Source organism: Strix aluco, chromosome 2, assembly GCF_031877795.1.
Source record: "Strix aluco isolate bStrAlu1 chromosome 2, bStrAlu1.hap1, whole genome shotgun sequence".
NCBI lineage: Eukaryota > Metazoa > Chordata > Aves > Strigiformes > Strigidae > Strix > Strix aluco.
The window spans coordinates 50,079,549-50,218,588 of NC_133932.1; the positions used below are offsets into that span (position 1 = coordinate 50,079,549).

At 40.3% G+C, this 139,040-nt stretch overlaps 1 protein-coding gene and 1 long non-coding RNA gene across 3 annotated transcripts; one reads left to right on the forward strand and one right to left on the reverse strand.

The window, feature by feature from the left end:
• Positions 1-7,658: 7,658 nt before the first annotated feature.
• PHEX (phosphate regulating endopeptidase X-linked) lies at positions 7,659-121,564 on the reverse strand. The gene is made up of 22 exons (XM_074816887.1): positions 121,188-121,564; positions 116,993-117,061; positions 114,356-114,517; positions 93,132-93,218; positions 91,814-92,040; positions 88,771-88,839; positions 85,220-85,336; positions 79,218-79,301; positions 78,768-78,913; positions 72,279-72,372; positions 67,869-67,997; positions 64,242-64,343; positions 43,368-43,445; positions 41,664-41,767; positions 35,735-35,793; positions 21,981-22,035; positions 18,730-18,797; positions 16,757-16,887; positions 13,689-13,754; positions 13,472-13,576; positions 11,649-11,725; positions 7,659-8,047 (listed from the first exon to the last, which is right to left on the reverse strand). The coding sequence occupies exons 1-22, from the start codon at positions 121,297-121,299 to the stop codon at positions 7,945-7,947; spliced, it is 2,244 nt and encodes a 747-aa protein (XP_074672988.1). The 5' UTR covers positions 121,300-121,564; the 3' UTR covers positions 7,659-7,944.
• Positions 101,866-110,119, forward strand: LOC141920186 (uncharacterized). 2 transcript variants are annotated; one of them, XR_012622245.1, is made up of 3 exons: positions 101,866-104,936; positions 105,301-106,536; positions 109,738-110,119. It is a non-coding gene; the product is annotated as an uncharacterized LOC141920186 (long non-coding RNA). The 2 variants fall into 2 exon arrangements; XR_012622244.1 differs by lacking the exon at positions 101,866-104,936 and having other exon boundaries at positions 104,949-106,536.
• Positions 121,565-139,040: the final 17,476 nt, after the last annotated feature.

Genomic DNA, 139,040 nt, shown 5'->3' on the forward strand with positions numbered 1-139,040 from the left:
CTGCCACTGCTGCAGGCGAGCTGCTGGTGACAGGCCTGGCACCTGGCTGTGAAATGGCGGGAAGGGAGGAGAAACACATGTGCCCTGGCAGCTGGTTAGGTCGCACACCTGTGCTTGCACCAGCCCTTGCACCGGTGCTGGTGTGAACCAAGGTGTCCCCAGCTGCTAAGACAGATCTTTCTGGGCCAAGCCCCTTTCTCATCCCCATTTAATTTGTTTTTTTAAAGGCAGGCTTCCCTAAGGAAGCAGGAGGTTTAACCAAATGGTGTTAAACTTGACTCTGTGAGGAGGTGCATTGCAAGTGGGAAGTGGTGCTGGAGCCACTGGTTACTCCTGTCCAGGCAGCAGGAGGGGTGCCCTGTTTCTTGCCAAGGCCTCCTTCTGCGCTGCTGTCCCTGTGGTGGGGTGTTTTGTTCCTCGCTCAGCCCATCCAGCCTTTTGCAACACCTCAACACGAAGGGAAAGTCGCACCTGCAAGCAGAGGCAGTTCTGCTGATGCCCATGGTTGTAATACTGTGGAGTGTGCACAAGCAAGATGCGGATACTTTTATTACTGGCCTCAGTCAGTATGATGCCTCGAGTTTTCCCACCTTTTTGATTTTGAAAATATATTCACTTTAATTTCTTCGTTGGGACAATAGATGTCTTTGTTTTGCTAGGCAGTACTATTTAGATGTCTTGGATGTAGTGCAAGGTGCACAGGGCAAGCACTCAGTGCCTTCTTTCAGAGCGACTTTTCTTACCTGCTGTGGACCACCTACCTCTGCCCCAGCCACCCTACACCCCACCTGGCACTGTCCCTGTCATGGGGACCACCAGGTTTCCCTGTCACTCCAGTAATATGAAAGTTTTCTGTCTCATCATGGAGACAAAAATGCCTCAGTGACGTAAATAAACCTACATTTAGTTTGATAGGACATACCATGTTTACTTTAATGGTTAAAGAGACTTATCTGGGAAAATGAAGTTGAAAAAAACTACTTTGCAATTCTGAAACAGTGATAAAGTAACTCTTAAAGTGTTTAAAAAGATGAAAATGCAATACCTGCTAGATAAGAATAAACAGAGTCAGTCCTATGCAAATGAAAGAGGACAGGGCAGCTTTTGAAAATCCCAAAGGCTAGAAATTTTTTCTGGCTACAAGAAAACATGTGTCCCAAATAGTTTTAAATCACTAAAGTCTATGTGCAGTTATCTAGATGGAGTAAAATGCTGGTACCACAGACATTAATCACGCAATGAAGTCAGTATGGTCAGAGTTTTACCCTGAGACTCTATTTTTTTTAAAAATAATTCATATTTCTGACATTTTTATACACACTTACATAGCACAGACTTACAGACTTCCTGTGCTGTGCCCATATATATATATTATCTTTTATAGCACTACATGTACTAATGCTTTGTAAAATCTTTTAATGATTTACAACACTAAAGAAGAGAATTTCTAATTTCTCTTTATCATTCTGTATGTTGCTTTCCTCTCTCCAGTGTGAACCACTGAAACCCTGTTCTAGCAGAATGACACGAATGCATATGCATTAAGTGTCTGATTAAGAGCAGCCTTATTTCACAAAACATGCAGGTGTTTTTAAGATGCAGTGGTGCTGCATTGTTTTGCAGCATGGACCTATAAAGGCACCATCTTTTTCCTTTAAAATGCCACAATATGGAGATTGGTTGATTCATATGGCTGTTATGTGTGCTTGAGGGAAAAGAACAAAAAAGATGCATAAAACTAGAAGTCAGTGACAGAATTGCAGACACAGCCTTCTTGGGGGCTCTGGACACCCTAGAAAAGGTAGATAGCCCCTCCAGCCCCCTGGCCAATGGGGTGACCTCTGAACCCACACGGTGCTGGGACTCCCACAAAGGCCTGAGTGGTAAGACCCACACGCTCCCCAGTGAGTTACAAAGGCAGACAGATCTCCTGCGCTCAGGTTTTTCTCCCAGCAGAAGTGATCTGGCAAGTTTGTGAACCAGTCTTCTGGCTCAGTTTGGCAACTGCATCTTCTACAAGAACATTCTTTTTTAAATTGCATATCATGGCATATATTCATGCTTCCCTAATTTGAGAAGATTTGAGAAGATATTTTTTTTTCTTGGTTTTACCCAAATACTTTCCTAGTGTTGAAGTAAGAGGATGTGACAACATATTTGTTCAGATTTCTGTACTGAAATCTCTGCTACTCACATTTCAGAAGGGAAGTAAGTATCATCCATATAAAACAATGGACACAGCAGTGCTAGTATGTTAAATGAACTTTGTGATAGAAAAAGTTTCAAAATCCCTTTTAAAGCCTTTCCCAAGCTTTGTTAACAGGTCAACTTTCCACCAGTTCGAACAGTAGATATGGATGTGATAAAATTTTTAGAGACATTTTTAAAAATCTGCATCTCAGTCCACACCCGCAGTTACTGTATGGATCTGTGTATGTGTCTAACCTCGTACGTGAAGCCGTTTCAGATGTGGTGCTTGTGGATGATTAAAATTATATTATATGTTTTTCTTTGATCACAAATTAGTGTAATGCATTATCTTGATACTCAGTAACTTCCAACTTTGATGTTATATCTAATAAAACATAATGCTGTGTTGGAGAATCCCTCGGGAATCTTTATTTTCTTTTATTTTTTTAATATATATCATATTTTAAATGGGATTAAATTGTCTGATTAGTGAAGCAGGCTCTTGCTGTAGCAGATAAACCCTGAATTCCTCAGGGCAATCTATAGCCATTGTTAAAGCATCTTTCCAAGATGCGGGCAAGCTCAGCAAACCCCATGAGATTTAAGCAAAACATTTCCTTCATGCTGAGGCTGGCTTCATGCTCCAACCCCTACCTTTGCTTTGTTCATTCATCTTCCTCCACTCAAGCCTTTGCTTTTGCATGTACAAATGTTGGTAAGGCTGCGTTGCAAAGTAGGTGACAACTGAAACAGGCTTTCAAAGACAAAATCTCCCTGCCACCCCAAACCCAAGAGCTATGTGGAGAGTTGCCTGCACAAAGCTATGGGCTTTGAGAGGCTGCGTCATCACAGAACATCATTCAAAAAATGTGGCAAGGCCATCTTCAGCCATCATCCCCACCAGGTACAATGGCTCCTTGCTGCTCATGGGCTTCGTGCTGCCTTGAGATGGGCCAGCACCTCTGCTTATGGGCACTCAAGCAGTGTCAGGAAACTGGTGAGAGCCCAAGAAACAGGGCACTTAGTCCAGAAGAACAAAGCTGGTAATGTATAAGGCCTTGGCATGGTCCCTGTGCTCGAACAGCCCTTAAACAAATGCTTGGTCGGGCTCACAAAGTACACGGGACAGCAGCAAGCTAAGCTTCCTGCAGTCACACCACAGCCTAGGAAGGCAGCAGAACTACCTCTTTGTGCTGGCTGGGAAGAGACATCACTGAGCTGCAGTTCAAACTCAGGCCTGGTGCTGGGGTTATCCTATTAAAAACACTTTTGAAAAATGCTTAAAAGCAATTGAAAAGCAGGTGAGGTTACAAAGAGCGGGCCGAGAGAGGAACGGACTGGGGCAAGTGGAGAAGAGTGAGGCTGACAGGCAGGTGGATCTTCTCCTATCCCTTCTTATGCTCCAGTGGCTTCTGATTGGGACAGCTCTGCCACCTGCCTTTCTGCAATTTCTGCAGAATCCAGCTCTCAACCACAGTAGTGCATCCTATGTTTAATTGCCTCCAGCAGATTAGTGGTGGCATGTGCAGCTTAATAAACTCTGCCTGAAGATGACTAGAGAACTCTGAGAGAAGAGGTCCTTCGTAGCCTGTCAAGCAGTAATGGTAGCCTTGAGAACCTGGGGCCATGCCATCATGCTCTTTATTACATTTTATAAAGACTATATATTACAGAAGTAAATGTTGTAGAGTTGGACAGTGACAGGCCAAGCAGCTTTTGCCACGCTATGCAAGCATAGGAAAATTCTTCATCACTTTGGCTCTTATTGCCTAACACAAATGTATTATGCAAGAAGAAAAATTAAAAAGGACAATAGACTGATTAGCAAAATGAAAAAACAGATTAAAAATACATTAACACAACAAACCTTTTAACTCACTATAGTTCTGCCTCTTGAATTGTCAGGCTTTTAATATTTATTTGGAGATAGAGATATATATATGTATATATATAACATTGCTGTGAGATATACTACTAAGCCTGTAATTTGTGGAATAATATTCAATGAAAAGTTACATGTAAAACCACCAGATTATTTTATAAATAATTCAAACATTTAGTGTCATGATAGTGTTCCCACCTAAACAATGCTGAAGTCTCCCTGCACAGGGCACGAGGCAGAGCTTTATAATGCAACTGGGTTTTTTGGTCCTTCAGCATCCAGACCCAGCTTGGACATCATTTATGTACCTAATCAGATTACACAGGTGAATAACACAGCCACCTTTTCAGAGAGCTACTTGTGTGCAAAGCTAACTTTTTCACAATGCGATCAGCAGAAATACTCACAGTGTATGAGGTGGTGTTTTAGCATTTTCAGGGTTGGGCCAGAAAAACAGGGAATGAATAGAATAGAATAGAATAGAATAGAATAGAATAGAATAGAATAGAATAGAATAGAATAGAATAGAATAGAATAGAATAGAATAGAATAGAATAGAATAGGTTTACATATTTTTCAGGACCCAAAGAAAGGGACATGGGACAGAAGTAAAGGCTTTTTCATGTCTACACAGTAGAAAAATATCTCTTCAAATTTACACAGGTAAAAATGTTTCATTCATAGGTGATCCTTTCCTTCCTGATCACTGGAAGACAAGAAGATTATGGAGCCAACAGGTAGAAACATTTCACAATATTACTGACAATTAAGAAAAATCGCAATTTAAAAGCTCTGGGAGAATATATATGATGAAGGATCTGTTTGTGTAGACGTAATAAGTGAGCCTGATAGCAACACAGCAAGACATTGCTCGCATAAACCCAGGAGGCACCATGTGAAAACACAGCAGGTCCAGGGAGTCTGATAAAACAGAGGCAATGGGAAGAGCCCTCACAAACTGTCATTATGTTTTGGATATCTTTGGTGACCAAGTTTAGGAATGTGTTTAATTACCTTCTGCTTTGCTTTCCAACTGGTACCTAGATAGCTGACTTCAAGTAAACTGTAAATTGCATCATCAGCTGTTTGAATTGAGGTAAAAAGCAGGCAGGTGAGGCAGGCTGGGATCCTCCCATGGGCATATGCAAGCCCTAAGCCCAAGGCACTGAAAACCTGAGTCAGTAGCAAAGATTCCCCAAACTGGGCTACTACGAGAGAATGTGCCAGTCAGCAGCAAGGACTTCTGGCTTTCCTGGCAGTGTGTAGCCCCCCTCTCAACTTCTAAAATCAGGGTACAAAATCTGGTCATGCCCTCTCTTCCTCCCTCTTAGTACATTGCCCCCAAACCCTCCAGCTCCCCAATATCCCCCCCAGCCCAGGACCTGGCCCACTGCTTGTTGCAGGAGATGCCCTAGAAAGGATGAAACAGTTTTGCAGTGGTTCCTGTGCTGTTGGGGATATGCATCTCACAGTTCAAAAATCCTCGATATTAAACATGAAAGACCTGAGCTTAGCAAGAAGCAGCAAGAGTGACATTTAAGGCAGCAAACATCAGGCATTTTAGAAGAAATCGCTATCCAGTACAGAGAAACCCTTAAACCACAAAATGACAGAATCCATCCCACTGGAAAACAGTCATGAGAAAGGAGCTCTTGCAAATGCATCTCTGATCTGAGAGATAAAATTAAAAAACTTAAAGCTGACTGTTGTGAAACCAGCTTTGCATATTCCATTAATTTAGAGAGTTTAGATAAGTGAGCTGATGTCCTGACTTGTTTGAGGACAACGACCGTATTGGTACTACCTTTAATGGGGCCAGGATGTCACCTCTGAACTTTGTGCTGTTGATCCAAAGCAGTCAACATCAAGTCATGTCAGTGCTCACATGAGCACAGGAATTAATTCAGTACAGTACTCGATTTGCTAAGGAACTTTCCCATTCATAGGCAAACAGTATCACTTTGCTCAAGACCCATACCTGCTTGTTTGAGGAAAGTGTCTATGAAAATACTGCCGTCACTGTTTATGTGAAAAATATCTCCAGGAAAATAATTTAGTAGTGGCAATTCAGATAACAAGCTGTAATTCATAAACTCAGGAATAGAGCTGGGTTGAAAGAAGCAAAAGTGTTTTTCCTCTTAAGAAAACTGACTTTTTCAGTGAAAAAATGAAAAAAGGATGTCCTGGTCTCAAAACATATTTTGTTTCTAAGAAGTGGCAACAGTGTCTTGAGTTCAGGAGTGTCTGATTCCTTCTCTCTGGAAGGTAGCTTGAGGCCCAGTCTCCTTCCATGATTTATGTCTCCATGATGTTCTCTTTCTTTATAAAGAAACATAGGAAACTAACCCCACTTGCAAAAACTTAGCTTCAGTTGAACCTTTCTCCACCTTGACTGTTGAACAATATTTACCAATCCTTGTAAAAAAAGTTTATCTTACTAACATTTTTATACTGATAAAATAAAATTTAAGCAAATAGAAGAATTTATATGTTTTTGTATATATATATATAAGTATATACACAGAGACATATATAGATTTGCAGTAATGAAATCAGTCTAAAGAAACTCTCTCTCCATTTGAGACAATTCCACCATGTAAAAATGAATTCATACACAAGGCATAAATAAATACCAATTAAATATGTATCTTTCTGTTGGGGAAGAAAGGGCTGTTTTGTTTTTTCCCCCTTAGTAATAGTTACGTGTTAAAATTTTTCTGCTGCAATCAAATATGGGGTTTATGAATATTGTTAGAAATCAGATGAAAAAATCAACTGGCCTGCATGTATATTGTATTTAAATGTTCTCTACTCCTGAATTGTTCTTTTTATCCAGACAAGTCAAATCGTACTGGTACCTTGTTTTTCAGTCACATATTCTTATTTCCTTAAAATCACAAGTCACCCTGCTCTGTCCAGAACATGAGGACAAACATGCACACTACTCACATTCCTCTGAAAGACCCAGACACTAAGAAATCCCTAAATTAAAACTGGTATAGTATTTCAGGCTTAAAAATAAATGTAGGTGAAGTTACCTTCAGCAGAAGGTAAAAAAACACCCCTTGGGGAAAAAACTGCCTACACTGCAAACAGGAATAAGTGCTGTAATATTCCTGAGTATCATGGTGCTGGGATTTCCCTCTGCAAGCGTCTGATTTTCACCATACATTGATTTTTATCACAAGCTGTTCTAAAATTAGAAGAGGCCATGATCTGATAAGTATCCTTTCTGTTTAGTCCTAGCAGATGGAAAACATGAAGTGTTTTCTCAGTTTGGAACTGTTCCAAAACCTGAGGCACTAATATGACATATTAAACTGAGTTTATATGAAATCTTGTGTCTTTACGTCATGCAACACCATTTATGGCATGCTGGGCAGTGACAGTTTAAGTTATGAAAATGCTGTGTCACACAGTGGATCAGAGCTGGCTTTATAGCAGGTCTTGTGAATTTCTTCATCCAGAAAGAACAAATTTTGTGTAGAAGCATTCTCCATAGCACCCCTGCAGAGCAATAGATTAAAACTGGATTTTAGCATTTATCTCTTGCTCAACTGTAAATCAGGAATTAGAATTGATAATGGCAGTTATCCATTAATAGCAATGCAACTGTAGATAAGCAGTAGTTTTATGGATAAAAGGAGTTCCTTTTTTTGTTATTATTAAAGAAAACCTATCCTCTTCTATTTTGAATGTTTCTAAGCTCTGAATAGAGAGTGATTAAATCCATGCAGATCATCAGCATGGACAAGGAGATGCATTTGAAGTAACACCTCTTCAGATTGCAGAAAGTTATTCTGAAACTCTTTTGCTCAGGTGCAGCAGTTCACATTGCAGATCCCTCTTGACAGAAGACCTGGAAGAGACATCTACCACAGCCTGCAGGATTCTGCCCCTCGGTTCATCGTCGTATTTGTTGGGCAATTGAAAGCTTTACGGAACTCTTCAAAGTTGCTCATGGCACCGATAACTCTGCAAAGAGAAAAGTGATCAACCGATTCTGTGATTCTATGACATGCAATTTGTCTTCTGTTAAACACTATGGGCCTGTAAGTGTTTCAGTGTGTTCACTTCAGGTTGAATTTTCAGGCTTTCCATGTCATTTTTCCACAAATAGAACCAAAATGTTCAGGAGAAGCACTCCTAGTTAAAATTAATGCGAAGACAGTCTTGTTTCATTCAGTGCTTTGAGAAGCATCTTACTTTGCTAGAAACTCAACGAAAAACGAATGCATCTTGTGGATACTATGTCCTTTAGAACAATTTTCTAATCTGACCCTTGACAGCAGAGGTGGGATATCAGCAGTAGCTTTGCACAGAGGAATCCTTCTTCCAGCACCTGCCAAACTATTGCAGTCCAGTAGGCAGGAGCACGTAAGCACACACTGTGGTTGTGCTGAAAGTGGTTTGATTTGGCTCATGCCATACAGATCCTTGTAACAACACCCTTTGCCCACTCGTGTACACACACAGAGACATGTTGGCTCCCTGGGACTTTGCAGCCTGAGGCTGGGGGGGCAGGGGGGACCTCTCTTATCGGCCAGCTCAGCCTTGCATCTGTGAGCATTGCAACTCCTCTGGTATTTTGGAAATACATTTTCTGAGGCTTCTGCCCTGACCAGCTCCCAAGCTCTCTTGCTTTCACCACAGATGGTGTGATACTGAAAGAGCAGCACATCCCTGCCTCACACAATTTAGACAACATGTCTGCATCCCAGACTGGCACCTTCAGGCATAGGTTTTGTATGCAGTCATCCTTGGTTCCTGCTTTCCTGTCTGTACTATTTCATGCTGTCATAAATTATTATTTTACCATTGCTAGATTGGGATTGCATTGTTTGCTAATTTTTCCTAAGCTTTTAAACATCTTGGAATATACTAACCTGAAATTTGCAATGGTATTAAAGTAAACAGCATCCCGAGTTAAAAGCAGAAAAGTATCTACTGAGATATTAATTGCATGCTTTTTCACTCTCTTTTGTTATGCAGTGGGAAGGCGTTTTTCTCCATTGCAGACAATCAACTTCTCAGCATAGCTCAGCATGGTAGAACACATTCTTATTACATTGATTAGACTTTCTGTGGGTAAGAAAATTTGCAGTGACTGGCACAAAAATGTCTAAAGGTCAGTTTTCTAGGGAGAATTACAAAATGAGGTTAGGTTTCAAATAAAGTATACAGCTTTACTGTAAAAACATTGCAAATACATATTCAGGGACTGGAACAACAAGAGCTGGTTGTGCAGAACTGCTGCTGAAGTTGGTGGGAGTTCTGCCTGCCAGGGATTTCAATGTGAAACCAGTGTTCAAAAATAGTGAAGACACATGTTAATACTGAAAATCTGCCAATTAAAAATAAATAAATCCAGCATCTACCCAGCAAAAGATCTTTATATGTCTGTGCATGTGACTTGTCTATCCACAGTTTGACATTGCCACACATTAACTGTGGAATCAGAATGCGCTGCCTGGATTTCATCCCATCGAACTACAATGGAGACACCTTCCCCTGAACAGGTCACCCTGGGCTCCCTTGGAAGTCAATAGAAAGATGTACTTGCTTAGTCTAAGTAATCTAAATTTATTACTTACAGAAGGATGGTCTATATCTATATACTTTCAAAATGCCTGTTCTTTTCTTCCTGTGAAGAGAACCTGGGGTGACTAGCTCAGATGCATACACCTATGCTCAGGATATCTGTTGTCCATTTCTATCATCTTTTATAGTTACTTTCTATAATTTAAAAATGGCTGTTTGGGCTTTTGGATAGCAAGAGCTGTCAATGTTGAAATTAGTTGCTGTAATGGTCTTGGGACATAAGTGAAGCAAAGTTGGGAGAAATAGATTATATAATTTGTTAGCCCAGTTGATGATTTGCAAGAAGAGACACTACCACAGTTTCTCTTCAGGTCTGAAACAGAAGCCTGTTCTGAGTATCTCACAAAAAAACCTAAAAAAAAGTTTTGTCTGTATTTTATAGACCACAAATTAATCTAATCTTCTCTGGAATTTTCTTTCTTAGCTCAATTCCTTCATGAGTTTTCCTCATGAATGCTCTATCCCCAGGCTTCCCTATATACGTACCATCTCATGGAAATGTAGCTATGTAATGATTCAGAATATATAAATATACATAGAGGCAATTAAATCTGAGGACTTTAAAGGGCAAGAGATGGCTATTTTACCAAAATTTTAACAAGGGTAGGAATTATAAAGAAATATTACTTTGTAGACTGAAGATCAGCCTGATACTCCCGTCCTCATTGTCATGATGTATTTTCAATTGTTAAAAGGCATGCAGATATTCATACTGCACTAGTTTTACCCTAGCTAGCTGGTGTAACAGGTATTGCAAAGGTACAGTAGTACAGGTTTCAATGCAGAGTATAGAAGCCTACCAATACCAAGCATACACATCTGCAATACTAGCTTATATTACATATGTGTCACCATGTTTCGAGTTTCATTATTTCATAGCCCATTCTGGTTATAAGTAGCCCAAGGTGTGTTATGCATGCCGTATTTGTATCTTCAGCTTTGGTGTGACTGTGTCTAGGGAATATGTCAGAGTACCTGTGAAGCAATCTCACAGCTCCCCTGTGAAGACAGTGTTGCTATTTTTACTTTACCAAGAGAGAACTAAGGCAAAGGGGGCTCATATCACTTAAATTTAGCCACAGAGAAGGTGGGATCCCAGCTCCCTCTTTAGTCAACAGAAAGCAGTAGGAATCTCCAGAAGTCAACTAATCCAGTGTATTAGAGACACCTCCATTATGAATCAGCTTGTGGAGTTAACATCCTTCATCCAAATACAGAGGTAATGTAGCACTTGACTGAGGGCAAACACACAATTTTTAGTTAAGTAAATGCAACTGACAGAAATAACTTGCTCTTGGTCACACAAACTCTGTGAAGAAACAGAGAAATAAGCACTAGCTTCCTAAATCTTACGTAGTCTTTAAACCTTCCCCCTTTCCCAGCCTCTCCTTCTTGGCATTCATGGGTGTCTGTGGTTATGGGATCCTGTGGGAGGTCTTTTGGGCAAAGGCACAGACACTCTGTTATGGCTGGACTACCACAACTCCTCCAAGCAAAAGGTCTCTTGAAGGCCAGCTGAAGAGTTTAATCTTGAACTGAACTTACAGGGCATGTTTTGCTTTACATTATCAATATAATTCAAGGTATTCACTTTAAAGATTTTCATGAACTCAGGCAGATTAAATCAAGGATCCTCCTAATATTCTCTGTTTTCTAAACTAGAATTGCATAGGAAAAAAAAAGTGATAGATGAGACATTTTAGATACTCAGGCCTTGATTACAGGACGTCACAGGGGTCAGAGTATGTTCTGGTTCAACTGCTTTTGAAGGTAGATGCAAGCCCCTCATTTATACAGAAGAGCATTTGTAATAGTGAAAGATAAGCTAATAAAAACAGTTCAATTTCAATCTAAGCCAAGAGCACAGTCCAATTTTGTGTTTGCTCTTAGACCCCTCTTATGCTAAATTTCTGCACTCGTGTGCTGCAGCGATTGATTCTGTATGTATACTCAGTAAATACATTATTTGCACTACCTGAACTGAGGAGGGCTGTGAGCTCCAATATATATTTGCTCTCTTGCAGATTCTGGTCTAAAGGAGTTGCATCTTACCTAATAAAAGATAAAAAGCAGAAATAGGCATGTTATCTGGGATGACTCTGTAAGTAAAGCAGAATATAATGTCACTGTTCTTAAGATGCAGAATGCACAAAATGGAAAGACACCACAAACTCCTATTTTGTTTCACCTTTGCTAACTTGCAGTTTTCTGTTGGTATATTCTTTGTTTTTCAAATCCCTTAATGGATCCAGTCTCCACCCACTGTTATTCTCCACCAACTCTTTAGCCACTTTACTAGTTCTTCTTTTGAAGTTCTCTATAATGGTAGCTTGCTTTTCAGCTTGTGCTGCAGCATCTCACACCTTAATAATTACAAAGCATACTTCTTGGTCTCAAAGCTATGTAATGTGTATAAAAGGTACACGTAATGATGCTTATCATCTCTAGAATTGCAGCTATATTACCTGACATATTTTTTCCATGTTGGAATGTCAGTTTCTTTTGAAATTACACATTTTTCAAGTTTCCACCTGTGGTCCCCAATTCACTATTCCTGATATGATACTTGACCTAATTGTAATTGACCTCAAAACAGGGTAGAGAGAATATTTGCACAACTGAAAAATCCCTCTTATGCTGTATCCATTGCATGAAAAATCTCATTTAAGCAGCCCCTACTTTACCTAAACCCCTGTGTTGAATGTTTCCTATCAACAAAATCCTTTAAGCCAGACTGCCCATAGGATATGTGGACTTCAGTGCAATTTTGTCTGGCTGAAGACAGCCCTAGCAGTTTGAATGAGTCTGTTAAGTGTCTTGAGTTCTGTGGAAATAGGTTGAGCTCAGGGGTACCTGGCATACACTGCTCTCACTGTGCATGTGCCTCCCCTCAGAGGGTCAACTGGGCTTATGATTCCTGCAGTGGTCCTCTAAGACTCCCAGATCTTCCTTATGGCTTCAAAGTTTTCTTGGAGAAAAACTGACACAGTGTGAAACTCAACTCAGCATAAACAACTGAAATGGAGTCTTTTCATTGGTCAATAATGACAAAATGAAATGGCCATAAACCCATACACTGCTACACTGACTCTCGGCAGAGAAATGATTTGCAGCCAGGGTTGGTTGACAGGTTGCATTGGGTCCTGTTTCTTCAGTTTTAGATGATTCATTCCTTCAACTGGTGGGCAAAGTTTTATAGCCCAGCTTTTACTTCTCATACAGGGAGTTTGTCCCAACTCTTTTAACCAGATAAATAATTTCTGACTCCCTTGTTCTACGTGTTTTTCTAAAAAACTCACATCCCTATTAAAGTTTTGCTGCAGCATATTTAGTGTACAACAAACAAAGATGGAAAAAAATAAACTAAGATTTTCTTCACTGCTGCTCAGTTTCCTTGGTGGTGTTACATTTGCAACAGGAGTCTGTGGTGGAAACAGTCAGAAACTGCTGCATATTGCAAGCACCAGAAATCTGGGAAGCTAAAATGGAAAGAGGTTAAGGAAGCACTACATGCAAGAAGACCCTTTCAGTGGAGGGAAGCAGCAAGAGGAAAGAAAGCTGCTGTGACAGCACTGTGCTAAACCAAGAATAATTTAAGCGGTTCTGGCACTATGGATAGATGAGGACAAAGAGAAAAAGAGAATGGAAATAATAGTCCTGGGAGAAGAAGTCTCTGCTTATTCCCTGAAAAGTCTGGGTTTGGCTGGTGTAGATTGTTGAAACAAAGCAGTCTCATCTCTGCACTGTACGTTGTGCAGGTTAATAGATGAGGACTTGAAACACATTTGTACTACTCACATGGGCATAACTCAGAAAGAAAAGCTGGTTGTGTGTGAACTCAAGGCCTGGCAGTAAAGGCTCTTCTTCTCCTCCCCTCTTTTCTGTAATCCATCTCCTGTATGCCTGATAAGATAGAGATATTAAGTGCCTTTCAGCAACATGGAGACTAACCACAGCTTCTTCTTTTCTTTTTTTTAAAATAATACTAAGTTTCAGATATTTTTCATATACTTACCCTGAAAGCCTCTCGCAAACCTCCATTATCTGCAATGTTTTCTGCCAAAGTCCTCTTGCCTTTCACCTGGCAGAATGAAAGAATATCAGTCATTTGACCCATTTCTGAACTTCTTGATCAAGAAACACAGCAAAAAATAAAACAAGGTGAGAATGACCTCAGCCAATTTCAACCATCATATCTCTGGTTAAAAAAATGAGTTTTGATGTGAAAACTGTCAGCAAACAATCCTCTGTGATGAGTTATCCTGGCTCTGGTCCTAGATCTCTCTAGCACAAAATTAGTAGATAAAATGTACTCAAGAATCCAGTCTTTGATCTTTGATCTGAGCATCAATAATTTTCCCCTGAAGACTGCTTTTATCTGGTTACATGTGAGATCCAGTAGCCCCTTTCTTAAACTTTTATCTAAAAGGTTATATTTGTTTCTCTGTGTAACTCTTAATATACTACTGGGATGATAAAATAACTTTTAAGTCATAACATAAACCAGTGTAATTAAAAATAACTGTCAGTGACAGAATTGAAATTGATAGTATATTTAGTGCTCTAAAAATATTTGCAAAGGAGATTCACATTGCTTTTCCTCAGTATTGATTCCAAGAGCAAGAGCAATAGCAACAAGAATATATTGTGAGAAGCTGTGCTATCTAAACTTTGTAAAAAAGCCAGTCTCCTAGTATTACCAAGTGCAATATCATTATGAAGAAATCCTTATTTCTGCAAGTGCAGCATTATCTCTGACCACCCAGCCTACTAAGGTCTTAGTGTTACCAAACTGTATTTGTAATTAAGCAGTTTTACTCTCTACTATATCTCGAATAAGCAAGGTAATTGAACACAGTTCTGAGCAGAGCTCTGAAGGTCAATGCTGGCCTGCAGATCCTCCAACGACAGGCTTTCCCATGCCACAGAGACAAGTATAGGGGCATTTGCATCGGGACTCACCTTAGTTTCAGGATGGTAAAAGAGGCAAAAATGGGGGAGAAGAGGTAAAAGGACCTAGGGGATACCCAGGCACGTGCAGGGTCCCACCACTCATGGAAGATGAGCAACCAGATTGGACTCAAGGCATCTTGCTTGATGCCTTGGAACCAATGTTACACCCAAGGATGTAATAAAGGAGAAATGGGAGCAGTAGAGGAAAGTGCACCCCTTTCCTGCCAGCCTTCCCTCCCCTCAGGAGGCTGGAGATGGAGGTGGGAAAAAGGTTTTTAGGAGAAGAGGTGCTGGGACACTGGGAACATACACACACGCCTTTTTTTCTGGCCTACCTACTCATACATTTTCTTGCAGTGGGCTTGTGAAGTAGACTGATTTAGAGCATAAGATGAGAGTAACCTAGCAGTGGCACTTGGGCCACAGGTCATTTTAATAAGTGGAAGAAGACTTTCTGCTGATCGCAGGCAGCTCTGGGTCAGGTATCTGTGACAACTGTGTGCAGACAGTTCGTGACAGGGCTCAGGGACCATGATAAGCCCTTTATTTGATCAGATGACTTTATGTGATTACTGCACTCTGAAGCTATTTCTATATTCATTTTTTCTTTCATTACAATTCTTTTCTGGAGACATTTTTATTGTAAACCAGATGAGAAAGAAGAAGAGTAAATAGGTTTCTTGATCCATGAAAAATATTCACACAGAGTTAAAAAAGCTGCAGAATATTGATGTAAATGACAGGCAAAAAAAAAAAGCTCTTTGCATATATAGCTCTTTATAAAGAAGTTATAAAATACGGCAGAAAATATGAAGATTCTTCTTCTATCATCTAAAAAGTGCTTCCCACAGAAAAAGGAGGAAAAAGACCTGTGGATGACAAGGTTGTGGGTAACAAGATCTCTCTAGTAAACCCATCTACAGACCTCAAAGGCGGTAGCTACAATGGAGGGGAAATTCAGATCTACTACATCTCAAGAAGGACCACAGAAGGTAAAGGAGATGGCCAAGACAATGGCAGGAGCATGGGAAGGGCTCAGTCACATCCTTGGGGAAGGTTTTAATGACCTTCTTTAAGTGGCATTTTTCTACTGACAGTTTTTGTCCTACAGATATTCAGCAAGGAGCCTGAGAATTTTTATTTGTAAATTAGCTTATATGAAGTGCTTCAAGTCTGAGTTGTTGGACTTCAGACTGGACTACGAGATGGTTTTGTTATCTCTGAGACTAATGCAAAAAGTCTGGGTTAAGTGTTAAAATCATTGATAAGCATTCAATGTGACATCTCTATTCTTAAAAAACAAAGGCATAATTGTATTTCTGATTCTAAAATGTAAGTAGAGGTGCTAGAATTGAGTAGGGGAGTAGGCTATGTGTTTTATCTTGAAAATTAAGATTAAAATCATGTCCCAGGCAACATCACTGGATTTTTAGCTATTGATTTCTGGAGGTCTGGGCTTTATCCCATTTATCTTTCATTTTGGACACATATAATGCGCACATTTTCAGGGAAGACCATAGCTCTGATAGACAATGAAACAGAAACCATTTCCTTGAACTTTCTTTCTCAGACATTTTCTGTGAGATGTTGCTATCATACTCCCTTCATTTGAGATACAAATTGGGTCTGCATGTACACATGGAAGAAATAGCAAGAGCTGAAACTGAAATAAAGTAGGGTTTATGCATCCATTTTATAGCTGTAATAAACAACAGGTTGAATTGCTAAAGGAATCTATAAAACATGCTATTATATTCTTCTTTTTAAAAAGAGTGACTGCTCAGTTTTCATTATGGACCTCATCTTCAGAAGACATTTAACATGCTCACAGTAATTAGACCAACCCTGCTGAGTGGCTTCATCCTCTTCCCCTGATTCCAAAACGATGTGATGGGGACAAATGGTTTAACCCTGTCACCAGGGTGTGGGTAGTGGTATTTGAATGGACTAATCAAATCTGACAGACAATTTTTATCACAATTATTCATTTCAAAAAGTGATTTGTTGTGAGAAATGAAGTTGGTAGTCTAATATCCCAATATGTTGGGATTCATAAAAAGATAATTCAATAAAAACCCCCACCAAAACTCCTCATGTATCACTGCTTTTAATCACTGGTGTTTTACATACATGTAAGCCGGCTCTCTTCCAGTAGTAATTGCTGTATTGATTAATCATGCATTTTGTTTTCTCTTTAAATCTTTCTTCAGAGTCAGTTGTCCACCAAGGGTCTAAATTTCCATTTTTGTCATATTTCCGACCTTAAAAAAGAAAGAAAGAAACTAAATGGTTTTTGTAGGAGAAAACCTCAACATTTCCAGTTTTGGAATCTATCACCTGCACAGAAATAAGAAGTGACTGTATTCATGCAAGTGTGTGTACAAAATGGTTAAGATCAGTGAGCAAAATCTTGACCCCACTCAAGTCAGTGGTGAAGAGCTGGCATTCTATTTATTGTCATAATTTCCATTTTCAGAAAACAATAGTAATGACTAATGAGTTCTATAGTACATTTTATAATTACATAGTGTGAGAAGCATATCAGCTTTCTTGTAAGTATAATTGTGAGTATTTTTCATTCTCAGCCCATATGTCTTTGATTCTGCAAACCTGATGATAACTAATTTATTATTAATTAATTATACATTTGACCAGAAAAAATCCATTTCATGGAAACTTCTGAAGTTTCCGTTTCTTGCCTTGGAGCAAAACCAGAACATTTGAACCCTATTCATGGAAGCAAGGAGAATACATACATCCTATTCCCCAGGCTGATGGTTACAGCAATGGCTCATGGAAGATTCAGCCTCAGGTCCCTGCTCTATGTAATTGTTAGGAGAGTATCTAATTTCCATCATGTGTCCAGCCAGTGAGACACAAGACATGTTAGGACTTTTTTTGAGAACAGGTTTAGCTGCCCATGTATATGCAGTCTTTTTCTGCAATTTGATTCTTCGTTACAACTGCAGGAAAGAGAGGTAGGGAGCAACCAGGAGACATGATGCCAACTACTGAAGATGTATTCTTTCATCTTTTTATTTCTTTATTTTTTTTCCATGTGTGTTGTCTTGTTCAAGATGACAATTTCCCTAGAGATGTATTTATTTCTATATTTGGAATGTAAGACCCTAGGAAAGAGGTAGTGGTCTGTTTAGGGAATCAAATCTCTGACTGGCTGGAGGCATGATGGAGATTAGATACTCTCCTACAAATGAGATGGGAGCTTGTGAAGAAACATTTCTCCATTCCAGAGTGTTTGCAGACACAAAATGTTGCAGCGCAGTGCCAACATGATACAAGGTTTTCCTTTAATTTTTTAAAAGGTATTCAAAGTAACACAACATAAGCAACCTAACTTTAGTTATCAGTGAGCTAGATGCCAGCTTTTCCTTACACTCACTGTATTTTCAGCGGAAAGAGGTCTTTCTAGACAGTCAGAGCAGGATGTCAGTCAAGCACTCAGAATTGCTCCCTGGAGAAGGAAGTTCACGTTTCTCTCTCCCTCCACCTCTCTCTCTCAGGAGCCGGATTTTAAAAAGCACTTTACTGAAATAGTCAAAGTTAGATGGTAGCAATGGCCCACTCCAACCAGTTTTTCAGGACAGTTAGTTTGACACTTTCAGACCATTTCTTCTGTCTTTTTTCTTTCTTTCTTTTTTTCTTTTTTTTTAAATAGTTTGCAATACATTTTCTGTTCCCCTTTTGTTCCAGTGTTGTATTTTAATGTTTGTACATAATTGTCTTTTGAGAAAAGTAAAAACTGAAATGGAAAGTTTTCTTGGAAGTCATTTTTATCAATCAGAAGTTATCCCTTTGCACTTCCCACTCCCCTCAGCCAGGAATTCCTGAATCTGTTGCTAATTTAGTTTTCATTCAAAACAAACAGAAAGTGTCAAACTTGTGGCATTCCTTACCAAACAAAATCTGGTTCAGAAAAACAAGTTTGTATGTAAATAAATTTTAAAATACCTCTTAATTTTTTCAGATTCCAGCATTGTTAAAAACCAAATCAATAAAAAAAATAAAGTATACACAAGTCAGCTTTCTAATCTGTCAAGTCTGTAAAAAAAAAAGGTTATCAACATATATAGTCAAGTACTCACCATTGCTATCAAATCCATGAGTAAACTCGTGGCCAACAATTACTCCTATGGCACCATAACTTAATGACCTGTATGTAACACAAAGAAGCAGTTTCTTCAGAAAGTGTCCACACCCATGAACATTAAAGGACAGAAGACCTCAGGAAAAATCTTTATCTATTTAAAATAGGGGGGAATGGTTTTAAAAATTACACCTGCACAATTTTGACTTAAAGTTGTTGAAAGTCTGAATGTTAAACTCTTACTTGTTTAAAAGCGACCTTTAATATAAAAATTTAAAAAGCATTGTCACTGTTCACTCTTTTATCCAAATCCCTTATTAGTATCATGAGTTCTAAAATGTGTCCTTCAGCTGACTGCATTGTATATAGTCTAACTGAGAACCAGACAAAATTATAGGTGAAATTATTCTCTTAATGTCATCATGAAAAAAGAATAGATCAAAGGCCACAATGAGTTTGCCAGCTCCAATCATTCTTCACTGGTGTGCAATAAACAGGCTTGCAAATGACTGACTCTAGTTTGTAAAGCATTAACCAGATCTCCCTTCAGTGGTAAAAAGAGAGGTCATACAATTTCCTTGCACCTGCCCAGGAATAGGATATGATATCCAGTCAGATCTAATGCACTGGAGAAACAGAATAGAAAAAAATAATTTGTATTTCTGATTGACAATTAATTATATTTTCCTTGTTATATGCAAATAAACATACATATGGGAAAAATAGGGATGAAAGAGGAAAAGGTTCAGGGCTTTTTTATATCAAATGTAGTGGATATTATGGAGGGAAGCTGATTTACTAAACGCATCTTTCATTTGTTAAGTAGTTCTTTGTGATTTTAATTATTTCAGTTATTGAGATGCCGTACTTCAAAATAGCTTATAGTATTTCTAATACATTGTATTGAAATGGGAGAAAGGCAGAGGGTTTTGAAGTAACATGTTATTACTGGACCTAATGATCCATAGCACACTAATTGCTCATCTCAGTTATGCCCAAAAAGTATTGTATCCTTTAATTCCTCCTGCTCCCATGACAATTCTTCACTTTGTTTTTTTCTTTCCCAAAAGTTAATTTGCATGTGATAAAATCATCCCTACTGTCGGGTTTTTTTCCTCCAAGTACTACTGCAAACCTTCACTAAAAAATGCTGGTTAAAATTATACATTTCAGCAATGGAAATATTCTTTTGTGTGACAAATTTGTGAACTTGTATAGCACACAGTGATAATTATCCATACTAAATGTACTATATTAGACTTGTTTTCCACATCTGAAGTGGTTATACAGGATCTTTTGCAGCTAGAGAAGTATAAAATACATGGCACTAAACATGTAAAGAGGTCAAGAAGAACCAATAAGCCCTATTACTAAATACATATTATTTTTCCTCTAAGGTTCTTGGTCACCATGAGTGGCAGGGACAAAGAACAGGCTGGTGACCTAGCACTCCTAGGGCTTTCCCTATCTCCAAAAGGTGGGGTGAAGTTGGGTGTGAATTTTGGCCTTTGCTTCTGTGAACACCCTTCAGTACTTTTTCCAGCTCAAAAACATTTCTGCCAAAACAACATTTTGTTCATGCTCTTCCCTTCTGGGGCACAGCTGGACGGAGATGGAGGGGATTAGGTGAAGTCAACAGGTATCTCATTAAAGGGGAATTTTCTGGGACTGGGGAGGGTCAGAGGACTGTAAGGAAGCTACCAACTCATGTAGTTTGAAGTCTCTATTTCAATATATCTGGCACTGAAGACTCATAACTACGAATGATGGCATTTGAATGGTATTTTATTTCATGTACTGAGATGTAAAGTGATAATGTAGCTTTCCTTTATGCAAATAGATGCAACTGTTTTACAGTGGTTATTTTGGAACTGGACACTAAAATGCCACTAAATGTTAAATATTTGCTAAATCAGTTTTCCAGCAAGTGCTGATGACTTTTTGATGATTTTTCTGTTCCAGTGCCATGTACTGTTTCTTTTAAGCAGACAGAAAACAGGTCCAGAATATTTCAAGGACAAAAGCAATCTGTTGTCTGATATAAAACAGCTACATTTGTTTACTAAATTTCATTTTGATACTTACTCAAGCAAAACCAATTTAAGCTAAGGTAACCTTTAAAGAAGAGAAATGAGCAAAGTATAATTCTTTGAAAGAATCACAATTTTATCACTATGGCAGAAGGTCAAGGTACAGAGAAATCTCTTCAGAAAGCAAAGCTTGAAACAAGTCTGCAATAACCACAGCAGAAAATAATTTCAACTTAACAAGAAAGGACTTTCTTCTATCCCCAATTACCACTTAGAAAGTCACCTGGTTCATAAGAATTCTCTTTGAATGCAAATTCATATGTTCCTAAATTGAATGTGTCTCTACATATACTGCCAAATTTCCTGTTTACAAGGACACTTCCAGTTTGGAAGATGGCAAACCTAAGATGTTTGAAAAGTTTTTTTTAACAAAGATTTATTAAGGATATGTTTCACCAGTAACTGGCTTTATATATAACTGTAAAATAACTTTCAGAAACTGCCATCAGAAAATTTTCATGATCTTATCCTGCCCTAAAATAGAAAGTTATTGAACTGCACAAAAGCAGTGATTTTTCAATATTAAATATATGTGACCTATAATTAATTACTCTTCCTCAGCTACAGTAGCACATGGGCCTGCTCAGGCAATCTTATACACACAGAGATATTCTCAGGCACCTCAACAGGCACAAGTGAAGGCCCACTGTTAATCTTAGGTATAAGTAGAAAGTGAACAATAAACTGATAATAAATAGCTTCTCAGGGTATTCACTTCTGTTCAGGAAGGGTTAGTTACCTGATTTACAATTCCTTTTAATACCTGCTATGTGCACACTGCTACATCTGCATGCTGTAGCATTGAAACACTTCCACTTGGGTGCACTTAATTAGCAATTCCTGTGAGAAATCAGTCATCAGTTTAAGACAACAGCAACACATACAGCTCCCAAGGGTAAGAAAAGTTACTGCAGAAAGCAGCAGTTTTCAAAGTCTGTTTTTTCAATAGTAAAAGCACGATGCAGCAGGGAAGAACACACAACCCAAGGGCCAAGCTATCCCTACAGAAGGAAAACACAGTATTCCTGTGCACTGTTGGTCATCTGTTGGTCATCTTCAGCGGCATGGCCATCTTCTCCATGCCCTCTTCTTTGTCTATGTGTATTTCCCTGTCATTCCTCATTTCCAGGTGTATGAGATTCCCTGGTGCAGTACTTACCTAGGATACTCTCTTCCCCAAAAGAAAGGCTTTTGCAGTTCTCCTGCTGGGAATCCTGCAATAGCAAAAACAGTAATAGTGAGGTCCCTAGTGCAATACAGCTGAATAACAGTCACAAGCCCTGACAGTTTGGATTTTATGACCTTTTTTGTTTAGTTTCAGAAGGTTTTGCTAGAGGAGCTTTCCCTCAGGTGGTAGTTACAGAAGGCAGTAGAGAGGATCCTTGAGAAGCAGCAGTCCTCTCTCCTTCAGGACCACAATGGCAACAAGATGCTGCACTGCAAGAACTTTATTTTGTTCCACGGCTACGCACATGTCTGTGTGTGCAAATGTATGTGTTCCTGTGAAAAAACACCTAGTGTTTCCTGTGAAGAAAACTACTAGATTGCCCTCAGATGTTTTGACAGATCAACAGACAATATATAAGTAAAATGCAACAAAAATTCAGAAGATGTTAGCTTAGTGAGGCTTCAGTGCAGCAAGAGACATATGAAAGTGATAAAATGTTAGCCTAGTTCTATATAGTCTATAAAAATCAAAGGTAAATTAATATACTTAGGACTTCGGTAAAGGAGAGCTGTAGATTATTAAGGCTGTAGAATCAGTCTAGCTTCAGGAATTACCTGGCTGTTCCTGGTAGGCTAACAAGTCATCAAAAACCTGTCAGTAGAGACACTCTAGTGAGTGATGATCTACTGATGTTGTACATAGGAACCAAAATTGCTCCTCAAATTCGAAGTCACAGGTCTATTTCTAATTCCTGGATGACATTTCAGTGCCATGATTCTGAAGACAGTGAAGCTGAACATGGTAACAGTTTAACAGCCCAAAGAACTGCTAAATAAAACAGACACCTATGGTCAAAGTTTTTAATTGCTGGTGAAAAGCATCATCCTTCCAGGCCCAGATGTGGAATTTGCTGTACCATGTCAGGAATTCCCAACTATAAAGCACAGGCATACACCTACTTTGGAGGTTATTCCACATGGACATCGCCTTGTCAAGGAAGAACCAGTTTCCTCAGGTGATTTGCTTGCTTTCCTAGGAAGCTCTGCTTCAGCTTATGGATATCTCTTCAAGAAATCACCTGACCACTCAGTTCAAAACAAAAACCACATTCACTGGATTCTAACCCTATTCAGTTTTTTGTTGAAAGATAGGATATGGATTTCTTTATATCTGAGATAAATTGTCAGGCAAGATTTTTGTTCTTTCCTTACAAAGTCATTAAAGACAATATGCTGAGTGTAATTCATGTCAAATGATGTGGCAAGTGACGTGTCCTCCTGGCCTGCCCATCTGCTTTTTTCAGCTGCTTCTCCCTGGTTGTCTTGGCTACCTATTTGCAATTAGCTTACAAAAAGTATGTTTTTCAAACTTATTTTCTGAGGGTTTTTTCTCTTATTTCTCCAGATGCTGTTTTGTTGTTTCAAGCATGTTATCATTTGCTTTTCCAGTGCTACAGAACACAATTGTACCAATGTCAAGGACAAAGCTTTCCTGATATAACTCTCTTTGCCTCCCAGCACACACAGAAGAGTATTTACTAAATATGTTTTTAAACATCTCACAATAATGGTACAGTCATGCAACGTGATGAAAATTGCTTGTTACTACACTAAGTTGAGAGCTGGTGTTAAGAGCTGGAAATCTAGTCTGAACTACATTGCCTGGTTCCTTCCAAATATTGAACCTCAGGAAAGGTTTTGGGTCATGCCAAGGAGACCATTTAATGAAGGAATCATTAGGGTCTGCTAATCCTAGTTGATCCTCTCCCCCAACAGCAGATGAGAGGAATTGTGGCCAAAATGAACAAATGAGCCCATACTGAAGATGGTATGAACCAAGGTAGCACAGTCACCCCACAAATCATGTTTGGGGATCACACAATATTGTGCATCTGTCACACCAAGAGGTTATTAAGCTCTTTGTACTTGGTCTGGCTGAGCCGGAATTGGTTTTCCCCTATAGCAGCCCTCAGGGTGCTGTGTTTTACGTTGGGAGCTGGCAGGTTCTTGATAGCACACTGGTGTTGTGGCTACTGCTGAGTAGTGCTTACACAGCACCAAGGCTCTTTCCGACGTTCCCCGCCCCCCCCCCCCCCCCCGCCAGTGGGATGGGGTGGGCAAGATCTTGGGAGGGGACACAGCCAGGACAGCTGACCCGAACTGACCAAAGGGATATTCCAGACCATATGACGTCTGCTCAGTATAAAGCTGGGAGAAAGGAGGAAGGGGGTGGGGTCACCCTTGGTCCTCCGAGGCAACCACTACACGTATCGGAGCCCTGCTTCCTGAGAAGGCCCGACATCGCCTGTTCATGGGAAGTAGAGAATAAATCTGTTTTCTTTTTTTTTGCTTCCGCGCACGGACCTTTGCTTCGCTTTGCTTATATTAAAACTGCTTTTGTTTTACCCACAAGGGTTGTTTTTTTTTTTTCCTATCTTATTTTCTTTCCCCTCTTTGCCCTGTTGAGAAAAAAGGGGGAAGGGGGGGAAGTGATAGAGCGACTTGGCGGGTACCTGGCATTTAGCCAAGGTCAAACCACCACACTCTTGTAAGGAGATGTAACTATTTTGTCCAGGTATAGAATTGTGTAGTGAATTTGCACTTGTCTGTGTGCCAGGTAGAGGTAATATACATTATTTACAGTAAACTAGGTGCAAACCTTCACTTAGGCTCATCCATCTAAGAAATATAATCTAAAGATGTCTTCACAGGACATTGCTGAAACACAGTCGGATGTGGGTTAAGCCATGAGATAAAGTTTTCACTGAACAAGTCATATGAATGAAGGGGAAGAAGATCCAATCCTGAATCCATACAACAGGTTGATAATTATTTTACTCAAAGTCAGGGTCCATTTTAGTTAAGACATGCCTGAGCATAGAACTTGTTGAAGGAGTGGTTTCTACTTCTGGGCAGCTGTGTGAAACACCTTTATAGTTTGATTGCACTAAAGGAAGCTTAGGAAGTATTTTCAGGCCAAAGCGGAGTCAGAAGCTACTAGAACGTAATACACATTTTTAAAAAACTCAGGGAACTGGAATGTGTTACCCACAATAGGATTTTTTTTCTTTTTTAAGAAAAAAAGCATCTAGTTTTGAAAGTGATCCTTGGGCAGCTAGTAAAGTAAGAGCATCGTACTCTCCAGAGATTAGTAGCACTAAATGAGGAAGGGTGCCTGTCAACTAGATTGCAGCACTACAAGGAACAGATTCAGAGTTGGCAACACAGGGAATCCCTCTGTATGCAATGTCTCCCTCAGGCAAGCAGCAACCAGATCATCCTTGAAGGGAACAAGGATAATAATGTCCTAGACCTAGAATCTCCTTGAAATCATAACAAGAGATAGATCACCTAACAGTTTCTTATTTTGTGATGTTTTGAACTCCTCAATTTAGGCAACTCCCTTGCGAAGTCTGTTTTGTGCTTGCTTGGCATATTATACCTAAAGGAATTAATGACAAAACTCAGAGAGCTCATAGTAGGCTATAGAAGCAATAAATTCTAACGGGATTATTTATATGCCACTGGAGTTCAAGCAAGCAAAGGACTGACCTGGAGGAGTAAGTCAGCCAGACTTCAGAGGATTTCACATCTTAAGGAATGGATACAGGCACTGGGAAAGTACTTTAAGCTGACACTTCACCATAAATTTAGCCTGTAGTACATCTTTGCATGCTTTCTCCCTCTACACAGCCCCAGAAGAGGGATACAGGCTGAAAGACTCCCTGTACACTTTATTGTAGTTCAGACTTGGAGACTACACTCAAGGCCATTACTCACCAACAGCACACCGAAAGAAAATTGTGTTGACTTATTACAGACCTCACACAAACCTATCTGCCATATGTAGGACCTGGACTTCTGACTCGCCTACCTTCTTACTACCTACCTATGTTTGGAGCAATGTCATAGGACTACAGCATCATTCTGAGATAGGCACTGGTATCACATGCCACAAGAGCACTGGAGTTCTGTGGACAGCTGAGTACGAGCTGTTATAGACAGCACTGATATCCTGCATCCGTGCATCTTACAGGTGGCAAGGTGGGAGAGCCAGGCTAGATTGTCCTCCAGATGGACTTTATGCGACCGATTGCAACAATTCAGAGTCCAGATGTTCTGATCACAACTCTTTAAGCCCAGCAGTTCAAAATGTTTTCTGTCCACCTGACTATCCATTTGTCTAGCCCATTCTTCTTCAGTTTGTATTTGAGAGTGTTAGGGGAGACAATGCTGGAAGTCTTGCTAAAGTCAAGATGAATTACATTCATGGCTCTCCCCTCATCCACCAAGCTAGTAATCTCACTGTAGAAGGCTGGTCAAGGAAACTGTTTCCAGGATTAACTCCATCATGTACACAGGGACTGATGTGAGGCTGACCAGCTTGTAGTTCCCTGTATCTTCCTTCTTGAAGATAGGAGTGACGTTTGCTTTTTTCCAGTTCTCAGAAACCTCCCTCAATCACCACAAACTTTCAAAGATAATCAAGTGTCCTCACAATGACATCAGCCAGCTCCTTCAGCACTTGTCAGAGCTGTCAGACAGCACCCTGTCAGAGCCAATGGACTTGGGTCTGTCCAGTCTGTTTAAATATTCCCTAACATTCTACTCCATTGAGGGTAAGTCTCCTTGCTCCAGACTTCCCCTCTGGTCTCAGGGGCCTGGGATTCCTGAAAGCCAGTCTTACTAGTAAAGACTGAGGCAATGAAGGCATTGAGTACCTTGGGCTTTCCCATGTCATTTATCACCAGGTCTCCTGCTCCCATTCAGCAGTGGGACCACATTTTCCCCTAGACTTTCTTCTTCTGCTGCTACACTTGCAGAAACATTTCTTGTTGCCCTTCACATCCCTTTCCAGATTCATCTCCAGGTAGACTTTGGCTTTCCTAACTCCTGTGTCTGGACCCTTGGTCAGAAACTCTTTGCTGAACTTTCCTCTTATCTTACTGCTCTGGAACGCAGGGGCATTTCAAGCAGTGGAGTACATCTGGCTTACCTCAAATATTTCACTTTGAATTTATGCTGATCTTGAAGCTCTGACAGCACTCTTTACCTGCACAGGACTACTTTTAATTTAATTGAAGGTTTCTAGCTTCATTTTATCCGTTATGTCATTTTCAGCCCCTCTTTGCAGCAAGGTCCTACAAAGCTTGTTAGAATGTATTTCAGATTTGAAACTTTTTTTTCCCAATTTTACAGGGGCTTTACTGCCATTAATGAATCCATTTACCAGGTAATACCTTCATGGTGTTATTATACACATTTTGCAGATGAACGCCCTGACACTCAGTTACTTCACTAAGGAAACACAAGCAATCACATTTCATCTGATAGTTCACTGAAACAATGCAGACTAATAATGGATGAAGTACACTAAAACACATGGGATGGCTCACCAAATCATGAGAAAATTTGCAGTTCAAATCTAAATGTTACTTCAAATTCTATAGTCAAATCACATTATTCAGTTATATTGCATGATATTTTTAACTGAGTAGGACAAGATCTAGTAGAGCCTTATTCGAAGTTAGTGCATTTACAATTTCCAATAATTAGTTGGCTTGTTTAAAGCAACTTCTGACAGGCTAGTGAATCCAGTATGTAAATAATGGATATGGGAGACAGCTATGCTAAATTGGCATAGGTCAAGGTACTCTGTCAATTGTGTACTGGCAATTCTCAGATATGTTTAAAAGCTGTAACTTGTATTTCAGGTGTCATTGAATGAATTCAGATGGAGAGTTTTAAAGGGATAAGGTACAACCAGAAGACTAACTGCTGGTCAATAAACAAAGGATATTGAATTCACATTAGGAATTAAACATGAAGACAACTAAGATATTGGTTAGTTATCTAAAAACAGTACACAGAGCAGGATACATTTGTTTAAAATGGTTCCAGTGACTTCTGTTTTGACAACTGAATCTCTTTCCAGTGCCTTTTGAGATGACATGAGGAAATATATCGGATGCTGTAGAGCATCCCAGATAGCTTTGAGCACCTATATGTAGGTGATTAGGGTCAAATTCTCCCTCATAACACAGACTTGAATGCTACACTTAATTTCAAGTTTTATACTGTGTGCAAAGAGGATAGAAAATAAAAATTGTGTAAGACACAGTAACTGTTCCATGTTATGCATGAATACAAGGCTTAACTATCCAAGGAGTACTGAATAAATTCATTAACAGATAAAGAGAAGCGATAGACTTAAATCAGAGGACTCAGCAACCTCTGGTTCAATTCTTGGCTCAGTTTCTGCTTCACCTGACAAGAGGCTCTTTGCTGCTCATGAAAAAGAGAGAACCCACCATTTCCCAACCCCAGTGGGGCAACATGGGGAGAACCATGAGGTTTGTGGGGGGCCAAGGAAAACTGTGTGCTAAGAGACTAGGAAACCTGTGAAAATGCCTGTTTTTACAAGAAACTTTAATCTTTATTTTCTAAAGGAAAAAACTCACTAGATTCCCCAGGTAAAAAAACAAAACAAAACAAAACAAACAAACAAACAAACAAACAACCCCCCCCAAACAAATAAACAAACAAACAAAGAAAATGTTCTCCTATTTTATACATATATAGATAAGAATTTTAGGAAGAAGAAATAATGGATGTAAGGATCATGCATCATCTCACCTGTGACTGTAATTAAATAAAAGAGAACACTGGTCATTAGTAAATAAAGAAAACTGAAAATGAGGGCTCACAGAAGAACACTTAAAGCTTACTTAATAACAGGTCTCAAAAAGTGTTCAGTCTAAATCTGTTATGTTCATTAACCTCCTGGAAACTAATGGCGCACTTGAAACTACTTCATCAATAGCCTTCCAATTAGTCTAGTTCTTAAGGGAAGAGAAAGTGCCCCTAAGCGCAGTCCCCTTGTCCTCCCCTGGTTACAGCACTGTGTGCAGTTTTCCACCACTTCCCTGGCTCCTGGCAAGACAAGAGTTCTCCCTTGCAACTCACAGCATCAGCAAACTGCCAGCATCAATATCTGCATGCTGCTTTCTATAAAGATGATACTTATTGGCTAATACAGGCTCTCATCTGTGGTTTTCTCTATGGATGCTAATTCAAACGTAATTTTAAAATTCTGTTTTAGATTATATCTTCTTCCTGTAACATGTAATGAAGCCGTTCTCTAAAGAGGCCTCTTGACTTTAGAGAACTACACTACAAGCACAAATTACTTAGAAGGAGCATGGGTATAAACTTACAGAGATAATATCAACAGTAGTTAATTATCCAATACATCTATTCAAGATTATACCTCATGAATGTGTTGCTTATATTTGCCTCAGTTCACTGTAAATCTCCCTTTCATTACTGTTCACAATCCACAAACATTACTTTTTTTGATATATTCTAGAGGCATACATATTTACACTTGGAAAGGAAGTTAAATACACCAGATGTCTAATGAGCAGTTCCCTTCTATCCTTAACATATTCAAGGGCCAATATTTTAGCACTGTAATGAAAAAAACTCTTCTTACATAGAAGTATGCTCGCATACTTCAATCAATAGTTGTATCTATTGTACAACTTCTATCTATTTTCAGCATAAATACAGGCTGGGCGATGAGTGGATTGAGAGCAGCCCTGAGGAGAAGGGCTTGAGGGTGTTGGTTGATGAGAAGCTCAACATGACCCGGTAATGTGCACTTGAAGCCCAGAAAGCCAACTGTATCCTGGGTTTCATCCAAAGCAGTGTGACCAGCAGGCTGAGGGAGGTGATTCTCCCCCTCTACTCTACTCTTGTGATACCCCACCTGGAGTACTGCATCCAGCTCTGGGGCCCCCAACATAAGAAGGACATGGACCTGTCAGAGGAGTCCAGAGGAGGCCATGAAGATGATCAGAGGGATGGAGCACCTCCCTTATAAGGACAGGCTGAGAGAGTTGGGGTTGTTCAGCCGAGAGAAGAAAAGGCTCTGGGGAGACATTATGGCAGCCTTACAGTACCTAAAGGGGACCTAAAAGAAAGCTGGACAGGAATATTTTACAAGGGCATGTAGTGATAGGATGAGGGGTAATGGCTTTAAACTGAAAGAGAGTAGATTTACATTAGATATAAGGAAGAAATTCCTTACTGTGAGGGTGGTAAGACACAGGAACAGGTTGCCCAGAGAAGCTGTGGCTGCCCCCTCCCTGGAAGTGTTCAAGGCCAGGTTGGATGGGGCCTTGGTAGAAGGTGTCCCTGCCCATGGCAGATGGATTGGAATTAGATGATCTTTAAGGTCCCCTCCAACCCAAACCATCCTATGAGTCTATGATTTGCTGACTGTTCTAGAGCTCATTAAAATAAACAGAACCTTTTGGAAAGTGTTTTTGTGTTCCAGTGATGATAATTAATAAGGTAGTATTCATGATGCTTAGATTATATGAAGAGTACTTATACACTTTTTTAGAATCTAAAGGCAATGACATGTACCTGTTGTCCTTGTTAAGTACCTTTAATTGAGGGGAAATTGACCAGCAAATGCAAAGGAAATTGAAAAATGATCCAAACCAAGCTTGAAAAAGTATTAATAACCATTATAAACATTCATGGTTGTTAATCTAAGACACTTTGAATTATGGAAGAAGAGGAAATAAATAAATAGAACTCATGTAAAGAGAACATCAGGAGTAAACTTGTACAATAATAAGATAAATTATATGTATCACATTTTTAACACTGTTCTTTGCAGCACATCTTACCTTGATACATCTACCATATTCCTCCATTGGAGATATTAAGAGAATTGTTGGCCATTCAAGTTATCAATAGTTTAGTAACGAAAATGAAATGAAGTAACAGAAAACATAAGGATGTTTGCACTAAAGTATAGCAAATTTTGCTACAATCTACTGCATATGCAAGTTTTGCTGTGTTCTTCCAAATATAATAATTTTCTAAATCATCTAGTTTCTACTCTCTATTAATTTTCACTTTTAGTGAAGAAAGACCTTTTCTTTCAAGTAATTGAGTAGTCAAGTTAAAAACACTAACAGCTTACCCATGTATGAAGATTGCATGGACTTGTATGGAGATTGCAGTGATTTCTTGTTTAATGCTTATGTCAGTGTTACAGACTACAGAGACATAAGAATTTGCAATCCTTCCAACAGGAGTGTGTCAGAGACCTCCCTGTGCTCTGAGCACAGAAAGCAAAAGCATCTTCTTAAAGTTCAGAAAAGATCAGGACCTCCATTTTCTCCTCCACTTCTGCAGGTACCTGATGATAGCTCCTTTTCAGAATCCCTGGTTCAAGGCACTGATGTTGCTTTTTCTCTAAATTCTTTCACTAAGCCTTCAGTGACTAATCAAGTTTGGGGTTGCTGTGGTTATGTTGATAACATCACACAGTACATTTCCATTTCCAGACTGAATGATCTTAATTTTCAGAATCAACTTTGGCACCAAGTATTTTCCAGTTAATGTAGAAGCTGCTTTCCAGAAACAATCTCTATTATGTATTTCAAAATTCTCATTTCTCAAATTCTCCTTCTTAGTAAACTCATTTACCAGGAGCAAAAATAGATGGGCCTTGAACACACTAAAATCCAGTTCGCTCACCGAAGAGCAGGGGCGCTCAAGCAAATGAAGAGCCTATCTGGTTCATTCTCTTATTTCCAGCAGTAATCAGTAGTAGATGTGTATTGTTCTACCTTCCAGCAATCAGTAGCAGAGGGACCTGTCCTCCTGGGCCGAGTTTGTCTGTTCTTTCATACAGAACAGAACGCCCTCTTTTCCAGATCATCTGCTAATACAGTGACCAGCACAGATCCTCCTAACACACCCCTGTAACTATTTTGAAAGCAAGTAATTTGTTCCTACCTCCTTTTCTTATTTCTAATCAGCCATTAATTTATGAAAGGACCTTCTTGTCCCATGACAACTTCCAATTAATAGCACTGGGAAAGAACCTCATTAAAAGTGTTCTATGGAAATAAACATAGTATATCAAGCATACTTACTTGCTTTCTGAATTTCTAAAAAGCTATTAGACTAAGAAAGCATGATCTTTTTCTAAAAACCAAAAAATTCACGTTGACTCTTCTCCATTATATCATATGCTTATTCATTCTCTCTTATTTATTCATGTTGTGGTCATTTCCTTCATATAGGGGTTAGAATTACTTTTTATGCAAGTCCCTCTGGATTCCGTTTTGAAAATGTTAGGTGTTGGAAGTGTGAGAAAAGCTAAACAGTGAGAAATCTGTAAAACATATATTTCCTTGACACAAGGCACCCAGAATAAACACAGGACGGGATGGAGGTCCAGTGATTTGTGTTTGTCATGGTGCCAAGGAGGAATGCAAAGCAAGGTGTAGGCCGCGTGGTCCCATTCTTTCTCTTTTCTCAAGGACAGATTTATTTCCTGCTCTACCCCTTTCTTCCAAGGGATGTTTTTTGCAGTAGCCAGCCGGCCTTGTTTCTCATCGTCCCTCTTTTTCCCACAAAAACCGGCTGTTCCCCTCGCACCAAGGAATGTACTGTGTCATTACTCAAAAGATAATGGCTTGACTACAGTACCACCCACTCACACAAGATAAATACTACCCCGAGTTTGACCCAAATTGGAGGGACTATAATCCGACATCAAATCGGAGGGACAGATCGACGGGTTTGTGCTCTCTCCTCCCCCCCCGAGAAGGGACGCCTTTTGGTAAGATTTCCCTCGGCTACGCCAAGTGTTTACCCAGGAACTAAGTGTGTGTGATTGCAATCGTTTTTCTTTTGTGTAGTGCTATATAGCCACCCTGCAATGCAGTCCGTGCATTTATCTTAGGCAATCTTAAAGAATCTGTAGATGTTGCATAAAAATAAACTGTACTATTCATGAATCTGACTGCTTCTCTTGAATGCAACCAGACCTACAGTATAGGGGCTGTTTGGGCATCTGGGTCAGACCTATAGTTACGGCCCCGTACTATTTGTGAATCTGATGACTTCTTTTCAATGCATACAGGCTGTTCGTGCATCCGGTTCAGACCTATAGTCCCGGCCCTAATTGGCATACCTATTAAGAGATAAGTCCAGCCACCCCTAGCCCCTCTAATCTCTGAGGACTGGCCAGAACGTAAGGGGATTCACCTCTTACCAAATTAATTCATCGCCTTAAATGCAACAGAAAAAAAAGATTTGACACTTGCTACTCCTATTCTTCCTGTGCTAAGGCCACTACAAGTGATAAGCTATACATCAAAGCTGGTTGTTTGGCAATTTCTTGTCTAAGTTTCTCTGAAATACCTGGGAGAATATTATCTGGTCCTTATATTTGTCACAGTTTATTCTATGAATTTCTTCCAAAGTACCTTCGATTGACACTAAATTTGAAACACTTCCTGGGACTTACCTCCCATAAGAAAAAGTCCCAGGATAAGAACTGCCCAAACTCTTCCAATGCAAAGTATTATCTTATTTTTATGTCTTAGAGACTCTCCTCCTTCAGTGTATTTTAAAAAAAGTTTTATTATTAGTTCTTATGTTCTTAGAAAGATGGTCTCAAAATCTTTGTGGGCTTGATATATCACAGCTTTATATTTAACTTGCTAGAGTTCATGCTTATTTCTTATTATTGAACAACTCTCATTTGTAGATCTTTTTTTCTGTTGTTTAACTAAGCCTCTAAAAAGACCATAGGTTTTGTAGCATATCACCAGCCCCTACAGAACTTTGTATGGATTACTACTGAAAACATAGCTGCAAACCAGTAAGGTAGTAACTGCTGGGTATGGAAATTTGCCCAGCTGATACATCATGCAATATGAGTATGCATAGGTTCACAAACTTCAGTCTCCCATGGTGCAGTTCTTTTCCATTGGCATTAATGGGAACTCAGTAGTGATGTGTCAAATATTTATCAGCAACTTCAGACCTGAGCATTTCCTCCCACATCTCACGGGCCCTCTTCCCCTGCAAATCACACCAGCCAGAAGTGGAAGACTGTATTGTGCCTTTCTTTGAACCTTCCCTCCTACTGCACATCATGTTTTAGGCATGATTACATTTGTACCTCTCTCTCAGGTAGGAGAGGGTTTTGTTCAGAAAGAGCCACCTAAATCCTTTTCTTCTTATGATCAGTCCTAAAAAGGCAGTGAGCAGCACTACCCAAACTTCAAGATCAGATGTCAGCAGTACAAGAAGGTCAGTAGTTATGACAGAAAATACAATTGCCTCTATGCTCATGACTGATTGCTTACGTTTGACAGCTCTCTGCTTCGTGACACCTTTAGACACAGTGAATGTGAAATTTAGCTTCAATGACTCCAGTCTCTCGTTACAGCTTTCTCTAATGTGTCATGGAAGAGAGGCTGAGTGCTGAATGCTGCTGAAACTTGAAACGACCCAATAAGAAAGAAGACATAACAGAGACTGTTCTCATTTTGTGCTAACCGGACTTCCTCTCCATCCACACAATACCTCTGCAGCAGCAGTGGTGGCCAACAGCTGCCATGCTTCGCAGGTATTCCAGAGCTCTGATCAGCTCAGGGAAGTCTGCCTCAAGTGCTCCCTCAGATGATCAACAAAAATGTGTCTGCTTAATGGTGGCAGCCCTCCAATTAAGATAGAGTTGTCTAGGCCTAGAACTAATTTTAACCAAAAGAACTGCCCAATTATCACACACACTTTACAAATGAGCTCACCTAAACACAAAAGAATTTAAGTGTGTGTCTGAAGGCAAAAATTGTTTACAGAAATCAGTAGGAGCAGATACCAGCAGACCCAGATTGCCAGTCCTCTGCTGTAACCTCTTCAGTGTGATATATTCGTTTCGTGCCTTTCAAAAACTACTTGCTGCGACCAAAAGAGATTCACGAGAAAAAGGGGGAGTCACTCAGTGATTTTTGACATGCCTGTCCTTGGGGACTGAGACCACAGAGGTTATGGCAGCCGCCTTCCAGACCCTGACAGCACAGAAGAAGGCTGATTTAACTTGCAAAGCTAATAAGAGCAAAGAGAAGTGTCAGGGTAAAGATAACACTGTTGTACACAGAAATACCATCATAGACTTTTAAAGCTGGTTAGAAATTTGGCATGCAAAGTCCCATTAAAGCAAATGGGAATGAACATCTGAATCCATACACATCTTTGAAAAACTCAGCTCTTTCACCTCATATGCTTCCAAACCAGGATTTATGCTCTCTAAAAATAACCAGTAACTAAAGTTAGCATAAGACAGGTTGTACTGTACATAGAAGATAATTTCATCAAACTATACAGGTAAGAATTTTAACTTAACTACAGATACCACTCCTTGTCCTTGAAGGTATTGAATAAATAGTCTGGACACTACTTCTTCAGTTTTCTGGTCTATATCACAGTCTCCTCTAGTCACATTTATTGCTACATATTTATTAATACTAGAGGACTGAGTTGCTATCACTTAAATAATATATATATTTATGAAGGTATGTGTATACAGGTTTTTGCTACAGAAAACAGAAGACAGAAACATAAAGATTTAATAAAAGTGATTTAAGCTAACATTTGCAATGGACAGAGTACACACACAAGTCGCCACTGCAACTCAGATGACATGGGGTAACTCATTAAGCAATAGTAATTCAAATTTGTGGGAGTCCTTGGTTTTCCAGAACTATCCTCTTACTTAAGATGTCTCACAGCTGAATTACCAGATTTGAGCTTTTGATTTTCAGTCACAAACACACAAACCCTACAGATATTATCTGAAGCTTGATACATACATTTCCCAAATAGGCACTTTAAAAGGAGGCTCAGAAGTCAGATACTCACTGATCTGGTTTGTAGATGCACTATAAAAAGCATTTACAGTAGTTGGGCTTGTAAACCACCTGTAGTAAGAGCAAAAGAAATCGTGTCAGTACACTTACACAACTTTATGAATAGAATAAGCAAAGATAGAAAGCGAACTCAGTGGAAGGAAGCAAAAATGACAAAGACCTAGGATACATTAAAGTTTCAGTATTTCTCCATTTCAGCACATGCTACCTACACTTTCTAGGACACTGAAATCTATTGTTTAATGGCTCTATTTTAAGTGCACACAGTCAATGAATGTTCAACAGGAGCAATTGTTAAACTTCCTATTACCTAATCTGTTTTATTTCTAAGTGACTGTTTTGCTTGTGAGGTTTGTCATGCTGAAGAACTGAAGTTCACAGAGGCTGTAACACTGATGGAAGCTGTGAAAACTCTTGTCTTTCAACATGTGTGGAGAAACTCCCTCTTGAAATTAGAAGAGAGCATTTTGAAACGAGTGAAGTGACTTCAGATGCTTTGCTGAAGAACTACTTGAACAATTAGGATGATGCCAGCAACATGGGCAGATGATTTCTGGGAACTTAAATTCAAAATAAACAGCTTCACGTTCTTTGCCCTACACAATGGACATGGCCATCAGTGTGCTCATAAACAAATAGACCCCTTGCAAGGTAAAACAAATTTCAAAAAGAATATCAGCATTTCTTCTCATAGTTAGGTTTCTCATACATACTGGAGGGAAACCTAGATTTGAATAGCAAATAGGATTTACAAATATCTTTAGCCTAAGCTCATCTATATTGACAGTGGTTTCACCCATATGAGTGGAAAATCTCAACTGGCTTCAGCAAGATCCAAATCCCCTCAGATGAAACTCTGATTTCAGCGAGTCCAAGATTTCACTTTATGATTTTATAAGGAAGAACTGAGATAAAAGAAAAGTAAAGAATATGCGAATTTGTGGTTAATTCATAATAAATTAGAAGCAGCTCTAGTAAATGTCCAAACAGGAACATCCTGATGTCTTTAGCAATGCATTACTCAGAAGTTTTGTAAAGCCAAATGAATGCAATGCTTTGGAAAGTTTATTTCAAAGAGAAGAGGTGGGAGCTGCAAAACAAAGAGTAAGACAAAGGAAGATCTATCAGAACATGGAAAACATGTGATGTCAGTGACATTTATGTACACAATTTGCACTTTACAATAGCGCCATCAAATGAATGAGTTATCTGCAGATTCTGACTGTTTTTCTGGTAACTGATGTCTTCATGTAAGCCATGCAACAAAGGGGAGAGTTTTAGAATGGCAGCATTCTGTCTTTTATTAATAAATTTATCTGCTTCTCTCATCTTCAAAGCTGAGCAGCTTACTTTACAATGCAGCAACTAGAAAAACTAACTAATGAAAGCAAAGGGTGATGTCATGTAAATATCTTAACCATCCATTGCATTATAGGCTCTAATTGCCACAGATAACTCTCCCTGTTTTGTTTACTAGGAGATTCTGAAGGGGAGGAGCAGTGGGAGGTTGTTTTCTGGTGTGTTTTCTGTTTCCTCTATAATAAAGAGATTAAATGTTAGAGGTAATGCAGTGAGATAATGGAAAATTGAAGAAAGAATGCTTATGGTGAGGGGATGAAAAAATTAGGGGGCTTAATTAACTACATTTCAATTTCATGTTTGTTCACAGCAGCAATCAGCTGAAATGTTTTGAAGGATGAAAGCCAACCATTTGCGTGGTGAGACATGTTCTTCAGGCTTAGCAGTCGCTCTGGAGGACACTGTCCCTTTTTTGACAAGGAGAGAACACAGCTGAAAGGGACCCGTCTGAAACATTCAACACTTTAATTCAGATTTTACTGTAAGTTTGAACAAAGACATATAGTTGCGACTTCCACCTCTGCCTGTAGGTGGGGTAGATACTCTCTTAGGTTTGTGTTTCTTTAGGCTACAGTTTTCTCCGCAATATCTTCCTTCTTGAGTTAAGAGTATAGTGTGCTACATTGCCAGTCATTAAGAGAGGTGACTGGGAACATTTACAATACAGGAAAAAGCTTATCAATTTATTTAATTCTCTGTAAAGCACAAACTGAATTTGCAATTTGTTCTCTCTACTTTTTGAGTTAGACGAAATAACTCAGGTGAAGCAGAATTTGGTGTCCAATGTCCAACTAAGAATTTTTTTAAAAAAATCATATAAGTAAAGAAAATTAACTTTTGAATGTGTAACACACTTAAGCTGGTTAAAAGTGAAAGGCTGCACAAAGTTGATAGAGAAGCTTGAATCTGGAAAATTTCTTCCCAAGAAAGGACTCTAAAGAAAAACTTCTAAAGTGGAGATAATCTTCAAGGTGACTTTCAAAAATGTATTTCCTCTTCTCATTGTTAGTCTGTTTTATACATTTTCCCATGTAGAAACAGAGGATTAGCCTCCCAGGCCAGGCTGCCATCTCCTGGGGCTCTCCAGCAGCATCTCTCCAACAGGCAACAACCTGCCCAGTGTTGTTCATGCCTACTTTTCCCTTTTGGCAGAAGGAGTTTTTACACTGTCCTTAAGGGCAACGAACCCAGCACCTCTCAGAGCTGCTGTCCCTTGCAGCAAACCAAGAGCCAGGGCTTACAAGCAATAGTGTGTGGTCAAGAAACTGAAATAGGTCCTGGAGGAGACCCAGGAATCTTCTCATAATACACTTCCTCTGTGTCTTCTTACAGGGGTACTAGATGCCTACATCTCCAGCACTGAAAGTTGAGTGCAAAGTGAAGAAAGATTTGGCCAGGTCTAAAAATTGTAGAGAATATATCCTGACTTCAAAGGAGAAAGATTAATAATAATGAAGTGGTATGCCCAAGTAGTCCTCTGATGCTTTGCTATTTGCAAGTTATTGGTGTTAAGAAGGATAGATTCAATCACTGTTAAAAAGATGCGGGTATGTGTTTATATACACGTGTATGTATATTTGTACGTATGAATGTATATGACTCCATGGATAGATAAGCAAACACCCTTAAAACCCTGATTCTCTTTTATCTCTTCCTTCCACATGGCCATCATTTCCCCATGCATTGCCTTTCACCTCTCTCTGCTCTAGTTGTGTCTCACCTGGGTTATTATATTTGCCTTCATGCCTCGTCCCTTTCCTCCAACACTCACCCCTTCCAGCCTCACCTCCTCCATTCAGTCCTCTTGATCCAGCCTGCACTGCTTTGTGCATCGTATTCCTCAGCTCCTGCCACAAATCCCTTTCGTACGTCTCTCTCCTTATACTGGAGAACTTTTTCTCTGGTTTGATAGAGCCAGCTGTGAAGGTGACAGCCATCTCTGCAGCCAGCTGTTAGGATTGCAGCTAGCATCTGATGAGGGTGTTGAGGGCAGCAAGTTGCACCTCCCACAGCTGTGATGCCCGCAGGGGAGCCTGGCCCCAGGGACTGGCAGAGCAGGCAGCTCTGGTGCCCAGATGCCATGTTACAGCTGCTTGGTACCAGTCAGGCAGGGTATATCCCCCCATCCATGCCCTGAGCATTGCCTTGCCTGACTACCTACATGCTCTTTTTTTCTCTAAGGCAGATAACTGCTAGGGAGGGAGGAAGCAGAACAGAGGACAAAGAATTTTGATAATTACTCCTTCTTTGGGGGACTTTTTTCCTCTTTTTTGATTACAAAACCATTGAATTTCCAGAATAACTTATTTCTGCTTTGATATCCACATTCCCCCTTGCTTTATCAAACTCCTTTGTCTTGTATCTCCCAGCTCCTCTGTCTGTCCCCTGATGGTGTTCCCCTGGTGCTTTGAGTGAACCATCATTTTGATTTTCCATTTAGTTGACTATGCTGAGGAAAGTAACTCCAGTTTGAAATAATATTGCTGAGAAATCTGTACTGTCTGCTAAATGAATATAGTGGTTTATCTTTTGCAGGTAATATTACTTTACTAGCTGGTAACTTATTTCTTTAAGCACTCGTTTTATTATTGATCTTTCTCAGTCCACAACTTGGATCATCTTATAATATCTACCTCTAAATAGAAATACTGTGCTAAAATGTACTGAACTAGGAAAAAGAAGAAATGAAGCAAACAGAAACAAAACCCCAAGGGTAATTCTCTATTAACACAGCGCCAGGCTTCAGTGTAGACCAAAGATCTGTAGAGTTCTATGAAATATAAAAGCTTAAAAAAACCCAAAATCGGAAAAATAAAAGAAAGAAAGAAAAAAAGAGAATTGAAAGCATCAAAAAACAGTAGAGTCCAATAGTTAAAACGTGGCAAGTGCTGATATTTTTCAGGCCAGATTTGACGTGTCTCAGACTGGTGGGTGGGAGTTATTGGTTTATTATAAAAATTTTTTAAAAAATTACTGGACGTGGCAATGACTCTATGTGCCTTGGTACCCCTCAGCAGAGAGCAAAAGTAGACAGTGTGACAGCACTTTCAGAGCTCTTTTCCATCACTGAGCAGGTGCAAAGGCAGAATAATCTCCCAGCAGGAATAATAATGACTGAGGTCTCAGGTGGGGATTACCCCAAGGAGTAGGCAGAGCATATAGCTGTGCTGACAAAGGAAAGAGACCAAAAATCAGATGGGGATCCCCCAGGCCAGAATGTGCCCCACGGAATGACAAGAGCAGCAAGACAAAAGTGATGAGGGGGATGCTGTTAAGTAGCCCTTGAAATAAAATGGTAAAGACAAACATGAGAAAGTGTTCAATCTTGTAGTGGGTAATTGGGTAAAACCTTTATTTTTTAAGTATATTCATGAGACAGTTCTCAGATAACAGCCCTTGAGGTGTATAGTCAGGGATCACCTGCCAGTTAATTTCTTTACAGGAGAGATTTCCCATCGTGCCAAGAATCTGCGTGGTCTGAGTTAGTGTTGCCCTAATGCAGTTCATGAGTGGGAGGTTGCTGATCACCTTTGCTATAGAGAGGCAAGTGTTATTTCACTGCTCTCATGGAAACTGTTGGTCTGAAAAGAATGTAGTGTTATGATCTAGCCCTGGCATCCAAGGCTGCAGGAAAGCCTGTAAAATCATACCCTAGGATTAACCATTGCAATGTCAGAGAAAGGTGTAATGAGAAGGTAAAATTCATCATTAAAATCAAGCTATAAACACTCCTCAAAAATACGGTGCCAAATTACAACACTTTAACTCAGAATAGCCTGTGCCTGTCCTGCTGACACCCTCTACCTGCCTCACAGACAACACAGAGCCATCCCCGAAACAAGATATGGTTCAGTTTGAGTAGGAATTTCTGGGGCCCTAAGGAAATACCACCGCAGGAGCTAAGCAGCAGCACCAATTTCGAAGTCTCTGTGTAGAAGGAGTCATTTTTAAGTAGCATGATTAGACTAATTAAGTTCTGTTTAGGTTTTAATTTGCATTTTAAGGATTTGATTACCCACCAGTAAGAAAAGAGACTGATTCTCTCATGTATTTTATGACAGTATGTGACACAATCTGCACTCTCATGTTTACAAATAAATAAAAATAACAGATGTAAATTAAATTATGTTTTATTCCATATCATTGCTATCAACAGCAGGTAACTAACAATGCTGATTACTATTACTAATAATAACATTATCTCTTGCTAATGGTTCCATTCTTAGAAAATTTATTTCATAAATCCCTGCTGTACCGTTCCAAATTCTAACTGTGACCAAGAGACATAATCCATTTTTAATTGAGATTCAATTACCTTTTTTTTCATTAAATTAAGTTTAAGCTGCAAGCATATGACTACTGTGCATCAGAACAGGGATACCTAGAATTTACCAAAAAAAAATATCCACAGGAGTTTCTGAATAAGTGAGGGAGTTTGCCCGTAGGCTTTTTGTATCATAATATGTAGCTGTGTATATAATTCTATTAAAACATGAATTGTATAAATTAAATCATATAAATTAAAATAGAAGATTATGTAAATTTGCCTTTTGTGTACTCACTCTGTTTTTGGAACTTCTTTTCTAAGCCAGTAGAAATCAGATTGGGCTGCGTATTTGCGAGTTTGCAACACGTTGCCAAAATAGTCACTTTCTGTAAACTTCAGCTGCATAGATAAAGGACAGACATTTTTAAAGCATGTCCAAGGAAACAGAAGCTGACATAAAACAATCAGAACTTTTATTTTATACAAGATAATCACCTAATTTTTTAGCCATTATCGAAGAAAGTAAAATTTTCACACTTGGTAGGAAGAATAAAAAGTTTGTGAGCTTAGTTAAAAAACAGTGGCTGGACGGATCTACACAAGGGACCGGAGCATTGGAAAAGCTCTTCCCTGTGCAGAGAGGAGCTGAGGAAATCAGAAGTACCCAATGGTGAATTACAGACTGCACATTTCTATGACTGTTATTAAGACAGCCCTCTTCCCAGAAGGAAATAGGTCTATTTTTATTTTTAAAAGTGCATTTTAAAACCACTTTTAAAAATGTAACAAAGCCCCCCTTTTCAGTTTCTTCTGCATTTTATTACAAATACTTCATCCTCTGTGCCTTCCGAGGGTTCTGCCACTGTTTTCTTACTGTTTCTGACATTAAATATTTAGAGACATAGGGCTCCATGCTTCCATAAGCCTACAAATCTGATAACAACCCCCTCCACACACACCATGCATAAAAAAGGGGTGTTAATAGTTTATAAATCCAGATGATATCCCTGCCACCAGTTTCAAGCAATCCCAGGCCTTGTGAGGAAGTTGCACGTCAGATGTAAACCATGGTTTTGCAACCGTGATTAACAACTGCTTTTTGCTAGATTTAGCACTTATCTGGGCAAATAATTCCATAAACTGAGTAATAAAGTTGGTCACACCTTCTGTCTCCTTACACTGTTTTCACAGGACCATCTCACCCTACATTTTCCAGGAACAAGGACTAGGCCCGTAGAGTTGGTTCTTCAAAGTTTTCTCAATAAATTATGCCTCTGTTTAGTGTTTGTTCATGTTCTCTGGTAAAGATGACTATCGTTCTTGTATTTTACTGGTTCATGATTGAATTTGTGATTCTACTTTGCCTGTGACTTTCAGTAATACTATTCATCACATGCATGCCACAGTTACCCCTTTGGAAAATATATTATTCTTCATCATCTTCCTTCCTGCTTAGTTAGGCTGAACAGATACTGGGTCAGGAAGAAGTCCCCCCACAGTATCCTTGCCCAGCAGCCAGCACAGTAGGCCTATACATTGGTTAGGACCTCTAGGCATGATTATAAGCAACAATCATAAATAAAATTCATAGCCTGGAGAGGTGATGAGAGCCTATATAGGGCATCATAAGTTGTCATATTCTGAGGGAAAATGCATTAGTATTTCTGAAGACCATTACTTTGAGGAGAAATGCTTTTGGTTAGTTTCATTTTTATAACTAAATGCTTCACCTTTAAAATGCTTAATAGCAGGAAGGTTCTTTACACCTAGGCACATTGTACTCCCAGCAGGCCTCATGGTCATCTTGCTTAGGCACACCGGCACTGACAATTTAGACATGAGAGCTAGTGTACTTAATTCAATGTCTAAAAATAACTGGACAAGCAGAACTCCAGATGCGTGCCAAAAAAAAGAGGAGCTTTGATTTTAGACAGCAGTGAAACAGAGTAAAGAATGGCTGCAATATGTAAAAGAAGAAAGCTGCAAGTCTGACACTTACTGTTTTGATGTCTTCATTAATATATGTGTCATTCATTATAAACTGAGGGTAACCCACTTTTGCCATAACTGCTTTTGCCTTTGAAAAAGAAAAAAAGAAAAAAAAAGGTGTTGGCAGACATAACCATTTCTCAGCACATGGCACTTTTTTCCCCCATTCTATTTCCCCTTTGTATTATTATGCCTGCCTGAAGATATCCTAATTTAACTTCAAACCAACTTGCCTACAAGGTAAACTTAGTGCCGCAAATGAGCTTCGCATCACAATGTGGAGGGTCCAGGTTCTGTTGTCAGATTATCACAGTGGGTCTGTTGTTGCCTGCAGAGCTTTTGCAGACTTACAGCAAGGTGTCTGAGTGCAAAATCTTAACAGCTGATTTTCCCTACCAGTTTTTGTGTTAATCAATGGTCAAATGCCTTTTTTAACAATGCTTTCCAAAAGACGACAGGAAATGGCCCGTTCTGCTATGGCTCAGTAGCTGGTACACATCCAACTGTTAAAATAGATCTGATATGCAGATATGGATGAACCTGGGTCCCAGCAAGTGCAGAGTGGCGTATTTCCACTGAGTATCACTTTCATTTACACCTGAGGATGGGTGCACACTTTTCTGAAGGACACAATACTTCCCTAAAACCACAGGGCTAATGTTTGATTTGTTCTCCACTTTCATACCTCTACTTTGCAGTCTTTACCTTTTCCCTAATGTCAGTAAAGATATTAAAATAAGACACTTCAATTTTCATTAACTTTGGGTTTTTTCCTCTTTCAGTCATGATTTGGTCCCAGTGTTTATGCACAATCTGTGTAAACACTCGGGTGTGAAGTGATAGTAGCTGTATGAGTATTCCCACTTCGTAAATCATGGTGTAAGTATATAAACAGCCTTAGCAATGTCCTCACAAAAACATGAGCAGGTCACCCAGCCACTCAGAATCTCTGTGGAAACAACAAATTTCAAAAAAAACCCCAGAAGGATATAAAAGGATAAGGCGACATAGCAACAAGTGAAATATGACAAGTCCATAGAACAAATAAAAGCCATGGTGGACTAGGGTAGCACAAAGCTTTCACTTCATATGTTTTCAGGATGCTGAATGTAATTTTTCCTTAAGTCTTTGGAATTCCCCCCACCCCTCAAAAAATGCTCTTCTGGAAATTTGTTCTTCAAACTCAGATGTCTAAACTCAAATGAATATTGCAAGATATGAAGTACAATAAATGGATTGGCCTTTGAAGCAACTGCAGCCATACCAGCCCTGCATTCTGGTCTCTGTGAGCAAAGCCTGGACCTCTCTGGGGTTCACTGACTTCTATTTACCTCTTGCTGCAGGGGGTGACTGTCCAAGGGAAGATTCCCCTTCCTCCACAATGCCCCCTTTTCCCCCTCCTAAATGTCTCAATGCAATAGGGCCTCCTGTGACACCAAGAATTAGAAACATCTGTTCCAGGGCTGTAAAAAGGAAGCTGATGGAGGACTGCCTCCCATTTAACCAAAATTATTTTGTCTCCACTTTTATTTTTCAAGAAGAAAGGCCTCTTTCCTTTCTCAAACTCCTTCAATTTCTCAATCTCATTTCCAACCCAAAGTCATAATCCTCCATTTGTGACATCACAATTAATTGTGGTTGAGATAATTAAGATGTCACAAACAAAAGATTACAACTTCAGGTAGGAAATTAGCAGCAGGAGCAGATGATCTCTTAAGCAAGAAAGATCCCATTGTCATGCAAATATCCCTAGTGATAAAAAAAATCAATGGAAGACAAATGCTGAAGAGGAAATATGAGCCAAATTAACTCTCAACAGAATGTTTTCTCAGTTTTCCAGAAGGTAGAGCATCCTTTCAAGATATTTTAAATGCCTGAGGGGGATAAAAAGTGCAGGGGGAGCACAATTCATCTGCTTGCTTTTATATAATCAAGAGTGTCTATGTTTTACCTGATGGTGATGTCAGGTCCAGCTAACTGAACTTTGAAAGGAGCTGGAAAATTTCCTTTTCCATTTCCAGTGATTTAATCCTAGTTGAAACTAGTCTCGAGAAAGCAAAGAGCAAAACTCATCAGTTTTATTTTTTACTAAGTCAGCTGCTTAAACAAGTTTGGTGAATCTTGAACGTTCTGCATGTGTTCCAGAGTACCCATGTGAATCACTTACAGTAGCCTCTGTGTTGAATCTACTTAATTGAGCCCCTTAGCATTTTGATTAACTAGATTAATTTAAAAAATAACTTATATGATGAAAAGTAAACCCTTTAAACACAATTTATAGTGCAACTTGCAGAAAATCAACAGCGGCTTTTAAAGAAAAAGTAAGGATTAACTGTGTCAGTACAATGTCATTTCACTAATGATTTAGCTAATACAATGTCGATCAAAAATTGTTTATCTTGTTTTGGCACAAAAAGAATATTTTTGATTTTGAGCTATATTATAACCTTTAAAAGCACAATTTATAGACTGTCTTTCAAATAAAAGCAAATAAATTCACACCTCACTGACTGTAAATGCAGAGGACAATGAAGCCAGCCTAGATTCAGCAGTGCTTCTTTGCTCAAAGAAGTAGAGATGGGCCCTGCCCTCAAACTCATGGTGCTAGTTCTCTGGTTGGGACCACAATATGTCCATCTCCACTTCACCTCATGGACATTTTGGGGTCTTTGTGGACTATCTTCCACATCCATCTCAGTCTCTTCTTCCACAGCAGCCCACTGAGAGCAGCAGCTTGGAACTGCCAGGTTTTGGCCATTTTAGACCCCACTCCTTAACCAAACATCTCTAAGGGTGAGGATGATTTCTCCAGGCTCCTTAATAGCAGGTTTGATGTAGGTTGACCCAAATATCATATATAATCACAACATATCATAAATAATCATCTAATTAATATTTAACATTATTTTTTTATTTTAGTGACACTTAAATCCTTTACTCTTGTCATGGCCCTGCTGCATTAGCAAAGGAAGATGGGATGAATTCTCCCAATCAGACTACCTCAGGAGAGCTGGGCTCACTTGTCAGGTCACACATACTCTTGCTTTGTGACTTTCACAGTTGATGTTATGAAATTAAGATTTCCAAGCATGATAAAAAAATGGTCAGACATTACTAAGATTTTTTTTATAAAGGCTATATAAAACCCTAGTAAATAACAGAGTTTGTCTCAAAGACATTTTTGAAAGTAAACTCAAAAGGTAATGCTGGTCCTAGTACTTTTATGTTTTATCAATGGCTAAAGCTGTCTTATTTTGTGATAGATATATCTATATATATAAAAGGGGAAAATGTTATTTTATTGCATTTGTTACTTAAAAGTTCTTACCACAATATGTGTTGTTTAGAAGTCTGAGCAAATAAGACAGACAACTGTATATTCTGTACTGACTAACCTCTAAGGTAGACCTTATTAGCACTGTAATTCTGATGCCTTCTTAAATGTTCCACCAGTCATGTAGTATAACAAAAATTCAAAGAAGTACACACATTGTTACTAACCCCAAGTGCTATTTGAAAATGTAAGTACATAAATACCATTACAAATCTTCTAGACTATCTAAAATCACAAATGAACAACATCCTTTAGGAGCCTTTTTGAGAACATCTAGAGCAAGAGCTGATGGAGAGCAAACTGGTACAATGTTGTCACATGCAACCCATGTCTTGCTATATAGGTTCTCCCAGAAAAGTAATGTGTCTCAAACTGGTCCTAATGGTATCTACAATGCAGTCAAAAATTTAGAGGTGTGCCATGCTCCCCTGAAATCCTACTGAGGTAGTGGTCTAGGGACACCTTATCTCCACTGTGTAGCACATACTGGTGTGGGAGGAACAGAGGACTAAACTTGCTTGATGTGAAGGACCAAGAGTATATCTCTTTTTGAAGGGCTGTCCCCAACATCCTGACTCCAGCCTGGGATGAGGTCCAGGCCCATACAGCCTACACAGGCACTTAGGGCAGAAAGTGCAGGTGGCAGGCCAGAAGGCTGTGGCGTACCAGTAAGTTCCCTGATGCTGACAGTGAAGGACATGTGGCTTCTGGTAGAGGGGACTGTTTCCTATAGGCAAAGCAAAACCCGTGAGAGAACATAGAAGAAGTCCTTGGGAATCCCTCCAACTGGGATTCCTCCCAGGGGCTTTGCATCAGGTCCAAGCCTGTTCAGCTGAGCCCAGCACACAGTCCAGTTTATTTACACAACAGACAAGTTAGAAAGGAGGTTTCTAAATTTGCATCTTGGAAGTCTCCTGCTTTCTTGGCTATCTTTTCTGTTCTGATTCATGGAAACAGACTCTACAACACAGAGTTATAAAGCAGGTATGTTTACTCCAGCGCCAGGGGTGCAAGGGGATTTCTCCACAAAGCTTGCACACCAACAGCACATTTTACCAAAAACTTATAGAGTGTGGATATACATATTCATTGGATGCATAATACAAATATACATATGCATAAGTAAGGCTGGGTTAGTTCAAACGGCTGATGTCAGCAGTTCGTGTTATCTTTGCACCTGCGCATTGCCTCCTGGTGGGCATCTTTGGGGGTCTTTTGGAGGAAGGCTCACAGTCTTTCTCACCTTGTACTTTTCCTCGGAGCATGCGCAGATTCTCTTAGCTAATTTCTTTGAATAACAAGAATGGTTCCCGCTGGTTTATCACCTCTGTCTTATCTAAAAGCACCAGTCTATTAATTTCCATGTATGCCCATATATGGCTATCTATCCATTACAAAGACTAAACTTGCTAGAACACAACTTTCCAAGCACATGTCTCTTATTTTTGCCGAACATAGTAATTCTTGATAAGTTTCCACAGAAAACTGCTTTGTTTTCATGAACACAGTAGTACCTGGTAAACTTCCACAGAACAGTCAGGGCAAGCAGGATGATTAAGCAATATTCAGGAATCATTATAAGTTGCTATAAGTAAATAAGTTGCAAAGTAGGTGATCATTTCCTTGTATCAGTTCACTTGAGTAATGTTTAACAACAGTTCGAATACTCCTTATTCACAGAGCAAAAGAAAGTGGAAAACTCTTCTACAACTGGCTTGCTCTTTGATAATGAAGTCAGTATTTTCCCCTTGATAAGATTAGAAGTATGTTTAAGAGACCAGCCTTCGAGGAGGCATGCACACATACACAGGGAAAGCAAGTCAAAGGTGACAAATGTACAGGAACCAACCATGTGGTAATTGCACACCATGCACAACTTTTTATGGTTTAAAGACTCGTTTAATTCCTTTCTCTAATTTGCATATTAAATAACCACGTGTACAGGAAGAAAAGGGGTGATAAGGTATTTCCTCCAGCTATCGTTAAGTACTTTGCCTACCTGAGGCTGTTGGGTAAATTAAGAAAACTCATCGCCTCAGGCTTCCTCTCCTGCTGCTGAAAGCAAGAGGCTCTTGCAGGGGGTGACTCAGAGAAGCAGCATGCTTTAGAGTAAGTCGTGATAGCTCTTTTCTATACCAGCAGCCAGAGAGAGCAGGCTCCGAGGCAGAAGAGGGACTACTCCCTCTGCTGAAGTTTCCCAACTGACTTCAACACAGTCAGGATTTTATCATTAGTGTGTCTTTCTGTCACGATGAGAGCATTGCAAGCCAGTTTACTACAGAGACAAAATAATAAACGTCCTTTCACTCTTAACAACTTGCCAACATGGGAACACACATGTGTTTCAATGGTATGAAGCATCCCAGTTTCCAGTCTAGTCAAATTCTCATTTGACAACCAAACTTGGCCTGTGAGCCTTCTGAGAGCCTTTTTTGCCCATCAGAGCATGATTTGGATATTTTGTAGGCCCGCTAGCAACACCAAGTACTGACATATTGTACTTACTGTAAAAAAAACCCAAAACAAAACATATATCTCACCCCCGACAAAGTTTTATAAGTCTGTCACATATCTTCTGTATATCAACTTGACTCACAATAATTTTGTGAAGATCATTTTCAAGCTTCTAAAAATATAAAAAATTAATACAATTACAGTTCACTGAAAAATCAGCATGAAATACATTCTGAAAGCTAAAATCATTCATGGCAAAGTAATGTTCCATTTAATTACAAAGATTAATTCAGCCTTTATGTACGTGTCTGGTCTTTTCATTTTTCACTGAAAACAGATGATTCAAGAGTCATCTGGTAAAACTGCTGCATAAATATGGCTGCAGAAAAACTGCAGAAAAACTATCGTACAGTAAAACTAGGAAAATAGAGTGATGGATCTTGGTAAAACACAGAAAAGTTCCATCGCAGGGCAAAAGCCCAATCCTACAGATATCAGTAGGAAGTGACCCACTGACTTGAGGGGGAGATGGACTGGGTCCACCTTAATGACGTATATTATTTCCTGTGCAGAGGCCACTTGAAATATCAGGGATTTGCACATCATCAAGTGCAATCAAAAGTGAAGTGGCAACTCAAACACAAACACTTGGCCTGAAATGATAATTTTTAAGAGTACTTGATCTGCAGTGAACTGGCTGTAATCCATACTCCAGAATACAGCTAATCATCAAACTATTTATTTTTAAAGTTTGGCTTTACCTTTCCTCTTATATTGTATATCACAACAATACAAACTGTGTAGAGTTTTCAAGATCTTCAGAGCTAGTGTTTCATTTAATAATAATTCACATACCACCACCTCACACTGCACCATAACTCTCCCCTTCATATTTCAATAATTGCTTTGAATGTTCTAAATTAATCAATTATGAAGATAAAAAATAGAGCTATCGTTCCAGTCTTGTAATAGCTTGAGGCCAGGGGTAAAAAAAAAAATTCAAGTGACTTATGTGAATAATCACATCCATCAAGTACACATAAAATTGTTTTCAGTTAAATACACACTGTGGTTTCAAAAGTAGTTGAGTCCATTCAACAGCTTTGTGCTGCCAAATGAAAAAAATGTCCTAGTCCTTGCTCTTCTCCCCTGCTCCTCCCATCTCTGTCCATATTTTGCTCATACTGCCTGCACCCACAGGCTCCAAAGGCTGCCCCAGCTCCTTGTCACACCTTTCTGGAAGACTGCTTAGCTCACTAACATAGCAGAAATCTATCCAAGTTTTTCCCCAGCTAATTTTCTGCCAGATCAGTGAGCAGAATCACTCACTACACAGAGAGACCCAGCAAGTGCTGGAACTAGCACAAGACAAGTGCTGGGAGCACATAATGTGGGAAAGCGGAGAAGGAACAGCAAATACGTTATGTGTTACATTAGTTACCTCCTTCTCTGAATCATCTTTTGAAATCAAAGCCTCACTCCAAGAAATCTTCCTGAAAAGAAAGTATTACCTACTTCACTTAAAAATACCATATCATGCATTACCATCTTACGAAATGAAGGGGAAAAGGGACACCACAAAATTTTCTAAGCAAACTGTTGTTTGGGATTATATATTCAGCCTTAATATCTACCATCTAGCAAGACAATATTATTATTACTAACCACAATGTTGCAAGCACCTAAAAGTTTAGAAGGACTGTCATGCACAGAAGAGTCAGAAAAATCAACAAAGTATGTCAGAGTATCACTCCTGTCCTAAATTCCTTTTGCTTCTGGCTCTCTGGAAGACAAAGACTCAGTCATTGGTTCAAGCACTGTGATGATAATTTCACTGGAATTAAATTTTCAGTTTAAACTAATCCCACACTAAATTTATTTTTTTTTTTTAGCAGTAGAACTGAACTAAATCACAGAGAATGTGAAACATTTTTACTTATTTAAAATTACAAATTCACTGCGATATTTTCACAAGCATAACTCCTCAGTTCAATGCAGCAGTATAATTAATAGACCTACTCATATTTTCTCCTATGAGCTTGGTTCCAAACTTGTTTCACTGCCAGATTTGCTTTAATTTTGCTAAGAAAAATAATTCTTTTGTCCCTTTTATTTTAATACCATTTTCCATTTGTAACCTTTGTATGACAATTACCATGATTCCATTATTTTATACATAGAATATTATATATGACAGACATAAATGCTGTCTTTCATGAACAGAACTACAGCTCTGTAAATTAAATACATTTCTTTGTGGTACACAGCAGGTATCTTCGTCCGTGATTATAAAATACATAAACGCATTTACACAACAGACCAGCAGAACTGAGTACTTGGCAAAAGATGTATTTAACACCTAACCATTACTGTCCAAAGCTCCTCGGTCAGTTTTAATGGTCGCTGGGTTCTCAGTGGAGCTGGGATCATGCCTGCAGAGCAGAAGAAAGGATGGTGCACAGATATGCAAACCAACTCAAGCCTGTGCTAGGTCCAGCTATGGCATCTTGGCACCACACCAGCAGTGATAGGTCCACTCCAGCATTGGCATTTCTGCACTGGATTCCCTTCTACACACCTGTGGATCACTTAGGGCATGACTACACAGGGGTGTGGGTGGACAGCTATGAGCTCCTCCAGCTGCACTTCAAACAAGCCAGAAGCAAGGGTTGTGGTCTGAAGGCACAGACCATCATTAGTATCATGCTGGTATACACATGCCCCATGGCATGTGCTGCTAAGCTGTCTTTGACAGGGCTGTAATAGCTCATGCACCTGAGTTAAGCTTGGACACATCCTTAGCATTTTAGAAGACTGTAACTCTTCATGCCTTTACTTTCAGGCAATGGTCTATGTTTTCCAATACAATTGTCTCTCAAAACAAAAACAATACTAAAAAAAACCCCAAACGACCAAACACACACACCTAATTAAAAAAATCTCATTATCTGTCTTTTGAAATTACATTAGATATCCTTACCAAACAAATTTTGCACCAGAATCCTAAGGATTTGCAATGACACAAAGAAAAAGCCACCTTTGACTGGGCTTTGGCACATTAGTGAGCTGCAGATATTATTATGTGGAATATTATGTAGAAACTCTTTCCAGGACTCATTTCACTGCTCACCGCCAGAGCTCCTCATCAGTCGACCCATACTCCCACTGTCATGCCACCTCTTGCTAGAAACACACCCACCCTGCTGCAAAATCTTTTCTGCTGTTTTTGTTTTAGCTCTGGGAAAACAGCAGATTTAACAAAAAACACTATGCTGACAAAATAAAAGTCCCTAAGGACCCAAAAATCCTGGTGTGCTGAAGAGATCTCTGGCACTGAACGCTGAGAGAGGGGCAGACCCGGGGACCAGGAAAGGGCAAGGATTCTCTCTCCCCATCACAGCTGTATGGGATATGAGTTACCACAGCATTTCTTTTGGCAGTTTTATGCAAAACTCTGAATAACCTGTTCCAGAGAGGGACAATTTCTGACCTCAGCCTCTGCTTGCTCAGTTTCTATTCATTTAACATTTTCAAGGTTATCTTTGCTTAAGCAAAGGTTGCAGAGCAACTTCTTTTTTTTTATTTAACAAATAAAATGTGAAACTTTCTCCTCATTTCTAGCCACAAGTGAGCATCAGACCCAGTCTAGATACAGCTGAGACCAGACATGGCAGATACTAATTCTTACACTACTCTAAAACAGAAATAGGGACTGTAGACCTGAACACAAGCATTACTCAGCTCAGGACTTGCAGGTTTTCTCTCTGGGGAGAAATTCCTTTTGCTTGAACAGGGACCCCAACCAACAGTGTACCAGTAAGCATGTCACTATCAGTTGTCCATGCCTTATAATATATGGGGGGAAAGCAGACACATACATTGACAAAAACATAGGCTGCAGAATATAGAAAAGCCATATGCAGGAAATGCTCTACTTTCTACTCAAGACCAAATCCCTCTCTATTCAAAATCTTTATATATTTTTGGTTTTAAATGAGTTATATCTATGTATTTATTTTCACACTGATGGAACTCACCACTTATGCAGATCAGTGAGCATAAGACACCTCACAGCTCCCTCACGAAGGAGGGAAGGCAGCTGAGGAAGCCTTCATTCTTAGGCACAGCATCCTGGCTTCTGAAGGGCCACTAACGGACCAAATTCCTCAGTCTAATAACCTTCTTGTAGTAAAGCTCCTCTAAAAGTAAACTCCAGCAATACCACTACCTGAAGGCATTTAAACATTTCACAACTTTGCTTCAGGCCTCTGTGACTAGTACAATACCTGAGCAAGTTAAAGGTTCCTGGTCCTGGCCAGGTCGGTGCCAGAGGTTGAGGGTCCACGCTGGAGTTCCAGTCCATGGCCCTGCCTTGCTGAGCTTCCTGCCGGCTCCCACCAAACAGGCAGCTTTCCTCTCAGTGGCTCAGGTGGGCATATACAGACATGGAGATCACCACGGCCAGGAAATGCACGTACATTGGAAACAGAGAAGGAATGCCAAGTACATATTTGAGCATGCCCTTGCAGACTCCTCCTTACAAAGAATGGGTCTCCCATACCTCAGTATCTGTAACTGTTGAGCTGAGGGACGACAGAATCACAGAATCATCTAGGTTGGAAAAGACCTTGAAGATCATCTAGTCCAACCATTAACCTAACACTGACCGTTCTCAACTACACCATATCTCTAAGCGCTATGTCAACCCGAATGACCCGAACAACTATGTCAAACCAACTACAATGTCTTTGTAACTGTTCCTCTACAGAAGGCAGTTTTACTTGGTAAAACAACAAAGATAATGAAAGTTAAAGCTGAAACTGTCCAAGACTTCCAGGGGTGGTGGAGGACTTCCTGCCTTTTGGAAGAATGAACGTGTCTTTTAGCATACCAATGCTTTCATGTTGCATTTCTGCCACAAAATCTTCAGATTCACCCTGGTCTCTGAGCATCTGCAGGTGTGTCCATCCATCTGTCTCCCTCCTTCTATTTCAAGCATGAGATTTGTCACAAGTGTTTTGATGTCACACACCCATTCTGGCTTTATGGAGTCATGGTGGAGTCTGAAAAATGACAGCTGCAAGATCAGGGTTAAATACAATTTCCTTTCCCTTCACCTGTTTTCTACTATCTGTTTGCACGGTGCTCAGGTTATTAATGGAACTGACATCCCTGCACAACTGAGTGAGCAGTAACAGCAGCCAGATAACAAGGGAGAAGCTGACAGCAGCAATCTAACCCCAGAGATACGAGATAAGCAAACATGCCATGGCTGTTAGTTTCAGCTCTGGTCACTGGAGAAGAACATCTCCTGTGGTTAGTGAACAGGAAAGCCCAGTCCTCCTGAGAAGGTCACATTAAATTCAGGATGTGGGAGAAATTATTCTTTGAGTTAAAAAATTAAAGTTTGTGAAGAGAAATAAACGTTTGACTTTAAAAAAAAAAAAAAAAAGTTTTGTTAATCTGATGGAAAGTGAAGACCTATTTTTATTCAGAGGAGACTGTGGAACACTTCTATGCTAGAAGGAAAGGACCTTGCATTGTCTGTATCTTCCAGGTAGAAAATGTTACTCTAAACACTGGCATTTTCCAAACTGCCACCTCAGGGATGGTGTGGGAGTGGTAGCCTCAATGTCCTGACCAAATCCCAAACTAGGTAAGTACAGCAAACTTTTCAAGTCTCCTACATAATTTCTGATCTACTTTCTACATCTACTTCACTTCCTGCTTCCTATTGAGTTGTCCCCTTCTCTTCACATGTCCACATACACGGTAGGATAATGATGAGTTACACCATCTTATGATCCTGGTAAGAAGAGTTAAAATGTGACTCAGCCTTTTCCGAACTCCAACTCATATTTCAACTTCATCAGGAGACTTGCTCATTGCTCCCTGCAATGAAACTGCTACAATACAGGCAGGACCTTAAATTTTTGCATCCAGACAGAGACCACCCTCATTTCAGAAAGTTCACTTCCATAAAGGAAAAGTGTGGCCAAGGTTCAATTGGCACTAAGCAGAAGTAAGCTTTCCAGTTTAGAAATTACAAGGTTGTTTCAAACTTTCTAGTAAAACCAGTAAATTTGGAAGTCAGCAGTCACCTCTATTGGCTTTTGAATAGGAATGAAGTGCCTAAATGAAATTAGAGCCTTTGGAAATTTCTCCCTTTTCCTAGTTCTTCTGAAGTGAGTCTGGAAGCTTCTGTTAGTGCTCTGAAGCAGACTTACACTTTGTGAAGTTCTGCAAGATCCCTGAAACAAAGATATAAAGTCATCTTAAAAGAACCTGTAAAAGGTGTCTTGGGATCTTCACTTTGAAACTCCATCCACCTTTTTTACCAAGTGTTGTTCTGTCAGCCTTGTGCTGGCCTTCATTCCAGAAAAAGCCCACTTGAGATATGGGAGGCACTGAGACTCAGGGCTGGTTCCTCTGTCATGTTTTTGCATTATTTTACATAGGATGGGTCTACAGACCCGACAAGGCACAAAAGGCATTTTTTATTTTTGCAGAGCACCCTGTGACAACTCTCAAGATCGGATGATTTGTCATCTTTGTGCAAAATTAGCATGGCATTAAGCAAGATTAATTTCAGCTCCTGAGGCTTTGGTGTCTGGTCTTTTTGTCTGGGTATGCCTTAACAAAATGTTATTTTTCAGAAATGTATCTAGTGCATGCCCTGGACAGTCTGTGTGAGCAAACGCAGGAGGCTCCATACTCCCTGCATGTATTGCTCTGCCAGGGTTATACGGAAGCAAGACTGGGCACAAAGAAAGAACAGTCAATGATGATTCTCTGGTTTCCCCACTACAAGGACACATGGGGCGAAGGTGACATTTTCCAGACAAGCAAAAGGGATGCTTTCTCACACAGAGCACAGTGAGGCAGTGGAACTCATTGCCTTGGGAAGCTGCAGATGATAAAAATTGTCATGGGTTCAAAAAGTCATTAAACAAACTGACAGCAGAAAAATATGAATAAATACAAAGACACCACTTCTAGCTCAGGAAGCAACTGAGCTGCAGATTGTCAGAGGCCAGGAGAGGGTAGTGGGAATGTATCCCTTTATGCTTGCCCTGTCCTTATGTTCATCTCTAAACATCTGCTACTGTTTGGCCACTGTCCGAGCCAGACATTGGACCTCTGGTCTAAGCAGTATGGCTGTCATGTTTGTAGTGAAATCATCCAAATATGAAGAGAGAGAGACCACAGAGAACTGGGAAAGATGGCAGGGCTCAGCTAACTGAAGGGCTGGATACGGCCAGTAAATTCCAGCTGAGAAGCAAATGGCTTCAGTGGGATAACCCATGGACACCTACCTCATTTAAAGTACCTATACTTTGTTAAATCAGGGCTTGTACAGATGGTTCTTGATTTCCTAAGGGCTATTGGCCTAAATTACACTATGTTATCTAGGGAAGCAGCAGAACAAACCCTGTAGGCTAAACAAAGGTACCTAACACTGCCTAAGAGAGACATCTATAGCCAGGCACTGTCCTTATCCTTATATTTTCCTGTGGTCCTCTTGCCTCGGTCTTCAGACTCAGAGAGATGCAAAGAAAACAAATGTTGTGTATACGACTTCCTTAGAGAGAAATAAAGCCAAGCAGCAGGCAAGTTCAGTAGGCAAAAAATGATTGCACAGTGACCTTGGGATTTGTGCTCCATGACCTAAAGAGGTTAATCATGTTACAGAAAAATCTTATTAGAGGAAAAACAAGCTTTTTTTTTGGCTTAACATCCATGCTTTAAAAATAGTATTACAAAGCAAAAAAATAACTTCCTACAATACAGGCAATTTTACAGGAGATTTGAAAACTTTCAGAAAACAGGCTTTTGTGTAAAAGTCTCATTTTCAAGCCTCCAGTTAAACCCAAGCACAAAAGGCATTTCATAAAGGAAAGATAGTGATTAATAAAATAATTGCTCCTGCCCAGGAAGAGGAACAGTTCTGTGTCTCAGTGATGACCTTCCACTGAATTATCCTTTGAAGAGAAGCAGCAATAAATTACCATTTTAAAGATGAAAGTTCTGATCACACAAGTCACATCAATGGAGTTTCAGTTGCGGGTTCTCCCTTTTCCCTGTGACCAACAGTTACAAAATGCAGCTGTCAATACCGTTTGGCTGACATAGCCGGCTGCAATCTGCACCTTCATTGTAAGGGAGACAAAAGGCTCTCCTTTGTCTACCCACCCTGCTCCTCATCTGCCATCCTTCTCAGAGGCTGCAAGGTGGCCCAAGAGCTCACCCAGTGCCCAGGCAGCCAACAAGGGATCTTTCTGTATGGCTTCTGTAACTTGCAGACCACATACTTGAAGACTGTTGCCAGATACACCCTTGGAGATGCACTCATTTGAATAATTTCTCTGTTCTTCAAATGGGGGCAAAATTTAATGATCCTTACAAAAGAGAGAGGCTGAAAAGGCAAGAAGAGGAACTTTTTGTTGTTTTTTTTGTTTTTGTTTTCTAATCAGAGATCTCCATTGAAAATTCGGGAGGTTAACAGGCACAATTTAAGCAAATTTCAGATGATTGTCAAATACAGAGCAATAAAGCAAGGCTTGAATAAAACAGAGGAGGAAGGACAGGGCAGAAAACAGCATCACAGGACAGAGCCGAACGCTTCTCTCCCACTCGGAGCTCCTTTGGAAGCAGCATGAGCTCCATCCAGAGAGCTAGGTGAGAACTGCACGAGAAGACAGACCGAGTCACCTAACCCTGTTAACTTTCTTTGCAAGATTGTCTTTCAGATGGTCTGGTTTAAATCCATGTTTCAATCACAGAAAGAGAGGAATGGAGGGAGGACAGAAGGAAATTATTAGATGTTATCTCATTACATTGTTTTGTTACAGAGGGAAAGTCAAACCTTAACTCCAAAGTATACAAGGGTTAAAAGGGTGATTCTCAGAAATCAAGACTGCAAGACAATTGTTCCCTATGGCATGTAGACTAGTTGATTTGATCCTTTTAATATGGTTTGGGCTCATTAAATTAGTAGTGTCCCTTCTGAGTAACTTAAAACAACACAAAAGACACAGAGAGTCACAGACGAAGAAATATTTCAGTGATTAGATGGAGCTGACAGGCTGCCTAAAGCAAAATTCAAGCATCGATTCTATCAGAGGGCCTTTTGTAAGTCCTTCAGAGGTCACAGAACCACAGAATCATGTAGGTTGGAAAAGACCTTGAAGATCACCTAGTCCAATCATTAACCTAACACTGACAGTTCCCAACTACACCATATCCCTAAGTGCTATGTCGAACCTACTCTTAAACACCTCCAGGGATGGGGACTCCACCACCTCCCCGGGCAGCCCATTCCAAAGCCTAACAACCCGTTCTGTAAAGAAATGCTTCCTAATATCTAGTCTAAACCTTCCCTGGTACAACTTGAGGCCATTACCTCTTGTCCTATCGCTTGTTACTTCGTTAAAGAGACTCATCCCCAGCTCTCTGCAACCTCCTTTCAGACAGCTGTAGAGGGCGATGAGGTCTCCCCTCAGCCTCCTCTTCTCCAGACTAAACCCCAGTTCCCTCAGCTGCTCCTTGTACGACATGTGCTCCAGACCCTTCACCAGCTTCGTTGCCCTTCTTTGGACACGCTCGAGTAATTCAATGTCCTTTTTGTAGTGAGGGGCCCAAAACTGAACACAGTCATCGAGGTGCGGCCTCACCAGTGCCGAGTACAGGGGTAAGATCACTTCCCTGTCCCTGCTGGCCACGCTATTGCTGATACAAGCCAGGATGCCATTGGCCTTCTTGGCCACCTGGGCACACTGCTGGCTCATGTTCAGCCGGCTGTCAATCAACACCCCCAGGTCCCTCTCTGACTGGCAGCTCTCCAGCCACTCCTCCCCCAAGCCTGTAGCACTGCTGGGGGTTGTTGTGGTCAAAGTGCAGCACCCGGCATTTGGCCTTATTGAAACTCCTACAGTTGGCCTTAGCCCATCGCTCCAGCCTGTCCAGATCTCTCTGCAGAGCCTCCCTACCCTCGAGCAGGTCAACACTCCCACCCAACTTGGTGTCATCTGCAAACTTACTGAGGGTGTACTCGATCCCCTCGTCTAGATCATCAATAAAGATGTTAAACAGGAGTGGCCCCAAAATCAAGCCCTGGGGGACACCACTCGTGACCAGCCCCCAACTGGACTTAACTCCGTTCACCACAACTCTTTGGGCCCAGCCATCCAGCCAGTTTTTTATCCAGCAAAGCGTGTGCCCATCCAAGCCTCGAGCAGCCAGTTTTGCCAGGAGAATGCTGTGGGAAACGGTGTCAAAGGCCTTACTGAAGTCAATGTAAACAACATCCACAGCCTTTCCCTCATTCAATAAGTGGGTCGCCCTGTCGTAGAAGGAGATCAGGTTTGTCGATGGTCCCTTTGATTGCAAAGCATCAGGCTGACAGCAAGGTATACAAGTTTGGCCTCAGCCAAGTGCACAAGACAGGTGGGCATCAGTCAGAAAACAGGCATCAGAAAACACATAAAACAGTGAGTATCTAAATCACAGAGAGGATTTGCAGTTAATTCTCTTTAAAGCCTGCCAAGTCATTTGCATTACAGTGTCGTCATCTAAAGACACAATCACCACAAGGAACAGAAGAGAGTCTAAGATGAGATGTTTTTCTAGGAAGGCTCTCCATGCTCACAGTCCAGACATCCAAATCACACATCAACATTATTCTTTTCTTGGGAAATGAGTAAAAACTTTGTTAATGACCCAAATATGCCTGATGTTAAAAGGAAGGCTAATGTAAATTATATGGATCACATGGAGCAGGCCCAGTAAACAAAACCCACCAGGTTTCTACAGTTTCTTTCTTTCCAGAGCATTTGAAGAATTCAAGAATGTAATGAGATTAAAAATACAGAGGAAAAACAAAATATATGAATCACTGTCATTTCCATGTAGCACTCAGTTCTGCCATAGAACTTCAGGCAGGAGCTCTACGCTGCATTGCTGTAAGGGACAATGTGACAGCTACCAATGAAAACATAAAAGACCAAGACATTCTTTACCTAACTAATAACTTCCTTTCTTTACTTAATTGATAATTAGAATAGAAATGGGAGGGAGAGGGGGAAGGGGAGAGAGGAGAGGAGAGGAGAGGAGAGGAGAGGAGAGGAGAGGAGAGGAGAGGAGAGGAGAGGAGAGGAGAGGAGAGGAGAGGAGAGGAGAGGAGAGGAGAGGAGAGGAGAGGAGAGGAGAGGAGAGGAGAGGAGAGGAGAGGAGAGGAGAGGAGAGGAGAGGAGAGGAGAGGAGAGGAGAGGAGAGGAGAGGAGAGGAGAGGAGAGGAGAGGAGAGGAGAGGAGAGGAGAGGAGAGGAGAGGAGAGGAGAGGAGAGGAGAGGAGAGGAGAGGTCTCCTAATGTTTCCTAATGTCCAGTCTGAACCTCCCCTGACTGATGCAGCTTTGAACCGTTCCCACGTGTCCTGTCATTGGATCCCAGGGAGAAGAGCTCAGCACCTCCCTCTCCACTTCCCCTCCTCAGGAACCTGTAGAGAGCAATGATGTCACCCCTCAAACTCCTTTTCTCTAAAGCAGACAAACCCAAAGTCCCTAGCCACTCCTCACAGGACATGCCTTCCAGCCCTGTCACCAGCTTTGTTGCCCTCCTCTGGACACATTCAAGGACCTTCACATCCTTCTTAAATGGTGGGGCCCAGAGCTGAACACAGTCCTCAAGGTGAGGCTGCATCAACCCTGAATACAGCAGGATAATAACCTCCTTTGTCCAGCTGGTTATGCTGTGTCTGATGCACCCCAGGGTGCAGTTTGCCCTCTTGGCTGCCAGGGCACACCGCTGACTCACATTGAGCCTGCTGGCACCCAGCACCCACAGATCCCTTCCTGCAGGGCTGCTCTCCAGCCACACCTCTCCCCATTTATACTAGTGCCCGGTGTTACTCTGTCCTAGGTGCAGAACCCGGCATGTGGACTTGTTCAATTTCATCACATTAATCACTGCCCAATGCTCCAACTTATACAGATCCCTCTTCAAGGCCTCTTGTCCCTTCAGAGAGTCAACAGCACCTCCCAGTTTAGTAATGTCAGCAAACCTGTTAATAGTGCATCCGACTCTTAAATCCAGATCATTGATAGAAATATTGAACAGAACTGGCCCTAGAACTGAGCCCTGAGAAACACTGCTGGTGACCAGTCACCAGCCAGATGCAGCCCCATTCACTACAACCCTTTGAGCCCTGCCGCTCAGCCAGTTCTTCACCCAGAGCACCATCAGCCCACTCATCGCATAGTTGGACAACTTGTCCAGAAGGATGCTGTGAGGGACAGTATCAAAAATCTTACTAAAATCCAGAAAAACTACATCCACCGTCTTCCCTTCATCCACTAGGCAGGAGACCTTATCATAGAAGGATATCAGATTAATAATGAAGCACATGCCATCTTTTGTTCTGGAAATAGAAACAAGCAGAAGATGCTCACACAGGACTGAAATTTGTTTCCAAGCAGAATATCCTACCCTAATAAAAAAATTCCACAGAAGTGTTAGTAACCACAGAGAACTAGAACAGTTGTCTGATGTGTTATTGGGCTCAGCCCAGCAATAATTGGTTAAAATACTAGTTTAGCTATACAGAAGATCAAAGCAAAGCGTCCTTTCTGCCCCTGTCTAAAAGAAGCATATCACTGTGCTCTGTCATAACACTAGTCTCTATTTTGATAATGATCCAAAATGAAGAGTAAACTCAAGAAGACCCCCAGGATGATACAACTTGCTCTTCAATTCAAAAATAAACTAAGTTCCTTTCTAAATTGTGAAATCCACAGCACTTGCACTATCCTAACATATGCGGGTGACACTTATTGATGAAGAAATGTCACTTCTACGGATCTATATAATAAAGTAATACTGTTTGGGTTTTTTTAAACAACAAAACAAACCCCACTCCAAAATTTCTGTTGTCTATGCTGTTTTCTTAAAGTGTAAGTATTAAAAAAGTGACAGCATAGTATGCTGGGCTCATGAGATTTGATTGGAACAGAGTAACAGATTTTGAAGGTTCTGTTATATTATAAATCTTAAAATTCCCCAGTGAATTATCTGACCATACACATAATGCATCTATTTCTTGAATTAAAAACATGCTCATCCGAATGTCCCAGGACAAATTCAATATATATCATTAGCAATAAATAGTATTTAATAAACATGCACAAACTCCATGTCTGGAAATCTACCAAAATGTCTCTCTAGACTGTTCCCTTCTAGCCAAGTAGCTGTTTCTGTGAATCTAAACTTAAATTTACAGTCATAAGTCCTACTGCATAATTGTTGCTGCAATTTCTAAGTCATTATGTAACACTTGTGTCTTACAAGTGTCAGTAAACTATAAAATTGTTGTTCGAGTCAGTGAGAATGGATTCAAACCATTTACTATTCATAATACCATGGCTTGTAATATTATTTTTATTGTACTGCTTGAATTTAGTTTGTCATGCATTGTTTGGCCCAGACTCACCCCATTAACTCCAGAAACTTAAATGAGATGCCTGCCTAAATTGGGAGCAAAGTGCCATAAGCTTCCTAAATATGTCAAGAGAGAGAAACAGGCATCTCTACCCACAAAAGATCTAACCTACCTTCTGAACAAAACTCTCCCTAAATTGGGAAAGGAAGAGCTTTTTAGGGAGTTTATTAATTTGAAATGCTTGTATTGTTTCTCTACTGAAAGGCAGGTAGCAAATATTGAACAAAATGGTTAAGCAAATTGTTTGCTAGAAAAATCAACATCAGACTTGCATATGCCTGTAAAGGTATATAGAAATATCTCTGTTAAGGAAATAATCAGAAAATCTTCCTGCTCTTATTTTGCACCAAATTTTTCAAATATCTAACTTACAGATCATTATATTTCTAAGGTTATTTCTAGTAAAAAACCAAGCATAACAGTCAGTAAGAAGTAATAACTGCAGTCCATTTACCATCAGGTTAGCAGGAAATAAATAGCATTTTACTATTGTTCTCTTGCTATAGAATGGATTGGTGCACTTATGCAGCTCTATTTCATTTGCACATCTGTGAAGAGCACTGTTGTATAAAATGTAAATGGGGTGTATATGGAATTTAAAACTTTCCAATGATAAAATGTCTCAACAGCCTTTTCATCAGAATTACCAAAAAACTTTGAAGTCTGTGTTTATTTTTAAATCAAAACCACTATTTTTATTCAAGCACAGTGAGCAGGAACAGTTCAACTGCACTTGCATGTCAGTTTATTCAAAGAGGCTATTTACTAATTCACTGATATCCTGTTGGCTCAACAAATGAGGAGACAGTCCTACATATTGTCTTCCATTTGTCTTTGTTTATGCCCCCTCCAGCTGCTGCTGTGGGGGCACAGCTCTGCATTTGGACAAGCTCCCTTTCTTCCTATCACATTGTAAATGTGGGAATAGAGCGAAAGGGGAGATTTGAGTACTTTCTTCTGCCTTCACTTTTACCTCCTGCATTTTATTGTCACTCTATCTGAAAGTAATCAGGACCAGTAATGCCAACCTTGATCATAACACTTCATAACTGGCATTATTCTATCGGGAGATGGGTATTCAGCTGGGATGGTTATTGAACTCCTGGAAGATAGCCTTCAAGGTAGGCATCCCACCACGATATTGGAGAAGGTACGAGACCTGGACTGTTCTCATATCCCCTTCTAGGCTGGATCCTTCATCTTCACACCAAACACCCTCAGCTGTCCCAGGTATTTTAGACACCATTTTCTGTTTTCAGGTTGGTGTGCCCTTGACATCACAATCAAGATGAAGACCTTGTCCAGAAAAGACACTGTGCAGGCAAATCTGAAATAATCTCACAGTCTACATCACCCAGAGTCAGATGGGGAAAGATGGAGGCAAGGAAGGAAGAACAATGTAACAAAAATAACTCTAGAAGAGAAGCAGCAGAACCTCAGACAGATCAGCTTCTAGAAAAACAAATGTGGCACATGTCCCTTCACAAACAAAACAATGGATAAGTAACTGAAACTGCAAGTACACTCCATGGCATTCTGTTCTCACTCAGGTCAAATCTTCACTGTAACAGGATTTTACCCATTCAACATTTATATTTGTTACCTTCTCATAAGCTTTTCTTTTTGTTTCAGAGTCCATCCAGTCATTTTCCTTTTCCAACATGTCAATAAAAGCCCAGCGAATTCCTTCAGTCAACTCCTCCATCTGCAAAACATTTAGCAGACCCCTCCCAGTAAAATATGCCATGGCAGAATCATTATAAGAAAAGTTTTGGTGCATGCAGGAGCGATGGATTTGGTTAGACCATATGAATGATTCCAAATCAGACAGTATCGGCTATTTTTTCTTGTTTTTTCTTCTCTTCTTTCTCCAGTTCTCAGACACTTCCTCTGAAAATAAGTTTCTTTCCATTTTCTTTTCCTTCAGGTGTACCACACAACCTGTACATTGTTGACCCTTTTATGTCACAATTGTGAGGATATCTGTCTTGAAATCATAAAAAATACTGGGAGATTTGCAGTGATTTGGGGAGATTTCCAGCACTTTGATTCTAGATCACTAGCCTATGCAGAAGAAGGAGGCAGCCGCAAGGTATGTGCACAAATAAAACCTTTCTGCAGAGAGAGAATCTGTAGCCTTGTTTAGTTTATGTCAGACTGAGACAAGCCTCATTAATACTGCCAAAGGACTGAATTTGGGCTGACAGTATCATGATCCAAATACAAAGCAGTATCCAAATATTTAGCCTGTATTTAGCTGTATTTGTGAAGTACTCCTACCCTTTACTTACTGCAGGGATAGAGGCCATGGCTCACAACACTGTGCAGCCTTAACTGCTTCTGTGGTCTTGAACCACAAATGACAGCTTGCATCTCTGCAAAGCTAGGAAAACCCACAACCATTTAAGCTTGGCTACTTCTTCAGACACCTATACAAAGCCACAAGCAAGTAAAAAAAAATAATAATAGGAGCATTTAGTGAGTATACACACTAAGAAAACTCTGAAATGACAGAAAACAAGAAATCTGATAGCTACAAGGTGCATTATATCAGTCTAAAGAGCGGAAATGCCTTCATGCCTATGCATCCGTCTGGCAGCACAGACCAGAAAGGTGTACGCAATCAGCTGTTTCTATTTATATCAATAGATGAACCTCATGACAGATAGCCACTGAGAATGCTGTGAGAGTGAGGCAATTCAGGGGATACAGCCATTGCTTGAGTCCTTTAGCACAGACCAAACAAGAGTTGAGTCAGCACAAGACATGACAGATAATCATTACATGAAGACTTATTGGATTTTTGTGTTATCAGTTATGATACATTTAAAAACAATGAAAATGTCAAGTACCCGAGATTTATATAATTTTATTCTATAGATCTAGTAACTCTGAAATGTCATTAAAAGTGGGGACTAAACCCTGGAAAGTAATGTTACCTTTAGCTAAATTGTCTTTTATGTATTAGGTGTATATTTTAAACTGGAATTGTTCTTTATTTGTGGTGGAACCAGACAAAACACAGCGAAGATCATTTGATTATTCATTTTTTCCTACCCTTTTCAAAAAACATCTTCTTGTTTTTAGAGACAATATGGGACAACTGGAACAGGTCTCGCATTAAATATGACTAAACAGTTAACATTCACAGTAAACTGCATCCCAGGGAATAGGGTAACTTAAAGATATTGATGACAGAACACTGACTCAATTAACTTAGTGCACTAATGAGGTGAACTCCCTGTATTTGGAGGTTACAGGTTCAAACTCAAGCTCTGCAGCTGGGCCCTGGTGTATACTTAGGCTTTATGCACCAGCTGTAGCTGCAGGGGGCAGGGGGAAAAACCTATTCCTGCTATCAAAGTTATTACTGAAACTGCTCAGGCATAGCTGTAAGAAACACTGCAGGCACTCTGGGTTAGAAACAGTGCTATATTTAGACACAAATAATGTCTTTCCTGATAAAAGGAGAGAAGTATCTAAGGTATGAAACATCAGTGAAAAAACAAGGAGGAAAAAGAATCCATATTATCCATAACTCAGGATTTGCTTATCATAGACAGATATATGCCATGAGCCATGAAAAAAAAAAAAAAATCTGTACAAATAAGAGTGCTTTTGTCAAGTGCTTTCTTACTGCTTAAGAAAGAGAAATAGAACTGAAAACCGGTGAAATGAAAATGCTAACACCACAAATTATTAACTGGAAAAGCACACTTTTAAATGGATTGCAACAAATTTCACCTATATCTAATTTTAACTCCATGGGCAGTTCACTATAAGTCTGAATCTTATGATCTACACTATAAATTTTATATGCATTTCTTACTATGAATGCTACTGTGACTTCAGACTTGATAATTTTTCTAAGATTTGGTCTGAAAGGAATGTACATGCTTAGAAATATTTTAACTAGGTCACATTTCAACAGAAAACTATATCATCTTCTTATAATTTTCCCTCAGATACACAAAAATGAAAAAGTGTCTGTCCCCTCCATAAAGTGTACATTTTTATAGTCCTTCTCTTCCCACTTATCCTGCGCAGAGGTCATACTGAAATATTTTTGCCACTAAACTGCCAAATGGCACATTACAAACTTGATCAAGGAGCAGGGGACTGAAAAGCTGGATCTCAGAATGGAAATTCCAGCTGAAGGCAAGTAGCAAAAGAAATGCAGAACCTGAGAGGGAAACACATGTCATAAAGATTTCGACAAGCCAAATCAGAGTATTGGTCTGTCTAAAATGCAGTCCTTCCCTGAGAAAACAGTCAAACTAGATAAAGTCAAACAGACAAACTCAGGCTATTGAGCCAGGGCAGTGCAATCAGGACTATCACAGAGCTGTCGCTCGCAGCACAGGATGCTATTTCACGTTTGCTAAATGGTTGTGCCTCTCCTGCACAGAGATCTAAGTTCAGTGACTACATTAGTTAATTTTAAACTGATTATTGTTGGAAAATCAATAGCTGGGAAAGCAGATACTGGAAAACTTTATGAGAAAAATATGAACTGAAAATAAGTCATAAATTATTGTGAAGGGTAATTAATAATTTGAATATGTTATTAAGAGAAGTGATAATGTAGCTATGTTTGAAGTTTTAGAATGAGGATGAACATCCAGCTAAAAGCTATTCTTTGGACTCTGCAGGAGGGAAGAATGCTTTCCTTCACCACTGAGCAAAAAAGATTTGAATCACAAATATAAAGACTCACTATATGGCTCTAAGCTTCCCTTAATTTGGGCCAGACATCAGCCACACTTTTCTTGCTTAGACTACAGGTGTAGCACAGTCAACTTTAAAAGGGTCACCTTAAAACAGAAAACTTGATCAGTCTTCCAACTAATCAGTAAAAACTGCACTATAATGAGTTGCACTAGCTATACTAAACCATTTCTCATCGATACCCCTCTCTCTGTTCTTGCACATCCTGTCTGTCATGATTATTATATGCAATTTAACAGTGTTCAGCCTGTTTGATCTGGCTACATATTTGTCTGAAGGGCTGAAGATGGAAAGAATGGGCAGTGCCCAGATGGACAGAAGGGTGACATTTCTTCAAATTTGTTTAATTTTCTCCTTGTCTTTTTTTTTTTTTTTTTTTTTTAATTCAATTAAAGCATTTTTAAGAATCTTGTCTCTTTTTAAACTTTGTCTAACATCAGAGGCAACTTGTGAGGAGGAAGCCACTAATTAAGTTTCTAGACAGAGATCTCCGAGGACTCACCATCTCTTTCTTGTCTTCTTGAAAATGGGCATTCACAAACATCTTACCCACAACATAAGGGAGTGCGCTTTCAACGAGGTCCACACATTTATCCCACTGAGGCAGCAAAGTTGTGGTTCCATGGATCACCTGTAGGCAGGTGCATGTAGCAGGTCATAACGTCATACTGTTTAAGAACAAGTCTGCATCCACATACAGTATAGTCTAAAGCATATTTGTCAAATAGCTACTAAAAAGAAACAATAATGGTACTTTACAGTTATTTCCATTTTCACCAAGTGCTATGACAAATCTTCTGAACTCCACAAAATACGTGTAAGATTTTAGACTTAGAAACAGTACAACATAATGACTTAGGCTAGGCTTAGAGGGTCAGTTATAGGAAGGCATTCCCAAGTGCCAATTTTAGATTAATCTTGGTAGTCTTTCTGTGTTAAGTGGAGAGACACTTTCCTCTAGAAAATCTCTGCTCTGAGATATCTCCAAAAAAAGTTTCTCTCTCTCCAGTGACTAGGAGAGAAGCCTAGGGAGATCATATTCATGAAAATTAGGTCAGTCCTTATGAAACACCTCCTACAGAGGCCTCCACTGTCATGAACTTATCTATGCTAACTAATGATGGCTAACATCAGTAGGTATGTGTCCACACCTTTTTGTCATTTACCTGTCTGGTTACTCTTACCACAGACTGTTGCTTTCAGTCCCTTTTGCAAACAGAATATTTTCAGGAGAAAACACATTTGAATCATCAAGAACACTGAACACTGAATATGTGTTTGTCCCCCAAATATCTCACTCCATGTTATGGTAGCAAGTTGCTGGTAGAAGAGTTTGCATATTTTACTAAGGGAACAGTGGTTAAATAGACACTTCCAGGCTCTGATGATGTCTCTGCACCGCTATACATGAGCTTCAAAAGAGAAATAGTCAAGAATGGTCAATGCACCAATGAACAAGGCAAAAGAGAGCTCAAGCACATTGCTGCCTTGATTTCTGCTTCTCACAGGAAGAATGTTGTTACCGTGGATGTTTACCAAGTTAACATTACATTTTCTCATCAAGGTAGAAGTTCATTTTAAAAATAAAGTATGCACAGCAAAATACAAGATGGGTCCATGTAAGCGGTAGCAGTGCTGATTTAAGAAAATGTTGTTTTCAAGGTACAAAGAGTCCCCTTTCTACTTAAGGAACTTCTTAAGCTTTTCCACAGATAACAAGCAAAATCTCAGTCCAGTAGTTAACACCTGTCAGCTGAGTACAGTCAACACCAGACCAGGTCAAGCTGGATAGGATTTTGGACTCTCCCAAATTATACAAGGCTCTTAAGCATGGATCTAGCAGTTTCTGAGCCTCTTCTTTTTCTCAGTCTTCTCCTCCTCTGAGTGCAAGATTAAATTTCTAGCAAAACTGAAGGGTTTGGATTTGTTTTTTTCCAATAGGAAAGATTTCATTGGAAAATTCCAGAGTAGCTTAACCCTCAGCTATTGAAGGTCAGATATTCTGGTAGTTCAAAGATTGATTTTCTCCATCATATTGTCTGTAATTAAGCTTAATCAATGACTCATACTTAAATACACCAGTGAATTGCATTTTCAAATGCTTTTTATTAATACTGTATATGCACTAATAGATTTTCAATGACAGAGAGAACACTGCTTCTATTAGAAAACCACATTAGGCAAACCGATACATAATAAGGTAATAGTTTCCTAAACAGTGCCAAATTTGAAAATAAACTCCTTTTTCAAATTCTTCAACCCTCATATATAATACAGCACTCAAAAAAAGGAAATAAAAAATATAAAAGCAAAAGCAATAAAAAGAAAAGAAAATTTCTCTCCAGGGTTCAAGCAAAACCACAATGGAGCTTTTTCTTGATGCAGAGGAAGAAGGGAAGCCATGGCATTAGTCATCAGAGCTTGAAATTCCTTCCAAAAGCTCTGACTACACATCAGCCGCAGAAGGAGTCAGGAGACAGAGATGGCTTTTAGACTGTGACATATTATTATTACAACATAATAATTACCATTATTTTGAGGGGGGCTTGACAGTAAGGAGGACAGAAAAGCAGCACAGGATGTGAGACCAATAAAAATAGAGCTGAGAGGAATAGATTATATCTCTCAGCTGGTTTATTGATATTTATGTTACAACAGCCAACTAGAACTCCCTCAAAATCGTCCTCCTAATATTAATGTACTGCTCTGAAACACAGTACTCCAGGTAGTAACAGTGACTATAAATAGCAGGTTTCGAGCCCTCCCAGCCAATTCAGAGCTCCAGAACACAGTTGACTGATCTCTTCCCCAGGTGCCACTGCACATTTGCTAGGACTCAAAGCATCGCTGCAGAGGAGCTGCTGACAGTTGCTGATGTGGTAATCAAAGCACTTTCTCCAGAGTCAGCAGGTTTGTCCTATTTCTCAACCTGAAGTTTTCTGAAGTTTCATCATGTCTTTTTCCCTCTCTTTGCAAAGAGTTTAAGTGTCTTGATGCCAAGATTTCTACATGTAGAATGTAAAAACCACTAACAGAAAATGAGAACCTGATGAAAAATATACTATGCTTATGATGGGTGAGGCTGACTGAATTCATGAATGAATGAATAAAAGATATCCTTTGCTGTAAGGGTCACTGATTCATCTCATGGTCACATGATTTTAGCAGTCATTCAAGGTTTTCTTCACTTACCTGGCAAGAGGTTGGTGGGTCCTGTTTATGATCCCAAAGGACCTGTGTGCCTTTAGTCCTCCAGCTCCTAACTGGAAAAGTCTGTTCAACAAAGCCTTTGCCTTGGACTCCATTTCTCATTTCCTTTCTGCTGATCTGTGAAGTCTGTTCCCCTGAACTGTTTACTTGTGCTTAACTTTAGCTATTAACTATTAGCTATTGCTGTTTACTGCACTTAACTAATTCTCCATCTCCAGGTCCCAGGGACAGGTAATGGGAATGAGCTGCTGACTCACTGCCCTTACTGTGCTGTTCTTAAGTTTTCAAAACCACTTACATGAAAGCCTTGATAACATTGTTAATAAGCATTGAATCAACTTGAATTAGATTTCTCCCTAGGCTGCTGGAAAAAGTACTCAGAGAAGTGACAGCAGCTAGTTACCATATCAAAATGCACAGTATCCAAAGCTTAAAGTTTCCTTCCAGGAATTTTTGTGGCCAAAATATAACTCAATATAACTCAGTATTATGCTGCAGACTGGCCGATGGCCAGCATTAATCTATTTTACCTGGCTAGCAAGGAATGTCCCAGGAGGGGACACACTTACAAACTTGTCGCTGTGGTTCTGACAGTCAGTTTCTCACATTTTTGCAAGAAGAAAATGGCATCTTTAACAAGACTGATTTGAATATGATTTCAGAAGTATAGGAGACTGCCTTTCCTGTGTAGTCTCTATCAGGCTATTGGAGTTTATTTTTGGTTATGTGATCAACTCAGAACTATTCCAGTACTACTCAAGGAAAGATATTATGGGTGCTTCAATTAGCCACCTGCATGACTCACCAGGGAGGACAGAGCACCCACACCTCCCGTACCACATAACTGACAGCATCATGCCAGCCTCCTGTTGTCATGATGTCACCAAACAGCTAATTTGCATAATGAGAAACAAAAAGTTCACCATCTAAACTAAAGTGGCTTGGAAACAAGACAAAGTACTTTTCAGTTTCCGTTTCATCCTTGATTTGCTTAACGAGTCCTCACACTGCCCACAGGATTATCAGGGTGTCTTTCTATTCAGGGATCACTTAATCAAATATATGTGTTTTACACAAATTTACACATACACAAATATATGTGCCCATATTCATAGATAATTAGCTCTGCTCTCATAGCTTGAGGCAATGACTAATGTCTTCCGGGGCTTCTGCAATCCCAAGCTGTAAGGCACCTGGCCAGCTTCCCTGTGGAAACGGCTAGTGTGTGGATGTGTTAGAGCTCATGTAAAACTGGCATTAGAGCATGAGAGAGGTTTGAGCAAGCTTAGAAAAACTGAAATCTTAGACTTTTGGTTTACCAGAGCTATATTCATAGATGCATAAACAGTAAGTTTTTTCAAAAGCTCAGATTCTGGCCAAACAAGAATAGCATAGGTCACAGCCCTGGCATGTAACTCAGAAACTTTCCACCTCAAGTTTCTGCATATAGAAGACTATGGTTTTTAAAGGGGAGGTCTCAAAAACTCCTTAACTTAATCTAAAAGACATTTTTCCTTAGTGTCATACACAAGAATATGTATGTCTTAATTGTTTTAGAAGTCTTCAACAAAAAAAGTTTATTCAAGAAATTTATCCAGCATGGAATACATTTCACATTTTGCAAAGGTATAAGCAACCATAAGGGAAGCCAGTAGCGTCAACACTAGTACCATTGTAAATGCTATAAAAACCTCTAACTTACCCGAGAAAATTCCAGCCACCGATACTGAAAACGTCTACTGAGGTTAAATAACCTTGAATAAACCATCCTCCACACCAGGTAGTTGGCAAGAGTCCTGTTAAATCAGACATATTTTTATCAGACATCTAAACATATATGATGTACCACAAAGCACTCACAGAAATATATCTACAAACATTTAAACTGAATGGTGGGAATTTCACCTTGAAAATTAATGAGTGATGACCAAATTGATAAATCCCTATTACACAGAACAATCTGTATGATTGCAGCCAGTTAATATGTAATTGTACTATGATAACCATCTTCTAGGGGATATTTATAATCTCCTAGTATGTAATTTTTAGGCAATGCTGTTTTCAAAAGGCAGTTTTCATTTTCCACAGAAGTGGCAAGAACTGTGTCATAACAATAGTTGCATAAAAGTTCTATCAAGATAAGAAAATAACTGATTTTTCTTTTGTAAATCAAAGTGAATGTTATCTCTCCTCATTATTAGGGCACATAAATCATAACTATGAAACGGAATAGATAACAGTCCATCCCATACATACTATCATTATCTCATATTTGTATCTTTCATTAGAAGTTTTCAATATGCTTTTAAAAGTTCTTACTACACACAGAGTTATTAAAGTATTACCACTGTTAGTTTGCAGATGGATAATTGAAATACTAAAAAAGAAAAGTCTCAGTAACAAGAATCACATAAGAACTGAGACTGAGAGATTCAGCAAGAACTTGTTTAAAATTCCCAGGAGACCTGCCATCCATGCCTGTTTTCTAAAACTTCAAGCACTTGACTGGAGGATTTATCTAGTCTAGACTAAGCTCTCTCCATGCTCAGCAGTGGCTGTATGAGGTAAAGGTGCACTGTGAAACACACAATTCAACTTCAGTCTCAGAACAAGTCCAATGATGTCCTACATGTATCATTCTCATCTTATTGACATGACATTTTTCAAGGATAGTAATTGCTCTAAAGCTATGGATATCCAAATGTTGTTTGCTCTACGCTGGGATGTTCATAAGGTTTTGGGCAGGCCATAGACTTCTCAGTGGGGAGGACAATTGCTCCTTTGCAGCCAAAGATGCTGTTATAGACCATCTGAACAACTCCTTCATCTCTAAAAATCCCATTTCTGAAATCTCTTACTGCCATAGGTGTGGAGCAGAGTAGCTGTTGCTACAGTGTCACTCCATTAGCTTCATTCAGGACACATCCCATACTGTCCCCTCTTATGAATTGTAACAGGTTATAAACACACTCTGTGGGCATGTTGTCTTCATAGAATCATTTGCCTGAGCCATAACTTGAGTTTTGCCTCTAACCAAGCTCCAGTTCACCCACACAAAGCCTCCAGCTCAAGCTGTGTTGCTGCTGGAAGCTTACACTCTTGGTCACTCAGCTGGGGAAGTTATAAAGAGGTGAGAATGAAGAGGTTTAAGGTAAGCTATAGCTACATATTGTCTGTTAGTAACTGAGCACATGATGACCCAGCAGCATGCACACATCCAAGTGGGACACTACATGAAGAGTGGGTGGGTGGCTGTGCACTCTCCACAGACTGGCTGAGATGTGCACTGGGGACCAGTCTGGTCAAGCACAGCAGTCAATGGCCAGGGAAGGCAGGTGCTCTTCAGTGCCACTGGATTTGGCTGTCCCTGCAGGTTGCTCCAGCTGAACTGAAGCTAGCCGCAAGTGTGCATAGTCACATGAACCTGCACCACAGTTGTGCATTCATGACAGCCTGGGCAAAGGCTGTTTTACTCATCAGTTAAGTCTGCATATGCTTACAGGTCAGAAATATGGTCAACTCCTTTCACTCAGGAAAACTTGAGGGTGCAATCTCAAGCCAACTGTCACCTCAAAGGCTTCATACTCACTGGTCTGTGTGGCCAGTGGCAACTTCTACAGGGGAGTAGAGAACTGCTGTGGTTTATAAGTAAGTCCTGTGTTTTATACTCCTCCTCATATCTCACACTGGGCACATTCCCTCTTTTAGTATACAGATATATCATATAGTACACATAAATCCCCACAATAATTGTAAAACATTTGAAAAAGCTTTTTAGCATGAATAATGTACATTTATAACACAGTACATGTTACAAAAGCAAAAACAGTTAGCTCTGCTTAGATCATCAAACCATTTTGAGATAATCTTGGGCTCATTAAAAATTCATTCCAACCTATGAAATACCAGAAAGTATAGATCTTCCCCTTAATACATTTCTGACAATGTAGAATTTCCTCGCTCAATGACAACTGAAGCACCCTAAAAGTGCTCAGCTCTCATTGGTTTTGTAAATGACTCGAAATCCACAAGCCTCACAATTATATTCGCCTCAGGTATTTCAGCAGAGCTGAATAGCATTCATGCTACTGTAGTAACCATTCTGTGGATCTGAAAGAGTAACTATGCAAGTCCTACAGATTAAAAGGCTTAAAGAGTTAATTTCAATCAAAAGTCTTAGGTAAAAAAATTCAGCTAAATAGACCACTATCATAAACCAATTATGTCTTACAATTCAGTACTTAATTGCTACCAAAAAAAATCAATTCTCCCGTCTGTGTCCTTGTTCTCATCCAGCAGTGTTTGTCCTTATGTTTAAGTTGAGGAACCTCTGTCAAACTGGTAGTGAATGAAAGACTGAAATTTGCAAAGGATGAGTCTCGAAAAGGTGACTTATTCAAAGACACTAATATCAACGGGAATTCAAAAACTCTTGTATCAGGCATAAGTAATGAAAAAAGCTGTTCTTATTTCAATATATATCCCACAATTAATTGAGGTTTATTTTAATTTGGGAAGGGAAAGAAGGCTGACACATCCTAAAACTAGTTGCTTTACAAAACAAAACAAAATCATATTTTATCTGAATTTGTTTACCTATTTTGGGAATGATCATTTCACCATTTTGGCTAACTATACAAACTTAAAATCAATTGGTCATCTTCATTTGGTTTAAAAACTGACACTTTTTGTTTATGAAATATCTTCAGTGCATACCCTAGGGTGATTTTCACCCCAGTTTAACAAATAAGTTCACTGAGGCTCAGTTAACCTGTTCACATGGAGCAAAAATCCAACACACAAATAAAACATACAAATCCTCTCTGCTTTTTTGATGAGACCAGGCCCTTTGTTGTTGCAACCTTTCAGAGGGGTTCCCTATTAGTCCCCTATTTTAACTTCAAAATGACTGTTACAGAAAGAAGAGTAGGCTCGCTCTTAACCAATATGACCATTATTGTGATACACACTCCCAAAGGAAGTGGTAGAGAGCTTGTTTGCTGGGACAGTTAAAATTATACCAGCTTATGAATGTATACTAAAGAACTTTCTCCCCTGTCTGGGAATAAAGTAGGTTGCCCATGTAAAAATATGTGAGTTTGTAATATTTTAATCAACAGACATGGTGACAATTAAAGAGGATAGATTAATATGAGATAGATGGACAAATTAATTGACATTTTACGAAAAAGATCCCTTTCACAAATTTTGAGATCTGTTTGAAAATTGTATTGAGTCATGAACTAAATTATAAGTACTGAAAAACTTTTGCCTCTATTGCTAGAGGCACTAGTTCAAGTCAGATTATTGTAACTTCCCTCTAATTTTTCAGAGGCAGGCTAAAACCAGAAAGGAGATCTAGCACCCTCATCCCTCTCTAAAGAATATTCCTCTTATGCTGCAGGAATTAGAGTAGTTCTTTATTGATTGTCCCTTACTGCAAAGCTAGGGTAAGGAAGGGCAAAGGAAACAAGTTATTTATTTTGACATTCATGAGAACGGTAAAGCTGCTTCCTTCAACAGCTGCAAACATGTCCAACAAGGACACAATTTACTGTATCCTATTTATGGCTTACACATAAAGCACCAGCACACAGGTAACAGGAAACGTATATAATGGGGTCCTAACTGGTGCCAGCACAGTCCCATCTCCCCCCAGCCCCAGGTGGCATAGCTGTATTGGAGCTCTGCCATTATCACACTTATACGATAGCTACATCTATGTTTTCAACATACATCTCTTCTTCCTGTAATAGATATAAACTCAGTACACTAAAAAACTGAAGGAATCCTTGAAGACTTCTTACAAAGAAGGCGTTACTTACTTCTGAACTGAACACCTGACGTGACTTAAGCTAGCTAGCCCAGGGCTGATGGAAACTTCTGCAAGCTAGTTACTCACCTTCTTGGGCATCTTGCTACAGAGAGCCATGCTCCTGGGCTGGATTCACAGCAGTGCCCTGGCTTGGGAATTTTGGACAGACCTCCGAACCGCACTGCTGCACATATTTCAAGCTCCATAGAGTAACTGGATTATATGCAGCAGGGCATAGTAAATAACAGTCTTATTCTACTAAATTCACTCTACACCCTGCCAATGTGCTATTTTATAGTAACATTGCCATGTGAATGATTTCACAATTCAAGATTGTTCAGCAGGTTCTCCAAGGGAGCAATTTTTAATATGATGATTGTGAGTCCATTCAACTTGTCACTTCCATTATCGAGAACTGTTTCTGTAGCCAGATTTAATTTTTGCTCCATTCTTCCCTTCACCTGAAAGAAACTTCTGGGAGTACTTTGCCAGATCACTGGGGCATGAAGCATCTTTTTGTGCTATTTTGAATAGCACCCATGCCAGCAGAGTGCTCATCTGGGAAGGGGATACACAAGGCATTGGAATAAAAGTGTCATTCAGAGATAGGAAGTTTGTAACTGAAAAGAATATGAACTTGGTGAAGGTACGTGCTTCTCCTAATGACACTGCATCTCCTGAAATGATGAGAAGTTAGTTCACATTCTAATCACTGAAGCAAATCTAAAATTTTGGAATGCTTCACTAGGAATTTGACTGGTCTAGATATTTACTGTGAGAAACAAAATTCATGTTGTTTGCATTAATTTAACCTTTAAAATATCATATGGAGAACGACAAATGAGATTATCTAAAAGAGAATATTCTTGTTAAGCTTTCAGAGTTCCCCCTACAGGAAAATGTTAGACCTCATTGTTAGGAGTTTGCATTAAGATGATTTCCTAATTTTCTCAGGCCAGATAACAAGGTTACTCCTGGAGCAGACTATGACATTTTAAGTAATGAACATTATCATCTAATAGATAAACATGATCTTTGTATCACGCAGTGACTATTTGGATGGATTTTATGTAAAAGAATTTGAGGTGTGCTTGGGTTGAGCACTATTTGCCATTTCTAACATTTTATGATGCAAATTTCTTACAGGAAGACTGAGCAGAAAACGCCTAAACCATCATCAGCTACAAGATACGTAGTATGAATATGCTGGAAATCAGACACTACTTTTGCCCGCCCTCCCGACCTGTGGGGATCAGGAAGCTGGTCTTGAGCTTTGTTGAAGACAGACGTTGCCATTCTTTCTGGTCATTATTCCAGCCTCCCTCTGCCATGACACACAGGCTGGCTTAACTCCTCTTGAATACTCAGATTTTCCCTGAATAAGACCCTAATGGAAAAAGTCTGCAGTTATTTACTCTGTAGTTACAGAATATATTTGCATGTAAGTGTATTTGTACACAGGGAATAACTAATTCTCTGTTGTCTTGCTACACGTGCATCCTCTAAATCACCACTTTATCCCCACTGACATAACTAACTTTGAGATACAAAGCATGGACAGCCTGAACCATTTAGAAGGCTTTCTTCAGAAGATCAAGATCAGTGGCACACTAATGATATTTGTTTGAGTTTTATAAAGAAAGGATGTTTGATGTTCTGTAGGCAGAGCAATCATCTTAAGTTTTTTTATTGTTCGATCCATATGTTATTTTTTACAGGTACTGTGAATTAATGTAAACATTTTGTCACTGGAGACACAGAGCAACAATATAAGAATAAAGCTTCTGAATTAGTCTTCTGAAATGTAAATTTTGTTGTGGTCATACTGTACAATCAGAAAAGAATGATTTTTGGAGACAACAGCCTAACAATAATTTTTTTAAAGTTCAGCAACATGCCTCAGCAGAGAGCAAATTATCATGAAAATCACTTTGATGTCATCAATAATGTTGTTCTGAAATGGGATGTCATCTTCACATACACTTATTCATCACACTGCCCAAAGCTGTCTTGCTTCCCTGTGCAAAGCACATCTACTACATTTAATCTAAGCTATCTGCACTTTACCACTATATTCTACAGGTGTAAATGACTTCACAAGATACAAGACCCTATAAAAGTAAGAGGTGCTGAATGTGTCTGGAAAGAGCAGCTTTACTGCAACCCATGTTTTCCGTAAAAAAGAAAGTTGTTGAAACTGGAAATTCTCCTGCTACACACAAGTTAATATCTATATCCACATTCAGACAAAACCAAACAGACCTTTTGCCTAGAGACTTGATTCCAAGAATATCTGAAGCACCTGAACAACCCAGGAAAAGCCCAGCATTTGATGTCCCCTTATGAGCGTGGGTGAAACCATCGTAGGATCCTTACTTTTTCCTTTCATTTTCTAGTATCCTGAATAAATCTTTGAAGTACTGGGGAACACGGACAATCACATTTTCTGAAGGACCTATATCTTTGAGCTCAGGGTACAGTCTGGTGTCAATCACCTTCCTGATGTATCCCAGCCAGTCAAACTGCAATGACAAAGAGAAGGCTGGTTAAAGCAGATTATGAAGAGAGATGATTTATTAAATTGCACCTTTGAGACTAATGGCTTCAAAGCTTTACTTATTAAAAATTTAGAAACAATTGCACTTTGTCATTACACGTTTCCACAGCTCAGTGAAGTCGTAACTGTATTTAAAAAAACATATATTGTAATTGAGTACACACATTCCTGATGACATTCCTTTAACATGCTGCTCTGCACACTAAAGGCAATTTTTATTATGTAGGTCAGACATTAAAAGAATAATTTTGCAGTTATTCCCAACTAACCTGTGGAATCATGGCACTAAGCTCCGATATATTCATTTTATTGTACATCACCTCACTTGTTCGATTCTCATATGGAATCATTATCTGGGGAGAAAAAAAAAAACCACATTAAAACAAGGATTATGTTGCAGGGACCTGAACTTATACCATTACTGTCCATCATAATCCCAGTGCAGAAATATCTCACCACCTGTTTTCCAAGAATTCATGGCATTAACTTCCCTTTCTGATGATGGCATTTAGCTAGGAGAAATGGAACACAGTTCATTGTCAATTTAACTTGTTACGGGGGAATTGAACAAGCTGCATGTCTTTTTTGAAGATATTAGACCAATTTTAGCTCTGATTATACTAAGGAAATGCATGTTGATTCATAAGAGATAAAATCACACCTAGACCATTAATACTTACTTCTCTCATCATGTCAGGTAGAAGCCAGCTCCAAACTATATGGTTTAAAAAGACAAATCTGAGATAGGGATGTTGGAAGCACATCTCATCTCTTGGATCTGAACAAGTTCTTGCTATGGCCTGACTCCATGTGAGGGAAGAGACAGATACACACAAGTTTCTCTTCATTTTACCCCACCATCCTGATTTTCATAGCAGGAAACCTGGGTATAAAGGCCAGACATGAATTAAAGCATTCTCCAACCAGGCCTCTCATCTGGGTCACCAGAAGAGCCAGACCTCAGGGTCATCTGCAGTGTCAAAGTCCAAGGACATAGCAAAAGAAATCCTAAATATAAAGCAAGTTCTTTTATAACTGACAAGGAACACTCAGATTCCAAGATGGCAGTATGGTTCATAATAAAAAACCAAACCAAGTACAAGATATATCTCAAAATTTTCTCAGTGTTCAAGAGAAACAAGAATTCCCGATGGCAATTCCAGACCTGCTCTAAGGTAAAACCTATACAACAGCCTGTACGCTGTGCAGTTTAAAGAGGACAGAGATTGATGCCAGACTAACCAGACAGCTGGCAGTTCTCCAACCAAAATTCTCCAGTAAGTGTCTGCGGTTTTACTATTGCTCAAGCCACACAGAAAAAAAAATTACTTTCTTCTCCCTTTCTGCAAATTTCATTTATCTGACAAATTTTTAAACTCTTCTTGAACCCATTTGCTCCCTTCCTCTCAAAAGTCTCCCCCTTCCTCCAGTAATTCAAACCTAACTGAAATCTTCCTTGTACACAACAAGCTCTCTCAAAGCATGGCACTCCTTCCTATATCTGAAGTATCTTCCCTTTATTATTGCTTTTATCTCTTTTATTATATATATTATTATATTATATATACATATTATATATTTATTATATTCATTATATTTATTATATATTTATATATATTATATATTTATATTTATATTATATATTTAATAATATTTATTATATTATATTATTTATATATCTCTATTATTGCTATTATCTCTTTCTATTATTGCTATTATCTCTTTCTGAGCACACAGGTTCTCCATTATATATGTTCACTTAAAACAAATGCAGCAGAACACAGGATGCATTAAGAGCCTAAATAACAAAAAGGACTCTCTCCTTTGAAATCACAGTAAGATGTTTATATAAATCATTGTGCTTGTTACAGATTACACAACAGTCTATGTTCCTGGACTCATGCCTAATATCTAGATATATTTTAGGAGGATTATTCAAACTAAAGGGAAATTAGGTAATCGTGAGCGAGTATGGCTTGTTGCATAACAGTATGCATTACCGATCCTGAGGGCTGTTACGTGATCCATGTTATCTTATATGGCAACTTCACCTATATATTTTGTGGATTAAAGGTCTGTAAGACATTCATCAAGTAAAGCATTAGAGCTACCAGAGATATCAATCCATCTTCTTACCACATCACCAATAAAGAGAAGAAACATTTTTCTGGTTTTCAAGCCTATTAGGTCACAATGACGTATCTACTCATTAGTCCATCCACACTAGGTAACTGAAGCTGAATATTGGGCTTTATTTAGAGGTATGACAAAATCTCATCTCTTTCAGCGAAGAGATGGAAACACTGATTTACTACTATTGTGGATGGCCCTAAATTCTGCACACAGACATCATTAAGAAGCACCACTCCCTTCCTCCTGTGGACTGCAACAGCAGAACCTAGGGAAGTCTCATGCTGCATCACCTGTCCTGTGCAACAGGCTTCTCTGTTAACAGGAGACCCAGCATTTCACAGGGGATAGCTTCTTTCCTTGGCAATATGAAGAAATACTCAGCTCAAATGGCACTTCTGCAAATCAGTATCAAGTTTGTAGCCCTAACTTTTGCTGGTTTCTGAGCATTGAGGTTAACTCTTCTCTCTAGCTTCAGAAGAAGCGGAAACAATAGAGGACTTGCAGCTCCTAGGAGCACGATTCCTGCAGTAGTCATAGTGAAACAGGGATACAGGGAAGCAGAAACGTTCCTTCAGCCTGCAACAGTCCTAATGCATAAATTAAACTCCACAAGGGGGCAAAAACGGCATCAAGTAAATCAGTCAGAACCAAATACCATATTTAAATCTGCTTAGCTTTACTAAATTCCGTTGGTCCCCTCAATTAAAACTCATAGAGTTTCTTGTCTCCTCTCCCAGGATGCCCCATGAAAGCAGCTCAGGAGACAACGGTGGTGCTACTGTAACCACCACTCTCTCACTACCAAGCACCAGTACCCCGTCTCAGTCTTGAACTGCTTTTAGACTGTTCCTCAGAGAATCAGCCTGGTCTGCTTCTTGAATACATGGTAATGTATTCTCAACATAGCTGCACAGCAGGGACTCAAATTCTGCCCAACCTTAAAATTATAGAATCACTGAATCATAGAATTATAGAATCATTTAGGTTGGAAAAAACCCTTCAGATCATCGAGTCCAACCGTAAACCTAATACTGCCAAGACCAACACTAAACCATGTGCCTAAGCACCACATCTACATGTCTTTTAAATACCTCCAAGGATGAGGATTCCACTACTTCCCTGGGCAGCCTGTTCCAATGCTTGACAACCCTTTCAGTGAAGAAATTTTTCTTAACATCCAATTTAAACCTTCCCTAATGCAACTTGAGGACATTTCTTCTCGTCCTATCACTTGTTACCTGGGAAAAGAGACCAACACCCACCTTGCTACCACCTCGTTTCAGGGAGATGTAGAGAGCAATAAGGACTCCCCTGAGCCTCCTTTTCTCCAGAACAACCCCAGTTCCCTCAGCCGCTCCTCACAAGACTTGTGCTCTAGACCCTTCACCAGCTTTCTTGCCCTTCTTTGGATGTGCTCCAGCATCTCATCGTCTTTCTTGTAGCGAGAGGGCCAATACTGAACACAGTATTTGAGGTGCAGCCTCACCAGTGCCAGGTACAGGGGGACAATCACTTCCCTAGTCCTGCTGGCCACACTATTTCTGATACAAGCCAGGATGTTGTTGGACTTCTTGGCCACCTGGGCACACTGTCGGCTCATATTCAACCAGCTGTTGACCAACACCCCCAAGTCCTTTTCCACCAGGCAGCTTTCCAGCCACTCTTCCTCAAGCCTGTAGCATTGCATGGGATTGTTGTGACCCGGGTGCAGGAACTGGCACTTAGCCTTGTTGAATCTTATACAGCTGGCCTTGGACCATCAACCCAGCCTGTCCAGATCCCTCTGCAGAGCCTTTCTACCCTCAAGCAGACCAACACTCCCACCCACCTTGCTGTCATCTGCAAACTTAATGAGGTTGCACTTGATCCTTTTGTTCAGATCATTGATAAAGATACTAAACAGAACTGGCCCCAGTACTGAGCCCTCGGGAACACCACTTGGGGCCAGCCACCAACTGGATTTAACTCCATTTACCACAACTCTTTGGGCCCAGCCATCCAGCCTGGTTTTTACGCACCAAAAAGTACACCTGTCCAAGCCATGAGCAGACAATTTCTCCAGGAGAATGCTGTTGGAAACAGTGTCAAAGGCTTTACTAAAGCCTAGGTAGACAACATGCACAGCCTTTCCCGCATCCACTAAGCAAGTCACTTTGTCATAGAAGGAGATCAAGTTAGTCAAGCAAGCCCTGTCTTTCATAAACCCATGTTGACTGGGCCTAATCACCTGGTTGTCCTGGACATGCTGTGTGATGGCGCACAAGATGATCTGCTCCATAACCTTCTCTGGCACTGAGGTCAGACTGACAGGCCTGTAGTTCCCCAGATCCTCTTTCTGGCCCTTCTTGTAAATGGGCGTCACATTTGCTAACCTCCAGTTAACTGGGACCTCCCCAGTTAGCCAGGACTGCTGATAAATGATGGAAAATGGCTTGGTGAGCACTTCCATCAGCTGCCTCAGTGGATCCCATCTGGCCCCATAGCCTTGTGTGTGTCTATGTGGCATAGCAGGTTGCTAACCATTTCCCCTTGGATTATGGGGCACTTCATTCCTCTCCCATCCCTGTCTTCCAGCTCAGGGGGCTGGGTACCCAGAGAACAATTGGTCTTACTATTAAAGACTAAGGCAAAGAAGGCATTGAGTACCTCAGTTTTTTCCTCATTCTTTGTCACTATGTTTCCCCCTGCATCTAATAAAGGATGGAGAATCTCCTTGGCCATCCTTTTGTTGCCAATGTATTTATAGAAACATTTTGTACTGTCTCTTGGACTTTCACCCTTCTACTTTTCTCCCTGCATAACCTCACAACATCCTTGTAGTCCTCCTGAGTTGCCTGCCCCTTCTTCCAAAGGTCATAAACTCTCCTTTTTTTTCTGAGTTCCAGCCAAAGCTCTCTGTTCAGCCAGGCCAGTCTTATTCCCCGTCAGTTCATCTTTTGGAACATGGGCACAGTCTGCTCCTATGCCTTTAAGATTTTCTTCTTGAAGAATGTACAGCTTCCTGGACCCCTTCACCCTTCAGGACTGCCTCCCAAGGGACTCTGTCAACCAGGCTCCTAAACAGGCCAAAGTCTGCCCTCTGAAAGTCTGAGGTGGCAGGTCTGCTGACCACCCCTCCTTACTCTCTGAGAATTGAAAACTCTATCATTTCATGATCGCTATGCCCAAGACAGCCTCCAACCACCACATCACCTCCAAGTCCTTCTCTGTTCACAAACAACAGGTCCAGTAGGGCACTTTCCCTAGTTGGTTCCCTCACCAGTTGTGTCAGGACATTATCTTCCGCACACTCCCCAGGAACCTCCTAGACTGTTTCCTCTCCACTGTATTGTATTTCCAGTGGACATCTGGTAAATTGAAGTCCCCCATGAGAACAAGGGCTAGTGGTTGTAAGACTTCTCCCAGCTGCTTATAGAATATTTCATTTGCCTTGTTAGGTGGTCTATAACAAAGTCTCACCATAATATCTGCCTTGTCAGTCTTCCCTCTGATTCTTACCCATAAAGACTCAACCCTATTATCACCATCAGCAGAGCCTATCCCTTCTGAAGAGTTTATAGTCATCCATTGCAGCACCCCAGTTATGTGAGTCATCCTGTCATGTTTCTGTGATTGCCACTATATCATAGTTTTCCAGCTGCAGAATGGCTTCCCGTGCATTGGTGTAGATGCATGTCAGATGGGCTATTGATCCCACCACCTTTTTGTGGGGAGAAGCCCTAATTCCTACATAACTGTTCTCAGGTGCTTCCATGGTTTCTAACACATCAATAGCCCTTGCGCCTTTGCTGTCGCATGGATCTCCATCTCCTACCTCTGCTGAGATGGCAGAACAAAGGATCTCATTAGCACTTTGGCATGTCGTGCCCAGGCTTATCTCTAGCAAGGCTGTTTGACTTATTAACAATTTAAAGGACCAAGAGTATTTGGCTAAGATTTTTTCCCCTGAGAATAAAATAATCAGTTTAACAATTAACTAAGGGAGGAATATTCATCCTTTCTTCATCAGCTTCTGCTCCTTTCCTTCTGCTTTCAAAAAACACTATTGCTAAGACTGTTGATATAATGGCATTCCATTTTGAAAAAGGATTGCACTTTTTTGTAAAAGCTAGCTTCAATCCCGCATTAGATTACCAACCTCAGCTATTTTAACTTCCAGTCTTAGAACTGACTTCATATCAGATTCAGCTCGTGAGGCGTTTGCACCCAGAAGCACTGCTGTATCAACCATGAACTGCAAAAAGGCATCTCGGTACTGTAAAGAAACAAAACAAGTGAAATGAGCAGTGGATTTGCTCTTGAGCACAGCTGTAGCAGTAGACCAGAAATGCCCAGTTATAGCAAAGAGTATAATACTTTGTACTTTCATGCCCTAGCAACCAAAGTTGTCCTTTCCTTACCTTGAATGCCCGCTGTCATCAAGGAGAAAAGGAGAAATAACACTGTAAATATAATGTGCGTGACAGACAGAGATACCTGCTGTGGTTCACAGAGTATAAATGTCAGGAGATGCAAATGACACTTCTGGATTAGACTGACAACACTTATAGAGCTCTTACAATGGGGTTAGACAATGTGTATGAGTGTACACCAATATTTTATGCCAACTTATACAGTAATCAGTGTAGGACTGAAGAAGTACTTGTATACAAGTGCAAGCTTAGTGGCTGAGAAAACAGGGATGAAGGGACGCTCCACTAGGCTCTCCTCTATTCCTGCCATGACACTGCAACATATGTACGTGTTCTGCTCTGCTCTCCCTGAGCTATCCTAATAAAGCTCATTTTAGTCTTGCTGTGTATACTCAAATGTTAGCAAAATACACTGTATGTAATGATTGTACTGTAGTGATTTTTGTGCTACCTCTCCCCCAGCACAATCTTTCAGAGATGTTGGAGGGAACAGATTGCTCCTCATCAAATCCTACCAGCCCACAGTCCAATAAAAGCAAAAACATATCCTAATGCATTTCCACCTTTAATCTTTTCATAGATACAATTATGTGTATCCTGGCATCCTCTAGTTTGATAGATGTGGCTAAAAAACTTGCTAACCTCTCAGGGAACTCAAAAGGGAAGCAAAACTATAAAAACTTAATCAGTAGCAATGACTTGTCCCCCATGACAACCCAAGGGGTTGTTTTCTTTGAGCTTTGGGCTGCATGTGCTGGATACTGCCCACAGGCCTTCATAGAGTGAGGGGGAAAAAGGTGCTGCCATTATCAAATATTGATACATTAAGCTTTTGATAAACATCATTGCTTCACAACTGCTGTCCACAGAAAAGCAGCAAGAAACTAAGTTGTAGCAGAGAAATCATAAAGCAGGAGGGAAAGAGGAAATGAATACTTGAAATCTGTTGAGGAACTCTTGTTCCTTTCATTAAATTAATTCAGGTCAACTTGATGATAATAACCTGTAGTGTCTCTTGAAATATGCTCAGCCTTCTGGCCTAATTGAGCCCAAGAGACAGGCCCAGAGGGCAGCTGACTGATACAGCCTGCAGACATGATAGCTTCTGGGCTCGACTTCGTTGAGATGTTCTTGAGCTTCCGGGCACTTTGTTCATGATCTGGGAACTCCCGGGTCCCCGCCCCAAGGGACATGAGGGCTCCCACTGCAAACAGGCCAGGTAAAAGCTAAGGTGAGGGCATCTCCAGCAGCTGCTAACTCTGGCAGCTGTGCTTGATCAAAGAGTGCCCACAGCCTTTCTTCTAGCTGATACCTGATCAGGGAAGGTCAAGCACCCTTTGAGCCCATGCCAGAGAGAGGACTACCTAAGAGCCAGGCCCAGAGCACAGCTCCCAGAAGCTGTCAACAGATGCAGCAGTTCACAAAGAAAAGGCCAGCAAACTTTGTCTGGCATACCCATCCTTAGATATGGTTGGTGGTCACACACCACAGGACATGATCCCCAGGCACTGCTGGTGTAACTGTCTCTTTGTTATTGGACTCTTGGACCCAGATGGTGCTTCATAAGGAAGGATGCAGCTCTGCAAGTCTCAGGCTGCAGGGGGTGCCTAAGGCCTCTTACTAAGGCTGGGACACATGGTCTTCTAGCATGCAGGAGGTGTGCAGTTGCTGAGGAGCTGTGCTGCTGAGTGAAAGAGTTGTGAGAGGTCAGCAGACAACACAGCCTCAGAGGGGATGAGAAAGATCAACCAGCCCTGTCCTGAAACCCTGCTGCTTCAAAAGCCTGGACCTTCAGCTGCAGCAGAAGAGCAGGAGGAGCCTGTGCCTATGAAACTGGAAAGTGGAAACTCCCATTGCAGTGAAGGCTGAAACTCCACTGATCTTGTAGCTGATGAGGACACAGAAGCATTATCAGTTGGAGTGCTGAGGACACAGAAGCATTATCAGTTGGAGTGCTGAGGACACAGAAGCATTATCAGTTGGAGTGTTGTGGCTGAGCCTGAGCCCCTCAGGACCACTAGAAGGAAGAAGCAAGTGACAGCGGTAAGAGACTCACTACTGCAGGAGATGGAGGCCCCCATCTGCCAACCTGATTTGTCATGTAGGGAGGTTTGCTGTTCACTTGGGGTATCACATTCAGGAGGCTTCCAAGGCTTATCCAGCCCTTTGACTACAATTCCCCGCTGCTTTTTCTGGTAGGCGCCAATGCTATTGCCAGGGGTGACCTGTATCAAATATCAAGCATGACTACAGGGCTATAGGGACAGAGGCCTCAGGAGGACATGATGGATCTTGCAGGTTAATGTCTGGTTGCTCAGCTGGCATCAGCAGCAGAGATTTGGTTTCTGTGATCATGGGACCCTCTGAGAGTTCACAGCTACTTGGAAGAGATGGGATCCATTTAACTAAATAGGGCAAGAGTATCTCTGCCAACAGACTGGCCAATGTGGTAAGGAGAACTTTAAACTAGAAACAATGGAGGGGGGAGTGATTCCTCAAGAAACAACTAAGGAAGGTGTGGATAGGGTAGGCAAGCCAAGGGCCCAGGGTGATGGGAAAAGAGGGGACATAACAATCAACAAAACTGAAATGGAACCCCTTTGAGGGTAGGTATATAAAGAAGGAAGTGCCTGAAGGACAGCCTTATACAGGAAGCTCTCAAGGCCATACTGAAGAATCAACATGACTGAGTGTCCCTTGGAAATACCTTTACACTAATGCACACAGCTTAGGGAACAAACAGGAGTTAGAAGTCTGTGTGGAGTTACAAGTACATAACAGCAAAAGAAAGACTAGGGACAACATGGATCTGCTGCTAAATGGAGCAGGATGACAAATGACACTGAAAAGGCCAAGGCATTCAGTGCTAACTGTGCTCCAGTCTTTACTGGTAAGGTTGAGCTGAATGATCAGGTCCAGAGGGTTGTGATCAGCAGCGCAAAGTCCAGTTGGAGGCCAGTCACTAGTACTATACTCCAGAGGTCAACCCTGCTTGAGCAGAGGGGCTGGACAAAATGAACTGCAGAGGCCCCTTCCAAGGGGGAAGAAAAGCAGGGGGGATGCCAAATCTTACAAAAAATTTAATTTGAGAAAATTTGCAAGAGTGTTTGTGGTAGTGATGTTTGTAGTGGTGTTTTCTGATAGAAGATATCCTGAAAAATCCAAATCAAAATAAACCAAAACCCTTTCTCAGTTTGGAGCTCAACAAAACAAAAGCAACAATGAAAAAAACTGAGGGGAAAAATGGTCACTCTGATTTCCAGTTAATAATACTTACAGACTTGGCTTCTGTGGTGTTTTCTAGGTAATCCTCTCGGGATGCAAGAGAGAGGCTTGCTTGGTCAAGCTGTTAAAAATAACAAAAAGCAGCATTTAATAGAGGTAAATTCATCAGAATTCAAAGGTAGCCCTATAGGCAACCCTTGGAAGGGTTCATGTTTTTCTGGCAATTATGGTAGATGTGTATTAATATCTAATACATAATACACTGCACCAGCCAGAGTTCCATAGGATTTCTAACAACAGAAAAATGCTATACTGTGCTGACGGCCATTAGCTGTTGTGTATCTGGAAAGCATCACTAGCCTTCCTTGACTGAAATTGAGGTTACACTTTTGAGCTTCACCTTAGACCAGCACTGAGTGTTGTATTTGGCTTTTTGAACAGATGTACTCAAACACCTGGATACCAGCCACAGAAATGATTGTATGCATGCACAGGAAATTGTTATGCCTCCAGTACATTAGCTAAAGATGTCTGGTAGGTCCAGATGGATCTTTGACTTTCACTTATCTTTTTGATCTAAATGTGGATCAAATTTGTTGGTCTACAGTCAGCCTAATATTGGAATAATGTCTTCAAGGTAATTTCTAAACCAGTCCTGAAATTTCACTGAGATCTGTACTTAGTCTTTTGAGTGAAAATACTACATGGGAGTATGTGCACTCTGTTTCAAGTTCCTAACCAGGCAAAACTCAGTGCAGCATATATCTTAAAATTAGTACTGGAAACTCAGATTTCCCAAAACACTTCAATGAGATGAGGTTAGGTTAGGGTATGGAAGCCAAAGCTGAAAACATAATTCAACCAGTTTCCAAACTGAGTAAGATACTGATTGGAGCAGAAATAACAGTTTCGATGTTCTACAATTATTATTTTGGTGCTTTTTTTTTTTTAAGATAAGTCTAGTGAAGAGAGATTGTATTTATTCATACAATTTCACATAAGTCTTTTTTATTCTAAAACCTACACCATTTATATTTCACATTTTCTACATTTATAAAAATGACCTAAATAAATACAACTTAGAATCTGAAATGAATTAACAAATATCATCTTTTCCTCTACTGGCTGATGTTCTCAACCTTTAAAATATACCATAAACAAATAAAACAAATCATGCACTAAAAGGAGAGTATCTGTGATACTCAGTACAACTCTGATTCTTTGAAAAACACTATCACCTTCTTTTTTCAGCATATTGAAACAAAAAGAATATACTCTTATGTTTTGCATATGTGTGTCCTGGTAACAGTTAACTTCAGATTATTTGGTCTATTTCAATTATGTGACTGTTACATGAAATGCTCATCCAAATTTTCCTGGCTTAAGAGTTAGATTTGACAACCCATTGAAACCAAGAAAGCACAAACATGAGAAACAAACAAAAAAGTTAACCAACTTCTTCAGGCCTCAAGAACAAAAGATCATGTTGAACATTGAGCAAAGTTTTATTTGGAGTTTTTACTTTCTGATCCATTCATGATTTTGCAATGCTGAACAAAAAGAATTTTGCAATAGAGACATTTTCACAAGCAGATTGAAATACTCCATGGTACATCTACACTCCTGGGAATTTGTTAAAACACAAAGTAGAATACTGGCCTATGCATTCTGCAGATCAAGTTCTTAATCAAATTAGCAACAACAGAATACCCTATGGTATAGTATATTATTCACAGCATGTGGTGCTTCAGTTATTTAGATACCTAATTCTTAGGTATCTCAGGTGCCACTAAGCATACTGAGTGAAGATACTGCTAAGTATAATTCATTTCCAAGAGATCAGCAATAAGGATATAACTGCTCAGCCCTTTGCTGACAGGTGACTTGGACTGAAATATTATGGCAGGAGATACCTAAATATCTCTCCTGATTCTATTGTTTCAGTTCTTTTAAACAAATCTCTAGCCAAAGCAATGCTGACAGGATCTGAACAGCATCTTAGCAGAATGACATCTTTAATAGAGTGAACTGTTGATCTGTTGTTGACTTGACTATTCAGGATAATGTCGTAGAGATGAGGAAAAGTTGCCCTTCAATTTTATACCAGTTAAATGCCTCAGTCAAAAGGTATTTTAAAGAACTCAGAATTGACATCCACTCCAGTACCACCGCAGTTAACTGTTGTTTGATCCCCCAAAACAACGTATTCTTAGCTACATTCCTACAGCTAGCCAAGATGCTAGCAACATCAGGATCATAGATCCTATTTTGCTGTGATGAATGGCATCATAACTTTCTTCTTTGTCCCTTCTCTCTTGCCTTCATAAATTACTTTCTTGTAGCAGGGGAGGGTTGGTTTACTCTGGCTACTCATCTCTCCTTAAACAACAGAGCATTTGGCCCAGATACTCCGTCTTTCCATGGTGACATCTCACAGTAATACAATTCTCTCTGGAGTTTTGTCAGACTACAGTGAGGCAACATTTCTTGGGTCTTTTTCTCACTAATCTAAACTGTTGTGTAATGCTATGCACTGTTAACAAACTGGTAATGCTTTGGTCCAAAAGCAATAGCATTTCAGTAAAAGGGTAAATTCTGCATTTCAGGTTTAGAAGTGTTTGGGATACACCTGTGTTTTAAGGTGCTGTATAAGCACAAGATAATGTGTTTCCATCTCAAGAAAAATAGCTTAAGTTCAAAATATCTGCTACGGATGCACCATTCTTCATCTTCACACACAAAAAATATTCTTCATGCAACTGATGAGTCATAAGCAGCACCCAGAACAACCCCAGGACTAGATAGCCACCTTCCTCATTTTCATGCACATAGACCCTGGACATTGGTCCACTGGGAACATATTTTACCTTTTTTTTGCTATTTGAAAGGAGAAAATATCCTGTACAGAAATATTTTTCAATAGTGTGTGGTTCCTAGTGGCTTCTTCCCATAAATTGGCACTTATGTACATCTGTAAGTCAGTAGATAATAGCAACAATAATCAAGTGTAAAGATTTGGCATCTAAACATGTTTTTAAAAGAATTAAATCACAAAACACTATGCAAAGTAACCTATTAGATATGCTATATTTTACCTTCAGGATGTACCGATTGGAGATTTTGTCATCAGCAGCCACGTATAAACGGATGAAGACAGAGTTACTGTATTGACCACGAAGCGTTGCCAAGGCTTGGACTAAGCTGAACCTCCTTTCTGACCACAGCCCTTCAGTTCCAATGTTAGATTCCAGCACAGGCCAGCGGAAAGGTGAATGCCTCAGTATACTTAACAGGGGTTTCACGTCGGCTTTTTCAATTTTATCTGGAATGTCAGAGTGTGACAACAATTACATTCCAGGCAATTCAAATCCAGCAGCAGCCACACGAGACACAAAGATTTATTGGCGTTGATTGATTTCTAGGCAAGACAAAACACAATAGCTGAAACTCAAAGCCTCTGCTCTGCCTGTGAGCACGGAAGCGCAGGAGTCCAACCCAGTTTATCTGCATCAAGTATAAGAGAGACAAATCAGTGCCTTTCAAAAAAGGCAAATGGCTGGAATTAAGTCAATTATTAAAAACATCCCTTGCTTAGAAACTAGCATAGAAACTTCACTGTTTCTGAGAGTGGGTTATTGTACATAATCAACGCTAGAGGGGTCAGAGTCTTGGCACCAAGGCTGCAGGACAGGCCATCTCAATTGCTGACAGTCAGTCTCAGGCCGTGCTGGAAGAAAACTGCACAGGAAATAAAGTCTAAATGAGTCAGAAGGACAAAGGGCACTTTGAAGGACAAAGCCCACGCCCTTCCAACTCATCTTTCATCCATGCAGCTACATAAAGGTAGTGATGTGTCCCGGCCTAGTGTACATCACCTTACAACAACATTTACAAGCTCAGGAAAAGCACTTTGCAAATGTGGCTATAGGGCTTCCTGCCCAAACTTCTTTGACGTGCAGATAACTTGAAGCTAAAGAGTCCAGGGATGTCTATACCCAGTTGTGTGGGAGTGTTTTGATTAAATGGATTTAGAGAAAGGTAGAAGGTGCTGAGCAACAGGCTCTTGAAAAGCATCAGTATGAGAATTTCACCAGAGTGTTCCTCTGATTTCCCAGGCACTATCCCCACAGACCCAGGGCATGGTTTTGACATCTTTTTGCACAGATAAATATCCCTTCACAATTCCCTGACAAGCAGACGTCTCTGTAAAACTGACTTCTTGTGCCTTGTTGTACCTTAGTCTCGATAGCCAGCTTCAGCAACGGGTGGAAGACCCTCTGCATTCAGTTGAATCCAAATCAGCGAAGTCTGTGTGTCTGCACAAAGCTTCACAGAGCTCAGTAGAGAGCAAAAAAGCCTGCCTTTATAAACACAGGTAATGCATATGTGTCCCTCTCAAATCAGGTCACTTACTCTCATTCATGCAGGATGCATAAAGGATCTTGGCCTTCTGTACAGCTTCACTGTCTCGTCTTTTGCTGATAGGTTTCTCAAGCAATGCTGAAAAAAAAGAAATTTTTTTTAATACATTGGAAAATGTAGGAACTGTCTGTTTATTTGCTTTAATCATAGCATTTGTTTAATTAAGGATGAGCTTCCACATGTATTTTCTTAAGCAGTTAACACAAACATAATTGTACTTTTTTCGATCCCCAACAGAGAAGTAACTTTTTATTTATATATTTTTAAGAGGACTGATTTAAGCCAGTTGACAGATACTGCTTATTAGTCATCCTCACAAACTGCCACCCTCAGCAAACTGAGGGGACAGGAATTGTGGGGCAAGGGTGGGAACCATCGCACAGGGCAGGGAGTCAGGAATTCTTTCAAGTGGCTCAGTCTCTGGTGCTGATACACTGTGAAATGGGGGTCTAACAGAGAAGGTGACAGGATCCCAGGACCAAGACTGCTGGTGTTCACTTTTGCCAGCTCTGCTGCTGCTGAAAGCAGCAAAGAACTGTCCTGTTGTCTGTCAAACACACACAACCTCAGTCCTGTAAATGACACAGAAGGCCAAGTGTCCAACTACTATCTGAAATGCTGCAGTATATAGCTCCCTCACACTATAGGTGTCAACCTCCTCCAAACTAGCTTTCTAAGCTGTCATCTCTCTACATTCCTTGCATTCCTCACATTATGTTATGGAAGTGAAATAGCATGAAAAGTGCATCTGAATCTCAGCAGTCCACTCTCAGCTGCTTCAAGCCATTCTATCCAAGTTGTGCATCAGACATGGTGCAGCTGCAGATACACATACCGACTTCTTGTGCCTTGTTGTACCTTAGTCTCGATAGCCAGCTTCAGCAACGGGTGGAAGACCCTCTGCATTCAGTTGAATCCAAATCAGCGAAGTCTGTGTGTCTGCACAAAGCTTCACAGAGCTCAGTAGAGAGCAAAAAAGCCTGCCTTTATAAACACAGGTAATGCATATGTGTCCCTCCTCTTCTAAATGCAGAAGCAGCTTAGCTTCAGTGAGATCTATTAACTCAGGTACAGCACACCACGAGCACTTCCATGGCCAAGAGAAGCAGGGTAGTACTTAAGTACAGCACAGAAACAGGGCTAGCTAACCCTGTTGGACCTCACCTGTTTTTGTAAGACCCGAACAGATCCTGCACAGCATTACCTTATTGTTACTGGGACCACTGGAGAGAGTGGCTTTGCTGGAACCATCCCAAGTCCCTCCAGTTTTATGCTCAGCCAGAGCTAAAAAGCCTTGAAAACTTCAAGAGTGCTTTCTCTGTACTGTACTCCCCAGTGCTCTGGGTTTCACATGAGCAAAGGCACAGTGCAGATTGGCCCTGCATAGTGCTGTGCCTAAGAAACATGCCCCACACAAAAGGGGGAACAAAGTGCAACTCAAGATTCCCAGTGGCATGCCAAAGCAGGGGCCATTGGGACTTCATAACACCAGTCATGGCAAAACCGAACCGCTTCCACATGGAGCTTTATCAGGTGTCAATTCAATGTTATTCTTCTCTGTCAGTACTGGTTGGGATGATGCAGAGTACTGAAGAGCTGTGCTGCTGCCATTCAAAAGCAGCACCCTCCTGCAAACAGGTGGCAGCCGCTCACTCTCCAGCCCCTGCCCTTTCCAGCAGCTCACCAGAGTCCTCTCTCCAGTGTCACCTCTCATGGGAGGTAAAAGTCCAGCTGGGTGGTACCACTAGATTCCATAGCTGAGAACAGTCTGCATTTGCACTGCTCCACTCAGTATTAGGAGACCACTGCTGGAGGTACAATTCAAAGGTGTTTATTTCCCAGGATTTCCCTAGCACCTTGAAGGACCTGCCATGCCGCACCTCTCAGATATTCCCCACCTGTGCTCATGTGCTCAGGGGACCATACAGCTGACCTCAAAGTGTTTATTATTCAAAGAATACCCTAGCAGTGAGCAAATGCCACTTGTTCTCTCCCTCCAATCCCTTTTCTCCTTAAAAACCAAACCAAAACAAAACCCAACTCATTTGCTTGGATCCTTGAGAGGTGTACTGAGATCATTACCTTTTAGTCATGGATAAGTTTTTCTCTAAAAATACTGGCAGACAGGATTCCCAATAGCTTTGGTTTCAAATCCTCAAACTGTTAATATTTCTCAGCTTGTTAAATACAATATAATGCCAATCATTGACACATATCCTCGGTTGCACAGTTCTTAGCAGAATAATCAGACCTGTTCATGTTTTAAGAATGGCATTTAAAAAGAAACTATAAATGAAACCTCCGTAATACTAAGGATGAAATTCCACTCCTATTAAAGCCAATGCAATAACTTCTGTTCCTTGCCAGTGAGCTGCACAGCCATGAAATTCTGAAGCTAATAAAATTCAGCGTCTAAAGCCCAGCTAAAGCTCAGGAGAGATACAGAGGATGAGATCAAATAAAATAAAGTAACTCTAGGAATACACCTGCATAAATTCCTGTTAAAATCAGACCTGATGTTTTCCCATCAAACCATCTCATTATGTGACAGAACTAAGTTGCAACACTACCTGAACTATTACAAAGAATGAGGTGGGACAGATGCTGTCAATTTGCTCAGAATTAATTTATGAAGAAAATTCCTGGTTCTGATGACGTAAAATCCAGTGATCAAACATGAAAGCCTTAATAAGATGGTTGAATCCTGTGGACACTGAAACAGGGGATGTGATCCATGAGCACTCTTTAGGCTGAGGTTCCTCAGCCTTAACCTCAAGCTTTCAGAAAGATTTAGAAGCTCAGTCCTTGAGCACTGGTCACATCCACTTGATTTCTGTATTAGCTAGTATAAAATCCAAATACAAGGTTTAGAAATTTGCTTCTTATTTAACTCACAGATATGTACAGGCTTTACATGTCCTCGAATATTTAAATTCTTCTTAAAGAAGAGCAGCAATAAAAGGCAAGAAGTGATGCATACTAATCAAGAATATGAATAAACAATTAGTCTATCTACAGGTTGCTGTATCCATGGAAAGAAAGTCACTACTGTGATTGAAATCAATGTAGACACATCAAGCTACCTTCAAATTAGCAATGTCAGGTACTGTGAGTAGCCTGGCCATAATAGTAGGCTGTGACAGCCTCCCTCCTGCACTGAGCATATCTAATTGTGTGGGTCAGTGCACACTGAGCTCTGCAGTGCCATGTTTTGAAGGGCTGCAGCTCAGAGTCTCTGCTCTCCAAGGACCTCCACGAGTGGAGCAGATCTGCCTCAGTGCTATCCTGTACTCTCACCGGCACAGATAGGCACTCTCTGAACAGTGAGTGCTCCATCTCTTGACATGCAACATAGCATTTCAGGCTCTCATCTACACTAAGGGAAATGCCAGCCAGTGACCCACAGAGGGCAAATCCAGCCCTTCTGAAAAAATTTGACTCTTAACTATAGCTGGCTGGGAGGACAGTCTTTCCACCGTGAAAAAAATTTATGGCTTCAGGTATTTTCTGTTTGGACACCAGAATGAAAGCAAAACCTATAAGGTCTTCCAAGGGATAGGAAGAGAAAGACCACCACAGATCAGTTAATGTTCAGCCTCATGAGATATCCATAGACCTCCTGTTTAGCTCCCTGCTCTGCCTTTCGAAGCACCTGCTCTCAGCCCTCACTAGGGGATTGCGTGTATTCATACAAATCAACTGACAAGTTCAGTCTAGTAGGCTTTTCTTAAGACCAGTACCTGAAATTAAAAACTGTGGCCAAGTTAGGGAGATCAGGGTTACCAGCACTTTGACTAAAGCAGCTTACTCAGCGCTGAAAAGGACATTGAGTTTGTTGTTCTTGAGGCTTTTTTCTTTTTTTTCTTTTTCTTTTAAATCAGTTTTCATGTTTCAAAATGAAAAGCTCCAATTCCCTAAAGCAATCTTCCATTTTAGGACTCCAAACATTAACTGAATTCAACTTGAATCTATAGACATCTTCAATAGACCAAAAAATATATCCTTTGCCAGATTCACTGACTGTGAAAGAAATTTTATCCAGTGTCAATCAGCATCTTTTAGCTTCATCTTTAAATAAGAATTTTTAGGAGCAAATGGCTTTGACCAGACTAGGAAACACACAGCACTCCAATTATATTAAAAAAAACCCAACCTTGAAATAATAGTTCATTTGTTAGCTCCCAGTTAAATATTACAGTGCTAGAGATGAAATAGCAATCTAGCTGCAGAGATTAAAAGAACCCCACAATCTAAGATGATTTACAACCCTCTGAAAGAGCACAAAATCATTATTAGAAGCAACCAAAATTTAAGAATTTATTGCTGCTACTGACTTACAACACTAGCCTGCCACAAATGCAAAGCAGGATATCATAGTCAAAAATCACCAGAACATGCAAAGAGAACTAGATTAGCTTAGGCCACCTTGAATATAAAGTCTGTGATCAAGTTTCCCTAGCCAAATATAAAGTACATGTTTGAATGGCTGCCCTAGCAAAGCAGCTCTTTTCAGTCATGTCTTTTACTTTCTTCACTTTCAAATGAATTCCAAAGTCATTCTCTTCAGGATAAAAGGAATCTTGGCCTGCTTTACTGATCTTAGCACCTCATTGTCCATGTTTCTGTATGCACAGGATGCCCAGATGCAAGATTTATGTTTCCCTTCACATAAAACCTAGTTATGGCAAGTGTCAAAACCTATTGGTAATTCTGCTCCTCAGTGCTGAAACAGCATAACATCTCATTAAGGAACTACCACTTGCACAGTCAGAAACTGGCTAAAGGTGTTTCTCATATCCTAAACTTTCTGAGGTTGCAAATTGCTTCATCATTCATTTTCTTCTACCAAGGGGCTGAGGGCAAGGAGATTCCCACTGCAAACCAAAGTTTTTATACTTCTGGCAACCCAGATCAGGCAGGTTTGCATCATTGCTCTCCTTGTCTCTTGTACAAAACACAAAGACTCAGCATAGCCAACAAAAAAACACTCTATAGCTGGGAATGATCCTCAGTTGTCTGAATTGTAGATGTTCAGACAGACAGTCAAGTTAAAAAAGCCACATCTGGGGCGGGGGGGGGGGGGGGGGGGGCGGGCTGGGGTTGGGAAGGGAAGGAAGTAAGTTTATACTAAGATCCCTTCAGACAGTTCTTTTCCAGGACAAGAGGGATAAAAAAGGCCAGCTTCCTGTGGTTCACTACCCTGCAGTAAATAGCAATCATCTGCTATTAAAAGTGAGAGCAAGGCACTTTACAAAGTAAGCTTTGCTAGGGTGTGTGTCTGTTTATTTAACTGCATACTATTCTGAAGCTGCTAAGGATAGTCTTGTGGCTAAGTGTTACCTTTAATCTTACTTTCCATTTCTAGCCCTTGTTGATTTTCCAGCCTACTGTTTTACACAGCTTCACTTTGGTTTTCAACCACTGTATTTTATTTATGGCACTGAGAAATCCTGTACCTTTTCCTCTTCTGGCTTGGAGTGCATGAAAAAGGGATTGTACAGCCAGATTTGCAGGGAAAAGAAACACTCATACCATTTATTCAGATTAGGAATGTTGATTCAATTTATCAGTGCCCTGGTCTGCAGATTGTATGTATTCTGTATGCTATCAGTTAGTTTTTTACATATACAGTTGAGTTGCATTCCTGAGAGACACTATGTGATTGGCTAAGCTTATTTTTTATTCTAGAGAGATAAATGTAAATTTTCTCTGCACTTTCCAACCCTAGATATAGAGAATACACTGTGCTAGTAAAGATAGTAGCATTTTCCATTCATTTTTGTCCTTATCCTTTTACAAACATTTGCTGTATGTGGAAATGCAAACTGAAGTGTTTGCACAGTGATTTCTGCTGATGATCTGATCTGAAATGCATTAAAATGCTTTGTATCTTGAAGAAAACCAACTGCATGTGCAAATATCCCAGTGGGAATATGCTCGGACTTTAAACAAAAAAAAAGTCATACAAGAACCTCAAGGGGACATCCCATTTCCTGGGAAGTTGTAACCCTGGAGGAGTGAAAAGCTAGAAGCAGACAATTCACCATAAACTTCCAGGGCAATGATAGGGCAAATAGTGTCTTGGGTTGCAAAAACAGAGAAGTATCAAAGGGGGGAGATGATCTTATTGTTGTACACAGGCCGGTGAGACAGACTGTAACGATACCTGCCCTTCAGTTGTCCATATTTTAAAATGGACAGGGTGCAGATAAACATCACACCACTTGGGTGTTTCTTTGGGTGGAGTGGCTTGAGAAATAGAAAGGATGTGGGGGGAAAGCCACGCAGTGAGGGACCATGATTCGTATCACAAGAGAGAGTAGAATGGTGACAGGATTACAGTATGAAAGTACTTCACCATTAGAATACACTTGGTGCCAGAGAGGTCTTTAGCCTATTGAAAAAAGGCACAAAGCAAGCCAACAGTTGGAAGATGAAGACAAATTCAGCAGTGACAGTGATTAACCACTGAAGCCAAGCAATGAGAGGAGATAGTGGCTTCTCCGCCCCTTAACATCTTCAAGACTTGATGGTTTTTTGGAAGATAAGCTTTAGACCAATGTGAATTATGTTTTATCCCAGTGCAAGCTATTGAGCTGTATTACATGGGTAATGTAATTGTCTGTGACACAGGAAAGGTCAAAGGAGATAATCTAATGGTTACTCCTGGCACTGCACTCTATACATTTAGGATAAGGATCTCAAAGAACTCTTAGACATGTGGGACCAAGGAGATACAGCCATTAGCCATTGTTGCAGATAAAGAAAGTGGGCCACAGAGGATTAATTCCTCTTTATCTAAGTCATGTCAGAGATTTACTGATTGGAACAATGCTCCTTTATGAGCATAAAGCTTGCTGAACTTGATCCAAACACTCAAAGAGCTTGATCTTTTGGAGATGGTGAATGCCCCTCAGTCCCTCTAATGTCAGTGACAGTGGGAGTTGCTCAGCATTGCCCAGATAATGCTTAGTACTACAGCTGAAAGCAACTTGTAATGTGTTGTTTTCAGAAGCAGAACCGGAAAGCAGCCCAAGGGCTTCTCAGAAACCCATGCTTACTCATTCACTGGGGACAAAGGCAGAAGATGCTCTCTCAACTATGTCTGCAGTAAGGCCCTATCAAAGCCTCACACAACAGCATGTTCTCCCTTTGATTTGGGTAGCAGTAGCTAGCAACCAGATATTTGTTCCATATTGCATGTTTATGAGGTTCAGTTTCTTAGACCAACATGCAGGAATTCTGCTTGGGGAAAGGGAGTTTCTTTGCAAATACCTGATGGCAGAGAAGGTGGATTTCTCTTTCAGTTCTTGAGCAATAAAGACTCTGTTCTTCACCTTCCCTTCTATGCTCCTCTACAGCAATAGGGGTCAGGTTTCTAAACTGATGAGAAAAATAATTTTAAAAGCTGTTCATCCATCTCCAGCTATCAGTCATAAGCTTTGTTTCCTTCCCAGGTTAGCACTATTATGTGCTACATCTGTGAAGAAGCAAAATGCAGTTTTGGAAATTTGCAGGAGATCATCCGATGCCAACAGCAGGATGTTTTAAGGATGTCTTGTGAGGAATTTCAGCTTAAAAGCAGAGAAAAACCTATTCAAACCTGGGTTTGAGTTTGACAATCAAACAAAACACACAACACTTGTGTGCAGAATGTCATTCCCTGAGGTTCCTGAGCCATAAGATAATTATGACTAATCCAGTCCTCATTAAGAATGTCTAGCCCTTATATCCCATATTTTCTTCACACTAAAGAGCTATGGCAAAAGAGTTCCTGAAAAGCAACCATACCCAAGTACACTTGTGCCACTAAGGGTATCTAAGGATTCCAACTGTGTCTTGAAGGCACTGCCTTTTCTTCAAACTCCCAGTGCACTGGATTTAAAAAGTCAAGTTCAATACAGTTCATGGAGCACTGATTTGGTGAGGATGCCAAAGGGCACACCAAAAACCTTCAGAACCATGCTGCTGTTACGGAAATCACAGCTAGACAAACGTAGTCTTAATTACAGTAATGTAAGCTTACATGTTCCAAGAGTGATTACTTCAGAATGGTTTGGGGTCAGCTGATGTTCATTTAGAGTATCTGGTTTCCAATTCCGTTTTTTCAGAGACCCAAGTTAAGCAAAGGAGAGCTGGTAGTGGTAAGTTTTATGGATGAAGGTCTGTGAGGGGCACAATGTTCTACCTCAAAATAAAAGCACTGGCCACAGCATCTAAAATTATACACAAGACTGTTGTGATCACTTGACCAATGGTAACTTCTCTGTCTTGCTACATGAAAATATGAGTTCAATAGACTGCAACACAAACAGCCCAGATTACAAGATAAAGAAGAAAATCTGATATATATATATTTTTATTCTCATCAGTGTGGGAGGCATCGGCCTGTCAGCCTTGCACAGCCTCTGAGAAACAGCTAGGCTTTGATGAAAAACAGGCCTTGGGAGAAAGATAAGAGACTGCTGAGCTGTGCTAAGGTGGCAGAGGAAAACAACGGACAGCTGCAACACTGAACTGTGGAAAAGTACTGAACTATGAGAAGTTACCGCCGCGTGAACAGCGTGTGAACAAGAAGTTGATTGGTCTGCACAGCGCGTGTTAGAGTGGTCTTATGCTGATAGGAGAAAAGGTTGATAACTGTCTAATTGCTGATTTGCTAATTATGAAGTAAGAGCTTTGGCGAGAGCATAAGTATGTACTATTGGAAGAATAAACGGCTTTGCTTGTTATAACTCTCATAGAGTTGTGCAGGTCCAATATCCTCTCGCGACAAATGGTGACCCCGATGTCCCAGGACGGAGCGTGGAAGATGCTGTGGGAGGATCCCCGATTGGAGGTACTGCCTGCAGCGGGACTGAGGCAGGGAGGTAGGAGAACAGTCGATCGATGGAAACTCACCCGGGAGAGGTGATCAATCGGGGGCAGCATGGGGCAGAACAAGTCTGCAGAGGAGACGGCCACTGTCAGACTCCTGCTGCATATACTCTCTATGAGAGGGATGACTTATAATGAAACTTCTGTATGAAGGTTACTTAAATGGTGCAGAAACCACGGCTATCCTGCTGATACCCTCACAGCCTTTGAACCAGCAAAATGGGCTGAAATAAGTGAATGGTTGTGGGATGCTATTTCCAAGGGGGATCAGCATGCCAGTGAGCTGGCGACCACTGGAAATTTGGTTTTGGACACTTAAAGTGCGGAGTTGGCGGTGGCGGCCCCGGGCCTCCCTGAGCCCCCCTGCCACAGAGCGACTGCCTACGGCCATCTGGCACTGCACGATCGTCCATCCCGCCTCCCCCGAACACCAAAAGCGGCAGTTTTTACAGAAGGTGCTGACACTGTGATGCAGAGTCCCTTGTCCATTCTAAAAGGACTAACTTTAAACCTTTCTGATGGTCAGTACACTAAAGGCCTTGATTTAAAAACAAAGAAGGGGGAATTTTCTGGACACACCACATAATCAACTAGCAATGGCTTTATATATTCTTAATGGTGTTTTGATATTTGTAGTATTTGTCATTTTATGTTGTGTGAGTAATAAGTGTAAGGGGCCTCGTTGTGTGATTGTTTTGTGTGTGTGAGGTGCAGCCCGGCTGCAGCTGCGGAGTGCGGAGTTCTCTGACCAGCAGTTATCCCATGAGAGAAGTGGCTACAGAGGAACGAAGCGCAGGGTAGACTCTGTACCAGTGGGGGGGTAGTGCAGGGCCAGTTAACATTCCTTAGTGCAGAGCGTCCTAGTGCCCGCCGTCTGGGTCACCGGTGCTGCCTGTTTGTTCGGGCTAAGTGTTTTAAGTGTCATAGGTGAGATATCTCCTCTAGCGGGAGGCAGTAATTCTGTGTTAATTGTTGTCTTGAATTTAGGTGCATGCTCTGTGGGGAGAGTGCACCCTTGTACCATCTGCCTGCGGGGGTATTGTCAGCTTAATCAGGTAGCGTTTTAAGGTAAATAGACAAGATGGGAAGCGGCCAGAGTGGAGGAATAGTCAAAAAGAGTCCCCTAGGCTGTATTTTTAAACACTGGAAGAAGATAGGGGGACATCCAGGCGCAAGTGTGAACAAAAAGACACTAATCAAATATTGCAACCAGTAGTGGTTTATAATAATTTAGTCGATACCGATCAGGCGTGGACTTAGCAGCCTCTGAGTCAGTAACATCATTAGATACCACGGTATCCTTGATACCAACAGGAGTATAGAGACTGTTGAGAGAAAAAAAAAAAAAAAAAAAAAAAAAGGAGTGCATTATTACTGGGAAGATCATCTACAACCTTACAGGGGTTGTTCATTTTACCAGGGGTCATAAATGCCGATTATGAAGGGGAAATCAGAATTATGGCCTGGACCCCTGGACCCCCGTGTTCAGTAGCAAAAGGGTCAAAAATTGCTCATCTTGTTTATCTTACTGTGGCTCCCCCTAATAGTATGCTGAGAAGCCGGGGTGACTCAGGATTTGGATCAACAGGTACTCCTCAAATATTTTGGGCTCAGACAGTGACACAAGGTCAACCTCTGATAAAATGTACCCTCACTAAAGCAGAAGAATCTGTTGAACTGACAGGCATTTTAGATACTGGTGCAGATGTGACTGTAATATCTGCGAGCAGATTGGCTGTTAGCTCAGTTAACTCAAGTGCTTTTTGGGGTTGGTGGTCATGCTGTAACATTTCAAAGCAAAGATCTCATTCATGTAAGGGGCCCAGAAAACTGGGTAGCAAATATTCATCCATTTATATTGGAAACCCCTATTACATCATGGGGTCATGACTGTATGGCTCGATGGGGAACTCAAATTGGATCAAATTTGTCTTAATTGCCACTGCAGCACAACCCACCCTGAAACCCACCCTGAAACTAACCTGGAAAACAGAATCACCCGTGTGGGTGGGTCAGTGGCCCTTGCCAAAGCTGTGCTACCTTAAGGATCTAGCACAGGAACCTGTGTGTATCATTGTTCCGGTTACTATGCACATGTTACAGTGGCTAATACAAATGTCTTTGAGCAAGCTTGGCTTTCACATGCATTTTTTCCACCAAAATGCCAAAGCAATACAAAACCAGGTTTTTTTATCAAGGCGTCAGGCTAAAGACATCATTGCGACTTGCCCTGAATACCAGAGGACTCCCTCTCTTCAACAGCTAGTGGTGTCAACCTTCAGGGACTCATCTCCTCAGAATTATGGCAATCTGATGTCACTCACTTTGCTGCATTTGGAATGTTAAAATATGTACATGTGTCTGTTGATACCTCTTCTGGAGCAGTGTTTGCATCCTGCCATACAGTGGGGAGTCAAGCATCTGACCAGCATTCCCCACCCACCGACCGGACAGGCCATTGTGGAGCGTACGCATGGCACGCTAAAGCATCTATTGCAACAACAAAAAGGGGGGAGATGGAGGATATCTATCTACACCTCACGAAAGGCTAAATAAGGCATTATATGTCATGAACTTTTTAAACATTTCCCCTGCCTCACAGGTGCCATCAATATTGCATCACTTCTCGTCGCAGATATCAGATCAACAAGAAGTCCAGGGCAAGGCTCAAGTGTTAGCAAAAAACCTGGAAGGTGTAACTGGGAAGGACCATATCCTTTAATAACCCAGGGAAGAGGTTATGCTTGTGTCTCCACAGGTCACGGTCCCCAGTGGTTACCGGCAAGGTGTGTGCGACCACACCTGAGGCGTGAGAGGCAGCTTTTGGTGGACACTCAGGAGCCAGCTGTGGGTGCTGTGGATGCCCCTGTGCTGATGGTTCACGGTCTCTTCGACTGATCATTTAAGCAGAATGTATGGGTAATGCTTGCTACTGCAATAGGACAAAATACACTATGTCTGTCCTTAATCACACTATGGTTGCCAACTCTTTTAAGAGAAAATGCTAACAGTAATTGCAACTCCTTGATGAAATATATAGGCTTACTAGTCACTAGTGAAAGATGTAGCTTAGATAAAATGTAGTTATTAATAAGGATGAAATGCTATAAGAATGTGTGTATTCAACTTTGTTTAACAATATTAAGAATTAAGAACTCAAGTGTTTAACCTTATTAGAAACTCCCTTGGTTTTCCCCCTTGAGTGGTGGCCAGGCTTTGGGTGGATGAGATCAGATGTTTCCGCTCAAAGAAAATTGCCAATTATTTTGGCCTGTTGATTTAGAGGCTGGACCTGCCTGCAGCGATGTTGGATGCCTCACCTACGGATGGACGCATTGCGTAGGATTTCTGGTTTGCGAGGAAGGGTACTCTAAATCCTCGCTGCATCCAGGGTTCCCCAGCAATTGCGGATCTGAATGTTAGTACCCCATTAAGTAAGTGTGCTATTTTGTATCTTCTTTATTTTGTAATACTTAGTCAAAGACTGTCCTAGTCTTTTCAACTAGTAACTGTAACTGCTGTATTGTTCCTAGCCTTCTGTGAAACTATTTTAAGTATGCTATGTTTTTTGAAGTTTTTCTAAACCCTAATTGATAAAACTCTGAAACAAGTCTTGCAAGTGAAGCTATAAAACAAAGAAGGGGAAGATGTGGGAGGCATCGGCCTGTCAGCCTTGCACAGCCTCTGAGAAACAGCTAGGCTTTGATGAAAAACAGGCCTTGGGAGAAAGATAAGAGACTGCTGAGCTGTGCTAAGGTGGCAGAGGAAAACAACGGACAGCTGCAACACTAAAACTGTGGAAAAGTACTGAACTGTGAGAAGTTACCGCCGCATGAACAGCGCGTGAATAAGAAGTTGATTGGTCTGCACAGCGCGTGTTAGAGCGGTCTTATGCTGATAGGAGAAAAGGTTGATAACTGTCTAATTGCTGATTTGCTAATTATGAAGTAAGAGCTTTGGCGAGAGCATAAGTATGTACTATTGGAAGAATAAACGGCTTTGCTTGTTATAACTCTCATAGAGTTGTGCAGGTCCAATATCCTCTCGCGACACATCAGTTTGGAAAACTGACCCCTATAGCTGGAGAGGAGTATAGAGGGGAGGGTGAGGAGTATATATTTTTATATATATGTTCTAAAAGGAAGAGACAGACTTAACTGACATATTTCAAAGCTGTACATATCTGTTGGGAACAAGACAAGTATAGTCAAGCCAAGATTATTCTTAGAGTTAAATCTGTACTCTCAGAGCACTCTCCTGACAAAGACATAGACATCTCCTGCTGTAGGACTCAACGTATAATGTTTCAATACAACTTTATCTCTCTTAGCAGGTTTATTAGCACAGGTCAAACTCCCACACTAATACATCTGCTCAGCTTCCATTTCAGAGCTGCTTTGCATCTGGAAGCCTCCGGAGAAGAGAAGAGCAAGTTCTCGCCAGCCTGGAAAACACCACAGAGACAAACTGCAGAGTGGACGGCGCAGAAGCTGGCTTACAGCTCTCTTCTGTCACCAGTGTAAGCCAACTTCAAATACATAATTTCAAGGCCTGATTAAATTCCTTCTTCCTTTAAAACAGAAGTTCTTCTGAGAATTTCTCCTGCTATGCAACTTCAGTGTTCACTACAACCCATTTCTTCTATTAACTATTAATAGAAATTTTTTTTTTGAGGCTTCCCTAAAATATGAACTAACCTAAATTTATTTATTTATGTAAACTATCAGTTCTGCTAATTGTTCGGCAGTGCTTCTTGTTAGTTCAGGTGTCTGGTGCACAGTCTGACATGAGCAGTCTAGAGTCCTCATCCCCCACCAGACTCTTTACAAGAAGTGAGCTGCAGATGATTGGGTTTTAAATAAAGTTTTATTTCCAGGATTCCAAAATAAGAAAATAAACTGTTTAAAGATGTAATTTTCACTCCCTCACAACTAAAAAGACAAACAATGAAAAATTTTCTCACCACTATATTTAAATAACTTTTAAAAATAACAACATCTTACTGACATTAAGGCTCTTCCTTTTTTTTTCTTGGTGGCTGTAAACATTTCTCAGTTTCAGAGAACTGGAAGAGAAGAAGTCAGAGCCTAATGCACTACAAAAATTATTTAAATGCATTTTATAAACACCTATTTTAAATTTCTAATGCATTATGGTACAGATTTCTCTACTGTTTGCTAAATATATATATGGAAAAACAAACTAGCATCAAAGGTTTGCAAAAATCTTTCTCCATATGCTTAAAACTATTCTTGCCTAAATAAAGCTTTTCTCTTTGAGTCTAAAATAAAATAGAATAGCAAGTCAATGAACTTTTCTGTTGCTTATAATGTAGTTTTTAAATTTTACCAAGGCATATATTATTTACACTTTCACATATTTTGTGTTCCCTCCTTAATCAGCCTTCTACTACTTTCTTACCTTTTTTCACTCAATTCCCCATTGTAAATAATCAGGCCACCAGAATCATCTTACTGGAGTATATAAGGACTCAAAATAATCGCTCCAAGCAACTTTCATAAGGGCAAACTCCTTGTTCACAAAAGAATATGAAATAATGAAGAGTACTAGACACAACTCAGATTGTCCTGCCACCTGCCCTATTGTATATCCCCACCTCTTTGGAAGGCAGAAGCATCCAGGTTACCAATGAATGGGGCTACTGGAACCTTTTGGAAGACCTTGTATTGGCTTACAGCCTCAGATATGCCTTAAATATAATAGTTTCAATATTTTCAAACCATTAACTTTTTTTTTTTTTTTTTTTTTTTTTTTTAAAAAAAGAAAAACTGTTCTGCAGCTCCAGGAGCTCATTTCTCAGAATTGTCTTTGTGGATCTGATGCCTTAATCTAAGCCTGCCTTGTTTTGATAAACTGTGTCTCCCCCACCCCTTGTTTTATTCTGTGGGTTTGGGGGGAGAGTTTGGTTGGCTTGTTTGTTTTGTTGGGTTTTTTTAAAGGCATTTAATGATGATCAACACACCATTAATCAAGTCAGGTAAACATGCTCCATATTTGATACAATTAATGTCCATCAGCCTGTTCCTTGACGGCAGTGTCCATCTCACCATGGATAGACTGGTGACTCTCGAAAATAACCAGTCCATCATTATTAATTCCTCTGACATTCTAATAGAACATTTAATCATTATGAATTAATTTTGCATTAATGAGGATGTAATTAATATGCATGTCTGCAGGAATTCATGAAGATTTAGTAATTAATCAATTCATATAGGTTCTAATTTGCAAAGAACAGAAATCAAGTAAATCAAACAAATGTTCCCAAACACCAATTTCATGAACGGATGCTGTATTTACACAAATAAACCCAACTAATATACTGATGTTTTAGGGTTCCCCCTCACCCCTTGAGAATAAATACCCCAATCCTTTTCTTGAATATCCATTTTGGCAATATGGAAGTTCTTACGGAAATGGCATTCAAACAGCTGTGCTTACATAAATGCTTCCCCGTGCTGCTCAGTGACCTAATATACAGCACATTTCCTAAATGACAGTGCTGTTTGTTTCCAGTTTCAGCATTTTGTAAACTCGCTGACTTTGTATATGAAAAGATAAGCACATCATATGAGTTCCTCCAAAAGTCAACTAACATAACTGTACACAAAGTGTAACAAAACCAAAAATAATCTGTTCATAAATCTAATTGCAATAATAAATCTTAATCTTTTGAGCAATATTCTCTCCTTCCATACCCTGACCCTCTAGCGTCCTACTATTATGCCGTAGGGGATAACACATGTCATTATAATATTAGGCACAAGAGTTTAAACTGCATTAAAGCCAGAAGATTGCAAGATCCCCAATTGTTACAATATAGGTGGAGCTCCGTACTAAATGACAGCATTAAGCTTTATTTCATTATATTAATACTTTCAATGTGTACTTGTGTAATTTTTTTTGTTAGTCAGAAAATCGGAAATCAGATGTCGTGGATTGCTATGCCTTCCAAGGTATAAATCCTCTTTCTGCAAAATTACCAGTCCAAAGTACAGTCATATAGTAATTTTGAAATTCAATATCTGCAGATATGAACATATTATCCTTCTGCAGGCAACAGCCAAAGCACTGGTTCACTGTAAATCCAAGGGGAATATTGTGCCACACGTGGAATGGCAGCGTGTGGTAAGCCCCACTCCCATTCCAGCACAGGACTCGCAGGAGGGTGTCGCTCTGGTCTCCCAACCAAGGAGATGCTGTGGGAATCCTGTGGCTCAGTTACTCTGCTGCCTTAAAACCTCATTTAGGAACCAAAATTATCTCCTTTCTGTACTCATGGTTTCCCAAAATCACCCATTACAAATACAACTTTCATTTCAAGCAGCCACAAGGCCTGGAAAAAGTCCTTGCTTCTCCACCTTTTGACTCAGGTACTTCATATTACCAAAAAGCTATTAACTTGTTGCCCAGAGTGATTTGCCTGACTTGTGCCACTTATGTTTTTCCTTACATTTAGATGAATAAGCCATTATAGGAAAGATCTGGAGCACTGAAATAAAGTGTCTGCACCATTGAAAAGAGATCTATTTGTAGTAGAAAGGATCAAGTAAAACAGTGTTAAGCACTGTTGTTATTTGCTGCTATCTTATTATCCAAGAGCAGTTATCCAACAAGATACTGGAGGCAATAACAGAAATACCCTCTGAGGTGTTTTTTTTCTAATTACCACTGGTATTTTCCCTCTTACTTGGGACAGCTCTTAACCAGCTACCTCTGAAGGAAGAAATCACAAAAGACTGGTCAGCTAATACAGAAACCTAGAGATGAGTGTCAGCAGCTACATTACAGATTTCATCACCACATCCAAGCCATCCCAGTAGTCCCAACTGAACACATATTGAAGTGTGGGAGAAGAGAAACCAGCCCCAAAGAGACCTGTGGCCAAGGGTCCTCTGCGCACAACAGCAGCCGCTCAACACCAACTTCTAGGATTTGTCTGAAAGGACTATTGTATGGTTAAATAGTATAAATTTCCATACTGAGATATTTTTACCTTACTGGTTTTACTTAAAAAAGAGTTTATTTTCTAAAGAAAACCATTGCAGATTGTCTTGGGAAAAGTTGCCTATGCTGCCAAATTATTTTGTTTGCTGTCTGTCTCGTGTTCTTTAAAAACCCACACACCATATACTCTTAAAAGGCCTCCATTTCTTTCTCTTTGCCATATTGGAAATTCCTCACTTTAAATTGACTGACATTCAGAAAATAGCCACACTAGAAAGCTTAGTGCAGCAAATTAGTCTGAAGTAGGTGTCTCACTGGGCCAGGATCAGTACAGACTTAATCTGTAAACTGGTTTCCACAGACATAAATTAAATTTAAAAGGCCTGGAAAACATGTTCACAAATTATTCATGTAATTTAAATCAGCTCCTTTGCAGTGCTGAGATTTAAGAAAGTTTGTGTAGTTTGGGGGTTTTTTGATTTATTGCTTCCTGCATGGTCACTTGGAAAAAAAAAAAAAAAAAGAGCACAACACCCCAGCTGTATATCATTGTTCTGCAGAATTCAGAGAAAGGAAAAGAAACTGCTTGATTCATGATCAACATTCACCACAGGTAATAGGCACTGATTTACTTGCCTCAGACTTCCAGTTCTGAATTATCCCCAAAAAGCCACTTGCATTTCAATGGCAGGACAATAGTGCTCCTAAACTTTTAATTAAGATCTCCAATCAAAATGGAAAAATTCAGCAGGAACACAAATAGCTTTGCAGGAAATTTTATGGTAAGTGAAAAACATTTATTAACTCAGAGACATTGCAATCTTGACCTGACATAAGGCTGAAACAGTTGCAGTTTGACATAGCTTTTTTTCATACAACAGGTCCCACAGTCAAACCATTTTTTCCATTTTGAAGGACTCCAAGACCTTCCTCAGAGGCCCATTGGCACTAAAAGTGTTTGTTCTTAACCAGTGAGAGGCACTTTTTAACAGTGTATCTGCAAATGAAAGTCTGGCTTCAAGTCAGGGACAGTCTGTCCAGCCAGGAATGGTTAACTGGAAGACAGAGCACCTCAGTCCTCCCCAGAACAGTTCTATAAGGAACCTAGAAATTTTAACCTAAATATTAGCTGTCCATTACATGGATTGGGGTCATAACCAAAACCACAAGTCTCTGCTTTTGACATATCTTTGGCTATCTACAATTGTCTTCTGTACATTCCTCCACAATGCATGAAATCCTGCTGTTGCTGATGTCCAAGGAAAGACCTACCACTGCTTTCACCAGGCTAGGATTTTATCCATTTTGTGTATCTAGAAGATCAAAGTGAGTTACACATGTGGTTTGTGGATTCCTCTGAGAGCAAATAAAGAAATCCAAGTGATCCTCAAACAAAGGATGGAAAAGAAATTAAAGGGGAAATGATATACTTTTAGTTTGAATCCACCCTAAGGCAGCTAGAGAAAGCCATGGGAGCATTATACACGAACACACACACACATATATTTATTTCTACTCCATTATAAACCCAAATCTTACAAAAATAGGATTTTTAACTATAACATTAAGTTTTGAAAATCTAGAAGAACCCTGAAATGAACGTTTCTTGTCCTGTTCATTCAATCAACCAGACATGCAGGCAAAAAAGCTACCACCCAGTAGTTCTTGGCTATTTTCCATTGACCCATTGCATTCCTCTCTTTGGAATTCCCCATTAAAGCACCAAAAACCTCCACTGATACAGAAAATGTTCTACCCTTTCTTGAAGCTGACACCTCCAAAGCCGTATGCTCTTGTGTGTCTTCAATCTCAACAAAAAAGAAAAAGAAAAAAAATAAAAGCTTTGCTCTCAAACCCAGTAATACTTAACGCAACGTTCAGTACATTATACAGTTTATACCTACCACTTTCTGGTAAGGCAAAACTAATTCTTATACTTGCTACCCATTATCAGTTGGAAGATCTCCTGCTGTAGAAATTGTCCCTGAACAAAAAATGAAGCTTCCAGAAGATTGAAGATACCCTTGTGTAACCAAGGCCATACACAGGTCTTTGCACAAATACCCAAACTCCCTTTCTGCCTAAGGCTCAGGAACATTCAGGGATCAGAAAACAGATTAGATGTTCAAATAATTTATTTTAAGTAACATAATTTTTTAATATATTGCCTGAATAAAGTCTTCCACCTATATCACAACATCAAAGAATATCAAATATGAAAAATGTGACTTTCTGGCAAGCCATGTTATCACTTTAAGATTAATAGTTTTCTTTAATATGACAAATATTTCAGGACGTAGAACTTGCGTAATAATCAGCTCTTAAAAGACTGGGGCTTTTTTAATCGACTGAGTGTCAAACAGGGACATTTACAATGAAGTACAAAGTTCCACTAAGAGTTCTTTAGGAAGGAGATATCATATTGTCTTTCGAGGTCTGAGCAGTCATAGATATGTTTCTCTATGCAAGAGCTTTTCATCTTGCTAAAACTTTTGATAGCAAGGTTGTGGTCATCCACAAATGAGTAACTCAGTGTCAAGCTAATTTATTGCAGTAACTCAAGTTAAAACACAAACATACATAGAGGCTGAAGTTATGCCTTGTTATTTCAGCTACTAACACTGACATTCAAAACTTTTTTTTTTTTTTTCCTTTCTTTTTTTAATTACCAATAATATCTCTTGGAAAGTTTATTAAGTAAAAAGTTAAGGAGGAGATGACAAATGTTATATTAAATCAACTCCTCTACACCACCCAACATTTCAAATCTTTGTACCATGCCAAGGAGCAGTTTAGGCCTCCTATTAAAGTAGTTATCAGGCACTTCATTACACCCTTTTTTGATATGGAGTTTCCATTAAGCAAATACTTCTCACTTAGATGTTTCTTTCTTTGTCTTGCATTTTCCTAGCTGTGGATTAGCAACTTCTAAAGGGACTGCAGTAAGAAAACCATATAAAAATGTGGCTTAGCATGATATCCTTGATTAGGCTCTGTCAAAAGAGGAAATTGAGGATGAGAGTCACAGCTTGCTACTCTATATTCAATTAGGACTGGCTTCTTTGTGGCTGTGGTTCATGCAGGATGTGCAGTTATCTAATACAGCCCGATTCTGGCAACAGAACAATTAGAATGCAAAGCATAACTTAAAACAGGCTCTGGCAATATTTTTTTCCTTTGGTTGTGACATCTTCAGCAGACTTAAAACAGCAGTCATCAGATCGTATCCTATGCTGAAATTCCGAATTCATATTCTGAAACCAAATGCAGCTTTTAAAATACTCGACAATGCGAAAATTGAATACAATATGACTGAAGAAAGCAAGTGGAGAAGGGCTTTGATGCCTACACATGCACATATGCACAAAATCTAAGAGAAAAATAAATGTGATATTTAAGCACAACATCCTAAAACTGACCTCTGTTCTGTGGTGAGCTCAAAGCAGGCTCTTATGTCAACTAATAGGTCAATAACACACTCAAGGTGTGTAATGCTCAAGCACACCCACAGCAATAATAAATCTTGTGCGTCTCCCTTCTTTTGCATGACCTGTTTTTAGTGAAGATTCTTATAATCTGGCAGGGTTTTCCTACCTAACAATAATCACCACCCTTTCTCCCCACTTGGTCTGCACAGCTTCCTGATGAGGTGGCCTTGCTGCAGAGTATAGTGCAAAGTCACACACAGATTAAAATACCTCCCTTCCTACACATTTCCACCCTGGGGCTATTTTTTCCTCCAGACACACATTCTTAAGAAGCTTTCTGTTTCACTGATGATAGCTCAGGTACTTCAATGGCAATTGAACAGGCAACGTGAAGGAAACACAATATCCAAACAACCTCCGTCTCTGGAAGTCTGTAAATTGCCTCCTGCCAAGAGCTAGGTAAGTATACTGGAAAATATCACTCTGGTTTTGCCTTATTATATTCTTTTCCTGCTATTGGCCACTGTTAGACACAGAGTGCTGTGTTAAACTGATGTTTGGCTGGATCCAGGGCATTCTTAAATGTGCGTGCTATGCTCCTGCACTCTGGTCTATCCGTCTACTGCAAGGGGGAAAGTGTTCAAATCTCCTCACCTTTTCCTTTAGTATAAGGAGTATCCTTTTGTCCCTCCATTCTTAACTGGTGGAGTTTCCAGCAGTGGTATTCTTCCTCACAGGTTCTGTTTCTGTTATAATTCACTATGTCTCAATGTTATTTTCAATTAAAAAACCCAAAGATATACTTAAAAGAGAACATCAAGTTGGGCTGTTGGATATTATCCAGTGATCAGAAGGAAGTATTGGAGTCTTTATTCATTTCAAAAACAGCCAATTAACAAGCTACCATGACAAGCCAACCAAACACTTTCAGAAATGTCTTACCCTTTAGTTTGAGGTCCACATTGTGTCGCAGCCAAGGATAAACACCATAGTTTGACATATCTTCAGGAATAGGGTGATTATATATCCAGCCATCACATGCAAATCGATAAAAGTTCTCACACGGATCTACGGATTGATTTATCTTGCTTAGGATGCCAGCAGCTGTAAAAAAGACACCACATAGATTTTGTGGAACACTTTTTCCTAAACAGAGAATTACACGAGGCCATGGTCCAGAAACGATGATTATCATTTACCAGTCTCTGGAATGTGATACTGACCTTACTTGCAAGCTAAGCCTTGCTGTTCTAAGACTGATGTGTGCCCTCATCTCTGTCATTTTTTAAAGAACAGCAAGAATACCACCCAGTTTCTCTAGCATTTAACAGTACTTACATGAGAAGCAAAAAAAAAAAGACAAAATATCTGCAACGAATGTTCTTGAGTGCCGTACAGCAATGACCACTGAACCTAGCACTACAGGAACACGAACTGCTGGACCCAGACACCTGATGACAGGCTCTCCATTGTCACCATGATAGAATTAATTTCCCAAGGAATTCAGCAGCAATATATATCAAGCAGATGGTAATTAGCATTCCAGATACTATGCACTGTTTACCTTTAGCTGAATAGCTGCACAAGAAAACACATCAAGTTCTGATTTACCATTCATCAGAAAAGATAATTGTAATATTTTCAGCAACATTTTGTGACTGCATCTCCACCAGTTACTATTGCAGGTTAGACTAGTTAAGAGAGAGATCAGTCTGACAAGCCAGAGACTTAATAGCGTATAAGTATCTAATCACAGAATCATACAATGGTTTGGGTAGGAAGGGACCTTTAAAGGTCATCTAGTCCAGCCCCCCTGCAACAAGAAGGAACATCTTCAACTAGATCAGGTTGCTCAGAGTCCTGTTCAGCTTGGCCTTGAATGTTTCCAGGGAGGGGGCATCTAACACCTCTCTAGGCAACCTGTTCAAGTGTTTCACCACCCTCATTGTAAAAAATTTCTTCTTGATATCTAGTTTAAATCTACACTCCTTTAGTTTAAAACCATTACGCCTTTCATGCGTTATAGTGATTGTGGCATAAATCTACATGAGTCGAGTAACACGGAATATGTGGATACTGGACATTTTTTGGCTAAATGACCACATGCTTTGAGGCTTATCCAAATAACTGATTAAAAATCCTAGCAGGAAATCTGATAACTTTTACAGAATTTATGGTACTACTTCTAGCATCCAGTAACTCTTCTTCATCCACTTAAGAGTAACTCTTCCTATGATATTTATATGTCTCAGCTGTAATTCTCTCTTTCACATTAGAAACTCTCAAACTGACTACATTGAAGACATTTTTGTCCTTGGCAATTTTCTACCACTCCTGAAAAGCTGTTCAGCAAGGCAGGGTTCAGGTCTCGAGACACTATGTAGTCACTACACAGAGCACTCTGAGCTAAAAAGTCAGGTCATGTAGGTGTCCAAATTTGCCTAGGTGCAAAATCCCAGCTTCTGCTGAGTTTACAAAAAAATCTGTGTTATTTTGTGTGCACATGAGAAGAAGAAAGCCAATTCAGATTCAAACTTAAGTGACTTTTTTTGTTCTGAAGCTGAAGCCCCTACACTCTTTGTTGTTGTTGTTGTGGTTTTGTGAGGTTGGTGTTTTGATTAGTCATCCCACCTTACACATTCAAGAATCAGCTCCAAAGGGTGGTGCCCCGAGGAGCCAAGAGCACTGTCAGTGCAGCTCAGAGTGGAAGCAGAATGGCAAAAAAACGTCCTGGTAATGCCGAGATCAGCAAATTTTTCAATTTATGGAGCCCCACAGAATTTGTCAGGATTTCAAACACAAGTCAAACACTTCACAGTATCAGCTTAATAGAGTTCAGAATGGAAATAAATACTCTTACAAGTTCACACAATGTCCATTTTGTTTCAAATAAAACAGCTCTAGGGGCAGATTTCCAGATGTGGTAACTATTGTTTGATCTTTGCTCTCATTACCCTCAGTGATAAAACTCACTGACTTAGTGCAAGCAAAACTGTTAAAACTGAGCAGTGCAAAATGGGTGGCTCTCAGGTCCTACCAAGTCCGGTCCCTTTAGCATGCTTTGAATACTAATAGATGTCCCAGCTCTGTAAGGGTTACCACATGTATCTGTGTGGGGAAAAGAGCCTGCCAATATAGAAGTAGTTGCAGATTTTGAGTTGTAATCACCACATTACAATTGTGCAAGTCTGTGCAAGATCTGGCCCCAAAGCATCTCTCTGCTTAACAAATCACTTGCTCGTTTTCTTACTACTGGGAAGGAAACAATAAAATACACCTCAAGGTCAAGTCACCCAACATTTTCTTTCTTATTAATAAATAAACCCTATGGGAAACTTTGAGTTAACCTGGGTGAAACAGAGTTAAAACAATTTAAAACATGAATTTTAATTGTAGAAAATATGCAGATCTGTAGAAACTTAAACAGGGACTTTTTTAAAAGTTTAGGTGTTTTCTTTTCCCCCAGTATTAATGAAGATTTCTGAGTAAAATTTATCATGGAAAAAATTTAAACAGTACAAATATCTCCTTAACATACTATAATCATGACATAATAGAGAGAATAAAATTGTTGCTTACCAGCTTCAATGCATTCTGAGGTCAAACAGTACTGTTGCTTCGGATGAAACTTTATAAGACCTTGGCTAACTGCAAAATGGAAAACCATAGTGAGATCATTTGTAATGAATTTTGACCATTGCCGCCAAATGTTGTGTACTCGATCATTCAAATGTCAGTCCAAGCTCTGGCCCTAATACATCTCTGACTACATTGATTTAAAACTGTTAGAAAGCATATTAAGTAAATACTGCAGCTCATAAGAAATAATTTTCCCCTCCTGGTCCTGCTTTCTCTTTCCCCTGTCTTTGCTCGTAGACAGCATCGAGCAAGGGCTGTCTCTCAGTGTACATTTGCACAGTGCCTGGAGTAACAAGACTTCAGTTTTACTGACAGTGAGCACCACCACGATACAAACAATTAAGCATTGTTGATATCATCCTCCAGAGATGCACCTTTCACAGCTGGCAATGCAACACGGACCTCTCTAGACACCTTCTGCCAGGTTTCCACAGCTCCTCCCAAGCTGCGGGGCTTGCGCTGCCCTGCTGGACCTCCTCCTGCAGCAGCACTGAGCTCCTCGCACCCACCAGCATGACCCAGCCCTGATGGGACCCTCTCAGGGTCCCTTTATCCAGCCTGGAATAAACCAGAGAGCAGTGGTGCAGGAATAGCTGTGGTTTATAAGGCACAACGCAGTTTCTGCCTAAATTGGCTCCCAAAAGTATTGTAATTGCATTTGCTTCCAAAAACCTTGCTGACAAGAACTATGAAATTGTCAGTTAATTTTGCTCATCTTTTTATGTGTATTACGGCTGCCACTGAAACTTAAGCATAGAAATTGCTAATTTCAAACACTGCTGTCATGCAGCAAATATGCAGATAATTGATACATGGGATGAGGATGGGAGAGTCCCAAGGGGTGGATGAAATAAGACTCAGTAGGTGTGCTCAGCAGACATAAAGAAATGTCTCATTATATTGATTATCTTAATAACTCAGTCCATGGCAAAAATAAAAAAAAACAAACAAAAAACCCAACAGTGGAATATATTAAGGTATTGTAGCTTTACCAGTGCTGACAGTTATAAAGCAATTTCTCCTGTAGTTATATATTGTTCAAAAGGGATAGGAAAATGTGAAATGGATTTCAGCACAGGAAAATTTTACTACAAAAAATCTAAAGCTAGAATTGAAAATAAAGCCACTTCATCTCTTCCAACCTCATAGCTTTAATGAGAATTAATAACAGAAATGGCTGCATTTCAAACTTTCTTAGAAACTGAGAATGTAAAACTGTTTCTGTACAACTTTACCAAAGCTTTCATTGACTCAGTGAAACACAACACTTCAACAACGTTTGTAAATTAGCCAAGAAATACACAAGATTCTGAGGCATATGGAGATTGTAATTGGAATATTGAAGAACAGTAGACAAAAGAGAAATGGCGGTCTCCAGAATATGATTTTGAGTCACATGAAATAAAAATAATGGATAATGTGCCTATTAATTAAGCGTTGCACTCCCTCCGTTTCACCTTTTCCCTGCCTTTTAGAACCCATCCAGGTCTTGAAAGTTTGCTATATTTTTTTGTCTTAACAAAGCAGAGAAAAGGGGGAAAATCCCAGACACTATTTAGTTCTTTTGCACTTGATGGAAAATGAGGGAGAATGAAAAAGAATCAGTAAAGAATCTGAGGTAGCCCTTGTGGTTTTGATACTTACAAACAAAAGCAAAATACCATTTCAACTGGTTTTGTTCCATTTACAAATTCATCACCAGAGCAAATTAAAAAAAAAAAAATTGTTTGGTAGTAACATTTCCCTTTTAATTAACAGCTAATTTTGACTGAAAAACTTTGCCTGGTTTTGTTCTCTTGACTTTTTGTTGTTGTTGTTAAGAGAACTAACCAGTACATCATTACCTACAGTTGTGGTTATAACACTCAGTGTCCTAGCTTCTTCCTTCATAAGCCTGTTTCCAGATTCTTAAGCAAATATACACTGTAATTAAAATCTCCCCAAAAATCTGAAAGGGAAAAAGACATATGAATATGAAGATGCAAATAATGTGGATGTTCCTATAATTTGAGAAGGCCAAAGGGCTACCAAGTCAGGAGGAGAGGCTACCAAATTGAGTTTCAAAGCTGCCTGACTGCATGCCCAAGGGAACTGGACAACAATCTGCTACCTTTTGCTTTGGTCCCAGCTCCCAAGGAGGAGGTGACTCCTGTCCTGCCACAGCCCACACCACCATCCAGAGAACTACAGGCAGGACCACACATGATGCCAAGTGACTGACTCCCCTGGTAGCTCCCTGCTGAAGCCACGGTACGGCTACAGCTGATACGAGCAAGTAACAGTAAATAGAAATACATGATTCTCCTAGATTCCTCAGGCTGGAAAATTGAAGGGAAATTGTTTCAGGTCTACCAGAAACAGCAGGTTTCACGAAGTAAATAAAAACTGAAGGGAAAAGGTCATCTTGAGATCCCTGAAATGTTTCACAGGATCAGAAATAATGGCCTCCCTTTCTACAGTTTAACAAAACTAAAAAAGAATTAAACTTGAACTTATAAACACAATACAGTGTCACAATGAAACATAAAAACATTGAATTGACAAAATGTTAGAGCAAAACAATTTAACTTTTTTCTTTGTTCTTTTGGTTGAAAACCTCAGACATTTTAAAAAAAAAATCCTAAAAACATTTCGGTTGACCCAAGGCCAGCATTTTTATTTTCTTAGCAGTTATGCCAATGAAAATTTTGACACTGAATCCCTGGCTACAGAACAGGCCTCAGAACACTTAGAAAACTACCTCTAAGAATTAATATATTTGCTTGAATTTTCACATCTGGTCTATGGATTAAGCACTTCTATCTCTGACAAGCTACGGTGGTTAGCATCTATTGCATTTTGCAAGCAATAAACAAACTAGTGCTAAAGAAAAAAAAAAAAAAAAAGAAATAAAGTCTGTCCATTACTCCCTGGTGCTTGATATTGTATTATTTAAGTGAAAAACATTATTTTCCATCTAGAAACAATATTTTGCACTAACAAGTTGAAGATTCATTCCTTCTCATGTTTATAAAGAGTTTTGGTGAATTGAGTGGGATTACTCACATACACAGAAGTTACTTGCCTGCAAATGTTTGTAGAATTTGCTCTAGAGCAGAAAAACACTAACTGAGCGCGAGCCTGGTTCTTTAAATATTCTATAGAAAACCTGGTGTAATTTTCTCTGTTATGATTATAAATGAAGCAGATCTTTCAAACAAGATCACAAGATCATTAAGGTTTGGAGGGAATCACAAGATATGCTTAGAGGCTAAATTCCTTCCAGTTCAGGGAAATCTGTGTTAGTCTAAAGAAATGAAAAGTTGGGCTGAATTATTCCAAAAGAGGATCTGTCTCTGCAAGTTCTTACAGGTTACAACACTGTTTTCTCTTCTCTCCTTGGTGGTTCTGGGTACATTTATACTTCTTCACATCATTTTATAGGTGTAGGCATATGCTTCCATGTGACATTCCAACAAAACCAATCTACAGATGATTCCAAATTCTGGAGAGGAAAAAAATAATTCCTGCTCTATTGTGTCTAGTTACAGTTTATAAATCTGATCAAAACATTTTAATTTCATCCTAGATGCACTCTTTATGATTTTTGCAAAGATGAGTTTGTAATTCATCATAGAAGAACAGAAAGATCTAAAAAATGTGCAAGCATATGCATTATTGAAGCCTTCTACAGGAATTTTAGTCAAGCCCTAAATGAAAACCAAATGAAGGAAAACCCAAAAGATTCCATAAAATGTGTGCACTACGGATTCATTTTCAGGAAACAGAGAATATTAGTCCACATAAGTCCCAATCTGTGAGTTCATAATCAGCATTACTAATATGCATAATCTTACCCATTTCTCCCCGTTCTGTGTAAGAACTCAATTCTGGCTAGAACACATTCACCTGAGTATCCAAATTTAAATTCAGCATTCAAAAAGTTGCATGAGCTCATGTTGCATTTTCCAGGTCTAGTTCTCCCACAACAAATCCCTTTCCTGACACATTTCCATTTCAGGATGAATATAAAATAGGGGAAAAAGAAGATGAGACAAAGATTTTCACCAAAAGACATTGTGGAACACAAACACCAGCACCAAGCAGACAGGCTGGGGAGGGTTGCATTCAGGTTAACCTCAACGTTTTCACTTACCCAAGAAAAGTGCAGTGCCAAGCACAACAGTGCCACTCACAAAGATGCCGAGGGCGATCCGTGTGGCTTTGCTGGGTGCTCTCCTGGCTTCGGGTACCGTCTCTCCTTCCATTGGGATGGCTTGGGATGTGCTCACTCTTGCAGAAGTCTGGTTTTCCTCTGCTGCTGTGGTATCAGTACTTCAACTGTTCGCAAACTGCACCCATGAGGTCTCCTCCTCCTCCTCTCTCCTATTTACAACTCCAGGTTTCTGTCATGAACCATTTCCTAGGCACTTCCTGCTCTCTCCCTCTCAAAGGAAAATCACGCGTAAAATAGTAGCTGTCTCCTACGTTTTCCTCTGACCAGGAGGAGGAAAGGCAAGCGGTGACCACTGTACGTACAGCCCTTGCTGCCTGTAGAGCCTCTATGAGCCAATCGCTCAGCAGTCCCCCTTATCAGGCGCTCCGAACACAAGGATTTCACAACGTTGCTGAACAGATGTTTTAGTTATTTAAACATATAGCTGTAAACCCTTTACAATCAAAGCAGGATTGCTGACAACTTTTACAAATACGAGACTAATGGAAGGTTTTCTTTTTTCTCCTTGTGCTTATATAAAAAGACTAATTATCTGCTGACTAAGTTTCCTCCTCTTAAACCATTCCTGCTGCATCATTTGGCTTCACCAGAAGAGATACACACTCAGCGGACAAATCCCTTTTTAAAGCTTCCTAAGAGCTCTTAGAATATCATGTAGCATTTTATTTTGGGAATTTGGTATGTGACACTGTGTGCCAAAAATCACAGTCATGCAGCACAAAGCAATAATCAGCACAACCTACAGAATAGTGCTGCTTTGAAAGCAGATTATTTTTTTCAGGCAAGATATTTCAGTCCTTGCTGATACGCAGTGAATCTTAGGAGATGATCCTATTCTTCCAAGTCAAGTACTACTATGAGCTTAGTGGAAAGTATCTATTTGGCACTTCAAGTTAGTGGGGACTAAAAAAAAATTTTTTTTTAAAAAAAGCCTTATTTATATGGATTTCTCAGTTTCTGTCTTAGACTTGATAATCCTGTCACCAGGTGCAAGGTTTCCCCATTCATCAAGTAACAAAGTTGATCATTTCAGGGTGAATTCTCTGAGCTGACTCTGACATTCAGCCCTCTGAGGAGCTCTCACTTCCTCCAGAGCTGGGCTCTCATGCAAAATATAAGGATGCAGGAAGAGGCAGCTCCATGCTCATGCTCCCAACAGCAGTTTATGTGTCTGAGTTACCTCTATGCAGATTTATGAGTTCTTATCTGGGCCCCAACCCATCCTGATAAAAAAATGCACAACTAGAGAGAAGAAAGGCATATGTCACAAAGTGTGTGTGATGACAAAGTTACCAGTTTGGAGTCTGAATGGTTTTCCCCTGTGAGCACCTGCACACAAGTTGTCCTGGATGCCAGATGGGTATAAAGGGAAAACGCACTCGATCCAGAAGAAGTCTTAAGAGTTTGAAGGTCCTGAAACCCTCTCTCCTCAACCCCCTCTACAGCCTGGCTGGGGTCCTGCAAACAAAATGTCCTCATTTCTTATTCCTGTCCCTCTTCACCAGCAAGCTCCAGGAGGACATTCTCATCTCTGCTTGGCACAAAACAGGAAAAAAACATTTGTTTCTTTTTACACGCCTACTTGTCCCACATTTAACCCATGATTTTTGACATCCATCAGCTGAGGAAGAAGAGGGAAATGATGCCATGAAACCAGGAGGACCATGTACCTCCTAGTACAAGAGTTCCCATTCAGGCACAAATGACTCCATGAGTGTGAGCAGATCCCTGGTTATAAACAATCCCCAGCACAAGTCTGTTACCAACACAGGTTTGAGAAGATATCTAAGCAACAATGGTGCTATTGAGTCTTTGTATTAGAAATCGCTAGGAGTCTCAAAGGGGCTGCCAATAAGGGCAGGGTATTGACAGAGAAAATGCATTGACACGCTGTGATCACCTTTGCCCGTGGTACGAACGCTGAGTAAATCTCAAAAAGACTCTTTGACAGGTATTTGCTATGGTTGCCTGATGGCTTTCCTTCTATGTTAGTATTGAACCACTGACAGTACAAATGCTGAATAGTTATTAGACCTATGCATACTGTTCATCAGTTTTATATCCCCCCCAACCAACATTAAATGATCATATTCCTACTCAAATTCCCCCACACTTTGTAACTTTAGAGTTTTGTTCCCTAGAGAAGTACTAGCATGTACTGAATATCGCATTCTATTAGTGTTACACTAACAGCATTTTGCTTTCAAGGTATGATCACTTTCAAGGACAACATCAGGCCAGAAACCAAGAACAGCTTTCAAACAGTGCAAAGCAGCAACCAGTTATTTCCCTTAGGAAAACTGTGGCAGAAAGAGGGAAAAGGGAGATAGGGAAGCAGATAACAGGGAGAGGCTAGACAAGAGAGTCCCCTCTCCCAAACAGCCAAAGAGAAGGCGAGGGCTATGGGAATGTGGATATATCCCAACAAGAACCAGCAAGCTCCAACTATAGGACTCCTCTGGACTCAGCCCCAAGCAGCACAGGATCCTTCCGGCAAGAAAATCTGTTGCTACCAGCAACAGAATGACTTCTTTAAGTTTGGGTTTATGGGATTATTTACACTGTGGCATAGTATAAGTGTCCTTCCCTCTGGCTGTAGAGCCTGGTTGTAATCTGTAACTCATCTTGGTTTCTCCATCATGTACAGAACTATGAAATTAGGGCTAAAACACAAACAGCTGCAGGCAACAGCTGCAGAAGTCCATTTCTGGCAGTATTTGAAAAGGTGCATGGAGCACATGTGAATCAGCTTCTGATACTGCTGATCAGTAACAAAAGTTCATGGAATTTGATACGTATTTCTGATGAGTGTGCTAGGAGTTGGTTGCCTTGCTCATCATAAGTCCAGCAGCTCTTTGGCAGGTACACGATACATGGCCATGCTTACTGCTGGAACTGCTAACAGCACTCTTGGCTACTAAAGCCCAATAAGGCACTTAATGAGGCTGTGCAAAGACTCTGTTAAACATTCATAAAACATTGAATAGACATAGGGGGAAAAAAGTAATAATTAAATGCAACATGCTTTAAATCATTCTTCAATCATTCAGAATTCCTGTGACCAAGATTCTACTCAAACAATGGGATCATTCTGGCACTTATAACAATGCCAGGACAATGCACAAACATTTCCACCCAAACCCATATACAAGAGCTGGCAAACCCTCTGGAACATGCTCCGGGCTGAACCATGGCAAGTGTGTCCCAGCTTCTAGAAAAAGTCTGTCTACATATGTAAGTGGGCGTGCGTGCACGTGAATGTACACTCGCAAATACAAGCACATGCATATTACCTTGCTCTTTCGCAAGCAGACACAATTCTCACTTTCATTCATTATGCCAGAGTTAGGCAAGAGTGCTTGATCAGAGCTAAAATCAATAGTACTATGTCAGCTTCTCCCCACACAGCTTGGTTCAAGAAGTTCCCATTTCTTGAGGTTTGATTATTCAATAAACACACAAGCCCCCACATTTTGCCTAGTTTTCACTGGCATCAGTCAAAACCAGTTCCATAGGTGTCACTGAACATCTGGAACAACAAAACAGCCTGATGTCAGCACACATTCAGCCTAAGCTTGCTGAAAGACCTGCTTGCAATGAGTCTGAGCACTGTAAAATATTTTGTCTTTCTTCCATTTAGGTAACTTCAAAATGTATTAAAACAATTACTGATACTTTTAATGCAGACAGAAAATACAATTCAGTTTTAAGTGTAAAAAACAAAATAATGCATATAAAACATATTAGGTTACACCAACACATTAGTTACAGAAGACATTTCCTCAGAAGATGCTGTCCTCATGGTGCACATTACAGACTTGCCCTATCTGGGAGGCAACTGACATGTTACCTTAGAGGAATTAGTTAAGCTTGACAGAAGCAGTTCACAATCAAAGCATCACAGCCTTGATGATGTACTGTTGAGCATTTTTAGCTCATGGTAAAAGGAAGAATATAGCCACTACCACATTGTAGGAGGCAGAGCCACCAGAGTGGATTCAGTAGAAAAGCAGAGGTATATGCTGGCTTTGTTGAAAGAGATTAATTAGTGCGGGTCAGAGTAAAGGCCAAATTCCATTTCATTTCAAGTGTTCCACTATGGGGCCTTGAACTGTTTTTTCAAACTATGCAGCTGTTGCAGCCAGAATTGGCCAACTGGGCTTTACGTACACAAAATGTGCTTGAGAAAAACCCAACACATTGCATTTGAAGACAGCTTGACCATTTGTCTTCAGATCTCTGAATCTTATAAATGATACTCTCTTGGCTACAACCCCCCACCCCCCCACCCCCCCCCAAATTTCCGTGCTGCAGGCAACAGCAACCACACTGGCACAAATTCATGTCCTTTATTCATGTGACAGATACAGCTGGAAATAAATAACTCCATTGTTTTCCACTGGTACAGCCACATCACGGAAGGTCTCAGTGCAGCTGTGAGAATGTGGCTCATTAATTAAGAGCCAATACAGAGCCAACAGGCCTTGCAGGGCTCTGAACACTGCTGGTGGCAAGCTTTTCCACTAACTATAAACGCAACTGTGGAAAGAACACCCTGCAAAGCATAAAACTTTGTCCTCCAACACTTAATGCCCAAAATCAATTTTTTTTCTTTTTTAATTCCACGTAGGCTAAGCCATTCTCACTCTCCAAGAAAAACTTGTCCCTGCTGCAGGAAACATTCTCTGACCAAAAGGTGTTTGTATCTAACCCAAATAGCAACTCACTGTGAAAGCCAACATCTGGGATGATTAAAGTTAAACCACTCAAGTTTGCAAGCTTTTTTAGAGCTGCTTTTGCAAAAGCACTTTAATGAAACAATGCATATGTTGTCAAGCAGAAAGAACTCATTTAGATCTTCTGGCAATTTTTCTTCAAGAAGCAGTTTAAATTATAGTTAACAAAACATTACTTCTCCTAAAGGCCACATTCACACTATAACAAGAGTGTGTTTACATATAGCTGTCACATGTGCATACTCCTCATCTATCATCTCACTGCATAGATTAGACCTGGAGTCCATGTCCAGTGTACATGATGACACAGACTGTAGAAAGGCATGTTAGTTTGGGATTAGGAAACATATAAAATACTCTGGAGTAACTCGGAGCAAATTTTTTGCTATTTTAGTATGAACTAACTGGGAACTAAAAAAAGACATTGCTGGGAAATGTGACATTTCCAATAGCCAAGCAGTAGCTGCAGGGGTGTAGACAGGACACATCTATTCTTTCTTTAAAATATTGCACCAGGGGTATCAGAGCTTTACCCACTTAATTTGCTGTGTGCAGATGTTCGCTCACAGCTGTCAAAGACTATTTACATGAACAGTGAAAGCAAGGAAGCTTGGTTTCCAGTGAGTTTGTGTCTCGTGGATGAATTTTCAGGTGTGTAATGAGACACATATTCACCAGCATTTGAAATCAAAAGAGGAAAGCCACGAGACCTGCATGTGACTGCTTTCGGCATCTACCAAGGAGATCCCCCTACTGTGCCCTCCTGTCTCTCAGAGAAGCACAACTGTCTCTGCAAATGCAATAGCTCCTGCCTACTCTCACACTTGGGTCTCCAGCAGCACAAATCTATCTTCAGAAGCAACAGAGCTCAGAGGCAGCTGAAGCCAGGAGCAGAGCAATTGCTCCACAAAGGTGCCACTGAACAGGTAACTGAGGGCACCCTGTCACTGTGAGAGAGTATCTACTCACTTGCTTGGGCTAACTTCTGTGAAAAAAATGAAAAAGCAGAGCAAAAATTCCTCCAAGTACTTTACTACCCAAGGCAGTAGAGCTCTGCAGTCCCATAAGGTACCAGCTCTGGTGAAAGCTCTTCTTGCATGAGGGCTGTTAGGTCACATTCCTCTGCATGACAAATTCTCCTGTGCTATACTCACACTGAAGCCTTTGTAGCAGAAATGAGAGACCTTTTCACCCAGACAAAAAGCTGTCAGCATTTAGTATCTTTGAGCCCAAATTCCCTCTGTCAAATTTGGTTGAAGTTGGCTGACAAGGTCCAGGGTTACTGAGCAAGGATGGGCAGGAGGGAGGGGGTACAAAGCAACAGAAAGCACAACTGCATAACTTCTGTTTTCAGAGGAAAACAGGCTGGCCAAAATAAACCAAAAAACCAAACCCCAACCAGGGTATTGCTACAACAAGCTGAGGGTGTTCCTGAAGTTAGTTTTATTTTAATGCATTTTACTCAAGTAGATTCTTTTTCTTCTCCCTCATCTCAAAATGAGATTATAATTAACTTTGCACACAGATAAAAGCCAGAAAAATCCCACATTAAATAGGATGTCCTAAATAAAACGGCCCATGATAACATGAGATTTTGTGTTTCTCATTCAGTGGAGGTATTTCTAGCTACCGTCTGTTCTTGTCCCAGTCTTGGTGCTACTCCAGTGATTATGCCCATGTCTAGTAATAATGTACAGCAGCCTCCCAGGAGGGTTTAAATGCATTTGGTCATCAAGTTCTCGGGAAAGGGGAGGCCAGAGTCAGAGCAGGTTGAAACCACAGCATGAGGCCCCATGAGACAGGATCATCAAGACCAAACATTTGGTTTCCTGAAGCCACAGAAATCCTCAAGGACCAAACAGGCACTAGATATAATTATCTTTACAAACCAAATGGCTATGTCTCTGACAGCCTTTCCGTGATATTTCCAATATCTCTATTTAAAATAAAGCTTTGGTTTTTTTCTCTATTGACGCAAGTCTGTAAAACATACACAGATTTGTCACTGCCTTACATTTTTAGATTTATAACCAAACCTGATTAAAAACAAACCAAAACTTTAAGTAAAACCTGTGGACACTCACATGGACTATTTGCTGTACTCATAGATATTTCTCAAAGCCAGTGCTTCAGATTTTCACTAAATTTGAAATGAAGAGTGTCCTAGCTTCAGGCTTATTTCAAAGCTTGGGTAGAGGATTTATCTAGGACAAAAGAAAAACATGTAGTGATTTTCTTCTTTTGTGACTTATCTGCATACACTGGAGTAGGAACGTAGGTGTTCTGGATTACTTGGTTTCAATTTCTAGTATCGCAAAAAATTTACATGAGGAGAGCACACATCTGAAAGGGGCTTGAGCAAAACAGTCAAACATTGTTTCTGCTCTGAGCAGAGTAAGAAAAACACTCATACCTCTGTAAAAGGCAAAAATGGAATAGAAACTTAGCAGTAAATAGCATTAGAAAAGGTGGTTGCAGCTTGTAAGGGGATCCAAAGACTCAAGGATGGTACATTACTGAAGACATCCATGACTTTGGCTTCTTAGCCATCACAGGCCAAAAGAAGAATAAATGGAATAATGAAAATTTGAAGGGAAGCTCTGACAAAGAAAGGTGTGAGTCTGCAGCTGCTGAGAGATTGCAGAATGAAAAAGTCAGTGGCAATACACTGTTGCTGTCTTTATTTACCCCTGAGGAAAACATGAAAGGCAAAGCAAGCATCAGAATGAGGACTTCAGTACTGAGCTTTGTGTCAAATGCACCCAAACTACTTGTTAGATACCAAAAGCTCGATCATTATGTGGTATTGCTTACAATAAATTTTCACTAGAATCTGAGAACAAGTAGCTGGACTAAGGACTCTCTGATGAAAGTGCCTCAGCATGGCTCTAACTAGCTACTCTTAGATATTTAACTGTGCAAAGAACTTAGCAGTGCTGTTAGCAAAGCTAGTGAGAATGACAAAAATAGTCATGATCAAGCATGCTTACAGGGAAGGAAAATTATTTTAATCAAAGCTAAATACTTTTCTAAAGCTTGCAGAAAGGATCACAATCTTCTGAAAGTTTCCTTAGCTTCTTCAATATGCACTTCTCAAGCAAATGACAGAATCTTAGTCCACTAAAAGACACTGATGAATTCACAGATCTTTAAGAATTTGATGCTATTTCTGCTCATAGTTCTTTGAAATTACGGCAAACGTGATCAGCCTCTTCCTTGGCTGAATTGGTTGACTGAAATGGGAGATTCATTATCCAATTTTACAATACTCAAGTCAAACTTCCATGAAGACTGTGCTTTTAATAAAAAGTGTTAGTCATTGTAAGTATCTTGCAATTTGGACTATGAACAGAAATAAGATTGGCCAGAACATACTCATAGCATCTGCTTTACCTAGGCAAAACTCTACAGCCAGGCAATAAGTTGCCAAAAATGAACTAGGAGTATCATGGCCTTTGAAGCAGCAATTAATGAGAAAATAAGAACCTGTATGGGCATATTCCATTTTCTCAACCTGGAGAGAAAGCACTTGTGCCCAGGCTATATCTGGACAAAAACACACAGGAGAATTTCCTACTGGCTTCCTAAACATGGCCTGACTCTGCATTTGGGTGCAAAATGTACCTGGGTACAACCTGCATCCACGTTCAGGGCAGCCAGGGACAGAACACTGATACATGACCTTGATTAGAATAGCAGTGTGCTAGGGGCAACAAAGAGATCAGGATCCCACACTGTGGTGTAGCCAGCCAGGATGTGGTTATGCAGTCCAGGCTACCAACTAATTTAAGTGAAAGACCTCCATTTCCTCACAGGTCTTTCTTACATCTTCTAGAGCCTGAGACCTACTCCTCTTACACAGGTACCTCCTAACTTTATCTGCTACCAAATCTTACTCTGGAAGAGTAGTCTGAGAAACTGCAGTGCCATGTTCCAGCTTTCCACCAAGCTGCTAACCTTTGCTAGAGTTAATTGATTCCCTTTACAGTCACTACTCACACCTTTCAGAGCATCAGAACAGGTTATCAGGTATGATGAAAATGCAGCTCATTTCATTCTGGGTCAATCGGATAAACACACAGGTCTGGTCCAAGCTTTCATACTGTGATGCAGTGGCTGCATTTTCTTTGGGCATTGCAGCCTTTGCATTTGGAAAACATGCTCTTAAGAGGAATCATGTGTTTTCAACTTCATTTCATAAAGTCATTTATGGCTTGCTGGTTTTTTTTTAACCATCTATTCTTCTTCACTATATATGGGGATAAAAGCAACTATAAAGCACTGTTTTAAGTTACATAAAATACTGAATGAAACACATCCACTGTTGCATGAACCTGGAAGCACTATAAAGCGTTTAAAACTATTAAAATGTATTTTGATTAGCATGACAAAATGTATTTTAGTGTGTCTGAAGTTGAGATGTATTTGAGTATCATTTGTTCACAACTGAATGCTCAAGAAAGGCCAAATTTCTGTCACTCACAGAAAAAAAAAAAAAAAAAGATTCACCTGCTGCCACCAGGCAGGCAAGATCGCAAGCAGCCAGGCACAAGCATGACCCAGACCTAGTCCATGTTCTTCTGCTCCCCTGAGTAACACATGTTCAGTATGGAGAAGCACTTTCTTTTTAAAGAACATCACAAAGTAGATCAACAGCCAGGAAGTTCATATTGCATGAAATGGGTGCTATCCATATATTCTTTAAAACAAACCCCTTGTGAGAAAATGCATTTAAAACTTGAGTGACATTAGCATCATTTTTAATCTAACCTCAGAAACCAGAACAAAATCAGCCCATTTACCTGAAATGAATTGGGAGAACTGAATTACTAGCATAAACAGAATTTTATTTACAAGTTTTAAAGGTACAAATGGCAACAAGTAAATGAAAAACACCACACACTCCTGCAAAAGCTACATGTAGAGTATCAACACAGATAAAGCTCTTAATTTCCATTAGATCAAAGTGGCATGTGGTTTCTGCTGGATCACCTTCTTAGCTGCTCCGAAAGATTGAAACTATTTGAAACTTCTGAATGACTGTCACAGAAGGCAACGGCAGGGGCTGGGAGAATGAAGAACCACCCACTATAGGAGATCAGGTTCAAGACCATCTAAGGAACACAAAGGTGCACAAGTCTATGGGACCTGATGAGATGCATCCACGGGTCCTGAGGGAACTGGCAGGTGAAGTGGCTAAGCCACTATCCATCGTATTTGAGAAGTCATGGCAGTCCAGTGAAGTTCCCACTGACTGGAAAAGAGGAAACATAACCCCCATTTTTAAAAAGGGAAAAAAATAAGATCCAAGGAACTACAGGCCAGTCAGTCTCACTCCTGTGCCTGGCAAGGTTGTGGAGCAGATCCTCCTGAAAACTACGCTAAGGCACCTGGAAAATAAGGTGACTGGTCACAGCCAACATGGCTTCACCAAGGGCAAATCGTGCCTGACAAATTTGGTGGCCTACGATGGGGTTACAGCGCTGGTGGATAACAAAGAGCAACTGACATCTACCTGGACTTGTGCAAAGCTTTGGACACTGTCCCACACAACATCCTTGTCTCTAAATTGGAAGGACATGGATTTGACAGGTGGACTACTCTGTGCATAAGGAATTGGCTGGACAGTCGCACTCAAAGAGTTGGGGGTCAACAGCTCAGTGTCCAAGTGGAGAGCAGTGACAAGTGGCACTCCCCAGGGGTCAGTGTTGGGACCAGCACTGTTTAACATCTTTGTTCGTGACAGTGTGACTGAGTGCACCCTCAGCAAGTTTGCCGACAACACCAAGCTGTGTGGTGCAGTCAACATGCTGGAGGGAAGGGATGGCATCCAGAGGGACCGGGACAGGCTTGAGAGGTGGGACTGTGCAAACCTCGTGAAGTTCAACAAGGCCAAGGGCAAGGTCCTGCACATGGATCGGGGCAATCCCAAGCACAAATACAGGCTGGGAGATGAGTGAATTGAGAGCCACCCTGCAGGGAAGGACTTGGGGTAGTAGTGGATGGAAAAGTGACTATAAGCCAGCAATGTGCACTCACAGCCCCAAAAGCCAACCGTATCCTGGGCTGCATTAAAAGAAGTGTGGCCAGCAGGTCGAAGGAGAGGTAGTTCTCCCCCTCTACTCTGCTCTGCTGAGACCACATGTGGAGTTACTGCATCCAGCTCTGGGGCCCCCAGTATGACAGACATGGACCTCCTTGAGCAGGTCCAGAGGAGGGCCACAAAGATGATCAGAGTGCTGGAGCACCTCCCTTATGAGGACAGGCTGAGAGAGTTCTCTGGAGAAGGCTCTGGGAAGACCTTGTAACAGCCTTCCAGTACTTAAAGGGGGCCTACAGGAAAGATGGGAGGGACTCTTTGTCAGGGAATGAAGTGATAGGACAAGGGGTAACAGTTTTAAACTGAAAGAGGATAGATTTACATTAGACATTAGGAATAAATTCTTTAATGTGAGGGTAGGAAGAAGTTGCCTAGAGGTTGCCCCCTCCCTGGAAGTGTTCAAGGCCAGGTTGGACGGGGCTTTGAGCAACCTGGTCTAGTGGAAGGTGTCCCTGCCCATGGCAGGGGGTTGGAACCAGATGATCTTTAAGGTCCCTTCCAACCCAAACCATTCTGTGATTCTACATATCATCATAGATTATCTCAAGTTGGAAGACATCCATAAATGATTCAGTAGCTGGAATTCGGGAAAACAAAAAAAACGCAAAGGGTTAACTCCCTTAACTATTCCTCCCCTGTTTCTAAAGCAGGTATAAACTATGATGCTACAGCCTTTTAACATTTTTCCCTTCTTCTGACCTACTCCCCCTGCATCACCTGTTCCCCTCCCTGCACACCACTCAGGTCTGCCAGCACAACTGCTTGTCTGGTGACACAACGAACCAGACAGGTCCATTTTAAACACAGATTGCTTTTTCATCCATTCATTTCAGCAATGTAGCTGAAGTGAGATCAGTTCCCCATCTCCCTTTAATGTTTCTGCTTGCTCATTTTTAAACTAATCATTTTGCCACATGGCCACAGGAGAGTTAGCTGCAACTTGCACAGCAGAGGAGCTAATGCAGGGCAAGAATGAAGAGGTGGGAGTGTAAAGAAGATGGCTGGGACCATTTACACTGCATAGTTATCAGAAAAAATGCCTTCATAGCAACCCCTTCATGCAAGCTGTAGTGTTGAGGGAGCTGGGTTGAATAAATTTTAGAAAACACTGCATTCAGTGAAGAAAGTCTGGATTTTTGATCTTTGAGAAGTTACAGCTAATTAAATTTTCATACATTTCTTCATATTCATGTGCATTTGCAGCACATCTAGAAATAGAAGTTCAGAGAGACAGGGGACAGGGGGACTATACCTTCTGGTCTCAGCAAACCTAGTAGTTAGGTCTGTCTTGTGAGCAAGCTCTTAAAATAGTTCTAGCATGACCCATAGACTAAAGATAGAAAATACATACGAAAGGCTTTAGCGGAAGCTCAACTCTTTAGACTTAGTTGTTCTCTTGAGCTAATCTCATTATTAGAGATAAAACTTCCAAAAGTTCATGCATCCAGACTAAGCAGTCAACAACTTAAAAGGCTGTCTCTTTCTCTACTTACCTTGAAGAGCACTGAATTCCTCTATTGCCATGTTTATTGTCTTCCCAGTTGCTCACATTTAAAGTATCACTATTTATCTATTTATTTGGTTTAAGGTGTTCCAGGAAGGCATTCCTGCTGCTTGCACATGGCCCTCCAGAAAAATCTAGGTGACCAGTGTCCTCTGTCTCACTCCTCTGCTACCAGCAGGGAACCCATAAACAAGCTGTGGGCTGCAGACTTCCCTTGTGGTGAGAACAGCAGTCTACCCACTGCCACCAGTCTCATTTTGTCCCCCTCCATGTCCTGCAGTTCTGTGCAATTCGCCTGACACTCCTAGAAGGGAGACTTCTGGGTGAGCACTACACCTCACATCTGAGTTGGCTCAATATATCCAGTGCTCCCAGACTGCTCTGGCCCTACTGCCCAGGTGCAAACACTTAACAGTAAGCCTGCCACACACTGCAGCAAAAGGGCCCAACTGCATGCACAAAGGTTGGGACAGACAAGCACAGCAACTTCCCACTGCATGCTGACAGCTTTGGATCATAGCCAGAAGCAAGCTCTCCACATCTCACATAGGGTCTGAGCTCTACACTGGCTGTAAGGCATGTCTACATTACGGCAAGCTAATTTGTGTCAGAACTGGTGCATATCAAGAGAGGTGCTGGAAGGTGACATGACCATCTGATGTTTTGCACTATTAGACATGCAAGTGACAGCCTGGACAGTTTTGATGCAGAAGTCAGTGTATGTGATAGGATGAGTAAGTGTAGTACAGGCCAACAGCTGCTAGCCCCATCTCCCATGCTTTCCTTAACACTGCCTAGTATCTGCTACAGTCTTAGGCACAGTCAACCATTTCTTCATTTCATATAGGCAGAGGTGTGGCATCTGATCCTAGCCACCACAGAGGTAAAGGCACACAGGGCCTTCACTAAGTAGAAAGTCAAGATCCCAAAGTAGACTTGAAGTTGTCAGATAAGAAGATTGACCTAGCTGAACAGAGAGCTTTGGCTAGAATTCAGGAAAAAAAGGAGAGTTTATGACCTTTGGAAGAAGGGGTAGGCAACTCAGAAGGACTATAAAGATGTCATGACGTTATGCAGGGAGAAAATCAGAAGGGCCAAAGCCCAAGAGACAATACAAAAATGTTTCTATAAATGTATTAGCAACAAAAGGAGGGCTAAGGAGAATCTCCATCCTTTACTGGATGTGGGGGGAAACACAGCGACAAACAATGAGGAAAAGGCTGAGGTACTTATGCCTTCTTTGCCTCAGTCTTTAATAGTAAGACCAGTTATTCTCTGGTTATCTGGCCCCATGAGCCGACATTGTGCCAAGGTGGCCAACAGCATCCTGGCTTGTACCAGAAATAGTGTGGCCAGCAGGATTAGGGAAGTGATTGTCCCCCTGTACTCGGCACTGGTGAGGTCGCACCTCAAACACTATGTTCAGCTTTGGGCCCCTCACAAGACAGACATTGAGGTGTTGGAGCATGTCCAAAGAAGGGCAAAGCTGGTGAAGGGCCTAGAGAACAAGTCATAATGAGAAGCAGCTGAGGGAACTGGGGTTGTTTAGCCTAGAGAAAAGGAGGCTCAGGGGAGACTTTATCCCTCTCTACAACTCCCTGAAAGGAGGTTGTAGCAAGGTGGGTGTCAGTCTCAAGGAGGAAACAGACTCAAGTTGCACCAGATGAAATTTAGATTGGACATTAGGAAGAATTTCTTCACTGAAAGGGTTGTCAGGCATTGGAACAGGCTGCTCAGGGAAGTGGTAGAGTCACCATCCCTGGAGGTATTTAAAAGACATGCAGTCATGGTGCTTAAGGACATGGTTTAGTGGTGCGCTTGGCAGTGTCAGGTTTACAGTTGGACTCAATCTTAAAGGTCTTTTCCAACCTAAATGTTTCTATGATTCTGTAAATGCATCTTGACTTTAACTGTAAGGCACATGGCTCTCTCAAAACCAACTCCAGAAATCGTGAGCAAGTATCTTCCCTTCCCTTAGTATTTAATGGTTAGATATATGGTAAGAATTTCATAATGGTAGTAGAAACATTTTACTACGTTGAACAGGTGAATTTCAAGAAGGATGTTATCCTTTTTAAAAATAGAAGTTAGTGCATGTTCCTTTAATTATTCTGTCTTCATTGGCATTTTAAACAATGAACTGTCAAAAACTTGTTGCCTGAAAAAGACCTCAGTCATCCTTCCACCCCAAATAACTAACCAGTGGTTATAAAACAAACACACCTAAGTGTTACAAGAGATGCCAGTCATTAGGAAGTTAATTTCCCAGAATGTTCCAATGTGAAGCTTAAGAGCAAAATCTGGATAACGCATGGAATGAAATAATAAAAAAAGCAAAACCTTCAGTTTTGATATTTAACTAAAGAGTAGTTAAATAGGAAAGTGTTAGGTAACATTAGCAGCTACCAGAACAAAAAAAAAGCTTCACATAGCTGTATATACTCATCTTTGTATTCTCATCTACAACAACTATTATTTTAGAATTCCATTGCTGCTTGTCTTTGTATATGCAAAGACTACTCACACTAAGATGTTTCCATTATACAGCAATAAAATACTTTTGTCTTTGGGTCTTTCAAAGTAAATCATACTAATAGGGCTGCACAGGCAATATGACAGACAATGTGTTGCACATTCATCACTGAGATCATGAAACTTATTATCCTCTCACATAATATACAACGAAGTTGTCACAGCACTTTGAAGTGAGATGGAAAACCCTATTATGGCTGTAGCAGTGTTTTGGTTTTCATACATTTGCCAGTTCTGATCACGTTTCCCAATTTCACAAGCTGAAGACAGCTGAGATGCCACTGGCATGCTTCTGCCTTCCACGCTCACAATGACAACCCATGACAGTTAAATCCCATAGTTATCTTTCCTTTGGGCTTCATGAAGTTTGCATTTATTTGCTTGGGTAATCTGTCTACCCTAAACACTCCTTAATCTGAATAGTTTTCTTTTGGTCATCATTTCATTTTCAGTAGTGAAGTTCTTTTCCTTCCAAAATACTTAGGAGTCATCTTGCAGTCTACTCAGTAAAAAAGACTCCAAACATTTCCAATCCTTCTTCCTCTGACACCCACAGAGGACAAACCAGGTAGTGCAACCAGAACTCCTTTTTGTATAGCCAGATGTACTCCCCAAATCCCCATCACATCTGTTGTGCTGTCCTGTTTCTGGTTCCTCCTCCTGGCTCATTCCCCCAGTTCCTTCCCATCTTAACTGCTCTTGCATCCTTTCTTTCCTTGGCACTGCACAGGAGGACTTATCATGTTTCCAATTATGAAGCACATTTCACTCCCTTTCCTTCCTCTCTACTTTCTCCATTTCTACCTCTGAAGTTCAAGTCCACTGAAATGTATGACCACTATAAACACTTCTTCACATCCTTCCACCATTCCCATTCCACATTAACTCCTTGCTTCCTAAGGCATACCACATTTCAAAAAGGCACTTCTATGTCGCTCAATGCTATTATTAATCACTCCTGAACTTTGTTTGATACTTTTCTCACTTGCTCCTTCAGCATCTCCTTTAATGATTCCAACTACTCCTTTTTTCTCTGTGGGCAAGGTTTGTTAACTTCCTCCTATTACCCTCAGGCAACATCATCTGCAGTCTTCTATTCCTAAATTTAAGAAATTAAGTACTCTTCACTTGTCCCCTCCATCAAGCTGTCAACACCTCAAACTCTAAACAGTGAAAATAAAAAAGCAAGGGATACCTATCATCCCTGTCATGCATGTAGGTACTCTAAAATAACTCTTTATCCTATCCTTAAAGTCTGTGAGACTTTTTCCTCAAAAAGTTAAGCCTTCCCCCTTCTTTCTCCCAACTACCAAGCCCTTTGCTATCACTGTATGTGGGACAGATGTAAATACTTCTCCTTTCCAGTTAGCTGGAATTTATGTAAATCTCTCTACCATCTCTTTTAGAAGTCACACTCTTCTTTCATTGTCTGACACTATTAATCTTTCTGAGTCACACCCCAGAGTAACTTCTTCAATGTGCCTGTCCTGTTCATGCCCTTCTCCCTCCTTGTTAAACTTGTGCCAAAGCTTGCATCATTCTAAATGTCTCACTTATTTCTCCTAAGCCTATCTTTAGGTCACACAATGAGTCACACTACCACCCAAAGCCAACTTGCCACTTCAGCAGAAAAACTAAAGTTTACACTTACAGACCTCCACAGAATTTGTATCTACACTACTTTATAGAAAATTAACTTTCTAGGCAAAGATCACTGAAGCCTCAAGTGATCCTCCCCACTGCAAACATCAGTGTGCTGTTCCATATTACAGCGTACCTTATCTGAACATACATTATACAGAAAATAACTCAATTTAATGCAAGACAGAAATCTACTCAATAAAAGGACCATTAAATACATTTGTGTTTGTTAGGTGACAAGAAAGAAGAGGTACAATGGTAAGCATCATACCCAACAATTCTGTCAGTTAACACTGAATCCACAATGTATTTAACAATTCAAACACACAAGTAATAATAGTGTACCTTTATTTTAACATGTGCACTGCACTGATGCAGTAGATACAACACCAGCAGTCTTCTCTTTGCACAAACTACTATCAATCAAGTTTTTAAATACTTAGATCACATTTCTAGGTGGAAGCAGCATTAGTGCTAAGAATAATTAAGAAAACCCTAATGTTAACCATATCTTGGGAACTGTCTGCACACATAGTGCAGCAATCATAGCTATTTCCCAACTGGCCTTAAACATGGAAAACTGATCAGCTATAGCAGTTTGTATTTGAAGATTTTAACAGAGAGACTTGCTTTCCTTTAAAAAAAAAATTCTACACTACAGCAACAAATAAATAAAGACTGTGTATATATTTGCTCAGAATCTATTCAGCAACTTAAAAAAATATAATGTTCAGTGTTTGCTGAACTGCTTTATACTGCATCTATCACTTTAAAAAACTTACATTAAAAAAAGTTTAAAGAAAAAAATCCTCCAACTCTTTATACTGTATCACTTGAAAAGGAAAGATTTGCAACCACTGCTGCCTCTCACTATACAATATGTAATCCAGGTCCCCTGGTCATTCCAGGAACTGATTACCAAACATCCCTGCACACCCAACATCTCTGCTCAGGCAGCCTTGTGCAGCAACAGTAAAGAAAAATGCTAGCCTTGGTACAGCAAGCATCTTAAGTCATCTTCCAGTTCACAAGTTTCTTTGCTAAACTCCCCCCCCACACTTGTTGCAACTGATTTCTACATCTATCAAGATCCCTCAGGAACATATACGCTCTCTGAGCCCCATCCCAGTGAAAGTCTGTGCTTAATTTCACCTACATGAGTAATCACACTAAGAATCAATGGGGGTATTCATACTTGCAAAGTTAAGGATACACATAACCGTTCACAGGACATCTGTATTCATTTGCAGCTATACAAT

What these genes read in the sequence shown, in the direction of transcription:
- PHEX (XM_074816887.1), bottom strand. Translation starts at nt 121,299, where the DNA reads ATGGAAGGAGAGACGGTACCCGAAGCCAGGAGAGCACCCAGCAAAGCC. An exon ending in ACACCACAGAAGCCAAGTCT is followed by an intron (nt 85,337 to 88,770) that starts GTAAGTATTATT and finishes GTTTCTTTACAG; the next exon opens with TACCGAGATGCCTTTTTGCA. An exon ending in AAAGAAGTTCCAAAAACAGA is followed by an intron (nt 35,794 to 41,663) that starts GTGAGTACACAA and finishes CTCTTACTACAG; the next exon opens with GTGGTTTACAAGCCCAACTA.